The sequence below is a fragment of the Mauremys mutica genome, chromosome 6 (assembly GCF_020497125.1).
Source record: "Mauremys mutica isolate MM-2020 ecotype Southern chromosome 6, ASM2049712v1, whole genome shotgun sequence".
Classification (NCBI taxonomy): domain Eukaryota; kingdom Metazoa; phylum Chordata; order Testudines; family Geoemydidae; genus Mauremys; species Mauremys mutica.
In genome coordinates this window covers 114,541,342-114,665,113 of record NC_059077.1, presented here as the reverse complement: position 1 = coordinate 114,665,113, position 123,772 = coordinate 114,541,342, and the positions used below count along the sequence as shown (strand labels likewise).

General features: G+C 44.2%; 3 protein-coding genes across 6 annotated transcripts; 1 reads left to right on the top strand and 2 right to left on the bottom strand.

Moving 5' to 3' along the window:
* Window positions 1-2,501: 2,501 nt before the first annotated feature.
* On the bottom strand, window positions 2,502-42,088 carry SMC2 (structural maintenance of chromosomes 2). Its single transcript, XM_045021852.1, has 25 exons — window positions 42,016-42,088; window positions 40,405-40,646; window positions 39,139-39,288; window positions 37,171-37,293; window positions 36,627-36,665; window positions 36,322-36,432; window positions 35,941-35,985; window positions 34,978-35,211; window positions 26,110-26,259; window positions 22,894-23,127; window positions 21,229-21,388; window positions 20,187-20,304; window positions 18,791-18,929; window positions 18,137-18,256; window positions 17,447-17,651; window positions 15,402-15,537; window positions 13,647-13,771; window positions 12,662-12,855; window positions 12,160-12,303; window positions 11,645-11,839; window positions 10,920-11,120; window positions 10,017-10,133; window positions 6,198-6,358; window positions 5,056-5,203; window positions 2,502-3,516 (listed from the first exon to the last, which is right to left on the bottom strand). Exons 2-25 carry the CDS (start codon window positions 40,570-40,572, stop codon window positions 3,361-3,363), a joined length of 3,573 nt encoding a protein of 1,190 aa, XP_044877787.1. The 5' UTR covers window positions 40,573-40,646; window positions 42,016-42,088; the 3' UTR covers window positions 2,502-3,360.
* A 9,966-nt stretch (window positions 42,089-52,054) lies between these two features.
* PTGR1 (prostaglandin reductase 1) lies at window positions 52,055-86,546 on the top strand. 4 transcript variants are annotated; one of them, XM_045021845.1, is made up of 11 exons: window positions 52,055-52,153; window positions 64,792-64,837; window positions 68,964-69,079; window positions 73,607-73,652; window positions 74,632-74,691; window positions 76,606-76,770; window positions 77,642-77,759; window positions 79,606-79,761; window positions 83,057-83,162; window positions 84,647-84,765; window positions 85,784-86,546. In XM_045021845.1, the coding sequence occupies exons 3-11, from the start codon at window positions 68,974-68,976 to the stop codon at window positions 85,892-85,894; spliced, it is 987 nt and encodes a 328-aa protein (XP_044877780.1). In that variant the 5' UTR covers window positions 52,055-52,153; window positions 64,792-64,837; window positions 68,964-68,973; the 3' UTR covers window positions 85,895-86,546. The 4 variants fall into 4 exon arrangements, with proteins under 4 accessions (XP_044877780.1, XP_044877781.1, XP_044877779.1 ...); XM_045021846.1 differs by lacking the exon at window positions 52,055-52,153 and adding an exon at window positions 52,981-53,087; XM_045021844.1 differs by lacking the exons at window positions 52,055-52,153; window positions 64,792-64,837 and adding an exon at window positions 67,845-68,046.
* A 2,562-nt stretch (window positions 86,547-89,108) lies between these two features.
* On the bottom strand, window positions 89,109-99,610 carry LOC123373340 (thioredoxin-like). The gene is made up of 5 exons (XM_045022338.1): window positions 99,454-99,610; window positions 94,876-94,980; window positions 93,224-93,283; window positions 91,111-91,176; window positions 89,109-89,321 (listed from the first exon to the last, which is right to left on the bottom strand). The coding sequence occupies exons 1-5, from the start codon at window positions 99,475-99,477 to the stop codon at window positions 89,259-89,261; spliced, it is 318 nt and encodes a 105-aa protein (XP_044878273.1). The 5' UTR covers window positions 99,478-99,610; the 3' UTR covers window positions 89,109-89,258.
* Between the last annotated feature and the right edge of the window lie 24,162 nt (window positions 99,611-123,772).

The window sequence follows — 123,772 nt, the reverse complement described above, 5'->3', positions numbered from 1 at the left end:
GCTACAACACTTGACTCAAGGTTTAAGAATCTGAAGTGCGGTGTGGAGCATGCTTTCAGAAGTCTTAAAAGTGGAACACGCCAATGCAGAAACTACAGAACCCAAACCACCACAAAATAAAATCAACCTTCTGCTGGTGGCATGTGACTCCGATCATGAAAACAAACATGGGTCAGTCCATACTGCTTTGGATCATTATCAAGCAGAACCCCTCATCAGCATGGACACTTGTCCTCTGGAATGGTGGTTGAAGCATGAACAGACATATGAATCTTGAGCGAATCTGGCACATAAATATCTTGTGCTGCCAACTACAACAGTGCCATGAGAACACCTGTTCTCACTTTCAGGTGACATTGTAAACAAGAAGCAGGCAGCATTATCTCCTTCAAATGTAAACAAATTTGTTTTCCTACTGTAAGCAATTAGTTGAACTTCTTGCATCCGAAGAAGTGGGTATTCACCCACGAAAGCTCATGCTGCAAAAACATCTGTTAGTCTATAAGGTGCCACAGGATTCTTTGCTGCTTCTACAGAACCAGGCTAACACGGCTACCCCTCTGATACAGGAGAGGGGGAGGGAGCCCTACATCAGATCATCCCATAGCTCACTGGTTGGCCCATACTGCTGTAAGGTGAGAGCCACCTCCTCAAATACTTTCTCCCTCTCTGGCAGAGAAGGGGGAATTGAACCCTGGTCTCCCTTGTCTCCAGCAAGTGCTCTAACCTCTTGGCTAAAACTTAAGGCTAACAGCAGCCATCACCTCATCTGCCTGATTTCAGGTGGTGGGTTGCCAGTTGTGGCTCACTAAACAGAACTAGACAACTTCCTACAACCTGGATTGATTTAAGGGCAGGATGTAGGACACACTACTATCTCACATGAGCTAGCTTTGGCAGCTCCCTGGTTAGCATGCTGGCTTTTGTGGATTGCATTCTAAGGCACCTCTCTGTCCCAGTTCACTGTATAGGGAACCTCGTCCGTTAACTCAGCTTTGTGGATCACAGGTTTGTTCCTGTGTTTTCCTAGGTACCTAAAACATGAGGGGTTGCAATGTGAAGTATCAGCACCTAAATCGCTGCTTGGTAGCTGGTTCTCAGATTTCTAACTTTCAAAGACACAAGATGACAGGTCTTTTTATGGTACCAGCTCGTGCAGAATTACTCCTTACTCGCCCCAGGGGCTGCTTATGGTCTTTAATGATCCAAGCAATGAGGTGGCATCTCTTCCTTTGCCATGCTAGTGGACAGTGACTTTGTTCAATGTCAATCAACTTCTAGTTCCAGCTCTTTAAGCTTTACAAACAATTCCTTTCCTGCTCCTTTCAGTGAGAACTCTGTATCCCTTACATGTTACCCTCCACACTGCACTGAATATTGAAAATGTTACAGAGTGGGGGGAAATCTGTATTATGGCAAATGAAGGATTGCTTTAAGGGAGATGAGGTAGCTGAGGCTAGCAATGATTTAAAAAAAAAAAAAAAATTAAGAAGCTGTAGAAACAGGCCTGATAGAAAAGGACCCTCACCTGCATCTATAGACATGTAACTGGGAGCTACTCATTTTATTTCTGAGGAGCAGATCATTCTCAGTTCATAATATCAGATGACAAAACTCCATTAGTAACTTGGTAGAAGCACAGCCAAATTACCATTGGAAGTACCCTTTGGCCACAGGTGCTCCAGCCAGTCAACTAGGATACATTGTTATGAGCCTAGAAAGCTGCTATGACAAGGAAGCAACTCATAGGCAGACTTCCATTGTGGCTCAGGTGGGGAAAACAATGTATTTCTAAAACTCCACTGACTAAATAAAACAATGATCAGTAAAATGGAACTATTGGAAAACCAGATTAGTGCCCAACAAGAGGTGGACTGGGATTTCAGGAAGAGCAAATGAAAAAAAAAATAAATTTTTTTTTAAGAAAGTTCAAAACTTGTTCCAGCTGGGTCCTGCACTGCTGAAGATGCACTGCATAGCCAATTAAAAGGAATCCCCACTGGGATTGATACAATGGCGCATCTGGTTTTTCGCTGTTCTGTTTCTGATATAACAAGAGAATTTGTCCACTGCAGGGGAACAAATCTACTGATCTCCTTTCCAGATCCAGCATCTATACACACAAAGCTGAAAGCTCCAGAAACAACTTTAAGGGACTTAGAAGAAAACCAGTAGGTCTTATGCCTCCCTGGCAAAGCTCCAGGTAAGTATTGATGGAGGGAACACCTCTTTTGAGCAGCAGTTTGCCATCTGAAGAATTCTGATGAAAGTCAGCAAGATACCTTAAATGTTTGATCCAGAATCAAACGATTTCTGCAGAGTATCTTTCCCTTTGTTCTTGTTTAATTCAACTAGTGAGACACTGATGTTATGAACTACAGAACTAACCTCACGACTAGGCGGAGTAACATACTTATTTAAAACTTGCCCAAGCATAGTCACATGCCACTCTTAAGTGGTTACCTACAAGGTGAGAAAAGAAACCAAAAGTGAAGTTAGGCTTCATGTTTGAGCGAAAATCGTTTATTGACAACACAAATTAAAATATTAACATGGCAATTTTAGCAACTGTACCAAAGTTATAGTTTAGAAGGATAAAAAGTTACCTTTCCTGTTCTGCTTTTTGAAAAAGTCGGCAGTATAAACATTAGCATTTCATTTTTATGTTGTATTCTTTAGCAATCAAGCTTCTCTCATAAGTATTTTCAATTGCTTTTTGATACAAGATCTAAAAACTCCATTAAGTAGTCCCTATTCTCCTACCTTACTGAAATTTCACACACATTTACATGATGTCAGAATACAAGAACCCGTTTCTCATTTTTAAGGAATTATGATGAAAAGAAAAAAGCAGATTTTAAAAATGGAGGAAAACACTGAATTGTGAGTGGGACACATAATAGAAGTAGCAACTGTTCATGGCCAGCCTGGCTTCAGCCAATACAATGGCAATACTTTGCCTGAGTGGAGAGGACAGAGTTAGAAATTCAGGTATGAAAACAAAAAAGGAAGGTACGTAGGATAAAACAGAGGAAGTGTCTAGAAACGAACAAGTGGAAAGACAAAAGTGAGTGGCTATTCAGTCCAGATTTCTCTTTAGAAAACCAAGTATAATGAGAATTGTAAACAGGAATTACAATTAGAGAATATATAGAATAAAACTGGCCAGAGTATTCACCGACTCCATGCTCACTTCCGGTTTTGTTGTTTTTTCTAAGCTGGCCATTCAGTAATGTGTTTTTTGAATGGCATTTCCAGTCTCTTCAGCCTAAAGACAAGAAACACAGGACATTCCAACAGAAAGTGCTGCAGGTGGAAGTTTGCTCTTCAAGCATCCACATAGGGCCTGGGTCTATTCTTCTATTTTGCTTTGTCAGCTTTTTGCTGTGCAGATACGTTACTTCCATTCTGTGCCTGAGTATATCTTGCCACGGTGGATACACCATCTACAAACTTGGTCTTATAGAGGACATTTGCATTGTTGAACATCCCATCCTTCAAGGATACCACAATGAACTAAAGAAAGAAAAATGTTTCCACAGCATGAAAACCATAATCTGAATGTAAAAGGACAACAGAGATTTTAAAATTAAGATTGATAAAGCTTTTATATAGGTAATGGTCTAAAAGCAACAATTTAGATACACTGCTCCATTTCTCCTAATTGGCTATTGTCCTGGGCACTCGTTCTCCAGGAACGTTCTGAATAGGTCACCTGAAACCACAGCAAAATAGAAACCTCCCCTGCCCAAACCACAGAGACAAGATATAAGCCCAATTCTAGGGATGGGGATCTTTTGGTTGGGCAAAAAAATAAGGTAAGCCCCGTGTACTAGGCTGTCCCAAAATAAGTCCCTGATGCTGAACAAGGCCCCTTCATTTCAGATCAAACCATGAACAAACAACCTGCCACTGACAGATATGAGGTGAGTCTCCTCCCTCATAGTTGGGAAGGGCACTTAACTCTCCCTTGTGACACCCTGAAGACAGTTCTCTCTTCTTCAGACCTTCCCACTTTGCATGGGTGGGTCTAGTCCATTTGTTTCACAGCAACACTTTGCTTAGCCCTAGGCAAAAAACACTTCACGGATACAGACAGTACAAGTAGTATGTTCGGAGCGCTCAAATTTGTGCAGGTCTCAATAACAGGAGGAAGACAGAGACCAGACTGGGGAGTTGGGGTGAGGTATGTCAAACCCATACTGATTCTGTTTCAGACTGTGTGTGGTTTGCCTATAAAGGACCCTTCAGTTCTACCACATGAACACACAGGATCACCTGAAGAACAAACTCCTCCAGCTCTATACGTTTTCCTGCCCAAGTTGGAGTGATATGAAGATTCTCAGCACACTTCATAAGGGCCCAAAATAGAAGAACAGAAGTTATACTTTTAAAGGAGGAGTCCTCAAACCTCTTAAAAAGTGTGGACCATATCTTAATAGATGGATTAATTCACGGACAGAGCCCTTCCCATTTGCTACTATGTACCAGCTCTGTTGGTTACAACAATTGGTTACCAAGAAAAACAACATCAGGAAAGTAATGAGTTTTACACCAGAAGGTGAGAGGAAGACTAGAACAGGACTCCATAAAAATGTTTCGCAGTTTGCAGAATAATCACTGCGACTGCCGTGTTTTAGGCCTCCTGAATACAGAATATCTAAGCCAGGGGTCGGCAACCTTTCAGAAGTGGTGTGCCAAGTCTTCATTTATTCACTCTAATTTAAGGTTTCGCGTGCTGGTAATACATTTTAATGTTTTTAGATGGTCTCTTTTTCTAAGTCTATAATATAGAACTAAACTATTGTTGTATGTAAAGTAAATAAGGTTTTTAAAATGTTTAAGCTTCATTTAAAATTAAATTAAAATGCAGAGCCCCCAGGCAGTGTGAGTGCCACTGAAAAATCAGCTCGCGTGCCGCCTTCGGCACACGTGCCATAGGTTGCCTACCCCGATCTAAGCACTTACGCTTCCCCAGCTGTATACTCTCACACTCTCAGAGAGTAATGAACTACACAAACAGACCACCACATATAGATATTTGCAAGATCATACCTGGGAATGTCTGAAGTGAGTGCGAAGCATCTGTCCAATGTTCTGTGTGTGTGAAAGATCAAGGGCTGCATCCACTTCATCTAAGATGTAAATTGGAGCAGGTTTGAAGAGAAGCATGGCTAAGATCAGGGACAAAGCCACCAAAGATCTAAAAACAGACCAAGGACAGTTAATTCTTTATAAGCTACAGGGGAAAAAAAAATATTCTTTCCCCCCTTTGGCTGCTCCACCAAAGCACAGTTTTGCTGCAGCAAGGACATTCTGTGAGTGTAGACAGATACTAGAAGCTCTGGAGCAGTAGGACAGATAGCTAATACCATGGCTTGATATACTGAAACTCAGATTTCTGGTTTGGTTTACTGGTATACTGAAACTCAGACTTATAATGATATAAAATAACCTTTCAACATCTGACTGGTTGGACTGTTACCTTGAAGTTCATGCTGTTGTTTTACCCATTTCCAATTGTGAGTTTTGCTACATTCTCATTGGTCTACATTGTTGCTATGTCAGCAAGTAGCTATTCTGGATCATTCTCTCCCTTGCCCTCAAGAGAGTCCTCTGCTTCCTTCACCATGCTCCCAACAACATTCTTTAGTCCTCCACTTTCCAGATCCACCTTTAAAAGACACTCTGCCAGAAGCTATGCAGAGAATGGTATTCTCTTCACAGTAACTTACTCCCCTGTTTAATATGCTAGAGGGGTAGAGAGCTTTCAGTGCCATGGTGGCACTTCTTTTGAACCAAGGGAAGCACACATTGTATCTAAGAGCCAGAGACTACAAATCAAACATGGGAATAGTACTACACGTTCTTCAATACGATCCATTATTTTTAGAGTTATTGCAACTCTCCTGTAATTAATTTCACTTATGCCACTTCTCTGCAGAAGCACAGTTTATCTTAATAGCTGTGAAAAGCAGTGTACTCATCTATGATTTAAATTTCTCTTTGTTCTTGAATGTTTCCATTACGTAGATACATAAAAAAGTTAGCTCAGCACTTTACGTTATATGCTCTGGATGTTAAAATGTGAATTGGTAAATACATGTGTATTTTATTTAAGGAAAGCAAAACTACCTACCTCTGGGGAAAAAAGAGGACCACAAAGGAAAAGGAAAACGAAAACAAATCACACCAACCTTTGACCTCCACTAAGTTCTGTTAAATTTTCCTTCCAGGTATTTCCTAAGGCAACCTTGAATTCCAAACCATCGAGGGCAGTTTGCCCCTCAGGGGCTGCCAGCATAGCATTGGCCCCAGGTAGAAGAGTAGAGAAAATTGACCCGAAGTCTTTGTTCACCTACAAATCAGACCACCACAAATATTTTCTAAAGGCCTTTGAATCATGAACAATTGCTGCATACTTAAACTAACAAATAGCATTATAAACAAACACGTCATTTCTGCCCCCTGGAGTCAGTTTCTTTTAACCTGATGGAATTGGGTGTCCAACAGAAGATTAGCGTGTGCTACATGCTGAGAAGATAGACCGTACAGAATCCTCTCTTTGTGCCATAATTCAAGACAAAGACACGGTCTAGATCAGAGGTACCCAAACTGTGGGGCACAAAGCACTGTTTAGGGGGGTTGCAGCTGGGACCCAGGCCATCTCCCAAGGGGGGGGGAGGGCATGGAGGGAGCGCTACCCAGCTCTGCTCCTGGCCCAGCTTCAGCCCCTGCCCCCAGCTGTGCCCAGCCTCAGCCCCCTTACTCCTGTCTGTGTCCAGTCCCGCCCTGAAGCTGTGGCCCTATTCCTGGCCCAGAGGAGGAGGGGGAGAAGAGAGGGAGAGGCAGACGGGAGTAAGGGGGACATAACCCTGAAAAGTTTGGGTACCGTTTTCTTTAATGATTCCAGTGAGGAAGTTAAACACATTTGGTTGCATTTCAGTAGTTTGTATGTCAGTTGATAACACGCTTTGGGATTTCATCTGGATGAAAGGTGCTATTCAAAATAGCAAACTCCATTCTGGACACACACATGCAGCCCCCTTCTTAACTCCCTTTCCCATTACTGTTTAACAAAATATTTGACGTAGTCTTCAAAATCATAGCCTATATTGAAATCCTCAGGGTTGGGACTGTGCCTTTATTTCCCAGGCAAAATTACTGTGTACTTCTGCACACCTATGGCACTGTATAAAAAAAAAATGTAATTTCTAATAGGTGTCAAGAATTACCACTGTTTTGTCTTTTGTTGGTGATACCTTAAATATATGCAGCAATAGTTAAAAACTATTAGATTTGTAAATTAGTGTCTGAAATTTAGATATATTTTAGATACTCTTAAGTACATCCAGTCATAAAATTAGACATCTCAACCCCCAAGAAGTTATTTAACAAGTATCGCAAAATTTCTCTAAAGAAATTTTAATTAGGAGGGGAGGGTAAGTCAACCACAAAGGTTCTCCCTCCTCCCACCCCCATTGCACTGATGAAGATAACAGACAGAGCTGATCATAGGTAAACAGACAATGTCTTAGAGTACAAATTAATGGAAAAAAGCAATAACTGGTTTTACTTTTAATCTTTTCCATTTCTTTGGATGATTTTATTTGTATTATTGTAGCACCTAGGAGCCTCAGTCATGACCAAGACCCCGCTGTGCTGGGCACTGTACAAATACAGAACAAAAAGATGGTCCCTGCTCCAGGAAGTTTACAATAGAAACAGAAGCCAGGAGACAATAGATGGATACACAGACTGACCATTGGATGAGTACAAGGAAACTGATACAATATTGACTAGCATCATAGTAGGCCAGCAGTCTAACTGTTGTCAAGTTTTTTGTAGGCATCACAGCAAAGGAGTTTTAAGGAGAGATTTGAAGGACAAGTAAATGTTAAGGGATGTTTATGGGGGAAAGTCGCCCATATGCAAGGAGCAGCATAGGAGAAAGCACAAAAAAAAGATACTTATTTGAAAGGGTGTTTATTTGAAAAAATCTAGCAAGTGGGCAATAGAGGTTGGTACTAAGAAAGGGCACAATTATGTCTACATGGACATAAGCGTATTGCATATGCAAAAAAATTAGGGCTGTCGATTAACTGCAGTAAACGTACGCGATTCACTAAAAAAACTAATCGCGATTAATCGCAGTTTTAATCGCACTGTTAAACAATAGAATACTAATTGAAATGTATTAAATATTTGGATGTTTCTACATTTTCACATATTTTGTATTCTGTGTTGTAACTGAAATCAAAGTGAATATTATAAATATTTGCACTGTAAAAATGAAACAAAAGAAATAGTATTTTTCAATTCACCTCATACAAGTACTGTGATGCAAACTGTCATGAAAGTGCAACTTACAAAAGTAGATTTTTTTCGTTACATAACTGCACTCAAAACCAAAACAATGTAAAACTTCAGTGCCTACAAGTCCACTCAGTCCTACTTCTTGTTCAGCCACTCACTAAGATGAACAATTTTGTTTACATTGACGGGAGATAATGCTGTCCAGTTCTTATTTACAATGTCACCTGAAAGTGAGAACAGGCATTTGCGTGGCACTTTTGTAGCCAGCATTGCAAGGTATTTACGTGTCAGATATGCCAAACATTTTATATGCCCCTTCATGCTTCCACCACCATTACACAGGACATGCACCATTACACAGGACATGCTGATGATGCTCATTAAAAAAAAAGTGTGTTAATTAAATTCGTGATTGAACTCCATGGGGGAGAATTGTATGTCCCCAGCTCCGTTTTACTCACATTCTGCCATATACGTCATGTTATAGCAGTGTCGGATGATGACCCAGAACATGTTATTCATTTTAAGAACACTTTCACAGCAGATTTGACAAAACGCAAAGCAGGTACCAATGTGAGATTTCTAAAGATAGCTACATCACTCGACTCAAGGTTTAAGAACCGGAAGTGCCTTCCAAAATCTGAGAGGGACAACATGTGGAGCATGCTTTCAGAAGTCTTAAAAGAGGAACACGCCAATGGAGAAACTACAGAACCCAAACCACCAAAAAATAAAATCAACCTTCTGCTGGTGCCATGCGACTCCGATCATGAAAACAAACATGGGTCAGTCCGTACTGCTTTGGATCATTATCAAGCAGAACCCGTCATCAGCATGGACACATGTCCTCTGGAATGGTGGTTGAAGCATGAAGGAACATATGAATCTTTAGCACATCTGGTATGTAAATATCTTGCGATGCTGGCTACAACAGTGCCATGAGAACACTTGTTCTCATTTTCAGGTTACATTGTAAACAAGAAGCAGGTAGCATTATCTCCTGCAAATGTAAACCAACTTGTTTGTCTGAGCGATTGGCTGAACAAGAAGTAGGACTAAGTGGACTTGCATGCTCTAAAATTTGACATTTTATTTTTGAGTGCAGGATTTTTTGTACGTAATTCTACATTTGTAAGTTCAATTTCATGATAAAAAGATTGCACTACAGTACTTGTATTAGCAAAAACAATGAGGAGTCTGCTGGCACCTTAAAGACTAACAGATTTATTTGGGCATAAGCGTTCGTTGGTAAAGAACCCCACTTCTTCAGTTGTGGGGTTTTTTACCCAAAAAAGCTTATGCCCAAATAAATCGGTTAGTCTTCAAGGTGCCACCAGACTCCTTGTTGTTTTTGTGGATACAGACTAACACGGCTACCCCTCTGATACTTGTATAGGTGAATTGAAAACTATTTCTTTTGTTTTTTACAGTGCAAATACTTGGATTCAAAAATAAATATCAAGTGAGCACTGTACACTTTGTATTCTGCGTTGTAACTGAAATCAATTGAAAATGTAGAGAACATCCAAAAATATTTAAATAAATAGTATTCTATTATTGTTTAACAGTGCGATTAATCACAATTAATTTTTTTAATCGCTTGACAGTACTAAACAAACAAAAAAAAAGGAATAAAAGTTGATCCTCCATGTTTAGAAAAAACACTCTAAAATGTGAAAGCTAAATCTGAAATAACGTACCTTTTGCCAGGCAATGTTCAAAGCTTCATTTTTCTTTTGGTCAAGCTCTTCAATAGTTGCAAGTATTTTAGACTTGTCATTCTCTACAATTCTTTTTCTCTTCATTAAGTCATTATACTGGTTCAATTAGAAGAGAAAATTGGTCTCAATTAACTTTGTACTTGACATGTTTGGCTCTAATCCTGTAAATACTCAGATGCTTAACTTTAAGCATGTGAATAGGCCTACTTACAAGAGTAAACTTAAGAATATGTGTATAACTGCTTGCAGAATCAAGGCTTTCAGTACTTTATTCTAAAATGCATTATAGAAATTTGCTACAACGGATTAACAAAGGGTAAAACTAAACCCTGAGGGATACTTCTCTCCCTCATGTTAATAGTGGTTCATTGTAATTTTTACCTATTAATTGGTACAAAAGGATAATTTCTACTAACCACGAAAAATGCGCCAATCCTAGCCAACTACAGTGATACTAAAATGTCAACTGGTCAATTCTTCCTGAAACACCATGGGCTACAGCTCATATTTTTTGCAAGGTTTTCATTTTGATTTAATACTCAATCAAGCATTGCAGTAGACATAGTAATGCTGGACTGATATACTCAGAGTTAGAATGAACTTTTTAGAAGGAAACTAATCTTTTGTCGTGGAAAGTCAGGATTTTCCCCAATATCAATTGCTGATGCAGTCAGTTAAAAATGTATTGGCATCCAAGAATAAATAAAATGGGTCATGCTATTGACTTCTGAATTAGACAATCTGTAAAGCTTAAGCAGATCACCGTACTTCTTGGGACCCTGAGTAGTACTGTGCAGGTGATAGAAATTACACTGCCCCTAAACAAAAAGAGATATGCCACAAATTGTCCAGACTCTTGAGGTTAAAGCAAGACATTTTTACCCTTTCTTCTGCCTCTGAAAGCATGTTCATAGCTCTCATATTGACATTCCTTCCCAACTTCTCCTTTTTTTCCTGTAGTTTCTGCAGCCTCTGACCTGCTTCTTTAGGATTGTTAGTTTTAAAATCATACGCTGTGTTAGGCTGGCCAAAAAGTTGTTTCTCTGAAGCTATCCACTCATAGTCTTTCAGTAGTTTAGCTACCTGGAAACATGCACAAAAGCACACACGTTGAGAGCATTTCTATGAAAAATATCAGCATCCTAAGTTGTTCTACAACATTAAATCTCAGTATACAAAATGCTGCTTTGCTGAGCATCAAAAGAACACTGACATATCAAGTGCTGAAGAAAAGTCAGGAAGGTCAAAACATGGGAAAAAGTTTTTGAATATGAGTTTGACCTTGTGACTTGAACTTAGATTTCCCAAATGGCAACACAATGCTCTGCCACTGTGTCTCCAAGTCAACCTTCTTTAATAGGTACTTGGTTTGTCCGATAGATTTGACTGCATCTGCTTCATTGGTTGTCTCCCATACTGACATGCTCTGTTTGCTATGGGACAATGTATGGATAAACACTTGTGACTTTTCTGAGATGTTTCTCAGAGTTCAGGATGTACCAATATAACAGTGCTTATTAGATAAAGGAGAATATTTCCACTGCCCATGGTGACTGAAATAACCACCTCTAGTTACAGAGACAAAGAAGGGTAGAGTTCTGGGATACCTTGGCAGCAGCATCAGTAGTTTCTCGCTTGTGTTTGTTGATGTTATGTTCTAGCTCTTTAACCTTAAGCTGTGATTCATTATTTTGTTCTCTATATTTAACAGCCTCTGCAGATTTGGCTTTAATTTCTTTATCCTGAGCCGTGATTACTTCCTTTTGCTTAGCCAGCTCCTCCTGAGCTTTCTTTACAGATGCCTGAAAAACAAAGGAGACACTCATTTCTCTTTTTTAACCAATTATACCTTTATTATGAATAAAGGAAAATGACTAGCAGGAAAAAAGGGGAAAATATAGAAATTCTTTGAGGGTGAAATTCAGTCAAAGGATAAAGTCTGCAGAAAGGTCCTGTAGGCTATGTACCTTCTGTGTGGTGGGAGAAAAATCCATATCAAATTGAATAAATAATCTATAGTATAAGGTTTAATAGTCTCCATTCACAGCTACACACAGATGAAAAAATATCAGAACAAAGTTGTCTTTGGTATTGAAAGTACCTCCAGTTTTGCCAGACCTACCTTTGTCTTGGACACCTCAGATGCCATAGCATCAATCTGAGCCTGATAGGATTTGATAGCTTCATTCACAGCCTCAATCTGTTGTTTATAGGAGGCCTGTTCTCGCTTTAGCTCTTCTAATTCCAGAACTAATGCTTCAACTTCCTAAACAGATGACATGTTGAACATGTATTAAGGACTATACTTGAATAGAAAGATTTAATATTCAGCTTGCTTCCGAGTAAAGGCTGCAGAAGAAAGGTCGAAAGTCAATGGCTCCACAACCACAACTATAATATCATTATAATCAGACAGCCTCACAAAGGGAGAATGGAGCATATTTATGATTTTAGAACAAATCATGCATCACCAATTTCTATGTATGTCAATGACTACAAAATAATATCCATGTACTGAAACTGATAATGTTTAAGATAATCATAAACCTCCACATACACTTCTGCTCCATTGTGGCCATTTTTCAGGATTGTTAAACTTGCTACCAACAGTGAAAAAGATTTACCTGCTGCTTTTCTTTCATTTTTTTGCAGGAAGCATCTGCCTTTTTTTTGGCACCATCTAGCTTCTGCTGGGCATCTTTCAATTCTTTCTCACGCTCCACTTCGGCATTTTTCATTTTGTTCTCCAGTACTTTATATTTTTCTTCTGCCTTTTTTTGGATTTCCTTGGTTTTCTTTAGTGTCTCTTCACTTTCCTCTGAATCCAAAAGTATAGTGTTGAGCCTGGGAGTTCTTCCAACCCCTGACTAAACTTCTACACATATACTTATAACTCAGGTGTCAAATCAACTTTAACAAAGGCTTAGTACAAAAAAAAAAGGGGGGGGGGTAATAAGGATTTTTACTAACTTAGGAGATCAGCAATTTCAGTGTTCCCTTGTCCATGGGTCAGTATAAATGTTGCCCAAATACTAACAGCACAAATAAAACATATGGGTGGGTACAGCAAGATTGAAATTTGTTCATTAAGTTAAAACAAAATAAATAATCTCTCCCTTTATATGCCAGATAAATATACACTTTACATACCACAGGATGAACAAATTAATTCACTGAATGGTAGTCTACCAATCTTTGGTATCCTATCAGTTCCTTCACTCCTGACACTGAGACACTCCCACTACATCTGCCTATTTCTTCCTCTTGACCTGTATGCTTTTGCTATTCCTTCTTTCCAGATCTCCTTTACCTGTGTGAAAACTAATATTTTTCAAATAATTTCTCAGGATTCAAACTATGTATAGTGCAAATCCTGAATTCAAGAAAATCAGCAACCTTAACTTTATCCTCATTTCAGTCAGTCTATTGTTATTTTAATTTGTAACATCTTTTGTATTTGTTAAACAAAAATCCCTAAAAAACAAATTTCAGGTTTTTAATGGAATCTAAAAGCTATTAGCTTTATATAAATCTCAAAAGCAAATAAAAGGATTCCACTATGAATAGCCAAATAATGTCCTTCACGTTTTCAGCAACTTGCTATCTCACCAATGGTTTTCTTAAGGGTATCCAGCTCCTCTTGCTGTTTGTGATAGGCACTTTGCTGAAGTTTGGTTTGCAATAGCTCTGCTTCTTCTGATTTCATCTCCCACTGCTGCTTCAGTTGGCGATATCTTAGCAAATTATAGTAGACATAATCAGATGTATTTGCATGATAAATTACAGGCATATCACTTACGTAGGGTACACAGAGCTTTAAATTTTCAAGCTATACATGAGATAAATAGAGAAGTATTTATATTTCCATTTTACAATGAGGAAAATTGAGGCTGAGTATCAGCCATGAATTGGGAGTTCCTGCCCTCAAACCTCAAGCCATATCCTTTAGGATAATATGACAAACATTTACACATCTGCAATGATAAATCCTGTATAGTCTCATCAATAATGAAGTTTACAGTAGAATTCCATTTATCTGAATGGCCTGGGGACATCCAAAACATTTGGATACAAGGACACTTAGATAAACTGGAGTTTCATATTTTCATACTGCAGTGATGCCAGTTCCTGAGGAAGGAGGAAACGGGGAAGGAAAGGAGTAGCTGCAGAGGACAGAGAAGCACCAAGGAGACTCGAGTGCTTCCTGGCACTGAGAGCCCCAAGGGAGGGAGCCAGTCTTAGCCCTTGCTATTTGTACTGGTGGTTTTAGAGCTGGGGGCTGAGAGTGCCTGGTACTGCTTGAGGACTTCCCAGGAGGCTCCTGTCTTCTGCAGCAACTTCCCCGCTCCTTCTTCTCTCTCCTCCAGCTTTGGGGACTGGCATGAAACTGTGAAATTGCACCTTAAAAGAGCATGTTCATTTATATGAATGTCTGATTATCCAAAGGCTACACTGGGGACACACTATGGCTGTGGATAACTAGGATTTTCAGATACATGGAAAATGTCTGTTCAAACAATTTAATAAGTACATAAACCTTACTAGGGCTTATCATCAGTGGCTTAATTAAACTGACTCCTCTTAGTGGACGTGCAGCAACTGCACTATTTATCAAAAAGCAAATAAATGAAGATGTCTAAATCTTTTTAACTGTACAATATCAGATTCTAGATGAAAGTGACATAGAAATGTTAAAAACTAAGTTTGAATCTGGTTTGCTCCGTTTATTTATGTTTTTGGAAAAATCATTAAAATGGTTGAAACAGGGTTTGAAAAATAAGTACAACATGTGCATAGTGTACTTTATTTTTAAGGACTCTTATTTGCGTAAGTATATTTCATAGAAGACCTTTAAATAAAAAGGAAGATTCCACAATTATTTTTAATTGAAATTCACACAAATATTTTCTAAGTAAGAAGATATAATTTAAATTCCCAAATAGCAAATACTTTGGGGGATACTGTTGCAATTTCAGTGTTTTTATAACTCTCACCTACTCTGATTTTATTCTCTAGAAGCTGAAATTCTGGATAGGAGTTACAGAATAGGATCCCAGGAAAATCATTTGGCACTTCAGTGAATAGGAAAAGCAGAAAACTGAACACCGTTTTCAGTAAAGGACCAGTGTGTACTAAAATGCTATTTTCCCAATCAGAGCAACAATAAAAGCTTTTCTTGCTACTATTTTCCTGGAGATGTTGTCCAGAAATCTCCTTGCCTCCCTGTAAAATTGTGTAGTGAAGTGGTCACACTATTCTGGCTCTCATACAAAACCTGATCTGACCCTCTGTGCTCCTACAGTATTATATAAATATAAATAAAAGAGAAAGAATTTCTAGAAGCTTGTATATTTTAACCCTTACTTTTCAGCAGTGTTCTTTAAGCTTGCCAGCTCCTTTTCTACTGTATCTAATTCAGACTCCTTTGTTTTTAATTTTTCTTGAATATCTTTCATTTCCAGAAGCTTGGACAAAACAGGTGTAGCCTGTGACCGTGCACCTGATTAGTGAAAGAAAACAGAAAGCTGAGATGATTAAGTAAGTAATGGTAGGCAATCAAACTACAGGATGTGTTTAAAAATTGGGCTACTCACACGGCAAACAGACCAAAACTAGAGTCGCTTATAAAGCAAAGATTGAACATATAATAGTTCTCAAACACAGTCAGAGACTATTTCCTCACTCTGGAACTAAGGCATGTTTATCTACAACTATTTTTCCTAGATTTCCTGGAATAGAAGTATTACTAGAATCTAGTATTACTGGACTGGAAGCTCTCAATGGAGCTCAATCCAAGTTTTTATGCTATTGCTTAACGAGTTGGTCAAAAGTAGGTTATGTTTGGCTGAACTTGGTTTTGAAGTCCAGTAACTCTTCACTTAACCTTGTAGTTATGTTACTGAAAAATGCTACTATATATAAAACTACACACACTCACAGTATAACAATTTAATATTGTACACAGCAATGATGATTGTGAAGCTTGGTTGAGGTGGAGGAGTCAGAGGGTGGGATATTTCCCAGGGAATGCCTTGCTGCTAAATGATGAACTAGCACTCAGCTGAGCCCTCAAGGGTTAACACATTGTTAATGTAGCCTCACACTCTATGAGGCAGCACTAATGGAGGAAGGAGACACAATAGACACATGGCAGTGGCTGTAAACATTCCCTGCGGAAACTGGACCCACGGTGATGAACCTAGGCTATCCCACTGTAGCACACCACTCCCTCCACTTTCCAAAGTGCTGGGGGAGAGAAGAGGGAAAAGTGTGTGTGTGTGTGTGTGTGTGTGTGTGTGTGTGTGTGTGTGTGTGTGTGTGTGAGAGAGAGAGAGAGAGAGAGAGAGACAGACAGACACAGACACACACGCACGCGTTGCCCCTTTAAGTACGCTGACAGCACTCTAAGTACACTGCCTTTTTAAGCAGATCAACAAGTTGAGACAGCAGCTGCTGCCAGCAAGTTCCCTTGGTCCTGAGCCCTGAGGTGTCCCTCGCTGCTCTGTGGAGATGGGGTACAGGAGGAGGGGGAGGGGGAGACCTTGACATCAGCACTCCTCTTCCCCCGCCTCTGCACAGCAAGCAGCTCCAAGGCAGATGGCAAGAGCAGCACATGGCACTGGGAGAAGGGACACCTGAACTGCCCAGCAATTAATAGCCTGCTGAGTGGCTGCTGCACAGGGAACTTAGGGGAGCTGATGGGGGGGCTGCTGGCCCACCCTGGTTCCAAGCCCCCAATGGGGCTACAATGGGCTGCTCTTCCTGCAAGCAGTGGACAAAGCAGGCGGCTGCTAAACAACATTGTAAGGGAGCATTGCACAACTTTAAATGAGCATGTTCTCTAATCGATCAGTGACGTAACAATGAAACAATGCTAACCGGGATGACATTAAGTGAGGAGTTACTGTATCTGTCTTACTGGATCATTTAATTATGTAATACATACATTTTTGGGTTTAACTGAAGATATTTTTCCCTGTTAGATGGACTCCCCTTCCTGGTTAAAGCTTATGACATATGTTGTTTTGGTACCAAACAAAAGCTGATTTATTTTTCCTGGATTGGAGATATTTATCTATTACATTTGTAAATGGATTATCCAACACATTTCACGTGCAGAGGGAACACTATACAGTCATAACTTTTAAATAAAACAATTTAAATAAGGCAAATATTTTTGTTCCAGTATTTTCATTTATGTCTTGCAGACTTCTTTGAATGGCCATTTTTCTTAAATCAAGGGACTAACTGGAATTTGACTTTAAGTTGAATACATCTTCAGTCAAATAGATTTCAGTTATCCAGTGTAAGGTTCTAAATACAATTTTACTGTTGGCATTTGTTAAAACATTTAAAGCAGTACACTTGTCAGCGGAGATGATATGGTAGGAAACAAAAATAATGATTACCTCCACTCAGCGTCCCCTGAGGATCAAAGATATCTCCTCCAAGAGTGACAGTTCTTTTCATTATGGTTTTGTCAAAAGTCACTTTTTTGGCATTATTCATGTTATCACAAACCAGAGTTGTTCCAAAGACATATTCCATTGCCTTCTGCAGTTCAGATTCATACCCAACCAGAGAGAGCGCCAAATGCACATTATCAGCACCAACCTAACAGTCAAAGGAAATGGTATTAGTGTTCCACAAGAATTAGATAGAGTTTTTAAATCCAGTTTCTTGCTCTCCTTATAAGGTTTTGTAACATTAGAATTCCTCAATACCATGTACTAATACATCAGCAGCAAGTGCCTTTGAACTACTTGACTGTAGGTAAAAACCCTGACTCAATCTCTCCCCTTCTCCAGTCAGAGTACTAATAGGCACCACAATCAAGTAAGTTCAGCAATGCATCTCTCCCAGACATTATTTGGCTCACTCCCTTCTTTGTGACTGGCAACACAAAACTTTATTGTTCTGCTCAGCTCCTCCTTCCTCTATCTAAGAGTGAGTCAAGTTCTTTGCTCCACTCCCACTCAGCCCATGTATTGTCTATTGTGCTTTTGCAGAATGGTAACAGCTAAAGCATGTCAATTTTAAGTAACAAAACAAAAGAAGGAAAAACATATACACAGAAAAGAATATATCTAAAGACATACCAAGCGTTTTGCCGCCATCACAGTTTCTTGCTTAATACACTGTGCTGAAATTTTATTTAGTGGAATTATGGTGTATCGACGCTTCAGTTCACCTTTTTCTAGCAGTTTTTTACCAATAACCTAAAATTTAGAAAAAAAATTTACATAAGGCTATCAAAACACATAGCAAATTGTGAAAACTAAGACAACAGAAAAAATTTCTTACAGGAATGATACACATACTGGAGAGTTTAACATTTGGCCTAAGGAGGCATGACTCCATTTGATCTATATTAATTCATACTCACTAAAGGTAAATTCACTACTTGCTAAGGTATCTGCTTAAGGATATCCTATTGGTATGGGCCAAGATTTTTAGTGGTGACCAGGGATTTGAAGGGGCCTCAAATTTGGGGGTGGGGACCAACTGGAGATACTTTAAAGAGGCCTGATTTTCAGAGTGCAGGTGCTCAGCACTTCCTGAAAACTTGCACTCTTTTAAATTGCCTGAAGTTGAGACCCCAAGTCACTAATTTCTTTTGAAAATCTTGGCCATAATGCACAAAGTTTTAACTACACATCTCCCAGGAGTGTTCACAGAAGTTGCATGACTAAATCACAGGGTTGAATACAGCCAAAGGGATGTACTTAAATGTTATATGTTAAGAAACATACCTCTGTGTCCACCACAATGTTATAGAGTTTTCCCCCAGCTACCACTTCTAGAGCTGTTGCTGTGGAGATCTCTTTCACGGTGACTAGAGAGGCAACAAGCCCTTTTATATGGTTTGGGTTCCAATTTTTTTCTGGATCCCTTAAAATAAATTAAAATGGTATGATAGCATACAAATTATGTTTCTTTAGGATGAAAAACAGCTTATGACAAACTCTGAACCCACATATACGAATATAAAAATTCCACAATATGCAGAGCTATAATATTCTGAAGCCACGGACAGCTAAATTATTTTAAAACTTCATAACAAACAAATAAGGTTTTCCAAGTAAACCGTCAGCTGTGGAATAAATAGAACAATCCTGCCGTCAACATTGCCTCAAGTTGTTCATAAAATTTGGCACTACAAATAGTTACGCAGAACTGACTTTATTAATAAGATAACAAAATTTGGGAGCATTGCTAATATTTCTAATTGACATATAAACAGACATATTTTGGCGTTAAATTAAAGTTACATGAAGCAAGCCTATTCATTAGGTACAAGGTATAAATCTTTCATTAAAGTAGTTTTTTACATAGTCACATGAAGGAGGTTTGGGGAGATTACGAAGACGTTCATGACATTTTTTTCTCGAATGTAAGAAGTCATTGATTTTTTATCACTAGCCTTTTAGATTTGAATGAACTTGTCAAAGGCACTATTTAAAGAGGCACACATACAAAATTTAACAATATAACAATGGATCATAGCAAACTTTAGACAAAAAGATATAGCATGTTTCTCTAACTGAAAATACTAATGCCTATGGACATTTAAAGAAAACTGCATTTCTCAACAGTGACAGTATAAAACTGATCAGTAATTAGCTGTCATAATATTTCTAAGCGAAAAGGATAACTAATAGTTTTGATGCTATATCATCAGAAATTAGTGGCTAACATTTGCAAAGCATATAATAAATGCATCTGCTGATTTCACTTTTACTTGTCCCAGTGGATAGTGCACTGGACTGTGGCTCAGGAGACTAGCCCTGCCACTGGCAGGATGGACCTTGGGCAAGTCATGTTACTTCTTCATACCCCAATTTCCCCATCTGTAAAAAGGAGATGATATTTACCACCTTTGTAAAGTGCTTGGACATCCGTGGGTAAAAAGAGCTGTGTAAGTGCCAGTAATATACTATTGTCCTAAATACCTGGGCAGATTAATCATGCCATAACAGAAAGTCAGTAATGGAAAGGGAAGCAAACTATTTATATACCAATAGCAAAACAATGACTTCTTGAATTGTCGTTCTCCTGAGTTCACACAATCTTATAAAAGTTTCTAGAGGACATTTTTTTTTAAAAAGGATGTTTAGTGAACATTAGAGTACAATTCTGAGACCTTACTTATATTCAAACCGTAGACTGGGAAACTTGGCCATTAAGGCTTCATATGACTCTCTCAACTGATTGACGTCACGAGACAGCTCTCTCCGTTTTGCTAAAAGAGTTTCTTCTTTTTTGTCTAAAAGAACCAAACAAAAATATCACCGAACTTTTTAGTTACAATCTTTGCAGATTTAGATATGAAGCAGTTTAGAAGCAGGTACACAGCACATAGCCCAAGGCATGATGAGAAGTCCTTCCTTCTTCCAAGATTCTTACAGCTATAATTTAAGCAAAATATCGACACCCAAATATTCCAAACAGACAAATCAGAAACCTGGAATCTTGCAAGCTTCAGTGAGATTTATAGAAAAACAACAATTGGTACTTTTAGTTAGATAAATGCACTTTTTGCAGATAGGACACACAAAAAATTCCAAGACGCTTTATCTTGCTTAGGACATGTTCCAAGTTAGGTGCCTAAAGTAATGCACTTAAATTGGTTAGATTTTCAGAAATGGCAAACACTGGCATTTGCTATTGACTTTGGCCTGGATTTTCATTTACACTAGAGCCCCTTTACACTCTAGCTCTGCATTTGCACTGTAAAGGGGCCTCAAATTGGATGTGAGTGACACTTATGTTGACAGTGTGGTGTGAAGGTGCCTTAATGAAAATGAAAGTCATTGCCCTTTATTGGGAAGAGGTTGGGGAAAACTTTTAGTCTGGTGACTCAATTTAAATACCCAGAGTTTATAAATCTTGGCCTGTAAGTTTAAACTAGTATGCTTTTACCTTCAACAGGCAATCATACAGCCCCTATGATCTATGAACTCTTACCTGCTGCAAGTAAGAAAGCTGCATATTTTCCCAACTAATTCCATTGTGCTACCACCGCTATACTAGTAACCATTCATTAAAATGGAAGAAATATTGATTTCTTCAGAGTTCTCTTCCTATATTTCCAGGCTCTTTCTTCACACCAAGTTCTTCTAGATCGTCCTATACTTCCACCCACCAATCCCAAAACTGCTATTCTACCAGTACAGTCAGTACAACAAACCTTCATAGTTTAGCTTTTTCATTTCATTTTCTAGTTTTTCTTTCAGCTTTTTGACAGCTTCAAATGCTTCTTGATCTTTCTTGTAGCCACCATCCATCTTTTTTACTTCCGCTTGTTTTGTCTTTAATTCTTGTTGAGCATGTTTCAACTTCATTTGAGCCTATAGTGAAACACAGGACAAACAACCTGGAGGTTTTTCAAACAGTATGATTATATAGATTTAGAATTTCTACATTATCAGGGTGCTTGGGTTATCATTCAGGATAATTATCACTTACAATAGTGTCAAATAACATCCTTGGCATTTAAAAACATAGTGCAATGGTAGATGGGGAAGAGAGTTTGGAAATAAAAATATGATATTGTGCATCTCTTATTTTAGGTCATATATTAAAAGGCAGGATGAGGGAAGGTTTCAGAGAGGATAATGAATAGGGCTAGTAAATGAATGAAAAGGAGCAGGCCCCCTTAGGGTTTTTCAAAACCCCATTTCTTCAGATAAATCATGGAACACATTCCTCACTAAGGACTATGCATATGTTAAGTTTGAAGTTTTAATTTAAAACCGTGCATTAGAGCACAACAACACATGAAAGTTTGACAGAAGAGAGAGACATTCTTACTTTGTCCACAAAAGTTTGAACAAATAATTTAACCGATTAAAAAACAAAAACATGCAACCAAAACTAAAACACCACTGAGAACAATTCATTCTGTGTTTACCATACATGAGAACCTTCAGTTTCAAAAGATAAACTTTTGGAACATGTTATTAATGAGACTGGGACAAAGAGTTTAGTATGAATGTACCAAATGACTATTACTAAAGCTACGTCTTCATTAGAAATGCTGCAGCAGTGCCACTGTAGCACTTTGGTGTAGACACCCATTAGTGACAAGAAGGGTTCTCCCATCGGTTTAGTTAATCCGTCTCCCTGAGAGGTGGCACATAAATCAACAGAAGAATTCTTCCTTCCCCCTTGTACTGTCTATATCAAGGGGTGGGGTGGTTAGGTCAGCTTAACTACATCACTTAGGGATGTGAATTTTTCTCGCGCCCCCGAGAGATGTAGCTGGGTTAACCTAACTTTTTAGCCTAAATCTGGCATAAATTAGAACAAATACCAACATACCTTGCCACAGATCTGCATGATTTAAAATTAAGATTAATCTTTTCATGACTACCATGGCCAAAATCAGGACTCTCAGAGCTTTCCCTCATCATTTAAAACACCGAGTAACAAAGAGAACAAGTATCCATCTACTGAGCAAGACTGATCAATGAATTTTTATAAGTCTGGTTTTCATATACACAGTGGAATTTAGGGCTTTAATGTAGTTTGAACTGGTTATATTTAATTTTAAACATTTTTTATGTTTACATAGGGTTAAAATAAAAAAATTGAGTACCATGACTTTCTTTTTTAATCTAAAATTATAATTTTTGTATTTTTTCTCACGTCAATGCCATGGCTTTTCCCAATTTATGTTATCACAAACAGCTAGCCTTGATAATACAATATGCTATCATACATTGCCTGTTACAGAACATCCCTGTAAAGCATTTTTTGATAACCAAACGGAACGTTGCTGAGCAAGCTTTTCAAGACAAAGTTAATCAAAACATCAATGCTTGTTTGGGACATGGTTAGCTTCTATTCGTACCTGCTTAGCCTCCGTTTCTGCTTTACTAATGTCATTCTTGCATGTCATCATCTGTCCAGCAAGAGTTGCTTCTTCACCATCTTCATTGCTGGACAGACCAGCAGACACGGCATTAAAATGTTGCTGTGCAGCAGCCAGAGCATTTGTATCTTTGTCACTTGCCTCCTGCAGAGCATTTAGCCCATCTTTTATCTTCTTTACTTCCTGCTCCTTTGCCACTACAGCCTTAGAATCCTTTAGCAAAACAAATCAGATCCCTTTGAGAGAGTAACATCAACTTGAAATCTAAACAGTATTGAAAAATGAGTTGCAAATAGTTTAAGGTACTATGTTCCCAAGCCCCCTTGCCATTATTTGTGATTGTAGAATCACACATTTATATTTTTAAAATGTTTTCTTGCCTGTATTGTTGCATGAAAGAGCCACACAAACGGGGCAAACACAAAGTGTTGCACAAAATACACTGGAAAAATAAATTACTGTAAATGATACAGATTAGAGGGGAAAAGGTTTTTTTGTTTTTGTTTAAGTATTACTGGTAACAGTAACAGGTAAAAATTTATGACAGAAATGTGAACCTTGACAGTCTAATTTAATCTTCAGAACATCCATATTCTCATAGAGCAACATATTTTAAAGTTATTGTGATCTTCCCTGAAATTCATAAAAAAGAAAATATTAGCTGAGGGGGCCTATTCTGTTCATGCACACACAATTTCTAATGGGAATATATTCTTTATATCAGGCTACACAGGAACACCAAGCTTAAAACAAACTCTCTCTCTCAGGTGACACTGAAGGGGGAAATCAAATCTTTATTAAAGGGCAAATTTAGACTACTTTATATAATACATGATATTGTAAAAAGGCAATGCCACTTATTCTTTATCTCTACAGAATACAGACCCTGGACTTCAGAAAAGCAGACTGACTCCCTCAGGGAACTGACGGGCAGAATCCCCTGGGAGACTAATATGAGGGGGGAAGGAGTCCAGGAGAGCTGACTGTATTTTAAATAAGCCTTATTGAGGGCACAGAAACAAACTACCCTGATGTGCAGAAAGAATAGCAAATATGGCAGGCAACCAGCTTGGCTTAACAAAGAAATAGTCGGTGAGCTTAAACTCAAAAAGGAAGCTTACAAGAAGTGGAAACGTGGACAGATGACTAGGGAGGAGTATAAAAATATTGCTCAAGCATACAGGGATGTAATCAGGAAGGCCAAAGCACAATTGGAGTTGCAGCTAGCAAGGGATGTGAAGGGTAACAAGAAGGGTTATGTTAGCAACAAGAAAGTGGTCTGGGAAAGTGTGGGACCCTTACTGAATGGGGAGGCAACCTAGTGACGGATGATGTGGAAAAAGCTGAAGTACTCAATGCTTTTTTTGCCTCAGTCTTCAGAGACAAGGTCAGCTTCCAGACTGCTGCACTGGGCAGAACAGTATGGGAGGAGGTGAGCAGCCCTCAGTGATGAAAGAACAGGTTAAGGACTATTTAGAAAAGCTGAACATGCTCAAGTCCATGGGGCTCGATGCAATGCATCTGAGGGTGCTGAGAGAGTTGGCTGATGTGATTGCAGAGCCATTGGCCATTATCTTTGAAAACTTGTGGCAAGAAGGGGAGGTCCCGGACAATTGGAAAAAGGCAAATATAGTGCCCATCTTTAAAAAAGGCAACAAGGGGAATCCAGGGAACTACAGAACAGTTAGCCTCACCTCAGTCTCCAGAAAAATCATGGAGGAGGTCCTCAAGGAATCCATTTTGAAGCACTTGGAGGATAGGAAGGTGAACATGGATTCACCAAAGGCAAGTCATGCCTGACAAACCTAATTGATTTCTATGATGAGATAACTGGCTCTGTGGATATGGGGAAAGCAGTGGACATGATATACCTTGACTCTAGCAAAGCTTTTGATATGGTCTCCCACAGTATTCTTGCCAGCAAGTTCAAGTAGTATGGATTGGATGAATGGACTATAAAGTGGATAGAAAGCTGGCTACATCATCAGGCTCAACTGGTAGTGATCAACGGATCGATATCTAGTTGGCAGTCGGTATCAGCGAAGTGCCCCAGGGGTCGGTCCTGGGGCCACTTTTGTTCAACATCTTCATTAATAATCTGGATGATGGGATGATTGCACCCTCAGCAAATTTGCAGATGACACTAAAATGGAGGGAGAGGTAGATATGCTGGAGGGTTAGGATAGGGTCCAGAGTGACAGACTAATTGGAGGACTGGACAAAAAGAAATCTGATGAGGTTCAACAAGGACAAGTGCAGAGTCCTGCACTTAGGATGGAAGAATCCCATGCACTGCTACAGGCTGGGAACTGACTGGCTAAGCACCGACTGGCTAAACGGCAGTTCTGCAGAAAAGGACTTGGGGATTACAGTGGATAAGAAGCTGGATATGAGTCAGCAGTGTGCCCTTGTTGCCAAGAAGGCTAACGGCATATTGGGCTGCATTAGTAGGAGCACTGCCATGAGATCGAGGGAAGTGATTATTCCCCTCTATTTGGCACTGGTGAGTATGGCATCGTTTTGGGCCCCCCACTACAGAAAGGATGTGGACAAATTGGAAAGAGTCCAGTGGAGGGGAACGAAAATGATCAGGGGGCTGGGCACATGACTTACAAGGCGAGGCTGAGGGAACTGAGCTTGTTTAGTCTGCAGAAGAGTGAGGGGGGATTTGATAGCAGCCTTCAGCTACCTGAAGGGGGGTTTCAAAGAGGATGGAGCTCGGCTGTTCTCAGTGGTGGCAAATGACAGAACAAGGAGTAATAGTCTCAAGTTGCAGTGGGGAAGGTCTAGGTTGGATATTAGGAAAAACTATTTCACTAGGAGGGTGGTGAAGCGCTGGAATGGGTTACCTAGGGAGGTGGCGGAATCTCCATCCTTAGAGGTTTTCAAGGCCCGGCTTGACAAAGCCCTGGCTGGGATGGTTTAGTTGGTGTTGGTCCTGCTTTGAGCAGGAGGTTGGACTAGATGACCTCCTGAGGTCTCTTCCAACCTTAATCTTCTATGATTCTAAACTTGTGGTGCCCTTTCATGTTTATGCCATAAATTTGTCCCAACACTCTTATCCCTCTTGGACATACATTACAGAAAAGTAAATAAATCACAACATACAGCTATTATATATTACTGAAGATGTTTGTAGTGCACCAGTTTAAATATTTTCCTGAAGTTTTAAAAACCAAGGGCCTTACTGTTTACCTCCTCCATGCTTTTTACTAATTCTTTACATTTCTTCTCTTCACTTTTTAAGTTTTGCTTTTTGAGATCAAGAGCACTTTGTGCTTTTGTATCAACTCTCTGAGTTTCTGCAAGAACATCTTCCAGTGAACGAAGTACACCACCAACTTCCTATAACCAAGACAAAGAAAATGTAACTCAGACTAAAAGAAACCTGTTTAATAATCATAAGATAGAATGTACACTATCAGCTGCATTGGGAGGGGGAAAAAAAAAAAAAAAGGTTAAAAACAAATTTCCTTACCACTGTCACTTAAAAATTCTTTTAGTTTTAATCATCATAATTACAAATAGGGACCTACCAAATTCACAGCCCATTTTGGTTAATTTCACGGTCACAGGATTTTAAAAATCGTAAATTTGATGATTTCAGATATTTAAATCTGAAATTTCACAATGATGTAACTGTAGGAGTCCTGACACACACACACACGAGAGAGAGAGAGTGTTTTATAGTATTGCCGCTCTTAGTTCAGCAGTGCTGCCTCCAGAGCTGGTTTCCCGGCCAACAGACACCACTCTCCGCTCGCCCAGCTCTTAAGGCAGCAGCACAGAAGTAAGGGTGGCAATACTGCAACCCCCTCTCCCCCCAATAACCTTGTGACCTCCCCCACAACCTCCTTTTGGATTGGAACCCCCAATTTGAGAAACGCGGGTCTCCACTGTCAAATCTGTATAGTATAGGGTAAAAGTACACAAAAGACCAGATTTCACAGTCCATCTTTCATTTCACAGTCTAATCTTTCATTTATCTTAGGTATTACTTGTAATGATAGGAGATTATACTTCCATCTGAAATAGTTTATTATTAAATCAACAGCGTGTCTTTCACATAATGGCTAAGAATTACAGTATATAGTGTATAAACATAAGCATATAAAATCCAAAGGAAATCATTCTATCCTAAGTTCCCTCTAAGCTACGCAGCTGCCTATTAAGCCTCGCACAGAGGCTCAGGGCTGCAGCAGGGAGAGGCGCCCTGTCATGAATAGTTAGTAAAGGGTTAAAGCATAGTACCTGGTGGGCATCTGACCTGAGGACCAATCAAGGAAGAGAATTTGAAACTCCTAGGAGGGAACTTTTCCCTCTGTTTGGGGGGGTCTTTGTCTTTAGCCGTCTGGAGTTACAAGGGTCCAGATGTTTTAATCAAGTCTACAAGTTTCCACCTTTCTGAACTAATTTCTTCTAGTCAAGATAGTGAGTATTAGAAAGATACGTTGTGACCTCACCTAATAATCCTATGCTTGCAATTCTGTGTGTTTGTTATTGATTATTCTTATTCTGCTGTTTTGTGTACTGAGAAAGGGAGAGGATTCTCTCCAAAACTTAGCAAGGTTATACCCTATGAGTGTCCAGCTTGGGCTCATAGAGATTCTGTATTTTCTTGTTTTCCTTTTAATAAATTCTTTCTATAAAGACTTGATTAAATCCCTTCTACTGTGGATAGGGGGAGGGGCGAAGACACTCTCTCGGTGGTGAGACAGGCTTATCTCCGGGCAGAGAAGGGAGGGGGGAGATAGTTCCTCCTGGGTTTGATTCAAACAGTTGAATCAGGTATCTCTTTCCAGTGGCTAGGAGAGAGAGAGGGGGGGAGGTTTCCCTCCGATAAGTGGATCTGTATTTCCCCAGGGAACGTCTCTGGAAAGGGGAGTGGGAGGGGGAATATAGGGGTGTCTCGGCCCACGTAATCGACCGAGTGGTGGCAGCCTGAAGGAGACCTACCCTAGGATTTTGGGGTGGGGGGGAAGACATGCGGGTCCTCACTTTGAAACCGCCCAGTTTCAAGTGAGGGTAGACTCCTGACATGGTGGCAGCGGAGTTTCGATCCCATTGTTAGAAGGAATTTTTTTCAGCTGGGCTACGCTGAAGGGAGCATTCTCTTTTTCTTACTTGTTGCTTGGACAGGCAGCTTGAGAAAAAGGTGGTTTTGAAGCAGTTTCAGGGTTAGAAGATTTTCAGTTTCTTCCAGGGCTTTCTGTTACAAAGCCCCCTGTGGAGCGGTGTTTTCGTCCATTGTGAGACGAGATATCACTCAGGATTCCTAAGGTGGGGGGAAGTGCTCGACAAAGTACATTCCCATCCAACAGGAAAAACAGGTTTGGGGAGGGGGGGGAAGAGACAAACCCTCCAGCCAGGTTTTTTGTTTTTTTTTTTATTTTTCTCTCCCTGTGTCTTTTGAAAGGATCAGAAGACAGGAGAACACCAATCCCTGAGGAATAGACCAGATTTTTCTCAGGGGTACTGTTAGCAGCAGCCTTTCAGCTGGGCTGCTGAGTACAGCAACTCAGAGCAGAGGGAGACAGAGGAATTTTTTTTTACTCTTTCCCTCTTTCTCAGTACAAAGCAGTAACATTACACAAACCACAGTTTGCTATACAGAGGATTGCTTTATCTTTCTGTACTCAAGTTATCATAGCCAGGGTTAGGGACTGTCAAACACCACAAACAGTTCACGGACTGCAGAGGGGTGTGGCCAGCGCCAGGACACAGACACAATGAGTGCCAAGGCCGCATCTAAACTGGAAACAAGACACAAAGAACTGCAATTACAAGACATGGAATTACAATTAAAACTCAAGGAGATTGAAATGAAAGAAAAAGCCAAACAGGCTGATCACAAGAGAGAAATGGAGATAATACAAGCCAAAGAGGCTGAGCACAGAAGACAATTAGAGTTAAAAGACAAAGAACTGGAAATCCAGAGACAGGCTCTGGAATTAGAAAAAACTAAACAGCAAACGCCACCCAATCCAACCCCTCTTCAACCTAATGACCAACCTTCTCGGAGAAAATTTCCCGCCTACAGGGCCGGGGATGATGTTGAGGCCTTTTTAGAAAACTTTGAGAGGGCCTGTATTGGATACCATCTTCCTAAAGATCAATACATGCTGGAGCTGAGGTCACAGCTCAGCGGACAATTATCCCTGGTGGCAGCTGAAATGCCTAGAGACCTGATGGACGACTTTCCACTGTTCCTAACCAAGGCCAGACTCAGAATGGGCATCACCCCTGATCACGCCCGTCAGCGTTTCAGAGCCCAGAAATGGAAACCAGAGATGTCATTTCCAGAGCACGCTGCTTACCTGGAAAAACACTATTTCTCCTGGATATCAGGATCCAAGGTTAAGGAGCTAGACGACCTACACCTCCTGATATTGATGGAACAGTTCCTAGATGGTGTTCCTGAGAACATTAGACGCTACATCCAAGATGGTAAACCAAAAACTCTCACTGAGGCAGGAGAGATTGGAGCCAGATGGATGGCATCGGTAGACAACACGAAAGCTACTGCCAAGGGGAGCGAATCCAACAGGGTACACACCGACACTAAACCCTACCGTCGCGGACCAATCAAACCCACACCTACAACCCACGGACAGTCACACTCTACCTCTTCTTCTACCTCACCAGTCTCCAGTAGACCAACACAAACCGGTGACCCATCAACTGGGCGATGTTTTCAATGCAATGAATTGGGGCATATCAAAGCCAAATGCCCAAAGAACCTAAACCGAGTGCAACTCCTTGCACCTTCACACCAAGGAAAGCCGGACATAGATGTATCTCAAATACCCTTAGAACATAGGGAAACTTTGAGAGTGGACGAAAAGGAGATCATCGCATGGAGAGACACTGCAGCACATGTGTCAGCTATCCACCGAACCTTCGTGGACCCCAAATTCATCAACCAGAAAACCAAAGTGACAATTCGACCCTTCATGTCAAAACCTGTAACATTACCTACTGTGCGTTTACCTGTCCAGTACAAGGGCTGGTCAGGGAAGTGGACTTTTGCTGTCTATGACAACCATCCGATTCCCATGCTACTGGGGAACGACTTGGCCCGACACATTGAACAGCAAAAAACAGAGGGAGTGGTTACACGCAGCCAAGCCAGACGAGCTGCCGGACCCATCCCTGTTCCTGAGCCATCCACCGAGACCCCGTCTGTATTACCAGAGACCCAGACAGAGGTGGTGGAACCGGATCCCAGGCCAACACCTACAGCAGCCATAGTACATCCAGTCCCAGAACCGGAACTGGAAGAGCAACCAGCGCCAGCACCGGCGCCAGCGCTTGCAACTCCACCGCCAGAGGGCGCCAACGGGCCTGAACTGGCAGAAGCAGCAAACAACCCTACCCAAGAGGCTCAGCCGGAGCCTGAAATGACACTTTGTGCACCAGCGGGGAGCGGTCCACAGTCAACGGAAACAACCTCATCACCTACATCGCTTCCAGAGGAACTGGTGTCTCCCGCCTCAAGGGAACAGTTCCAGAAAGAGCAGGAAGCTGATGACAGCCTCAAGAAAGCATGGGCGGCGGCACGCAGCAACCCACCGCCTCTCAGCTCTACTACCCGATCCCGGTTCGTTGTGGAGAAAGGACTGTTATACAAGGAATTTCTTTCTGGTGGACACCAGGAGGGCTGGCATCCTCAAAAACGGTTGCTCGTTCCGACCAAGTACCGGGAAAAGCTCTTAAGCTTAGCCCATGATCACCCTAGTGGCCATTCTGGGGTGAAACGAAGCAAAGACAGGTTGGGAAGGTCCTTTGACTGGGAGGGGATGGGCAAGGCGGTAACCACTTACGTCCGGTCTTGTAAGGTATGCCAAACGGTAGGAAAACCCCAAGACCAGATCAAGGCCCCTCTCCAACCACTTCCCATAATGGAGGTCCCATTTCAGCGAGTAGCTGTGGATATTATGGGTCCTTTCCCAAAGAAGACCCCCAGAGGAAAGCAGTACATACTGACTTTTGTGGACTTTGCTACCAGATGGCCGGAAGCAGTAGCTCTAGGCAACACCAGGGCTAACACTGTGTGCCAGGCCTTAACTGACATTTTTACCAGGGTGGGTTGGCCCTCTGAAATTCTTACAGATTCGGGAACAAACTTCCTATCAGGGACCATGAAAGACCAGTGGGAAACTCATGGGGTGCATCACTTGGTTGCCACCCCGTACCATCACCAAACTAATGGCCTAGTGGAAAGGTTCAATGGAACTTTGGGGGCCATGATCCGCAAATTCGTCAATGAACACTCCAATAATTGGGATCTAGTGTTACAACAGTTGCTGTTTGCCTACAGGGCTGTTCCACATCCCAGTTTAGGATTCTCACCATTCGAGCTGGTGTATGGCCATGAGGTTAAGGGGCCATTACAGCTGGTAAAGCAGCAATGGGAGGGGTTTACACCTCCTCCAGGGACTAACATTCTGGACTTTGTAAGCAACCTTCAAAACACCCTCCGAGACTCTTGGGCCCTTGCTCGAGAGAACTTAAGAGATGCTCAAGCGGAGCAAAAGGTCTGGTATGATCGACATGCCAAGGAGCGGTCCTTCAAGGTAGGAGACCAGGTCATGGTCTTGAAGGCGCAACAGGCCCATAAGATGGAGGCGTCCTGGGAAGGACCATACATGGTCCAGGAGCGCCTGGGAGCTGTTAACTACCTCATAACATTCCCTGATTCCTCTTTAAAGCCTAAAGTGTTTCATGTTAACTCTCTAAAGCCCTTTTATCCCAGAGAATTACAGGTCTGTCACTTTACAGTTCAGGAAGGAGATGACACCGAGTGGCCTGAAGGTGTCTACTACGAAGGTAAAAGAAATGGTGGTGTGGAAGAGGTGACCCTCTCCACAACCCTACAACGTCTACAGCGGCAACAGATCAAGGGACTGTGCACTGACTTCGACCCCTTGTTCTCAGCCATCCCAGGACGGACTGAGCAAACCTACCACTCCATTGACACAGGTAATGCTCACCCGATTAGAACACCACCCTACCGGGTGTCACCTCATGCCAAAGTTGCTATTAAACAGGAGATTGACAACATGTTGGAGATGGGTATCATCCGCCCTTCTACCAGTGCATGGGCATCTCCAGTGGTTCTGGTTCCCAAACCAGATGGGGAAATACGCTTTTGTGTGGACTACCGTAAGCTAAATGCTGTAACTCGTCCAGACAACTATCCAATGCCACGCACTGATGAGCTATTGGAAAAGTTGGGACGTGCCCAGTTCATCTCTACCATTGATTTAACCAAGGGATACTGGCAGGTACCACTAGATGAACCCGCCAGGGAAAAATCTGCCTTCATCACCCATGCAGGGGTGTATGAGTTTACTGTGCTTCCGTTCGGACTGCGGAATGCACCTGCCACCTTCCAAAGGCTGGTGGATGGTCTACTAGCAGGATTGGAAGACTGTGCAGTTGCATACCTCGATGATGTGGCCATTTTTTCTGATTCATGGCCCGAACACCTAGAACATTTGAAAATGGTTTTAGAGCGCATCAGGCAGGCAGGACTAACTGTTAAGGCCAAAAAGTGTCAAATAGGCCACAACAGAGTGACTTACCTAGGACACCAGGTGGGTCAAGGAACCATCAACCCCCTACAGGCCAAGGTGGAGGCTATCCAACAGTGGCCTGTCCCAAGGTCAAAGAAACAGGTCCAATCCTTCTTAGGTTTGGCCGGATATTACAGGCGATTTGTACCACACTACAGCCAAATCGCTGCCCCACTAACTGATCTGACCAGGAAAACCCAGCCAAATGCAGTTAAGTGGACTGATGAGTGTCAGAAAGCCTTTACCCAGCTTAAGGCGATGCTCATGTCGGACCCTGTATTAAGGGCCCCAGACTTTGACAAACCCTTCCTAGTTACCACCGATGCATCTGAACGTGGGGTAGGAGCGGTACTAATGCAGGAAGGACCGGATCACAGCTTCCATCCTGTCGTGTTTCTCAGCAAGAAACTGTCTGAGAGGGAAAGCCACTGGTCCATCAGTGAAAAAGAATGTTACGCCATTGTGTATGCCTTGGAAAAGCTACGCCCATACGTTTGGGGCCGGCACTTCCAGCTACAAACTGACCATGCTGCGCTAAAGTGGCTTCGCACCAACAAGGGAAACAACAAGAAACTTCTCCGCTGGAGCTTAGCTCTCCAAGACTTTGACATTCAACACATTTCAGGAGCTTCCAACAAAGTTGCTGATGCACTCTCTGGTGAAAGTTTCCCAGAATCAAGTGGCTAAAAACTGTTCTTAATATGTTTTCATGCTTAGTAGTCGATGTAATAGTGCATGTGTTTTATTACTCTGGTTGTTTTACAGTTCTAGGAGGAAATCGCCGCCAGTGGATCCCACTGTGACGATTTGGGGGGCGTGTCATGAATAGTTAGTAAAGGGTTAAAGCATAGTACCTGGTGGGCATCTGACCTGAGGACCAATCAGGGAAGAGAATTTGAAACTCCTAGGAGGGAACTTTTCCCTCTGTTTGGGGGGGTCTTTGTCTTTAGCCGTCTGGAGTTACAAGGGTCCAGATGTTTTAATCAAGTCTACAAGTTTCCACCTTTCTGAACTAATTTCTTCTAGTCAAGATAGTGAGTATTAGAAAGATACGTTGTGTCCTCACCTAATAATCCTATGCTTGCAATTCTGTGTGTTTGTTATTGATTATTCTTATTCTGCTGTTTTGTGTACTGAGAAAGGGAGAGGATTCTCTCCAAAACTTAGCAAGGTTATACCCTATGAGTGTCCAGCTTGGGCTCATAGAGATTCTGTATTTTCTTGTTTTCCTTTTAATAAATTCTTTCTATAAAGACTTGATTAAATCCCTTCTACTGTGGATAGGGGGAGGGGCGAAGACACTCTCTCGGTGGTGAGACAGGCTTATCTCCGGGCAGAGAAGGGAGGGGGGAGATAGTTCCTCCTGGGTTTGATTCAAACAGTTGAATCAGGTATCTCTTTCCAGTGGCTAGGAGAGAGAGGGGGGGGGAGGTTTCCCTCCGATGAGTGGATCTGTATTTCCCCAGGGAACGTCTCTGGAAAGGGGAGTGGGAGGGGGAATATAGGGGTGTCTCGGCCCACGTAATCGACCGAGTGGTGGCAGCCTGAAGGAGACCTACCCTAGGATTTTGGGGTGGGGGGGAAGACATGCGGGTCCTCACTTTGAAACCGCCCAGTTTCAAGTGAGGGTAGACTCCTGACATGGTGGCAGCGGAGTTTCGATCCCATTGTTAGAAGGAATTTTTTTCAGCTGGGCTACGCTGAAGGGAGCATTCTCTTTTTCTTACTTGTTGCTTGGACAGGCAGCTTGAGAAAAAGGTGGTTTTGAAGCAGTTTCAGGGTTAGAAGATTTTCAGTTTCTTCCAGGGCTTTCTGTTACAAAGCCCCCTGTGGAGCGGTGTTTTCGTCCATTGTGAGACGAGATATCACTCAGGATTCCTAAGGTGGGGGGAAGTGCTCGACAAAGTACATTCCCATCCAACAGGAAAAACAGGTTTGGGGGGGGGGAAGAGACAAACCCTCCAGCCAGGTCTCTTCCCTGATTGGTCCTCAGGTCAGATGCCCACCAGGTACTATGCTTTAACCCTTTACTAACTATTCATGACACGCCCCTACCTGCTGGCCCCAGCACAGACCTGCTGCAGCGGGGAGAGGCAACCCTCCCCCAGCCCTGAGCTGCTGTGGTGAGAGAGGGATGAGGGGAGTCGTCCTCTCCCCACTGCAGCCCTGGGGCAGCCTGCACCCCAATCCCCTCATCTCTGGCCCCAACCCAGAGCCCAAACCCCCCCACACACACCCCAGCCCCCTCCTGCACCCCAAACACTTCGGCCCCACCCCCACCACATTAATTTTCTTATGTGCACCAATATGAAGGTGATGTCCATATTAGTGCACATAAAAAAATTCATTCTGCACATGAACGTAAAAAATTAGAGGGAACACTGGTTAACTTCTCTCTATATTTTAATTCAGAGAAATGAAGTTATTCCTTTCCGATTTAATCCCTTGTGTATACATCAACAAACATATTTGTGTTTTCACTTACCTGATCTCTCTTCTTTTCCATCTCTGTTATTTCTTTGTTAAGTTCCTTCACCTTTTTCACATTCTCAGCCATTGTTTCCTGAAGTTTCGCTATGTTAGCCTGCATTTCCTTTAACTCATCAGCAGAACGTACCTTCGTCTCTTCAGCCAAAACAAATTGATACGCAACATAGAGACGGCTTAAGTGTTCTATCTCTCGCATTACCTTCTGGTACTCTAAATAGGATGAGCGTTCCTGAAAGAAAAGGCCACCAATAAAAATAAGCCAGCATTAAAAGTTTTTTGTAATACGTCCATAGTATTTCTGAGAAGTTCTATATAATTTTATGATCAATATTTGTAGCTATACAAGCCAAGATGAGTAATCAAATCTCATGCTTCAAAAGATATATGCCAATTCCCCAAGAGGGATGAGAAAGCAAGGAAGGATTCTCCTTTCCTACATACTGTAGTACCCAACTGGCTATATGCATTACACTTTTGCCTTCCTCTGAAGCATCAAATGCATTATACATACACGTGCCTGCTTAGTTAAATGTTAGCAAATGATGCTAATACAACAGCCTGTACTGCTCAAACAACACTTGGATATCCTTTCATGAACCAAGTTAAAACATCATCTTGCTATTGTCTTCTAGTTTTTTTGTTGTTTTTTTTCCCTATAATTTCTTGCAGGTCCTCAATGTCCAATGTTACCATAACAATTAGACATCTGAAAATAAAATAATCTCTCTATAAACCATGTTTTCCACATTACAAAAATATTCAGACTAGAAATGCGTGTCGATGTTTTAGAGTCTAGAAGAGCATTTTGTTTCAAAAAATGAATTGTTGAAGAGATTTCCAAGTTAGTCAGGCTATTTTCCAATATTTTAAAAATTGGCCCTCTGGTGTAATTTCACCCAGTATAACACTAAGTCTGTTTAAAAGCCAAAGATGTTTTTTCTGGTCTAAAAGTCAATACCTCTTTCAGTTTCTGTAAGGTTGGAGTGATTTCTTCCTCTAAAATCTGAAACACAAAAAACAAAATATATTTTCAGATTCTTAACTCTGAAAACTCTCCCAAATCCTACTACTCTGACCACATGCAAATAGCCTTACGCAGAGAAAGCAAACTTTCCAGAAACCATAAATATACAACAAATGGGTGAAGGCGAAAGAGAAGGGACTATGGTGGTGCAAATGGGTCAAATACATCCTCTTCTATTGTGGCAGAGAAGCACTTTCTCTCTCTAAGGCTACACAACAGGCAATTGAGTCATTCAAGTCAGCTTATAACTGCTATCACTGATGTTATTCAATTTATGTAAAGCATTAAAAAGCCACACAATTGCAAACACAGTACCGTTTGAATTTCTTTCAGTTTTGCCTCTTTTTTCTCTATAGTTTTCTGGGCAGCTATTTTCTTGCACTCATACATCCTTGTACCAGCTGCTTCTTCAATCATAGCTAAAATCTGAAAAACAAAAAAAAACCCAAGCTTATGAAATAACTTCAAAATCACCAGTGTTAAACAAAAAATTTTCCCTATCACCTTTCTTCAAAATACTATTCGAACAGTCCTGAGCAAACAGTCAACTCAAAATTTTACATGTATAAAAGGATATCAAGAAAAAGGAGAAAGAAAGGAAACGTGAACTCTGTTCTCACCTCAGGAGGTTTCATGTTTAAAACCTTGGTAATTCGTCCCTGGAAATAAAGGCAAAAATGATTATGGCCCGTAAACTCAAAAAGTGTAAGATTTTTATATATTAAATTCTCAATCAAAACTTTATCAGGTAGTACAATAATTTTTTAAAGAAATTTGTTTTTTGTCTAAAAGAATAAACGTGGTTTGGCTTCAGTTATCTCATTCTTGAAAGTTCAGATTCAAATCTGAAACAGCTTGTGTCACATTACAGTCAGCTGGTAAGTATGATGTGCTATACTTTATAACTTTGCTTATGCTGCGTCCCGCTACACGTAGTTACACTGATCAGGCACACTGCTTTCACTCCCTGTTTGGAATCTCTTACTGACTGACTGATTTTGATTAAATTCTTAGTCACAGACTGGCTTTTGAGAGATTTAATTGATGTCAGTCAATATGTGGAAGCCTCTGTGGTAACAGAAACAACATGTAGAGCTAATGCAAAACAAAATTCCCAAATCCAGCAACAAGGGAAGCAACTTTTTAGGAATATGTATATAATACCTGCATAATAAGAAAATGAGGGTTGTTGACATTGAGTCCAACAGAACAGAAGAGATCCTGCACTCTTGTGTTATTTGCATTCACACCATTGATTAGATACTTATTTCTACCACCAATGACGACCTTGAGAAAAAGAAAAATGAGATACTCAAAATGAACTAAAAATGGCTTTACTGTTTGAGAATACAAACTAATGGAATTCTTAGATGTAGGAATCTGAGCAAACAAATAGAAAACAGTTTCAATGCCCTGAGGGAATTAACAAAATTACAAAATACACAGATCAAACAAACCCTCTCATCAGTTTGAAGTGCCATTTTTAAAATCCTCTACCCCAACTGCAAAAATGTGAGTTAAAGCCCCACAGCAAGTACCTTTGGCAATTTCTTAGCAGTCAGGAACAAGGGAAAGTCTCTCAGTTCAGTGTCAGGCCAGAAAAAAAAAATACCACCACCACAACTAGCAAACTTGTTGTCAGTTTCATCAGAAAGATTATGGTTAGGGTTATGTTTTACTTACGGGTATTTTAGTAAAATTGTAGACAGGTCACAGGCAGTAAACAAAAATTCATGGCCCGTGACCTGTTCATGACTTGTACTATGCCCTTAACTAAATCTTGGGAGTGCTGGGGGGGGGGGGGAGGGGGAAGAGGAGGAGGAGGTGCCGCTGGTGCGCTGGGGGGTCCGCAGATGTTTGGGGGGTGGTCCAGGGGTGCCACTGGCGCTTGGGGCGGGGAGGAGGCGGGAATAGGGGAGGTTGGCAGGGATGGCATGCTCCCTAACTGGCTTCTGGGAAGCGATGACATATCCATCCCTAAGCTCCTAGCTCCGTGCACTGCCAGCTCCGCAGCTCCCATCATCCGGGAACCACAGCCAATGGGAGTTGCGAGGACGGTGCCTGTGAACTGCGAGGAGAGTGTGCGAAGCTAGAAGCTGAGGGACATGTTGTTGCTTCCAGGGAGTCTTCCCCTCCCCTCCCCCAAGGTAAACGCCACCCAGAGCCCTCACTCCCTAACCTCCAACCGTGAGCCCCCTCAAATTCCTCCTGCTGCTGCTAGGGAGTGAGAGGGAGGCAGTGACCTGAGATTGCCCAAGCAGCAGCCGGTGGGACTGACCCAGAGGCTGCCTGAGCTACTCGGGCAGCCCCAGAGCCAGCTACACTGGCCACTGCAGAAGTCACGGAATCTGTGACTTCCATAACAAACTCACAGCCTTATTTATGGTTAATATGGATCATGGAAACCAATTACTTCTAGAGGTGGTCCCTTTGTGTCAAGTCAAAGCACACCCGGAGGCAGTGTAGGAAAGCTTGCAGTGCTCCTGTCTGTACCATATCTGTTCTGTGATTAAATGAATTCAGTATCCCAAGTGGACAACCTAGCATCTTTCAATATTAAGGCCACTAAAAAAAAATTAGAAAGGGAAAGGAGAAAGGCAGAAAAGGGAAGCACATCATTTTCTGCATGGGACAATATGGCTTGCTCCAGGAATGTTGTCTCATGACTAGGTGTGTTTCCATTCAAGGGAGTAGAGTCATTGATTATGGTATATGGAATACTACAAAATTTGTAGTATGAACTGTGAAAAGGCAACTAGTTGTTATATCCTTATTTAGTTGCTTAGCTCAAATCTTACACAGTTTGTTATTGAGTTCACTCTGGAAACATTACTTTAATAGCACAAGTTCATGAAGTTTTCAAGAGAGCATATTTAAAAAAGAAGAATTAGTGCACAATCAAGTAAAAGAAACCAAGTGTTCTTTAAAACCTTACCTGAAGGAATCTTAATTATGCAAAATAACTTGATGCGTAAGGGTAGAGAGCATTAAAAAAAAACCCTACAACATTGTTATTTTTCAACTAGATGATATAGAATTCAATCTGCATTTTATCTTAGTATAGTCATTTTCCCCTGAAAACGGTGGAAATACATAAGTCTTTATGGACAAACACAGATGTTAAACACTCACCTGCCTGGTGACTGTGATCTCATCATGAGCCTCAAATCCCAATGGACTCTGTTTCTTGTCAGAATTATCAAAGGTGATTGATACAGTCGCTTTAATAATTCCAGCCTGACCATTTTTGTAAACCAAATCTTGCAAATTGGATGCTCGCACCTGAAAATGTGGAAAAAGAATACATTTAACAGAAAGCCATTGCATTGCTTCACACCGTGCACTATTAATTGATAGAATTTGAGGAAAAATGTATGAAATATTTGAAAAATAGGAATACTGTACATGTAGATACTCTAGCAGATCACAGGTATAAAATAGAGCATGTAGAAAACGTGCAAGATGGTTGTACGGTAAACTAACACACAGTAAGTCAGACAATTTATTTTAATTTTTTTTTAAACCAGATACATGAGAAAAATTAAATGCTTAGATTTAGAAGCAAGATGACAAAATCAATTAATACGTAAGTGCCTTTAGGTAAAGTGTTTGATTTCATGATACAGTATGTGTGTGATTATAAAGATAGCAAAATAGGATTTCCTTGCAATTTTGCAGGATTTCCGTAGAATTCCAAGGCAACACTGTTTAAAGACTGGGATCCGAATTTGCTTCAAAATGCACACTTTTCATTTAAGTACCAGTATAGGCCAGTGTCTTTTAAATACAAATCATTTCAACAAAACTTCCTTTCTGTTTTTCTGATGAGACAGCTAATAGGGTTCTAAGACCAGCTCCAGATATGCCCAAGTTTATTATAGAGAAATAAGTTTGTGTTATATTCTGTGATTGTACTTTTACCTACCAAAAGTCTGCATTTCCAACCTACTACTTCCTAACTTAGCATTTTTTCCCCTGTGGTTCTGGGCCACATAGTTTGTATCAATGTATGATTATTACTGCTATACAAAGCTTATATATTTATAGTCTTCTAGAAAGTGTTTGAAAAGAATTCCCATGTATTTGTAATAGTCCTATGTAAAAGAGTATTTACACAGTAGATATGATTGTAAGTCAATTTTGAGAATAAGAGTCAGTGGTGATTACAAATTCATATTTAATTATCAATAACATCAATTTTTATTGGGCAATTTGAACCCAGCCAGAAAGTGGCATAGAAACTGTCAGTCTGTCTCATTTTGGTTGAAAAGGGAACACCAGTCTCCACAACATTTTGTGAAGATTAACCTCAGGTTTGTTGCACAAGGATGCTATTCAGCACAAGGAGGAGTTGCTCACTGATTCTTCCTAACTGCAATATTTCTCCTTCCTTTTTACCTGAGATAGGTTGGAGATGCCCAACAGGAAACAAATAGAGTCCAGGATGTTGGACTTGCCACTGCCATTTAAGCCGGTGATAGCATTGAACAGTGGGTCGAAGCCGTTGACCTCTGTCCTCTGGGCATAGGACTTGAATCCTTCCAGAATGATTGACTTGATATGCATCTTTTCTGTCTCTCTGGAGGACTTGGCCAAGCCCCTCTCCAAGGGATATGAAGAAAGATCTGAGATTTACAGTCCTGTGTGTTTTAAAACAACAAAAGCAGACTTGATAAAATCAGCGGGCACTCCTAATATAAACCAAAGTATGAAACACATGGAAAAAGAATATAATACACTCTAGTATGGACAATGGTATTTGGACCCACATGCAGGAATGTGATAAGTTTTTTTTGCCACAACAGTACCATCTCAGTTATCCAAAGGAAGGATAATTGAGTCCCCCAGCAAATATTACGCACAGTGAAGATTTCCTGATTACATGAATTTATTCAATAAGCCTCAGGATATTCAAACAGAAGTTGTACTGTGGAACAAAACAGGTTTCTCATCAAGAAAAAAAAATTACAAGACTAGTAGGGGGCAAAAAGACAAGACTAAAGTCTTTTAGAAGAAAAGAGAGGAAGAAATTTAAAAGGGCCGTGCTGATGGAGTACCTCATGGACTGTTATCTGTATCCAGAGCTGACTGTGACTTTATGTTAGTCTTAAAATTGTGGCAAACTTCATAGCAAAAATATATAGATAAAACCCCCAGACTCTTCTGTATTTCAAATCATTAAACGATATAAAAAAAAATCCCAACACTGTCTGCTATTTTTACAAATGTGACTTTCGGATTATCCCAAACTGAAATTAGAGAGAAATGTCTCCTTATTCTGTACACCTGGCAGCACTTTGTTTATAGCCAGTTTCACTGTGAGACTCTGTGAATCTGACAGCTCTTGGGCACAGTCATGGTCCTCTCTGGTTCGGGTCACCCAGAAAAAGGAAAAGACAAAGACAAACATTAGTAAGAACAGGTTTCAGAAGTGAGCTTTAGCTCACGAAAGCTCATGCTAAAATAAATGTGTTAGTCTTTAAGGTGCCACAAGTACTCCTGTTTTATTAGTAAGAACAGGGGCTTGTAAAGGCAGTGACTGGGGGCAGGCACCGGCCTGGGGCTGCTGTAACTCAGTGATTAGGTTTAAATTGACCAATTTTGCACCCTCCCCAATTCCATGGGGCAAGTGTGTGTACTGAGAGGGCTTGTGCCCACAGGGCAGGCCTGGGAGGGGGGGGGGCTTCACTCCCTCACTGGTATCAGCCCAGACACCAAACTACTGAACCAGGCCCTTCTGGGGACACTGAGGGAAGGAGCCTCTCCCCAACAGCCCAGAGAAGAAGCCCCTCACTGGGGGCGAGGTGGGGGGTCTGCAGACATCAGACCTCCCCCCCCGCCGCAATGCCCCTGTAAAGTGGCTGGGAGGGGGGGGTCCTTATTCCTTAAGGACCCCACCCCCTCCGTGGTGCATCCATTGAGCCCTCTCCCCTTCCCCGGAGAGAAACCGGGACGGGACCGGCCGCGTCCTGCTGCACGGAGACCGAGACCCGCCCCCACTCTCCTCACCTGCCGAGCCCGGGGCGGGGCGGAGGGTGTAGCGCGCGGCAGGCGGTTAGCCGCGGGTTCTAGAATCCCACCGGCCGGCCGCCCGCTCCCGGCGCCCTTCCGCTTACTTGAATTTTTGGCGCGCAAGTACTGACGGGAGCGCCGCGGCTGCCGGATTGATCTTTGCTCGCGTGAGAGCCTCTAACCTGCACGCGAGGCAGCGCTCCCGGGTGGGGGCGAGCGGGGCGCGAAGGAGACCGCACCACAGAGCCCCACGGCGCCGCGGGAGAAGGGCCGTTTTAAACGGAGACCGTATTGATACCGGCGTCTGCCGGGGACAGACCCGGTCAGGAGAGGACCCCGCCCCCCTCCTCCCTGCCACCTGATAGGTGGAGATGGAGAGTCGGGGCTTCTTCAGCGCGCGTCGCCTGCCTGCCTTCCGCTGCGAGGGCGCATTGATTGGCGGGTGGGGAATAACCGCGCGAGCCTTTCCTCCCTATGGCTTGGGGGGCAGGGCCATGCAGCAGGGCGAGCCCCTGTGCCGGGGGGGCGCTAGAACAGAGCCAGGAAAGGGGCGCGTGCGCGCGCCTGTAGCGTGCGCGTTTCCGCCCCCGCGGGGCAGCTGTGCACGAGCCCCTGTTCCTAGGGGAGCAGTAGGGGTGGGGGGCTGTGTATGGGGTGTGAGAGCCCCTGTTCCTAGGGGAGCAGTAGGAGGAGGGGGCTGTGTACGCAGTGTGAGAGCCCCTGTTCCTAGGGGAGCAGTAGGAGGAGGGGGGTTGTGCATGGGGTGTGAGAGCCCCTGTTCCTAGGGGAGCAGTAGGAGGAGGGGGCTGTGTACGCAGTGTGAGAGCCCCTGTTCCTAGGGGAGTGGTGGTGGTGGTGGTGGGGCTGTACACAGGGTGTGTGAGCCCCTGTTCCTAGAGGAGCAGTAGGGGTGGGGGGCTGTGCATGGGGTGTGAGAGCCCCTGTTCCTAGGGGAGCAGTAGGGGTGGGGGGGGCTGTGCCTGGGGTGTGAGAGCCCCTGTTCCTAGGGGAGCAGGAGGAGTGGTGGGGGGCTGTGCATGTCGTGTGAGCCCCTGTTCCTAGGGGAGCAGTGTGGGGGGGGGAGGGGCTGTGAAGATGTGCAGTGTGCAAGACCCTGTTTCTGGGAGGAGTGGAGGTCCAGTGCGTTGGGGGAGAATGTCTTCATCACTTGGATCAGTCTGGGATTATCCTCCTCCACCCTCTAGTTCTCAGGCATGTAGGTGCCCAATAGCGTCCCAGGGGAATAGCAGGATCATAGAATCAAAAATGTAGGACTGGAAGGGGCCTTGAGATCGTCAGGTCCAGCCCCCTGCACTGAGGCCGAAGTAAAGGCTTGTCTACACTTACATTTTATAGCGCTCTAACTTGCTGGCTCAGGGGTGTGAAAAATCACTGTCCGAGCGCTTTAAAGTGCTAGTATAGCCAGGCTCCCAGCGCTCGGAGCTAATCCCCTTGTGGAGGTGGATTGCCAGGAGAGCTCTCGCCCAGTGCTCGCTCGTGACCATGCTCACACTCAAAGCGCTGCCGCGGGAGTGTTCCTGCGGTAGCGCTTTGAAGTTTCCAGTTCAGACATACCCTAAGGGCATGACTACACTTGCAGATGTAGAGCGCTGTGAGTTAAACCCGTCTTCGGAGAGCACAGTAGGGAAAGCGCTGACAGCTGCTTGCACACTGGCGTGGCCACATTTGCAGTGGTATTGGGAGCGGTGCATTATGGGCAGCTATCCCAGCTTGCAAGTGACTGCAACGTGCTTTGTAATGGGGTGGTGGTGGAGTGTGATGTGTGTATGTGGGGGGGAAGAGAGTGGGTTTGGTGGGGGCTGAGAGCATGTCAGCATGCTGTCTTGTAAGTTCAGAGGTCAATTAAAAGATGTTATCTATAGTCATGTCATTCAACTTGATATCTTAATAAAGTATTTTTATTTAACTTTTGTCTCTGAAGAGAAATACGTTACATAGATGTGTGAGAATCATATTTACAACATAACAATGCAAGCACAAACTACAGTTAGATGTGACCCAGAGTACTTAGTTTCCAAAAGCTGTAATAAGGGAAACTATTACATAGAAGAATAAAAGTTCAGAAGAATTAGTTCAGTTCTGTTCTTCCAAAAAAGGTAAAAGTAAAATGTGTTACTATGATAAATTGAGGGTTCTGTCTGTACTGCTTCTGAACTGGGGATGATTTTATGAAATTGTATAACAACATTACTATGTCTTGGAAAGCCTATATGTATGTGGATCCCCCATGAGTTAGCAAGGTTACAGTGGTGAGTGATCAGCACTCATCTATTCAGAGTAAAACAGTCTGGCACAATGGGTTTGCTCTAGCTGGGAGAAGACACTTCCTCTTGTCTGAAGGGGATGGGTGGGTTTGAGAGCTGTGGAAAATTACTGAAAGGCAGAACAAAAGAAGCAGGAGTCTCTGAAGGGAGTCACAGGTGAACTGGAGAAGGGAACCATTTTGTACCAGGTTAAGATGGGGGAGGCTGCTGCAGGAGTAGGGTAGGCAAGGTACATAAAGGACTCTGCCTCACTGACAGAGCACAGATGATCCTCCAAGGTCTCCCAGGAAAGGGTGATCTAGTGAGAGACATTGTGGTAGGATGTCCTGTATTATATGATCTGTCCTCTATATGATTAGATATATTGAGCATAAAGATGTTAGATTGTACAGTGTGTGTGTGTTGGCTGCTTCACAACTACTACGTACCCCTGAGAGAGTTAAACTATAAACCAGAAGCTTCACAACTGCTGGCTGGAATTTTCTGAGAGATGTGTGTTTCAGTACTGAGGAGTCTGAAAGGTTTATTCTTTCCTGCTGAACATGGCATAATTTTTAGGGATACATCCATGCTTGCAGACAAAGGACAATATCTGTAGTAACTGTAAGATTTGATGTATGTCATTTGTAACAGTGGTTCCTTGTCCATGAGTGGTAGACTTGTTCTCTGTATGTATTAATCAGGCCTGCTGCATATATACTAAATAATTAAATTACTTGAAGAATAAATTGCTCAGTACCTTCAAAATGTACATTTAATTAAATGCTCCTCCAAATAAACAATATCTTGAAACAACATGTCAATCTTTAATCTGTGCTTTAGTATCTGATACTTGCATCCGACGAAGTGGGTATTCACCCACGAAAGTTCATGCTCCAAAACGTCTGTTAGTCTATAAGGTGCCACAGGATTCTTTGCTGCTTTTACAGATCGAGACTAACACGGCTACCCCTCTCATACTTGATACTTAATATGTTAGCCAATCATAATTATGAAGATGCCATCTATTGTCATGGACAAATTATTTAGTGCCTGATCCATGGTAATTTATCATGTCATTAAAGTCCATATCACAAAAAGCAGCAATTGCACATTAATACACTAGCAGTATTTCTTTACTGTATGCATTCCTTCAGATGTCTTTGGAGGGAGAAGGGATATCCATATCGCAGTGGGTGCTGTCCATTCTTCTTAAGACACTTCTGAGTTATATAGAACCAGTAGTCTTAATTGTAAATGTGAGCAAGAAGAACTATACTTTCCTTGTAATAGAACAGAGCTATCAAAATTCTGTAGGCCAAATGACAGATAATTGACAGGTCATAGCAGCAGCTATATGCTTGAAAGAAGCCAGTATAGACTACAGCTAGTCCTACCATTACTTTCTGTAGGGTAATTCTTGTAACCATGGCTTTAAATTGCTAAAAATCACAACTACCAGTCTGCTCACCTAATTAAAATCTTTGCATACAATCTGTCAGGAGACCTTGCAGTCTACTGTGTATTTCTCTTGCCACTTGTCATTTTATTCTTTCCTAATCATGGATAATAAGATGGCAGCAGATGAATGTGAAATAACATTGAGCAGAGAACAGACAAAGAAATGCAATGTAACATGCATGCTATAGGTTCAAAATACTGAGTAAAGTGCAGATGAACTGCTCTATTTCGTGAAGTAAAAAAAAATCACAAAAATGTAGGTAAGCTTGGGATTGGGTAAAATATGGAATAGCCCATAATGGTATTTTAATAAATAAAACTTACTTTAAAAACAGTGGAAATAGTTCAGCAACCTTGAGAACAAGAGGATCAATTAATAGCACACTGTCATTAACCCTTCTGGCTCAAAAAGGACCCAAATGGTTGTTTCCAAAGTTGCACAAGATGATGAAAATTATACATATAATACAAATAGGTGGGAATAACATAATACTAATGAAAAACCTGTCCGAATCGACCTTTAACTGGCCATTCCAGGCAATAAATAGCTTCACTACTAAAACCACTCAGAACACTGGGTTCTGAAGTGGCATGGGGGAAAAAAATGATGTCTATAATAAAACTAACAGAATAAGGCCATACTACAGAACAATGTCTAAGCTGATCTTTAACCTGACATAAAGCAATACATAGTTTTACTACCAAAACAGCCTACAACACTCAGTTCCAAAGTGGCGCACAGGATGAAATTGATTAATACAGTTAAGTGTGAGCAACATAATACTTATGGAAAAATGAGCCAAAATGACTTTTAACTGCCTGTTCCAGGCAATAAAGGAGTCAATTATTAATAAAGCCACCTGGAACACATAGTTCCGATGCTGCATAGCAAACAAAATTATTGCATATAATACAACTAAGTGAGATCGTAATACTGCCAAAAAAACCCTATCAAACCAATTACCAATAAAACTGTAATTACCCATTTCAGTCAATAAATCAGTGTATTATAGATTAAAAATATCCAGAACCACTTATTCTCAAAGTGAAGAGAGAGTAAAAATAATTCTTAGACCTATATAACACAGAGCCATGACAGAAAAGAATAATACCTGTCAAAACCCAGTTGAAACCACTTTTTATATTGTAAAACCTTCTGTATAATAAAACATTTTGTATTATTACTATTGTTGTTGGTAGTAATAAGAGTAGTTGTAGCCTCTTTATATAGTATAGCCATACAGTCTAAGAAAAATGGGGTGAAAAAGGCTCTGTTTAGGTCTTGATACAGATGAAATATTTTACTGCTGGAACAATTTCAAATAGTTTTTGTTGCTGTTGTTTTGGTTTTGTAGAGAACTCTATTTCATAGGTTCTATGCTACCATCTAAATTGGATTTTTAAATCAAAATGGATTGTTTAACTTTCCCCTTTCCCTACAATGGAATATAGTGAGGCCCTATTTGTACGTTGTACGACAGGAAGTGATAAAGTAGCTTTATTTTCACAAGTAGGCCTGTATTGCACAGGTCTGGAATTGTTGGTTGCTTATTAACTGCAACTGTTTGATCTAATTTTAAACAATCTATCATTAACATATAATTATAGAGCTACAAACATTTCACATTTATATTGGCACATATTTACTGGCATGTTTGTTTAATAAAATATTTTTTTTCTTGCAATCCAAAATACTTCTGTACAGAACTAGCAATGTACCAGTTGAAACTTTAAACAGCCACAGAGAGTTATTGAAATCTTGATGGTTTCATAAAGAACCCCATGCATACCACCAATGGTCATTTTTTCTTAGGTGACTGATGTCACTGGCTGTCAGTGGGGGATAGTGGGCTGCATGTGCAGGGAAGGGTAGATTTTCAAGTTGAAATGGGTTAAGTAAGTAGGCCTACATGTAGAGCAAATGCATAAGATCATTGTGATAGGGTAGTTTGCCCGTTAAAGGCAGTAGCACCTAGTGGTCAGCCCATCTCACCTCGTGGCATGACCCTTGAAGGGTTTGAAAGGTCCAATATAAGAACCTGTGGGTGATGTGGTGAGAGAAGAAGCGGTCTCAGGAACAAATGATGCTTGGGAGGAAATTCTTTCACTGTATCTTCAAGGACCTGGGGCCAGGAACCTTGCAGAGAGGATGAGGCAAGGCTCCTGTCTCCATGTAAGCAATTAGGAATGAGCTGGAAAAAGGAGCCACCAGAAATACTGCCTTCTCCCTCATATCAGCCTGGAGGGTAGACGCAGACTCTGCAGGGAGTAAAAAGGGCTCATTAATGAGTACCTGCACTGGATATCTGCCACAAGGAGATGGAAGCAACGTAACTTGCCTGCCACCCCACACCCCCATCCTTTGCCAGGTTCCCAGATATTTACCGAGTCCTTCCTTAATATATTATATTAAGAACAAAATATATCTGCCCCCTTGTGAGATATGTGCACCCCATCTTCCCTGAATAACATGGGTGCCAAATAAGATCCGTCAAACTGAGAAATCTCCAGCCCCCCTTAATTATGTATGAATTTAACCACCTCCCTAGTGACATACTTCCTGGTCATCTCAATTCATGGAGTCTTTGTGGTCCCTGTCACACCATCCACTGTAACGTGTCAGACCAATTGATTCTAAGCTTTGATTAAACATAACAAAGGGGATTCATTAACCCATCTATTTCTTCTTCCAAGAGGGAAAGCCTAATCTTATAAGAGCTCTGTCATGCTGCTGTTCCTGACCGCAGTCTAGCTCTCTGGCCTCCTCTGTGATCCCGTTCCCTGTCTCCTCAGGCCTTGTCTACACTGTGAAAAAACGACCCCCTGAGCGATGCAAGTTTCAGTGCTGTAAAGTGGCAGTGTAGACAGTGCTGGGAGCTATTCCCTTCGTGGAGGTGGGTTTTTTTACAGCGCTGGGAGAGCTCTCTCCCAGTGCTGGAGCCGCGACTACACAGCCACGTTAAAATGCAGACAGAAGCCAGCTGACCATCCTTCAAATTCAATGAAGTCTGAAACAAGGAGTCTGGATGGAGCTTCTATCCAGGAGGCCAAGCCTCTGTCTCTCTCTGCACACAGCAGCCTATGTCCTTTTTGATCTTCATTCCTTGAGATATCACATAAAATTCTGCTTAACACATATCCTGTAGCAGCATCTCATAATATAGTCCCTTCTCCACAGCTGGACTCGCTCAGATGCAGAGAAGTGTTTCTTTGGCTGCTGTGCCATATATATGTCTATAAAGTTAAACTTGCGCTAGAAAGTGAGTTAAACTGGAGATAACACACTGTCTAGTGGTTTTGGATTTGTCTCATCCCATGTTGGATTTTTATTGGCAAAAATGAAGCCTGCGGTAGTGGTTTTGTTAAGATCTGAAAAGTTGCTCAGGGGGACCATACATTCTATACTGGCTAACGGGATGAAAAATGAAATTAGACAGTTGGGAGCTAAATGGTGTATCCATTATGAGGAACTTATTTGTGCCACTGCCTATGTATTTGCTTTAAAGAAACAATCCTTATCCTCGACAAGTAACCAGTGCCTTCCTTTAATTTGGAAATTGTGAGCTACTGTAAACTGATAAAGCTTCGCAAAGACACCAGTCCGGATTGGGACGTGGTTGTGCTAGGCACTGGACAAATACATAGGTGGAGGTGCTCCCTTCCCAAAGCACGTCACTAAAAACAAGTGAGTAACTAGTATGGGAAGTGAAGAGAGTTGATGTGAGTGACAGTAACAGGCTGAAATTACACAGGACGTGGTGCACAACTTGATGATTCCAAAGTTGTTTAAAACTTCTCTATCAAATCAAAAATGCTTTGTGCTTCCTTAACAGTTACAACCCCTCTTTCCACACACACTGGAAAAATTGACTGGGCTTGCTGCCTATCTTTGGGTGGTTCTTCCCACCCCTTTCTGTATAGGCTCCCCAGTCTGCCTTCTAACTAGCATCATCAGTTCTGCTTTTTAACAAACTATCCTGAAAACTCAGACAGTGTGTGCCTGCTCCACATGAGTCTGAGATATCACCAGGCTCCCTGGGATTCTGTCACTGTTCAGAGGGTAGATTTGGGTTCCTGCAAGAAATCAGAAAAATCATAGATAGTTATGCGCTATGCTAGCAGTATGTGACCTTGGGCTCTGAAAGTGCTCCCAAGGCCTGCCCATCACCTGGTCCTCCTGGGGTTAGCTTTCCTACGTAGCCTCACTCAATAGTCAATCTCCCAACTCCACAAAGCAACTCGGAGCCTTAAACTGACACTCATCATGTCGCATAAGACTGTAAGGGAGCTATCCCTGATGCTGCCGGGACTCTGCCCCAAATTCTATAGGTCCGGTGAGGTTGAGGATAGGGGCTCAGCCATCTCCAGCTCCATAGAGCTGTGGAATTTTTTACTTGTCCTAATGGGAGTTGCAACTTGCATAGCTATGTTGGGGTTAAGCAGCTGCTGCATTATACCCCAGAGGTGGTTGTATTTCGGTAGTGGGTGAAGTGGTTTGTATGCATAGTTTGATTATCTTCTATTTAAGGCTCTAACACATTTCAGAAATTTGAGTAGGATAAGTGTGGATGCTGCCCAAAATGTGATCGTGTCTGTGCTCTCTATATTTTGGCCTGCATCTGCAGGGTGAAAGTTGGGAATTTCCTCCAACTGAAGGATATGGACTCTTAATGGAACGAGCTCCTGGAGTGCACCATGTGACTCTCAGTGAGATAAGCTCCTGGAGCATGAGAGCAAGTGAGCAGAATGGGACTACCCACTTGACTAGCTGGTTGTTCTCCAAGGAATGCCAGTCCACTCAATGGCAAGTATTTGCACTTGGGATGCTGGGTGGTGGATGTTCCAATGCATTCTGTCTCAGATATTACAGGTGGAACTCAGTTTCCTGACTTGCCAGGTGAAAATGGTATGGCTCTGATGGGTTTTTGGTGCTGTGTTTGGAGAGGCACGTCTAGGTGCTGCTAACTTAGATCCAACTGAAGTGCAAATTGCCACTGCTGCAGTAGACGATCCCAAGCCAACTGGTTGGCCAACATTTGTGAAATGTGTCATTTTATTGGGAAATTCAGCCAACTGGCGGCTTCTTTTCATCTATCAGACAAACTGCAAGGTCAAAGAAATATCTAGGTTGTGTGTGTTTACTGTGAATTACAACATGTACAGATGGTGAAATGCAGACCGTAGGCACGGGACAAACTGCCTCTGCAGGTCTCAATATTGCAAAGTTGGAGCAGCCTTATTGTTCAAAAGTGGCCAGTGATTTCGAGTGCCTCAAATTTTGTGTGCCCACCATGACATATAATAAAGGGGCTTGAATTTTAGAGGTGGGTGTTCATCCATTCTAAAAATCAGGGATCCATTTAAGCTCTCTCAGTTTGGGCTTTTACCCAAAAATTGAGGTATTCAGCCACTATTCCAATAGATCAAATTTTTCCTCAGCCTTACAATGAGAGGGTCTCAAGGCCACATTTCTCCCAAGGTCACATTTGGGCTCCCTTGTCATAAAGTTAATCTACATACTGTAGTATTAACTGCTAAGGAAGTACTACAGGCACCAGAAACTGTCAGATTCCAACATGGGTTTTGTTCAGGTCGCCTCTTTCAAAACTTAATTTTCAGACTATTATATCCAGGTGGCTGATTTCATCCCTGCAGTAACTCCATTGAATCAGTTGGAGTTAGACTAAAGATGAATTTGACCCAGGGTCTTTCCCTGATTAGGGATGTCCATGTTTTGTTTTGGTTTTGGGTGTGAGTGCACTGGGAGTCACAGTACAATATTTTATAGTGATGATCCAGAACACTGCAGCGATTAAAGCTCTGTGTAGGAGGAAATACAGTGAACTAGTTTAATAACTTTCTATAGTGGGAGAGGTCAAACATCTGGGTTTTGTTATTACTTGCCTTCTGCAACCTGAAGCTATATGCGTGAGCCAGAGAGTGCCAGGTGCAAATCACTATTCCCTTCTTTCATTCCCACCGCATTTTCTTGTTTACCACCTCCTTGGCTATCTTCCCCATCCCCATATCGCTCTTTCATTCAGTCTCTCCAACACCCAACCCAGCAGTGCTGCAATGTGAACAGGTTTTTCTCTGTAGTACAAGCAAATGGATAGCATCTCAGATGTGTTCTAGGTGCAGGAATGATTTTCCATTTTAAAAGGGAGACAGAAGTCAGGAGAATATAAAAGTCCTTTTAGAAAGCATTCAGTCTAGGAACTCAGCCTTTCCACAGTGCTGCCAGAGCTATTAGTTGTAGTGATACAAAGATGCAGCAGGTGGCATCAGAGGCAGGGCAGATAATTACAGTGGAGTAAACCCTACTTCCTTGAGCCAGAAGAGTGGTAACGCAGAACAGAGGAGTCTAACTTCGGTGTCCAAAGAAACTGCATCCAGTAACTGTTGCGCAGGTTAGTAAGGGGTGATAGGAATGAATAGTAGTAACTGGGACTGAGTTGATGATAATTAAAAGCCATCATTATCTAGGCTCTTACACATTTGCAAAGTCGATCCAATTCTGTGTCTTATCTCAAACCAATTCTGAAAGAGAAACTGTTGCTCAGAGTAGGGCAAAGTTTAGGTTTTGTAATAAACGGCATTTTCCAGAAATCTAAGAGTAATAGAAATGGTTCCTTAAATTATAAATTGATGTGAAAACGTATTTTAGATAGTCCCCTGCAGTGTTAGTAAGCCAAACACTGGCCAGACTAGTGCAGGAGAACCAGAGCGTGAAACTGACTATAAAAAAGGGAGGCTAAATATATTTTCATTGTTTAGACTGAGCTTAGGGCAGGAAGGAAACATGAGTGGTGAGAAACATTGTAAGAGCAAAATTCTGACCTTAATTTCACTAGTGTCAATATAGTAAAGTTAATGGAATTACTCTGGGTTTATACTGGTGTAAAGAAAGAAATATATGGCCTCAAAGTTTTAAAAAGTTATTTGTTTAATTAATGTAAGAGTTTATTAGTATCACACGGATTATGAAAGTTGTGGTGTGTTTGTTGTTTGTTTGTTTGTTTGTTTTAAATTAGGCTTTAACTTGAGAATGTTTCTAGAATCTGGCAGGTAAATTTTTTTAAAAATCAATCTGTTACTCCAGCCCAGAACTCCTGAGTGAGAGTTGTAGTAACAAGCAGTGTAAACATTCTCACCCAGGTTCTGAGACCTGGCGAGGAGGGTGGGTCTCTGAGCCTGGGCTCCCAGCTAGAGCAGGAACGTCTACATTGCTATTTTCAGCTTCTATAGTGCAAGTCCTGCGAGCCCAAGTCAGTTGCCCCGGGCTCTGAGACTCGCTGCCACGGGGCGGAGGGGTGTTCAGTGGAGGAGACGTACCCTCCTAAGGTAAGATTTTTCACAAGCACTCAGCACATTGGGTGCTGCCTATGAAAATATGGCCTTTTATTTTGGTGCCTGAATGGGAGTTGAACTCTTGAAAACCTGGCCTTAAATTAAGTGGATTGGACGTGGGGAAATGCCAGTAAAGAAACCTGGTGGAGAGTTTTTCAGGCTTCCTACAGAGTGGGATAAGCAAGCAAGTAAAATTTATTTTAAAATTTTGAAAAATGCTTTGATATCAGCCTCTTCGGTATTTGTATAAAGCTACTTCAGAGATGGTGGGCAAGATAGAGCCACAGCTTCCTAATAATCTGGGTTAACAAAGTAAAAGTTGGATTCTGCAATGTGTAAATCAGTGGGAGTTTTGCTAATGACCTTAGTGGAAACAAAATCTGACATAGGGTTTTGCTACATTTGTAGGTGTGCAGCCCTGGGAGTTAAAGCGGTCTTCGTACAGCTGTGTAGGGAAAGCGCTGGAGTGTGGCCACACTGACAGCTACCAGTGCTGCAGTGTGGCCACATTTGCAGCATTTGCAGCGGTGTTGGGAGTGGTGCATTATGGGCAGCTATCCCACAGAGCACCTCGTCCCATTTTGGCGCCATTTTGGCGCCGTGGGTTGTGGGAATGGGGCGGAGGGTGCGGGTCATTCTGCTTCCTGTCCCAACGCCCCGTGATGCATCGCTTCACATCCCAGCAATCCCTGTTTTTCCATCCACGTTTGGCGCCATCTTGACTCTCTCAACGGCAGAGGCGGCTCCAGGCCACAGCACGCCAAGCGCGTACTTGGGGCGGCATGCCGCGGGGGGCGCTCTGCCAGTCGCTGGGAGGGCGGCAGGCGGCTCCGGTGGACCTCCCACAGGCGTGCCTGCGGAGGATCTGCTGGTCCCGCGGCTCTGGTGGAGCATCCGCAGGCACGTCTGCGGGAGGTCCACCGGAGCCGCGGGACCGGCAACCAGCACAGTGCCCCCCGCGGCGTGCCGCCGTGCTTGGGGCGGCGAAATGGCTAGAGCCACGCCTGCTCAACGGTTTCTGTGCAGCGCGATTTCTGTGGGAAATGGAGCCCGAACTGCTGAGGAGTATGCTGACGAGTCTCGCCAGCACATCACGTTTGGCAGTTGAGCTATTCCTTAAGATTCAAAGTGATGAGGAGTCTGACGATGATAGCGAGTCGTCTGATGCGTATGACACTAAATTGCTTCTGGCATTCACAGAAATGGTCAGCACCATGGAACGCCACTTTTGGGCTCGGGAAACAAGCACTGAGTGGTGGGATCACATCGTCATGGAAGTCTGGGATGACGAGCAGTGGCTGCAGAACTTTCAGATGAGAAAAGCCACTTTCATGGGACTGTGTGCTGAGCTCGCCCGCACCCTGCGGCGCAAGGACACGAGATTGAGAGCTGCCCTGATGGTGGAGAAGCGGGTGGCTATTGCAATCTGGAAGCTGGCAACTCCAGACAGCTACTGATCGGTCAGGAACCAGTTTGGAGTGGGAAAGTCGACCGTTGAAATCGTGTTGATGCAAGTTTGCAGGGCCATTAATCGCATCCTGCTAAGAAGAACCGTGACTCTGGGGAACATGCAGGACATTGTGGATCACCATGGGCGTTTCATTGACATTAACACAGGCTGGCCCGGAAAGGTGCATGATGCACGCATCTTTCGGAACAGTGGCCTGTTCAGGAAGCTGCAGGCCGGGACTTTTTTCCCAGACCGGAAGATCACAGTAGGGGACGTTGAAATGCCCATTGTGATCCTTGGAGACCCCGCTTACCCGTTAATGCCGTGGCTCATGAAACCGTATACAAGGAAGCTTCACAGGAGCAAGGACCGGTTCAACTACAGGCTGAGCCGGTGCCGAATGACTGTGGAGTGTGCTTTTGGCCATTTAAAGGGACACTGGCGATCTCTGTATGGGAAGCATACAGAAAGCAGCATCCCTGCAGTTATATCGGTGTGCTGTACTCTCCATAATATTTGTGAAGCAAAGAGTGAAAGATTCAGTCAGGCATGAACCTCCGAGGTTCAACGCCTGGAGGCTGATTTTGTTCAGCCAGAGAGCAGGGCTACTAGAGAGGCCCAGCACAGGGCTGCAAGGATTAGGGATGCCTTGAGGGAGGAATTTGAGGCTGAAAACCAACAGTAATGTTTGGTGCCTTGCATGGGAGTGAAGTGCAGTACTTACAATGTTAGTAGGAATCTTTTTTTCCTAAGCTGATTTGCAGTGCCTGTTTCTTTCCTGGGCTAAGGTATTTTTGACTCTCTGCAATAATAAAGACTGTTTTCAAAGCCAATAATTCATTTATTGAAAAGAAAATAACTTTATTGACAGACACACAACATTTCAGGAACCTAGGGCAAGGGGGTGGGTTGGTGAACTGTACAGTCACAAGTTTGATATGTCCTGTCTGGAGTGCTGCACTTCAGGATGCCTATACTGCATGCTGATGGGGGTTGAGTGCAGAGGGTAAGGGTCGTAGTTCTCAGAGCTGGTTGGTGAACGTACAGGTGTTGGAGGCAGCTGGTGGTGGTAAGAACCTGGATGCTGGGGAAGGGGGTTTGGAGCTGACATTGGGGCACAAGGGAAAGAGCTTTGGGAAGTGGGGGGTCCGGCGCGGTAGTGCTCTGCCTGCATGGCTACCAGCGCCTGGATAGAGTCCGCTTGGCGCGCCAGGATGCTTATCAGCTGCTTTGTGCTTTTCTTCCTGGCCGCTTCGTTTTTCTGGCGGATCCTGCTTTCCCTTTCCCTCCAGTCCTGCACTTTTTGATTCTCTCTGGCAGAGTGATCCATAACTGCTTGCAGCAGGTCTTCTTTGCTTTTTCGCGGCTTCTTCTGGAGGTTTTGGAGTCTTTGAGCTGTTGATAACACGGGCAGCTGAGAACTCAAGGTTGCTTGTGGAAAGGCAAAAAAGGCAACACTTAACAGAGGCAGCATTGTTTATATCAGACAGTTATTCCCACACAGTGAAGGAGTAACATTCTTCACAATAGCATAATTTTCCCATACCAAAGAGAGCACACATAACCCACAGGACCCCCAAAATGGTGAGTAAGGGGGACTGATTGCTTCAGGGCTGATATCTCGCTACTGCCAGTCACCTGGGAAGGGGGACTGATTGCTTCAGGGCTGTACTGGGGTTTCTGTGCATTGGGGAAAGCAAACAGCTGCAGGGGGCACCTACACTGAACACTCTCCCAACATTTTCCACAGGAGTTGATCCTGGAAGATATCTCGCTGCTGCGAGTCACCTGGGAAGAGCGGGAGGGTCTTCTACAGCAATGCGGATTGAGCCCTGGCCCCTATGCAGCTTGCCTGTGTGCAGCAATGGTCCCCCACCCCTCGCGGCACAGTGGCGTGGACGCGTTAGCCTGACTGGGACAAGGACCACGGTGGCTCTCCCAATAAACTTGCGCAAGCGCATTGCCCATGCTCTGACTGAAACTTTTGAAGAGATTACCGAGGCCGATTACCGCAACGTGATAGACCACATCAATGCGCTATTCCACATCTAGGCATGCATGCATGCAGAACCCTCCCTCCTCTCCCGAAAAATTTCCATCCTGAAAATAAAAAGCCGCTTACCGGGAACCCGCTCCTCTGTTTGTCCTCCACCAAGTACCAGCTGCTGCGACTGGCTACCTTCCTCCTGGCTTGAGAAGAGCTCCTGGCTGCATGCCTCCGGGGACTCCGGGGTGTCTCCCCTCACCCCAGTACCCTCACTCTCGGTTTCCTCCTCCCTCCCCATCTCCTCCTTCCCCTCCCCGCTCTGAAGTGTCCATCGTGGTCCTCGGATTGGCAGTGGGGTCACCCCCAAGTATTGTGTCCAGCTCTTTGTAAAAACGGCAGGTCGTGGGGGCAGCACCGGCGCGGCGGTTTCCCTCGTGGGCTTTGCAATAGGCACTCCGCAGCTCCTTCACTTTAACCCTGCACTGCAGCGCATCCTGGTCATGGCCCCTTTCCAGCATGGCCTTTGATACCTGCCCAAAGGTATCGTAATTTCTACGGCTGGAGCGCAGCTGGGACTGGACAGCTTCCTCCCTTCAAACACTGATGAGGTCCAGCAACTCGACATTGCTCCATGCTGGGGCTCGTTTGGCGCGTGGAGGCATGGTCATCTGGAAAGATTCACTGATTGCACTCCACACCTGGCTGAGCAAACAGGAAGGGGATTTTTAAAATTCCCGGGGCATTTAAAGGGCGGGTCACCTGAGGCCAGGGCAGTAGAGTTCGAACTGATGAGCAGAGTGGCTGAACAGGCATTCTGGGATACCTCCGAATACCTCTGGAGGCCAATAACAGCGCTTTTGGTGGCCACACTTGCGGAGCAGCGCTGCATCACCAGCGCTGCAGTCATTATTCCCCAGGCCGAGGTGGAGTACAGCCAGCGCTGTAGCCAGGGAGATACAGCGCTGTATGTGCCTTGCAAGTGTGGACAGTGAGTGAGTTGCAGCGCTGTAAAGCCACCACCAGCGCTGCAACTCTCCAGTGTAGCCAAGCCCATAGTTATTGGGATCATAGTTAATGTTCTGAAATATGCTGTATTCTTTCTTCATAATTTTATATATGCTGAACCTTTGTCCTGAAATTTTTATTTACTGTGTAGCAACACTAGGAATGCATGATAGTCTGTCCCACTGTTCTCAACCTTTTCCATAGTGGGGACCTCATTTTTTACACCAGGACAGATATGGGGGCCTTTGTCTGTCTAGCTGGGATCCCCCTCCTACTTAATAATATGGGTAGGGTAGTTGCAACTCCTTGCCACCTCTTGGTGACAGTGCTGGGAGTTGCAACCCTGAGGTGGAGAACCCATCTTCTATCCGGCCCCTGGAGAGAAGTACTCTGAGCAAGCCAGTGCTGGTCAGTGACCTATTTAGCAACGGCAGAGCTGCATTCAGCCAGGAAAATCCTTATGCATTCTCTGTGCTCAGACACGCAGTTCAGATCTTTGTCATTTGAAAGCCAATGACCCCAGAGCTGCCAGTATTGAGTGCTCATTTCCTTCCAAAAAAAGCCAAGAGGCATGCATTAAAAAATCCAGAACTTTTACAGCCTCATCAAGTCCTCTTTTCAGCTCCACTGGAATCCTGTGAGCTGCTAAAGCTTCCCAGGGAGTTGAACAATGTGCCCAAATGGCTTGGGGTGCAATAGATTGGATTTGGTTCACTGTCTTTTTCTGTGGTAGCTTGGGCACCATCAGTGCAAATACCAACACAGCAATGCCAGTCCATCCTGGCTGCAAGAATTGATTGGTGGAAAGCGTCAAAGATTTCCCACCTCCACCTTGTAGCGCACCCTGAATGGACAGCAATACAGGGAGTCCTCATGTATGGATCCTTCCTACCTGTATTGAACTCATGTTACATGTGGGGCAGAAGACACATCTCTAGTTTCACCCGGTTGTGTTGAGAAATTGTGGCTCTCCTGAACAGGTGCTGCTGACCACTGGAAGCCATATTGTGAATTCATCAGTTGACTATGTCATGGGCGAGAGGAACCGCTTGGCTTGACTGGCAGATCCCAACATAACATTAACAACTGCTGAGAGAGAGCGATGTAATTGTTGGTTCCACAATTATACGAGACTTGGAAGCGAACCCAAGTCTGATGCATGCAGGTTTTCATAATTACAGCATTGCCTTTTAATAAAACAGGCTTCTGATTTTGTCAACCCATGCATTGTTGCTCAAGGAATATAATGGGTTTCTTTAGTAAATGTAAGGGACTGTTGGCATCTTACTAAAACTCAGTGGGGTTTTTTGGTTGGCTAGCTCCCAGTAACAAAAGAAAGGGGAAGGGTCGATGGGAAATCAGCACCCTGAGACAGAGAGTCCCCGGGGGAATGGGGAGAGGCCAATGCTCCAGGTTAGCCTGATTGGGCAGGCAGGCTAATAAGGGAGTCAAGAGGCCAGGGAGGGCCCGTCCTCCCTGTGAGCTGGAATTGCCTGCCTGGGTCAGACGGAGTGGGACCGAGCTAAGGAGAGAGTAGGGGCCTGAGCTGAGCTGGGGAGCAGAGTCGTGCCAATCAGAGAGAACCAGAGAAGCAGCCCAGGGAGCAGATCTGTGCTGGGAGACGAGCCGAAGCAACAAAAGCCAGAGAAGCAGCCCAGGGAGCAGGTCAGGGCTGGGAGCAGAGCCACAGAAGCAGCCCAGAGAGCAGACCTGTGCTGGGAGGAGAACTGCAACAACCAGAGCCAGAGGGGCCAGAAAAGCAGCTCAGGAGGCTGGAGGCAGAGCAGCAGCTGTGCTGAGGCTGAGTGGAGCTGGAGCAGTCTGGAGCCGGGTGCGGTGAGCAGCTGGGGAGAGCGAGAGGGACTCTGGGCAGCAGGCGCAGTACAGGGAGACACACCCCAGCCAAGGCGCCTTGCAGGCCAGACTTGGAGTGGGATCGTAATCCCGACGGGGTGGGAGTTACGCTGGGAAGAAGGGTCCTGCCACCCTAGAGATCAGGGCGTGTGGCCACCGCCAGAGCAAGTGTCCGACCCACAGCATCCCTGCAGCACAGCCAGGGCCTGAGAAGGAGGCCTGGGACTTGTGAGGAACAGACTGTGAACTGCCCTTACATTCCAGAGATACTGGTTGTGATGTCCCTGTGCCACAGAGCGGGGTGGTGTGTTTTCCTTTAACCTTTCACATTTTTTTCCTTGTTTTTTTAAAAATTGATTGCTGTTTAATAAACTGTATTTGCTTTGAACTGTATGTAATGGTCAGTGGGTCAGGGAAGCATCCAGTGCAGAGAGAGCACCCCAGAGTGGGGACACCCTAGCCCCTGTCCTACATGACCACAGCAAGGTTGGGGGGGTCGAGCCCCCCAGGAATCCTAGGCCCAGCCTTGTTGGGGTTAAGAGGATTCTGCCACAAGGAGAGTGGAAGGGGAGCCCTGGAGGTCAGGCAGGCATCTGGGTAAAAGAAGTGGGAGCGAGGACTCAGATCCTTTCGCTAGCCCATTTCACCAGGGTAGTGTATAAGCCAGGAAAGTTCCCCACAATAGCGGGCCTATTCCCCTGCTTACATAAAGATGATCCTTCCAACCCTGATAGTCTATGATTCTATGATTGCTTCCTCTCCACATGGCTCAGTGTTCCCTCCTTTTGATGGTCATAAGTAAGGCTCCGTGTTAGTCACGGAGGTCATGGAAGGTCACGGATTCCGCGATTTTCCGTGACCTCCGTGACTTCTGCAGTGGCTGGTGTGCCTTGCCCAGGGGCCGCCTGAGTAGTTTGGGCATCCCCCGGGCCCGGTGCACTGGCTGCTGCTGGGGCAGTCTCAGGCTGCTGCCTCCCAGCAGCAGGAGTTTGAGAGTGGGGGAGGGGGACTCAGGGCTGAAGATTGGGGTGCGGGTTGGTGCTTCCCTGGGCGTGGTGCTCCCCTCCCTTAGCCAATGGGAGCTGCAGAACCAGGACTTGGGGTGGAGTGGAGGCAGCACGTGGAGCTCAGGAGGCGCCAGGGACGGAACCTGCACCAGCCCTGCCAACCCTCCACCCACCACCCATGGCATCCCCTGGGCCACACTCCCCCTGAGCACCTGCGGTGCCCTCCCAGGCTGCACCTCCCCCCTGAGCACCCACGGTGCCCACATGGCCATCCTCCGAGCTCCCACCACCCAAGTTTTAGTCAGGGGTACATGGTAAAAGTCATGGACTGGTCACGGGCCATGAATTTTTATTTACTGCTCGTGACCTGTCTGTGACTTTTACTAAAAATACCTGTGACTAAAATGTAGCCTTAGTCATAAGGAAACCTTGCCGGCCGCTGTGAAAACTCCTTTGAAATATCACAGTAGCTGAGAAGCAAAGCATGCTTGGGTCTGGGTCCCCAAGAGAGGAAAGTCAGCCTGCAAGTGGCAGATCCATAAAGGAGGGGAAAAGGGTAAGAAAGGGAGGCAGGGCCGGATTATGATATTCTGAGGCCCTAAACTATGTCAAGTGTAAGAGGCCCCGTACCATTAAAAAAATCAATTTATTATTTTCACAGAAAGGACAGTGAATATATAAACACGAAAGCTTTATATTTGCATATATAGAAAGGTGAAGTTTTAAATCTTCATTTGCAGCAGCCTTCTTGGTAACAATGACTTCATGACAAATACATTTTAGACAAATGCTTTGAACTAATTGCGTACGTATGTAACCCTTCTGCCCGTCAGAGTTGGCAGCAACAAGGGCAGGGTTCAGTATCTAGGGGTTCCTTTTCAATAACACAATGCAAAACCAGCTCAAGACCCCACCCAGTGACCTGGGACGATTACATACCACCCCCCGGGCACCTCTAAGAGTCTGAGTGTAGCAAAAACCTTTTAATAAAGGAGGGAAATAATGTGGCATTATGCTGGGGAAACACCACAAACTGGATTCATAACACAAACCATGAGCAACAGAAGACCCACCCCCGAGTAGATTGGGCCGTGTCTTTTCCCTTTGGTTCTTTAGTCCAGCAACCCAACAGTCACCCCACCCACAGTTTCTGTCCTTGGTCAGTGTAGCCCCCGAGTTCAGAAGTTCATGTGCAGAGTTTACCTACTAGCCTCGGGGAAGGTATGGGAACACCTTACATGCTCCGCTCCTTGGGTTGACAGCCAATTGCCATGCCTTTCTGTGGGGTTCTGCTGCAGTCTTCACCACCAACCACACCTTTCTGCCTGCCACCCACCCAAACTACAAGATACAGATACCTGTCCCCAACCTCTCTCAATTCACTGAGCTTTGGAACCCATGTCCCTTGCCTAGTGAGTGCTGCTTAGTTGAGGGCGAGTCCCTCAGTCATAAAATGCCAAGTACAGTTCTACTGTCCTTGATTCACATCACCAGGATAACAACACTTTATTACTCCTGCCCCAATAACAAAGAGACTGGGGATCTCACAGCAGCTAAAGTGACCATTTGGACAAGCAGTCCCATCATGCTAGGCAGCGTGGGTGTGTCTATGCAAACGATATCAGCCCCTGAAGTCCTTTTCCACAGCTCACCACCAGATGTCAGGGGAGAGCTCATTCTGACTCTGCTTACATCATCCCCCCAGACGAGAATTTGTCGTCCCGACAAATCACACTCATTATACCAACTCATTGGTTCCCTCCAAAGGGCCTCAGGAAGCCCACTATGGCTTCCACAAGCCTGTGTGCTAAACGTATTGGTTCCTCACTAGTCACCGCTGGTGCATCATAAGTTAATCATTTTACGGGACTTATTATGCTGTCCTGTCTATTGAGAATCTCTGTTGCAGGGGGAGGGGGGGACATCTTCTCGAGCGACGGATGGAGAGGTTTCCTTTGAGGGCCCCTCGGCTACTGGCATAGGCCTCTGCACCTCTGGTTCTAACAGTGGAAGGCCCAAGGTGCCCAGGACACCCTCCACCTGTATGTCTCCACTGTCCAATAACCCGTGTGTGACATCACAGGAGGGGGTCCCATCGGCAGCACGGGGTGCCAGTAATGGGCCTAAATACTTCCACCATGGAGTTTAGGGCTGAGGAGGGGAAGCTCTCCCTTGGTTCAGCTGATCGAGACCGAAATCTTGTCTCCATTCCAGGATACAGAGCCAGCCTACAATGCCTTCTCCTGCACCCCAAGCCCCTTCCCCAGCCCTGAGCCCCCTCCCAGAGCCCCTCCTGCACACAAAGCCCCTGCCCAAGCCATGACCTCCCTCCCAGAGCCTGCACCCTGTACCCCCTCCTGCACCTGAACACTCTGCCCCAGACTGGAGTCCCCTCCAGCACCCAAACTCCTTCCCAGAGCTTGCACCCCTCATCCCCTCCTGCACTCCAAGCCCATGCCCCAGCCCTGAGACCCCTCCCAGAGCCAGCCCCCTATACTCCCTCCTGCACCCCAAGCAATATTACCAATAACGGTAATATTACCATATCAACCAACAAAGAACTCAGAGTGTTCAACCGTCTGTGTTGGGTTGATGTGGCTCTCACATTGAAGGTTTTTTGCCAAAGTGGTCCCCACTTCAAAAAGAGTGAAGAGCACTGCCCCAAGCTGTAGTTTAGTTAGCTTATACCTTCATCCGGCACTGAAGGGAGGGTGGTCACAACTGCCCTGCTTTCTGGAACAGAGCAGGGGTACATAAACTGCAATCCAATTCCTTTCCCTTTGAGGGGAGAGCTGGAGAGTAAGGCATCTGCATACAGATCCCATTAGGACAGGGAGAAGAAGCAAAATGTCAGGCTCCTGGCTGCAGCAAAATGGAGAATTCTGTGGCTTGTTGGAAAAACGCCACATTCCACGCCACAGAATTAGAGTGCACTGGTTGCTGGCTGTGACTAATGGGGCAGTCATACCTCTTAGAGCTATTGTTTCTGGCGGTCTGTGGATTTTAGCCAGGGCATCATTCCCATTCTAAAGCAGTTGACTCTTGGCTTATGGTTTTCAAGTTTTCTCCATGACCCAATGGGCTAGAAAAAAGATCTGGTAGTTAAAGCCCCCTGAAACCTATTGGTGACCCTTGGAAGTCATGACCCTCGGATTGGAAACTACTGGTCTATCCTGTCAGTCACCAATCTCCTGAAATATTCTGGGCTATAAGATACCCATGGTTTTACAATTTAGTTTTGTATATGTCCAGACATTATAGATTTTAATGGGCTTTTTAGTACTGTAGAGTTCCTCAGCTTTCCAAAATTCATGGGAGGTTCTCAGTTTTCTGAAAAAAGAACAGGAGTACTTGTGGCATCTTAAAGACTAACAAATTTATTTTAGCATGAGCTTTCGTGAGCTACAGCTCACTTCTTCGGATGCATAGAATGGAACACACAGACAGGAAATATTTATACATACAGAGAATGTATGTATAAATATTGTTCTCTGTATGTATAAATATCTCCTGTCTGTATGTTCCATTCTATGCATCCGAAGAAGTGAGCTGTAGCTCACGAAAGCTCATGCTAAAATAAATTTGTTAGTCTTTAAGGTGCCACAAGTACTCCTGTTCTTTTTGCGGATACAGACTAACACGACTGCTACTCTGAAACCTGTCAGTTTTCTGAGGTTCTCACTGGCCTTGTCCTCCATCTTGTGAGGCTACCCTGTAGGGCAGATAGAGTATTGAATTTTGACCTTGCAACATCATGATGTTACGTTGTAGTGCAGCACTGACACATGATGACTTTGCATTTTTGCACTGTGATATCCTGTCAGCTTGAAGGAACTGAGAATGCAGTGTCATTGTCCTATAACGCATTGTCATGACAGGTTAGCAATTCCACAATGGCTCAGACATAGGTTTGATACAGGAGTGGGTGGGTGAGTTTCTGTGGCTGCGTTGTGCAGGAGGTCAGACTAGATGATCATAATGGTCCCTTCTGACCTTAAAGTCTGTGATTCTATGCAGTGTCAAGAATTTGTCCTGCAAATAATTTCATTATTAATTCTTGGCACTTATATTGCACATTTTCCCCCATGGATCTGAAAGTGCTTTATGAAGGTAGGAAAGCATTATTATTCCCATATTGCCAATGGGAGATCTGACATGCACATAGGCTTCAATGGGACCTGCGGTTGCTCAAAATATCAATCCTTAAGTGACATAACCAAGATCACTTATCAAATCATTGATGGAGCCAGGAGTAGCTCCCATAATGTCTGATACTGTCCAGTCCCCTGATGTCACCTCCAGACTATAACCTGTACAGTCTAGTATTTATAAAGTCCTTCAGGTTGTTTCACTGATGGGTGCTTCTTTAAGTATTGTTGTTGTTATTATTTTTAGAGTGTCAAACAACTGCGTAGATCTGGTAAGGAAGAGCGGTAACAAGGTAAGATATTGTTTCCCTGAATAATTTATCTGGTTTTTTTTAACTCTGGGCATCTGCCTACAACTCAAAACCACCACTGAATTATTGCATAGTGGATATATTGTGCTCAGGAATAAACATTTTCATTTCAGTCATGCACGTCTGAAAGCTTCTAAGCCGTTTCAGAGAGAATATGAACAAAACAGACCTTGGTCTAACACACACAGCAGTACGGCCAAATGAACTGAGATTGGCAGCAAAACCAAACCAGAGTCTGACTCAAAATTTACAATAAATAAAGAATCCAGGGAGAAACAATATTAACTGACAAAGGAATGAAACAAAGTTTCACGCTGACACGAAACCTTAAATCAGCTCAGCTACGTTAAGACAGAATAACTTCCCAAATGCCTGGAATGTGGGACAGTCAAATGTGCTGATCTGTTGATACAATTGACATAAAAGCAAACTTGGTAACTTAAAACTTTGCTTTACAGTGTGATTTAGGTGAAATCAGGATACGCATTACTTTTGGGTATCTGTTGGAGATGGAAGCAAAAACCTTATGGAGTGTTGGAATATGTTATCAATAGCACTGCAAGCAATATGTAGGTGGAAAGGAATGTACAAGTCTTTTCCGTTCTTATAAGATTTTTGGTGGCTGGGGTATGTCCAGCCTTAATAGCCATTAAACGTAATTTTGCTAATTGTATATCTGTTGTGCAGATACAGAAGTATCTATGGAGCTATTCAGTAGAGAATTCTAATTATTATATATGTTTAAAGAGAACTCCTTTGGTTTAACAATAAAGCAGTATAAGGCAGCATGTCATATTCAGTGTTCTGTGAACCTCAGGCAAAACCAAGGGCTTCAAGTGCATCTGTGAGCTGCAGACGTGGAGTGCAGTGACTGAGTGGTTTTATTCCCAGTCTAAAGTGGACATAATAATCTGGACACAGAGTTACAGACGCTCTTAAAGAATCAGCTCGTAGGTGAGCTGAAGTGTTTTTAAAAGAAATTGACACAGCAAATGATCTCTAGGATTGTGAGCTGTATTAAACATATGATTCGTGTGAAGTGCAGGGGGTAAGTCAGGACAAACTTTGGCCAATGTTTTTCATGCTGCCTGGATTTTAAAAAATCACCAAGCGAAATGAGTCTCGTTTCCTTCGGTTCTACTTGTACAATAACTCTTTAAGACATATTGGTGCAGCTGTGAGGGCTGACATTTTGTATTTCCAGATCAGGTGTATATCAGAGTGGGTGAGTCAGTTCCTGCTCTTTTGTTTGTGTTCAGAGAGCCCATTGCCGCAGATAACAATACCATTTGGCTTTTCCTCTAATCCCGATCATGCAATAATTGATTACGGGGAGCTGTTTTTAAGGTGGCTCTGTTAATAACCTTAGATGCGTAGGGGCTGTATGGGAAAGACAGAACCTAAAGTGAAAGGTGTAGTGTTCTTGCTGGGATTTAGGGTGTCTAAAGCAGGTGCAGACAAACAGTGAATGGGAATTCATGGTGTCATATAGGTTTATCCTCTTTACTGCACGTAAGGCGCTCGCTTCTAATCTTTGACACGGTGGATGAGTATTGCTGGCTATTTGTGAAATCAGTTAATCCACTTGTGCAACATGTACGGTTGCTGAATGCCAATGAATGACTGGGATTGTGGTGGGGTTCTTTTTTTTTTTTTAAGCGGGCCAAAGTAATGTACCTTGTGTATGTTCTCCATTGGCCTACCACAAACCCCACACTTGTGCCTTTTAGTATCTGAAATTGGTGCAAAGTGTTTAACTGCGAAGTCACCATTCCCTAAGACTGCTGTCTTGGCTTGTTTGTAGGTAGGCCTGGTGCTTTGTGCTGATTCTCTCAGCTTGGTAAATCCTGCATAGACTTTGAACTTGGTGGTTATTGTGACAGGAAAGAGTGATTGGGCCCCTCAGTAAAGCCCAAGATAGTGAAGTCTGTTCGGAGGCTCTCTCTCGCCACACAATTCGGCGAAGTGCCAAAGCTTATTAATATTTAACAGCTTGTTGACTGCTAAAGGAGAGTGGCAATACTAGGTGGATAATCAGAGACTATTGTTAGAAATAACGAGTCTATATAGGTATATATGGTCAAAATTTCCAAAGAGCCTAACTGACTTCATAAGCCTAAGCCCCGTTTTCAAAAGGAATAAACACTCAAATCCTCAGTTATTTAGGTACCTAACTTCCATGAAATCAATGAGAGTTAGGCACCTAAATACCTTTGAGGATCCAAGCCTCAAGAACCTACGTCTCATTGAAATTTGCTTAGGCTCCTAAATCATTTTGGTGCTTTTGAAAACTTTACCCATGGGCCCTAGGAAACAAAAATGTGTTTAAAGATAAATAGGGTTGTTTTTTTCTTATGGTGGTCTTTAAAGTACATTTTGACCGAAAGATATAGGTTAAAAATAAAATTTGCGAAAACAGAACGGCGTTCTAAAACAGAAAAGTTGCTGAAATTGCTTTGTCTGCAAAAAAAAGAATAAGAACATAGGCCTGCTTTGAGAATAACAAGGAGAAAGTGGTAGTAGTGGTGTGTGTCATATGTTTGGACCCATTTTTGTTCTGCTAATGGTTGGATGCATTGAGTGACTGGTTTTAGTTTTGTTTTTTTTAGGTTAATTTTGAATGATTGGATTTTTGGTATTGGACTTTCCATAAAAGCTAGTGAGATGATATCTCCAGTGGACTCTTGCCAGCTGCCCCCAGAGCAGTGTCTGTTGTCTGAATGGCAATATATTTTTTTGGAAGACTCCTGGATCAGCAGTCAGTGTGACCTGCGAATGTTTCATGTATTTAAAGTTGCTTAGTCATGGGGTGACCCTTTTATGAGTTAATGTTTGCTGAATTGGAACTTTGTCTACAAATGAACTAATTGACACTTGATTGGACTAAGTCCAATCACTTGTGAACCTGATTTGCTAATAGTTTGAAGATAGGCCCTGTAGGGCGGGGCAAGGGAAATTCATATCCATTGTGGATAAAAGCAGAGATCTTTGCCACTTGAGGAAAGACTGAGGTTCCAGAATCTGTAAGACGGATCACTTTGCAGAGAAGAAACCTCGATATCCCGAGGTTGGCCATTCCAGTCTCTGACTGGGCTTCTGCTCTGATCCGCTGAGCCTGTTGACAAAAGCAGCCTGCAGAACACCACCTGGTTCCTTACCAGCAGGAGCTGAAGAGAGTGCAAATCTTTATAATAAGTATCCACTTTTCTCTTTTTCTTTTGTCGAGGGGAGGGTCCATCCAATTTTTTGAAGGGTATAAAAGAGGCTGTGCATGTCAGATTCACCTGGGAAAGTTCCCTAGGATTGTCTTATGGAAAACACCGATTAAAGGGTGTTCTCAGTTTAACGTGCTGTACTTCTAAACTTGAGAAACTCTAATGTCATTGTTTGAAACATTTGGTTATTAAAATCTGTGTTTATCAGGTGTATCAATCTGTTTTGTACCACCTATTGGCAGACATGTGGGGAAGTGTTAGCCACGGTATCAGGGTTAAAATGTAGAGGCTTTATTTGCCTTTGCAGCTGTGATTTGAACTTTGGCTAAAACGGGTAACAATTGGTTTTCAGTGCTGAGTCCATTTAACCAGGCTGAATTTGTAGATTTTAACTGGTAAAAGGAAAATCCTTTAATTGAGGATTTATAGCCAATCAGGCTGCCACCTTTTTAGATTTCTTTTAGAATATATGGATGAGATTCTGTGCTGTGTCTTTAAGAACTGTGGCACAGAATTCACAGCCAAGCGGAGTGGGGGCTGAGATGACTGTAAGCCGCCTTTATGCCCTCCCGTTCCTGGGCTTTTCTAGGACTAGAAAGGTCCCTGGAGTAACTAAGACAGCTCTCGGGCGTCCTTCACCGAGGCAGGGAAAGGTACTTTAACAAATAGTAAACCTTGGTAAGTGCACATATAAAAGACTTGACAAACTCTTAGTATGTTTTCAGGGTCAGTGCTTAGCCGGAAATGGTTAAGCACAGAGATGGAGATGCTCAGGCCTGGGTGCCTGACAATATCTAATCGTGCAGCGGGGGGCTCGGGGAGCGGGGTCAGAATGGCTGTGCAGCCATTTGTAGTCCAGCTTTTGATTTTGGTTGGGCTGTCTTCTCATGCAGGTGGTACAGGATGGTGAGAGCCAAGTCTTGGACGCTGCGAAAGCATTTTGAGGGCTTCCCCAAAACAAGTGACTTTGAGCTGAAAGAGGTGGAGCTGCCAAAGCTAAAGGATGGAGGTAAGGAGCATGTTCCTTCATGTAGCTGGTGTTAGGACTATATTTTGTCTTTCTACTCATAGCGCAGTGTGCAAATCTAGAATAATTAATACATTTCTGTGAACTGAGCTTTACAAAAGGACGAGCGGGCTGGGATTTGGCAAAGATCTGGAGTCGTGTGACTCGACAAAGAATCCCCTGAGGTTCACGTGCCGAATCCCTGGCTCAGCAGTGTTCACACGGATGAGCAAACATTTAGGGTGGGATTTTCTAAAGTGCTCCGCATTCACCCGTCTCTGCTTCCACTGAAATCAATCAGTCACTGACTTTGGTGGGAGTTAGATCAATGCTGGGTGCTTTTGAAAATCCCCATCCTTACCCTTAGGGGTCTGGTAGCAGACCCACCCAGTTGACTGCAAATGAGTAAGAATGTCTTGTGGGCTGGGGGCGGGGGTGTGTGCGTGTCTGCTACAAAGATGTACTGAGAGCTATATACTGCTAACCAGGACTTGAAAATTCCACTTGGCCACAAGCCGGTGACAAGTAGAAAATTTGACCTGATGAGTTTGGAGGCCTAAGGTGCGGAAGTCTATGGAATGTAAAGTTTTATTTATTTTTTTAAATTACGCCATCACATTGTAAAGATAACCTTCCGAACATGAATCGATTATAGTGTTCTCTTCCTCAGTCTGCAGACCGGCAGAGACTGATCATACAGAAGGGGAATTAAATTAACAAGACTGGTCACTTTCACTGCTTCTAGTCAGAACCCTGTGGGCAGCAGAGAAATTATGGAGAATTATGTCATTTTTGTGCTGGTGCTGCTGCCTGGGACAGTGGCAGATGTGCGTATGCTGCAGTGATTCACTAGGGAGTTGGGCCCAAAAAGTAGAGTAGTCGACACCTGTCCTCACACTAACCAGGAATCCCTGGAGTGGGGAAAAGATACAGCAAACTCTTCCCTTCCAGCATGAAACACCTGCTAGCCAGAGATTGACATGAAAGATGGAGGCCCTAAGCCAGTAGCTGGGGGACTGGGCTTTCACCAGGACATTTCTCCTGGACCCACTGGTGCCTTTTGACCCCATTTCAAACCTGTCCTTGATCTCTTTTCTGGCTGGCAGGTTTAATTCTCCAGCCAGTAGGGATCTGGCAGATGTTTCAAGCCTTATTATTGACACAGCAAACCTGGAAGCTTGCCCTGTGCTCCCAGCCAGAAGGCAGGCCTCATTCAACAGAACACTCATGTCTGGATTTTTATTTAAAAAAAAAATAACAGTGCAGTTGTCGCGCCTTCCTGGCCAAGATGGAGTCCACTCTGCGGAGCGGCTCCAGCCAAGAAAAGGTGTGCACAGGAACACAGCAGGGAATCTCCCTCCCAGGAGCACCTGCTCCAAACCCCCTGCAGTGTGTGTGGGGGAGGAGGGAGAAAAAAGGTGCACCCCTCCCCCCCCCAGCAATTTAGGAAAGGGAAATATTTGTTTAAAGGGGGAATGAATGGAGAAAAACAACGGGGGGAGAAGATAGTGGGAGCAGTAAAACAGGGTTACATGCAACACACAGACCCATGTGCTCAATGGTACCCCAGTATGAAGGGACAGACACTGACCAATGCGTCTAGACCAAGAGTTTGGTAGTCCTGGGCAAAGTTCCAGTCTGGCAGCGAGTCTTGGGTGCTCCTGGTCATCTTCGACACCAGTAAACTTTCCCCAACAAACTCCTCCGGTGCCCTCTTCTGCGGGTCTCTGCAAACCCATCCAGAGTGACAACCTCCCCACGTCGCTAGCTGCAGCCTCTCTCCTTTTTCCTAATGCAAGGTCACAAACCCCAATACTCATGGCCCCATACAGCTCTGGCAGCAGCGATACTGGATCCAGCTCCAGTTTGTTCCTCTCAGGAGAGCTGGAGCTACAGAGACACCCGCACCTCCGTCACTCTCCCTCTTTCCAGCCCTCCCCTGGAACAACCAGTGCTGCCTCTGCCTCATGGACCATGCTCTCTAAACCCTAGGGGTCTGGCTACACTGCAATTACACGCCCGCGTCTGGCCTGTGCCAGCTGACCCAGGCTCTGAGGGGCTGTGTCATGTTTGGGCTGGCGAGTTCTGGGTCCTCCAACCTCACAAGGTCCTAAAGCCCAGGCTTCCGCCTGATGCCATAAGTTGGCACTGCAGTTAAACAACCATTTAGCCCGAGCCCTGGGAGCCTGAGTCAGCTGGCACTGGCCAGCTGCAGGTGTCTAATTGCAGTGTGGACACACCCTAAGGGGGTTACAGAAAGGGCTTTGAGCCCAGAGAAAGGGAGCCATGTCTCCTCTGGCTGTCTAGCCAATCTATTTGTAAGGCTCTATGGAAACACAGGCTGCTTACTGTACCCATAATGCATAACTTAGCAGAGTTGGCAAAATTAGAAAATTCCCCCTGATTGACTAGGCCATATTCCTGAATTTCTGCATTTTTAAAGCAATGCTCCCAACACTGTCCAGAGAGAAATGGACCTGTCTCTTCAGTCTCTGGTGAACATCCATGTGTGTCACGCTTACTATTTCACCCCTCTCCATTCCATACTACCTGGCCATTTCCAGCAGTCATTCCAGGGGAATTTACAAAAATCCAAGGATTTTTAATACATTGCCTGCCCAGAGACACAACATAAAATGGACCTACATGTGCCTGGGATTGTGCATTGTTTTTTTTACAATCTGAATATATAAATAGTTGCAACAAGTGTTTCCTTGCCTTTGGCACTAGCCATACATTTGGGCATTAAGGAATGATGCAGCATTACCTAATATATCTGTTACATGATTAAGAATATCATAGAGATGATGTTAAAACATCTGGATATGGTTGCAGATGGCAGGTTTGAAATGTACATCCATTAAAAAGGAAGAAACCAGTTTGCAGGGACTCTTAAAAAATACAATTCCATTCCTGCCCGTATTTAAGAAAACTTATTTGGTCTTTCCCTTCCCTTTTAAATCCTTAAAGTGGAGCTGGGGAGACCTTTAGGTTAAAGTAATGTTATTTTAAAAAAGCAGCTTTCCCTCCCTGCTACTTAAATGGCTTTGATTGCAAAGAGACTAAGCCGTTTAACTTTCTGGCTTTTCGTGTACTTGCACAGTTCTCTGATGGCTGGGTTGTCATCAGTGACAGCAAGAGTTTGTTAACACAAATACCTCCAACCCCAATCTCTTACCCCTGTGCCCCGGTATTAATTGCTTTTAAATGATAACTTTTCTAATACCATTTGTTCTTGTAAAACACTTATGTTAAACAAACCAAATCAGAGTGGTCCAAAATTACCAAACAACATCCTCTCTTTGAAATTTAAGGGAGAAAAAGTAAATGGGGGTATTAATGTTTATATATGTCCAAGTAATCTGCCTTGGGGCCTACGGGTGTGTGAATGTGGTCTGTCAGCACCCTCTGTTGGCTGAATAATGGTAATAAAGGGTCTTTAAAGGTAACAGTTCTCTGTGTGGGTGCCTGGACTTCTGAGCTTCTTACAAAGGAACGGGATATAGCAGGGGTGGGCAATGCTAAGGTGGTAGGGGGCTGCAGAGTCCACTGAAACCCTTTGGCAGGCCATACTGATTTTGTTTTTTGTTAGAGATGACATATTGCGTAACTGTTTGCTACAGTACAGCATGTTAGCATATAATTATCTGTGTATTAACCATGTAAAAGAAGTGTTCTTAAATATAACAGCCCCTTACAGAACAGCCTTTAACTACAACCCCCCACCCCAAAGCCCCAGGTTAAACACACATCCTTCACTGACTGACCATTTTTCAGTGTGCAGAAGAGCCCACCAGCAGAGAAACCTGCCCGCCCATGTTCAGCTCCACCATCTCCAGGAATGTGGACAAGCCCGTGCCCCCGGACACCACCCCTGCCCCAGTCCCTGCCACCCGGGATACACAGCTCTTGCTCGGTAACCCCAGGCGCGGTCCATCAGGGCCATCCTGGAGGGATTCTGCTGGGACTGAGGAGCTGCCTCCTCCTCCTGCCCTTACTCGGGAGGTGGGAAGAGCTGCCTCTCTCCCTCTTTCAGCATCCTCTGTTCGGGGCTGGCAGAGCCTCTTGCTGCTTCCCTCCCTCTGGGTGCAGGCAGAGCCACCTCCTCTCAGGCTCTGATTTGGATGGGCCTGGAGTCTAACTGGGTGGGCGATGATCCACTCGGGCCCACCTGTGGCTACACCCATGGCGGGCCAAATAAAATGCTCTATCTGGCTGTATGCGGCCTCTGGGCCCCCAGTTGCCCATCCCTGGGGCACAGGAAAGGAAGACAGGCTGCGTGTCCCAGAAACTTTCCTTCCACAATGGTCTCAAAAACAAAACAGAAAGCTACGTCCCTTTGCCTTCTCTGCTAACTGTGTAGCAGTAACTGAGACAAAGCCTAGAAACTTGATTTGATCTCTGTCACTTTCGCTTAGCAGCCCTGAAGGGAATCCAGAGCTCTCTGCCATAGGTCAGTGCACTGTCTTGTAACAGTTGATATTTACTTACTATAGGTCCTAATGTAACCGCTAATCCTTTTTATTGCAGATGTGCTGTTTGAATCTGTGTTTCTCAGTGTTGATCCTTACATGAGGTACGCTTTTCTTTCTTCCTTTTTAGTTTAGTTTACTACTTTGAATTGCTATTTTGAATCCTAAAAGCAGTGCTTATTGAGAGCATCTGGCTTTCCACAGTCCTCTCAGGGACTACCTGCCCTATAGAAACACCAGAGCCCCACCTATGTCTTCCCCAACGTCTACACTGTAGCAACGACCACATTGGTGAAGCTGGTTACAGCACAGTATCCTCCCCACTTCCACAACATAAGGCTAAAGTGCAGCTCAGTCATGCAGAGTAGACAGGACTGAATTGTGCAATAACTACACTACAGCCATAGAATTTCACTGGGCTTTACTGGATTTGAATGGACCGTTTGGGAGCTCAGGTGAAACGCTGTTCTGTTCATCTATGCGGCAAGTCCTAATTATTATTATTACTATTTCTATTACAAAAGAACCTAGTGGCTTCAACTGAGCTCAAGGCTCCACTCTGCTAGGTGCTGTGTCTACACTCAGCAAGAGACACTCCCTGCCCTGAAGAGTTTAGTCTAAATAGATAGAGAAGGGGCATGAGAATGGAAGTGTTATCTCCATTTTATAGATGGGGAATTGAGGCACAGAGAGATTAAAGTCACAAAGGAAGTCTGCGGTAGAACCAAGAATTAAACCCAGTTCTTCTGAGTCCCTGACCCGTGCCTTATCGTGAAGGTACTAGCTCTGTTCTCTAATTATAACTGTAACCTCGTAATGGCAGGGGACTAGCATTTTGTAATAAGTTATCCCAGCCCGGTAGTTGATCAAGGGGCATCTCCACTCTCATGAGTGGTTGGCTAGGAACAGTATTTTATTTTTGTTAAAATGAGAACGTAACTCTCTCGCTGTCTCTCTGCAGATATCTGGCATAGTCAGCAGTGAGAACCTCGGTGCACTGGGTCTTAATCAGAAAATGGACACTAATCTGTAGTGACTGTTTTGCACTTAATTAAGGATCTATCTCCATTTTGTGTGTTTCAGACCTTATAGTAGGAGATTGATGAAAGAGGGAGACAGAATGATAGGGAGCCAAGTTGCTAGGTAAGGTCTTCATTCGTTGCTTGATTTCTTTTTTCCTAACTCACTATCATCTTTCCATACAGGAGAGTCAAAACACTAGAGAAGGTACAACGTCACTTATAAGAGATGGTTGCATGCAGCTTATATTACTTTCTGTTAGCCAATGCAGCACATTAATAGGTATTATGTGGACAATACTAATATACCATAGATTATATACATAAAGTTATAGAATACATAGGGTAACTGTATGCATTATGTTCTCCCTACGATTCTGTTCACCCATGTCAAGTATCTCACAACACAGTGAATATGACGTAAGTAAATTGGCATTAGGAAAGCTGTCAAAGACAAGATACATAAATGGTGTGTCCTTGCAGAGGTTGGGATGTACCTCTATGTCCAAGCAGCAAAGAATCCTGTGGCACCTTATAGACTAACAGACGTTTTGCAGCATGAGCTTTCGTGGGTGAATACCCACTTCTTCAGATGCAAGAGATGTCCAACTTGTTTGGAATGTGCTATCCAAAAGAGAGAGAAGGAAAGGTCCAGAAAAATAAGTGAAGGAACTGGTGGGTTAGATCTTAGATGAGGTATAAGGTGCTTTTTAACTTGTAATCAGCCATGATATAAATATGAGTGGTTTTGGGGGTATCATCGAGGCACACCTTCTGTGTAAGGAGAACATGCTGTGAGCTAAGAATTGCTCCCGGGAAGGAGGGTACGTATGTCTCCTTTTTGTATTGTGCTGTTTTGTCTTTAGACAGTAAATTTGTCTAAGTCTGGTTATTTGGTGTCAAACATTTTTCATTATGAACCACAACTGGCTACACCTTTTAGTCAATACTTCTCTGTGAGGCCCCATATTTTCTGGCAACTACTTTCTTTATCAGTCTGTAACCCGTCAGAAAGCAAGTGCATCCTATGAAGCCGTACTGCCTGCTAGTACCACTTAGAGCTTGTTCGGAGGCCTCGAGACTACCCCTACTTGTGTTACTCACATGAGCAGTGCCATTGAAGGGAGTTCTTACAAGACAGAGCAGGAAAGGCTAACATTGCACAAGTGCTCATATCCTGAGGTGTCATCTTGTATGCAGGATGTAATGTGCTGTGTAATAACTGCTCACCCAGGAACGGTACAGTCAGCAATTCCGGCTGAGAATACTCTTCAGTCACCTTACTCCTTTTGCTGATAAGGCGTATGGCGATTTCACCATTGCCAAGGAATGCTATAGAGTCTCCACCATCATCAGACTTCTTTGTGGTCCTATGTGGGAAACCGGAGGTTGGGAGGAAATTTAAGCCCTAATCCTCTGAGCGAGAGGTCGGGTACAATCAGTAGCTGTAACACTTCACTTGAAATGAGCTGAGGAATTCACAGCGTCTGGTGCCAAAGGATCGTGTGCACCTTCTGCTGAATTTTGTTATTTTTGTTCAACTATCTTCATTATTACAGTCCCAAGCCGATACAGTTTTCAGGCTGTTCTTAAAGAGCCCTTCCTGTCTTACAAGAGGAGCAGCCTTTAGAAAGTGAAATGTCTTCAGCCTTTGAAAAGGGACCTGGTTTACTGAATAGGGAACTGCCTCTTCTGCTCTGTCCCTGTGAGATACCATTTCCCCAACCTTCCTCTCTCCTTCTGGCCAAGCTGCAGGGATCAACTCAGGATTCAAACTGAACTGGTGTTTCAGTCAGGCTTTTGGCTTGAGATCCTCCTTAACATATTAGGAGCATAGGTCTGATCCAGTATGGTAATTCCTCTGGCCATGTACCAGAAAAAGGTGCAGGAAAGGTGCAGTGTAGCTAGTTTTGCGTTCACCTGCCTAAAGGGAGCATTTCCGCCTAACCCTCACACAGCCCCGAGCCCTGTGTAAATGTTAAGTAAAGCTAGGGAGAAGGAGCTGGTTGTAAAGTGTGGCTTTCATTTGTCTTCTCAGAGCCGTGGAAAGCAAGAATCCCACCTACCCAGTAGGGACCTATGTTGTGGCTAATTCAGGCTGGACAACTCACTTCATCTCTGATGGGAAAGATCTACAGCTGCTTCCCCCTTGGCCAGAAAAGATCCCCAGATCTTTGGCTCTCGGGACAATTGGCATGCCAGGGTAAGTCATAGCACATGCTAGATAAAGACTAACCAAACTTCGCTGCATTGAGATTTCCAGCTATCTGTGTGCAGGCTTTACCACGCCACACTTCAGCCTAATCAGTGCGTGCTCCGGGAGGCTCTTGCCACTGAAGAGGGACTGAATTTTGACCCATCCTGTGGGGGGGAGGCTTCTATGTCTCCATTTGGAGCCTCTTTTCCCCCTACTTGGAGTTGCTTCTTGGCCGTATGGGATCGGGACAGAGTGTTGTGCTGGAATTAAAAAGCAGACCAAAGGCCCAGACATTAGAGTTGATGGAAGGACTCCTTTTGATTTCAGCGGTAACACGCCAGGACTCATAAAATACCGATCTTGCTCTGCTGATTTCTCTGTATTTCCAGAGTTTGCACAAAGATGGAAACATATGCAGCTGTAGAATTCTACAGTCAAATAGCAGCATCAAAAGCACATCTACACCTGTCGAACAGAGCTACTGTTCATGGTAACCCTGCCCTAAATAGAGAAGAAATTCCATTCCACTCCTGCTTTCTCTTGCCTAGTTCCTCCTAACTTGCTTCTTTTCTTACCTCTATATTTGTAGGACAAGCCACATGGAAAGCTTGCAACTTGCTATTTGTGATCTGGGCAGAACAGAAGCTTCTTAACATTTATTTAAAAAACGGGCAAGATGTGTAGCTTTCCACATTCAAATAGCTTGAATTGATTTTGTACACATTATAAATAATGCCGAGCGCTTCATATAGACTGAGGAAAAGGAATCTCTAATGGGATGAGATATCCCCTCCCCTGTACAGCAACATGAAGCACGACCCAACTGCGTTTGTAACATCTCCACCGATCTCCACTGATCGTTTCCTTTCTCTTTCAGCCTCACTGCATACTTCGGCCTACTTGAGATCTGCAAGATTAGAGCAGGAGACACGGTGCTGGTTACTGCAGCAGCTGGAGCTGTGGGTTCAGTGGTGGGGCAGATTGCTAAAATCGGAGTGAGTGGCTTGAATTGTTCATATGAACACCATAGACTGCCAAGCTAAGGGGAGGAGTGGAGGGATTTGAGTGCTTAGGAGGAAGGGGGACACAGCGTCTCTTAGATGGGACGTGCTCCAAGATCAGTGGTTTAACTCTGGCAAGGCACTTTTAGTAGGAGAATTAAATTAAAATGATGCAGTTGTTTCCAATTACTATTGCTCCTGGGGACTGCTAGCCCCACCCTGTGAAGCCTCACTCAGTGGAGAAACCCCATTGCCTCCATGTGACTAGGGCTAGGCCTGGGACGAGCATCAAGCTAGTGAGCCCAGGAGCATAGCTAGCAGTTTGCAATGTGTGTATGTCACTGATCTGTTCTCCCTGTCAATAGTGTCCCCATAACCCACTAAAGCAGACAGGCTTACTGCAAGAACCAGGATCACAGATGCAGTTAGCTACGCGTATCTAGCAGTGTGGTAGTGAAGAGCCAGATGAGAAACAGAGTATTTCCCCCAGGGAATAAATAAAATGTCATGACCAATGCCTGCCTGCATTTATCACTCAGCTGGTGCAAACCTTGCAACCGGCACCCTCCTTAGTCAGTGATACAGCACGTGCTTTCCTCAGACATATTGCCACTACCCCACAAGCACCATACAATATATGTACCTTACAGCAGTAGTTCTCAACCAGGGGCTTGGGCCCCCTGGGTGGCCGTGAGTAGGTTATAGGCAGGGCCGGCGTTTCCATTAGGCGACCCTACGCGGGCACCTAGGGCGCCAGGATTCGGGGGGCGGCATTTTGTGCGCTCCCCACGGGGCGCACAGGAGCTTCCGGTTCCGCTCCCGTTGCGCCACCGAAGAAGGACCTTCTGCCGACGTGCCGCGGAAAACAGTGGCAGGCAATTGAGCAGCTCAATGACTGCCGCTGTCGCCTGCGGCATTTCAGTCGAGGGTCCTTCTTCGGCGGGGCGATGGGAGTGGAACCGGAAGCTTCCGCGCGCCCCGTGGGGAGCGCACAAAATGCCGCCTCCCGAATTCTGCCTAGGGCGCCAGAAACCCTGGTGCTGCTCCTGGTTATAGGAGGCCACCAAGGGGGGACAGTATTAGACTCACTGGGGCCCAGGGCAGAAAGCCAAAGGCCCACGGCACAGGGCTGAAGCCAAAGCCTGAGCAACTTAGTTTTGCGGGGCCCCCTGTGGTGTGGAGCCCTGCTTGCTGACACTGGCCCTGGCTTTTGTATGCCAAAAAACAGTGGCACAGGTGGGCCCTGGAGTTTTTATAGCATGTTTGTGGGGGGGGGGCTCAGAAAGAAAAGGGTTGAGAACCCCTGCCTTGCAGGAGATTAAAATGTTGGGGGATGAGGGAAGGGAGGAGAGCGTACACACTTTTAGAAAAAATTTTCTGTCTCTGTCAATAACACAAAGAGAAATGGTCTGAAATGTGACTGTTAAGTGGTTTGTGTCATACGTCATAAATTTAACCCCTTCAGTGATGGATCCTTGAAAATGACACTCTTGAAATTGTATTTGGTATCTTCCTTTTTTGGGTCCTCGTAGCTAAAGCACTAAAATCTAGGACAGAGGCTAACTGAACCCCTATACAATACCTTAGCGTTGCAGTTCAAAGTCCCATGTGGCCTGATGACCACTTTCTGTGCAGGGCAAAGAGAAGCAGGGGAAATCCGCTTTCACAGGGCAACTCAAGGCACTAGGAGCTGGGGAACCTGCAGCATTGCAAAGCTGTGTAGGGAACGGCAAAGGAGAGTTGCAGGCTCTGCTGTCTGGTGGCATGTAGCATCTCATTTGCATATTGTTTTTTATTCTGAAACCACCTGTGAGTTAAGATGTATTTTCTTTTCCTCCAGGGTTGCAAAGTGGTTGGCTGCGCTGGCTCAGATAAAAAGGTTGCTTATCTGAAACAGATTGGCTTTGATGAAGCCTTTAACTATAAGACTGTAGGATCCTTGGAAGAAGCACTGAGGAAGGCCTCACCCGATGGCTACGACTGCTACTTTGATAACGTGAGTTCAAACTGGGGTTGACAAGCGTGCAGTTTGTTGCAAATGTTCACTTCTTTCTGCTGTGCACGTGCACTTGGAATGTTGTGGCCTAGTCCTGTGAGAAATAGCCCCGAGAGAATGTCCGGGCTTACGCTCTGTTTCAGTTTTCCCTTTCAAATTCCTCTTTTGCTAGCAAAAACTGCTGGTCTGTGTTTTCATGGAATTCTGAAGTTCCAGTTCAGGAGCATTGGAAGGGAGGAATAACGATGAAACAGGGACTTGGTTTGCACAATTGTTCTGCTTTCCCTGGGGGATAGGGAGAGGAAAGTTGTATTTTGGTTATATGTAAAATGAATCTAAGGTGGCAGGTCTGAGGGGTTCTGAGAGTGGAAGGATGGTCATGTATTTAAGACAGTCGAATGTGACTTGGTAGATCTAGGTGTGACAATGAGCAAATTACTTGATCTCTTTGTGCCTCAGTTTTCCATCTATACAATGGGGATAATAGCAGTTTTTTTATCCTGCTCTTTGTCTCTCTTTATAATACTAACAGGGCAAGCTCATTATAATCAAAATACCTCTCGTTTTACTGTAGAAACTGTGTAAAACTAAAAACATGCAACTAATAGTTTAAAACAACTCCCCCACTGCCAGCTGGCTCAGGAACGCCAGCATGACTCCCTCCCTTCAGCACCACTTCTCCCCTCGGCCTCTGCAAAGACAGTGGGAAAAGCAGCACAACACAGCTATTCCTAAGCCAGCGAGCAGGTCCGACTTTTTCCCCAGAAAGATCAAAGCAGTCAAGGAATCCCTGGCCAACCATTGGCCTTGATGATGAGAGTTCTTGCTCATTTAATCTTCTCTCCTGCCCCAATTTGGCAGCCCTCAACGTTTTCGGGGAAAATGGTTCAACGGTTACCATCACAATGCCTTACCCCCCACTCCCCTGCAGGGCCGGTGCAAGGATGTTTTGCGCCCCAGGCGAAACTTCCACCTTGCACCCCCCCCCACGCCCTGAGGTGCCCCCTCCCACGGCAGCTACCTCCCCTCTGCCATGAGGAGCCCCCCTTGCGGCAGCTCCCCATCCCGCACCCTCCCCAGCTCACCCCTGCTCCGTGCACGAGCACCCCAAGCACGCCGTGGCTGCTTCACTTCTCCCGCCTCCCAGGCTTGCGGCGCCAATCAGCTTAGGCGCCGTAAGCCTGGGAGGCGGGAGAAGTGAAGCAGCCACGGCGTGCTCGGGGAGGAGGCGGGGCAGGGGTGAGCTGGGGCAGAGAGTTCCCCTGCATGCTGCCCCCCCCTTACTTGCTGCAGGCGGCCCTCCCCTGCCCCAGCTTCCTGCGCCTAAATGCCGGCGGAGACCAGGGCGACCAAAGATCTGGCTGCCACGGTTGCTGCCAAAGAAAATGGTGCCCCCCAAATCCCAGTGCCCTAGGCGACCGCCTAGGTCGCCTAAATGGTTGCACCGGCCCTGCTCCCCTGCCCCAGCAACATGGAAAAATCCCAAAATGTCACTAATTACAGATTAAAAAAACCTCTGATCTTCATAGGTTTTCTTGACAAGCACACACCCTTATTCATAATAAGGTGTGGCTTCATCATGGAAGACACTTACAAAAGTCACCCTGGCCGAGATGATCAGTTGATGTAAATTGGTGTAGGTGCATTCCATTCAATGGTGCTCCATTGACTTTCAGCAGTGGCGGACCTGTCTACTTAGGTGTGATAGAGCCCTTGACGCACTGTCTTGGGTGGCAGGTCAGGCAAACAACCATCAGTACCATTACTACATCAACCATGTTTCAGTTCTAGCAGATTCTAGCTGTTCAGCCTCTGCCTCAGCTAGGATTTAAAGATGTGTTATTAGACTGATTTCACTCAATGTAATAATACCTTCAAAAGCTCTAGTCAAGGCAAGTTGTTCTTTAGTAGATCCAAACTGGTTAAGTTAAAGCCTAGGCTCCCATCTGACATGATCTCACATCACACCTTTAAATCGCTGTCAACAGAGTCTCCAGTGCCCTGCAGATGTTGGGTGAGCATTTGGAAAAGTAGCCTCCCGATGGACATGGTGTTTTAATGAAAGTCAATAGCTAAGAGCATATATGTGGGGAGGGTGGTAAGGATGAAAGAAACACAGAAGTTGTTTAGTGTTAATGCTCTCCTAAAATGCTGAGGCATGCCCTGTGGGAATAGCTTGGCTCTGGAGCAGGATTTACAATCTTTTCCCAGAAGCGGGCTGACATCAGCACAGCTGGTGCACAAATAAAACAACAACAAAAAAATCTACACTTAGACACACAGGGAAAAAATATTCAATATTTTGCCAAGCAAATGGAAAAAGCATGTTGCCAGTGAAGCTTTGTCAAGCTGAGGAGAGGATGTTACAAAATACTTCTCGCACAGACTCCTAAGAGAAAGCTGTGGAGCAATAGCTTACTACTGTCTAACAGTTTAAATAATTAGCACACCTGCATCAGGCAGGCCATTTGGAAGATCTGATCATTCCAGTGCTGGAGTTCTAATGGGATATACTGTAAATATAAATACTGTCGGCAGAAATTCTTGCTTGGTATTCTGATGCTACTTTCAAGAGCCTGCCCAGTCTACCTCTTAGCACTTATGATCTTCCAAGCCCCCTTCGTGCCTGCACTCTTCCAGCCCCTTACACCTCCGTCAAAGCCTTCATCTTGTCCACTCCCCTTTTCACATTCTCCCTAGATCAGCTGCTTTCCCTCCTCCCACACACCCCCTTCCTAAAAAAACTCGACTTCTGGTTAGACTTCACCTGCTAACCATCCACCTCCTTCCTTGTACCATGCCTCTATCTGTTTAACCTCACGTACCTTTCCAGGTTGATATTAAATTCGATCCAAGGTGTTCATCTTGCTGCTCTCAAACTCAATCTCTTCCCTGTCCTTTGTCTAATTTAAATGAACATTTCAGGGCAGGCACTATGTCCTCTTATGTGTTTTTAAAATGCTGTGTACAGCTGGTGTATCTAAACAGGAAACGGCGTGCCAAGGCAACCCTGACCCTCAGCCTCGATATTATGGGACTGACATAACATATAGCAGAGATGGGCCCAGAGCAGTGCTTCTGAGTCAAACACTTCCAAATGAGGGCCCACCCCTACAAGCACTTAAGCTTAGGAGTAACTTGACTCTAATGACTAGCCCTTCAGTAGATCTGCACTGCTTAATGGGATAACTCACATGAGAAAAGTTATTTACATGCATAAGTGTTTACAAGTTCAACCCCTCAATGATCAATACGGGTTTTATCTGTAACTTTATCTGTGTTCCGACTCCCATAGGTGGGTGGAGAGTTTTCAAGTATTGTTCTGAATCAAATGAAGAAATTTGGGAGGATTGCTGTGTGCGGAGCCATCTCTGGATACAATGACACAGTGCCCCAGAAAGGTATGAGTCTTGTTGTCAGTTAATTATTTTTTTCTACCATAAAAAGTAACTAAGAAAGAACTTTCCTCTCTTTGAATTCTTTTAATGGTTTTTATGTTTTGAAATAAACCCTCAAAATTAAAATATATATTTTATGGAGCAAACCCACCCCCTATGCTGCATTTTTAGGACAAAGTGAATCACAATCATCTTGTATTCTGTGCCTCAAACAAAGATGTATTTGCCCAGAGTTAAAAAACAAATTAAAAAAAACCACATTTAGTTCATGGCCCTTTCCCACCATGGAATGGTAAAGCTTCACAGACAAAGGCACACTGTAGTTAAAGCTTCATCTGAGTAAACGAGGATGCCCCTCAAATGGGAGAACCCCTCACTTCAACAACTTATAACTGATCTTTGATATTTAACATTAAACAGTTCCAGATAGTTAAATCTCATTGTCCTGTTGTCCATTTACCAAGAGGAAGGGAGGGGAGGGGGGATGAACATTGGTTTAACAGGAATGGGAAAAAGTGTAGTGATGGGCAACAACCATAGAAATAAATTGTCCAAGAAGTGTAAATTACTAATGTTCAGCACAAGCAGTGACTGGACCTCTCATCTAAAATGCCAATAGCAGCAAGAAAGGAATCCCTTGCAGAGTACAACCAGAGAACTCACCATAACACAGACCTGGTGACAGTTGGTATGTGTCAGCGGTTCTCAGACTTTTGTAGTGGTGGCCCCTTTCACACAGCAAGCCTCTGAGTGCAACCTCCCTTATAAATTAAAAACACTTTAAAAAATATTTAACACGATTATAAATGCTGGAAGCAAGGTTGGGTTTGGGGTGGAGGCTGACAGCTCACAACACCCCAGGTAATAACCTTGCAACCCCCCGAGGGGTCACGACCCCCCGTTTGAGAACCCCGGTATATGTGATTTAAATGAGACTTTACTGCAGAGTGTCACTCTTGCAGACCACTAGAGGTCAGTAGAAAATGATGAGCTGGTTTATTTCAAGGATTCCAACTTTTTATCTTTAGGGTGTTATTTACCTAACAAATGTTTTTAAGTAAACAAACAGCCATGGTAAAACAGCCTGATGCATGCTATTTCTGTAGCAAAGCGGATTACACAGTTCAGTCATCTAGATGGAAAAGTTCTCATTCCCTAGGGCTTTAGATGGTTTACTTTTATGGTGGGATTTGCATTGGTACCCAGTTGAAGTCAGTGCTGGCTGTAGGTGAAAATCAGGTTAGGCATTTCTAACATTCCAGGTTCCTGGGTCAGTGCTCTAACCACTGGGCAATGGGAGAGGTGGTCTGCACCACCACTGTCACCATTTTGTACAGGGCCCAGTCTGGTCAAGAAGTGGAGCCTTGGGCTGATGACACACTGACTAGATTTGCTTTGTCAGCATCTCAGCTTCTCCTTACTTCACACTGTTTAAAACCAAACCAAAGTAATATTACCACTGTTTTGCCTATTACCATTTCCTACAGGACCTTATGTTCAGATTCCAATGATCTGGAATGAGCTTTCCATGGAAGGATTTATTGTCTCACGATGGAATGACAGGCGTGAGGAGGCTCTGAAGATATTGTTAAGATGGGTTGTAGAGGTAAGGTGTGACCGTTCCTCAGACTACAGTATGTGAACTCATGCTGCTACTTCCCTCTTCACAAGACTGTCTATGCTAAGAAGAGCCAAGTCTGCTCTCATACACTGCTCTTCCACAGCCAGCATGTCCCTCTAGCAGGGGATGTGGGGGTGGGTCAGCATCAAAGCATGCTGAACACAATACAGAAGCAGCAGCCAAAACTATGCTCAGCCAAAACTGAAGGGGAAAGGTACCATACTCAGCTTATCTCCACTGTAAGGTCAGTTAACTGACAAGTGAGAAGGGGATATCCCTAAGTTTAAATGCAAATCTATTAGCAAGACCCATTTCAAAACTAGTCCAACTACCTTTTACCTCTTCCCCCCTGGCAAATATTTAAATTACTTGCTCTATTCTTTCCCCTCCACTTAAAGCATGGCCAATTCTTGTGATTTAAGAAAAAAAAAATTTTTTCCCCCCACTAAATCACCTCAGTTTGGTTGGAGAGAAAAGCTTGAAAATGTGAAACCTAAAAACACTAAGCCACAAAGCACCAAACCGTTGTTGTGGGGCCTATCACTTGGGTTGGCAATACTGCACTTACTAGGGGAGGAAGAGAAATCTTGTTTCTGGAGAGTTCTAATGCTCCACAGCTGAAGACGTAGTTCTGTTAGACTTATTGCAGTTAGCCTCTGGAAAGAAACTGATGTTCCATAGGGAATTTGGCATTAGTCAGAAGAACAATGGTAGATGGGCCACCAAAAGCAGCAACCATGTTTAAATCACTTTCGCTGAACAGTATTTAATGGTGAGAGGTCACTAAAAAAAAAAATCTTACACTACAGACATTACCCTCTACTCTCAAAGGGTGAGCTCTTTAGCTGATGTAAACAGGTTCAGCTCCATTGACTTCAACAGAGCTACCACAGTTCACATCAACTGCTAGGAATTATACGAGTTGAAAGCATCTAGCTACAGTTTAGACCACCTGCACAGTAGAAGAAAATTGAGTAAAATTGTTTTATTTTTCTTTGCACAGGGGAAAATTAAGTGTGAAGAACATGTTACCGAAGGATTTGAAAAAATGCCAGCAGCTTTCATGGGACTGTTAAAGGGAGAAAACATTGGAAAAGCAATAATAAAAGTGTAAAGGGCATGTGGTTCATTCCTTTAGGAAAGCCATACCAATAGCTCATCTACCTTCTTGCCAAACGCTCAACCATAACTTTTAATGGGCTAAAGTATGCTCAGATTAGACAAGTCTCCAACTGGCTTGGGGAAAATGATGCTTCCTCAAATAATGCAATGCTGCAACAAAGTGTTGCTCCTGCAGCTAAGTGATGAATCCACTTTATCGCTGCTATAATCAGTCCTCACTGATGCATGTGATTCTGAGGTTTACAAGAATAAGCTACTAATTTCATGGGCATTTTGAAAAAATGCCAGCCAGGTAAACTGTGAGTGAGCAATATGGCTTTGTACTAACTGAGGATCTGACCTTATTTTTAAAAGCACAAGGAACCTTAACTGAGCTGCTTAAGAGCTTGATGTGAACTAAGGTCCATACAGAGAGCAGAAGTCAACTGCAATCTTTTAAATAGCATCTGCTAAATAGTCATTACAATAAATTTGTACTAGATCCCCTTAAAATGTAGATTTTATTCTGTAGCTAATAACATGCTTGTCAGTCACAGCAACCTATAGCCCTGCAGTAATGTGATTAAGTAGTTTAGAGCTGTTCTAATATGCTGTATGGTCATGCAAAGAAAAATAACCCATTAAAATCTTATTGATAAAGAAAATGGTTCTTATCTTGACATGAAACTGACTACATGGAGTGGCAATATTTATGACTTGTTCTGTTTGTGCATAAAATAATTTTCCTATCTGTGTTTTACACACCATTTCCTTCCCACCATGCCAATTTGAGGATAACACCTTATTTTAACTCAGACAGCTCTTCACACTCACTAGGACAAGTATGTATCCACATCTAGGAAATTCTGCAGGAATTCAGTGGTCACTCAGCTCACAGGAGGTAAAGACATAAGACTATCATGTTGTGGAAGAGTAAGGGAGGCCCGGATTGATGAAATAGTGCTCAAAAGATATTGAAAATAGCCTAAAATGGAGAGCTTGTAGTAGTAAGTAACTTGAATAACATCAGATCCCCTTATCTGCAGGTGCATATAGAAGCAGTGAACGCTATGGAAACACAGGGGTCAGAACCCCTACAAATGATGAATAAGGTGTAGACAGGCTGCCTGATGCCTTTCACCTGGCAACTAAAAGGTTCACACAGCATGCTCACATCATCCAAGTGGGGGCTTATATTATATTAGCTCTACTGGCCATCATGCCAATAAATGAATGCTGAACGCATTAAGTGCAACAGCAGCTAATGCATCTTAAAATTAGGCAACACTCCCTGTTGCCAAGACAGATTAGGTTCTGCATGGGCTCCAGGAAGCCAAATGGAGTCTGAAATCAACATATAAAAACAAAAAACCTGGTGTCCTATGCCTGATGCTAAGGCAATAGCAAACATCTCTGCTAGATTCTTAACTATCATGTGGAATAAATAATACATCTTTAGCCTTCCAGTTGTGTTAGTACAACTATATTGTCTTCAAACAAACAAACAGCCTGAAGGTTAGGGCAGCTGATTAACCTATTGCAAAGGAACACAGGCTTGAGTGTAACTTGCTAGGAAAAGCAAGATAGACTCGAGCACAATTTTGTTGATAGTTGATGGGAATTACTGCCTGCAGCTCCACTGCTCTTAAAGAGATGGCACATAGTTCTGGCTGACCAGCGAGCCCTGGCCCACTCACAAATACAGCTCAGCCTTCTTGCTGAAGAATGGGAGACCAGGACACGTCTTAAAAAAAAAAAATCTTACTATAATAGGTCAGCCGAGACAGGTTTTGCAAGTTTTTTTTTTTTTTTTTTTTAAAACGACCTGTAAATTCTACCTATATTCTGCTTTGTGCAAGGGACTGTAGCACTAAACTATTAAGTTTGATGATCCATGCAATAAAACCTCCTAGCCACTAACTCATCAGTAGTATTGTAAGGTTGCTGTGTGATGAATTAACAACGCACAATTTGTCACACAATAAGTCTGCAGCTCTATTCCGCTTGAGTCAGCTGAATTCAATGTGACAGTGGGAATCTTTTGTAATCTATGAAGCTTGCATCTGCCTCACTTTCCCTTTGTGCTTTTCATTGCTACCCAAGAGAATCAGATTATTAGGGTTGGAAGGGACCTCAGGAGGTCATCTAGTCCAAGAGGTGTGAAAGGTTAACACTGCTCTTGGAGTTAAAGAAGAAGAGACATGAGGTGTCACCAACTTGGTGAAACCAACCCATATCAACTGAGAATCAAAGAAACAAGGCAAACCCCAATGACACCTAACAGCAAAAACTCTGGAAGGCAGATGCAAATACTCAGAGTGCATTTGTGCCCTGAAGGGGTGCAGGAGCCTTGTATTGTACACAAGTCTGGCTTGTCTAGATTTGCCACAGGGAACTAAAGAAAGACAGGTATTGCTAGTGCCCCAAGATCTCATTTCAGTCGTAGAGAACAGGGGCCTGCCCCTGGGGAATGGTGTGGGTCCTTGGGCACTCCCAGGGGACTGGTTACATGGTGGGGAATAGACCAGACCCAGGATCTTGTGACAAACAGTACCAAAGCCCTTAAAAAAAGAAAAGATTCAGAAATTGAAAAAAGCTTTAACCTGAAGTCATCCAGACAATGAAACCAATTGACAGCAGGTAACATACCAATCTTGCTAAGGTTACTTGGACCACTCTTCCCCCCCCCCCCATTATTTCAAGTTTTTGCATCAAATGTTTCTCACTATATTACTTCTAAGCCAGGCAAGTGAGACATCTTGAATATGGAATCCTGGGGATGTTTTTCTAATATTGTGACTCTCTAAAGCCATTAAAACTATAGTTTTGGTACCTGTAGTCAGACATTAGCATGACAACATAGTGTGTTAGCACCTCCAAACCCGAGCAGAATAAGATGGACACATTACATGGTACTAATCTATTACTGCAAAACATGCTTTTTGGATTACAATGGGTTATGGTGAACTATTTGCACTGAGAGCTTTGTTTAAACAGGACAGACTGCTGGAAATTAGCAGTCTCATGCTGTACAAAGCAGGTTAATACTAGTGAAAATGGCCATCTAGTTTTAGGGGAGTACTTTAGAGGGATTGAGGGGATTAACTTCATACCTAGCATTTGGTCCTGTAGAAAAGCACAGTACCACCTAGCCATCCACCCCAAGTAGTAATACAGCTGTATCTTATGCAAGCTGCCTAGTTTCACACACTGGACAGCAGTCTCTGTAAGTGATGAATTTACATTTTATTGTACTCATTTACAGTCTGAAAGGACAATTTTTGGATACATATTTAGCTACCTTGATTAGACTCCATAAGTAGAAAAAGTTACAGGCTATATATAAACAGTCAACATTAACTGTTCACGTTGTTTGATCAGCGTAGCTTGACAATATTCTCTTCCAGCTTCTCTCTGTTTGCTCCAGAGAATTCACACACCTGTAACAATAATTTTTTTATTTTAAGAACAGCCATTTAAAACAGTGATTTTAGCCCAAATAGTTTTATAATCCCTGGAAAGATATTGGCAATTTTAGTCCCATAAATCAGAGGATAATAGGTGGCCAATGTTTGAGGTTTGAAGTTTTTTGTTTTGCTTTCCAGATTTTGTATTCTGCAGCTCTACATCCCAAAGTATTTTACACACTTTGGGCCAGACTGCTTTATTGTTCTCCAAGCACCTCCTACTGACTCCAGTCTTATACTCACAGGGTTACAGATTTCATAAGAACCAGCTACACATATGCCATGTCAATCTTAGCTCTCAAAAGTTGTAAAGAATTAAACTTTTCTTACTAAAAATCTTGCATGTTATCTACAAGAGGTCACAAACTAGTCAGTTAAACTCTGGATGCAAGGCAATGTCTTTTCACCTACTGCACTAAGTTGTTATGACACCACTTCACATCCAGATGAATTAACTTTAGGTAATACTTTGCTGGACAACATGTTTTCAGAGTTAGATTTGTAGACAAAGAACAGACTCAGCAACAAAAGGATATATTTAGTTTTAAAGAGAAAGTTACTAGAGATTCTAGAAGACAGTCTTGTCTACACTGGACATAGTAAGCACCTACTCAATCCACCCAACATTTGAGGCATGTTTTCGGATGGACAAATTTAGTATTTGAAAGCCACAGCTCCCACCCCCGGAAGGCCCTTCCTAACATGAACAAAAAGTTATTTGAGTAGTGTGCCTGCAAGTCCGGTTATACATTAGCCCACAATGAAGATGACAGTCAGTATGAAGGACCTGTTTTATATTAAAGCACAGCCATCCATCCAATTATTTCATAACTAAGTGCTTTTGGAGACCAGACAGCCAAATGAGGTTACTAAATCAGATATTCCAACTAGAAGCTCCCCTCTAGGAGGAGAGAAAGCATAAATAGTCTTGGCCCAAGTTCACTTTATTATAGTGCCTGGAGTTTAGACTTTATCAGCTCTGCCATAATTTACAGTAATTACAATTTTGGTATTGTGCAGAGGTACTGAATTTGTTTCCTTTGTCTTTCTATATAGCTGAAGACTAAACACATCTAATAGATTAGTTTGCTTATTTTTTTTAAAGAGTTATGAATTGTTGTTTAGTTATGACTAGGTCACAAAAAGATAGGAATACTAATTAAAATTAAGTCCAGCTGGCTTGCAGCTGGGATAGGTGCATAAAGCAGGTTTCAGACATATTAGGTTTTGAAAAGAGGCTCAAAGTCTGTGTCAAAACTTCACATTAGGATTTACCTGGAATACAAACCTAGAGTGTTGCCAGAACTTGTTACATGCAGTTAGATCACTTAGAAGTAGTTTGTTTCTAACATTAGTGACCCATTGCAGAAGGCTAGGCATTATCCTGTTCTTAGGGTGCCAATATGAACATCCCTGTTTCTGAGGCTACTCTAAAGCCATTTGTGCTCTCTTTAATTGAGTACGTGTAAGTGAACTATCCTGTTCAGGAGGTAAATTGAGATGCAAGCTATTTTGAGATCTTCACAAGGTGCCATTCCTCCAGACTTATTCAGGAAACAGCTAACTATTGTGTGTGGGGCCACTTGCCCCAGTGTCCTATTTTCCCCTAGAATAACTTCCAGCAGCTCTGAGTTAAACCTTATTATAATGTATAGGGGCCAGAAAAAACATGTAGTTATTTTAATTCATATTTAGTGTTTCAGCATCCAGTATCCCCCCTCCTCACACCTATACTGTTTCACTAAGAACGTTGAAAACCTACCCTTTTGCCCTCCTTGTAGAAGTGGAATGTTGGCATGCACTGGACTCCACACTCTGAAGCCACGTCCTAAAAAAGAAAGTTTCACTGCAATTTTAGCTTGGCAAATTAAACATAACTAACCAGAAATCAGATATGGTTCTTATGAAATCAGACTTGTAACAAAAAAATGAAGGGGAACCAAGTAATTATTTGCAACTCTGGTCAGTTAAGACCAGTCACTAGTTATTATGTGGATATACTATAGTCTTCCTGTTCCTACAACTAGCAGTGGTTTCATCCTCTTTGCTGGATTTGTTTAGGCAGAAACAAGACTACTTCTGCAGAAAGTAGCACAATACTACAAAAAGCTAACTTTCTTACATATCATGCCTTATTTGTAAGGTAATTTCACAGCTGAAGGTCTGCCAATGAGTTTGTTAAACAAGCATCTACTAGTCAGCCAGGTTTGCAATCTGATGTTACTTCCATCTGTTCCAATTAAGAGCCTATATTGGAAAGGCTTATAAAGATATTCCAATAAGAAGTGTTTATCATTCATTACAAAAGGACAGGTATTTTTAAGCAACGAGTAGTGTTCCTGCTGCTTATTACCACTCAAGAATAGTTTATCACTAGCACACAATAGCATCAGCTTTAATAGATCACATATCCAATCAATGACTGTTTAAGTTATCCTAACTGAAAGGGGGGGGGAGACAAGGAGTGAAATTTAGTTTGGCTGCAACCCCTGCAGAGAGCAGTGCCTTTGCTATTCAAGGTACCGTCACAGCAGGGGCACAGGAAGACAAATACATAAGTAGGTAGTTTTTCCTCTATAACATTAGGAAACTATGGGAGGGGAATGCAAGATCACCACAGATTCTAAACAAGATTTGCAGGCAATATAGAAATACTGCCAATACACAGACAAGCCTACTACAGCATAAGTACTTCAGAATGCAACAAATGTTGGATCACTTATATGAGGGCCAAGTGGAAACTTTGAGCAGTTATCAGAGTTTAAGGCCAGAAGGGACTATCAAATCACCTAGTCTGACCTCCTGTATCTTGTAGGCCATCCCCTGCACAATATACCCAACAACTGACATTTGACCAAAGTATTACAACCCACAGGAGACTAGACGTATGTACCACAAGGAACAAAAGCAAGGATCAAGGTGCACCTGTGCCCAAGACCCCCATAATGGCATGGAAGTGATTGTGCGATATACCCAGATAATTCTGGCAACTGACCCACATCCACATGCTGCAAAGGAAGACAACCCCCTTCCCCTCCTATTCCACCAATCACAGCCAATATGACCTGGGGGAAAATTCCTTCCCAACTCCATACATGGCAATCAGTTACACCCCAAGCATGTGAGGAAGAACCAACTAGCCAGGCATCTGAGACTGCACAGTGGTGCCACCTCAGAGACCTGCCCCTCACCATCCAATGTCCCATCTGCAGCAATGATCACACCAATGCTTCTGAGGAAGGATATTAAAAAACCCATAATACAATGGGTGGAGGAGTAAGAGTGCAAGAGAATCCTTGACTGCTGTAGATGGCCAGCTGAAAGCCTAAAGCATAAGCTTTTAGGAACATAAGAAGTCTCGAGAGGATCTCAGTTTCCTTACAAGAAAGGAAAACAAACTCAAGTTTCCTTTTTAAGATGGCTTGATTCCAGATACTAGAGAAATCCCCCTATTAACATTTGGAATTTAAAACGCATTCTTGATATTTTAGTCTAGTTTGAATGTTTCCATCAAATGTTATTCACATGCACTGAGGACAACAGGAGTTTTGGATATGCAAGGAGTACAGGATTAAGATCACTTTAGCAACCAGACCGATTTCTTGTCAATTAGTGTTCGCAGGGAATTGAAGTACATGATGGAGAAATGATGAATTACTAACAGTGGGATTAAAATATTCCCTTTAGAAATAACAATTAATCCCTAGTTTCTTGCTCTAGGTAACTACTGTTGCAGTGACTGACCATTCTGAGAGCAAAGGCCACCTTAAGTTTTTAGGAGACAAGTTTCCTAGTATAGATTGCATGGCAAAGTTAACCTTTACTGCCAGTTCTGCCACAAACAGTATTACTTGTCGGTGCACTGAGGACCTTACCTGAGCCTCATCCACATCAACTTCAAGAAACACTACGTCTGGGAACTTCTCACAAAGACTCTAAAGTTTTAAAACAAAATGTTAAAGTTGCAGTTTTTATTTCATATAAACTTTAAGAGTGCTCTAGGAGTCTTGTATAAGAGCCTCATTTGGAGAAAAACAAACCTTACCAGTTAGTATCTTTTAGTAAAAAGTAGGTAAGTAAAAGTTTCATTTGCCATACAGCAAATTATGTCACTAGCTGGAGCATCAAGAGTTCAGTTACATGTACCACAGAAGTCATTTTAAGATGTTTAGTAGTACATTTTACTTTCAAATACTTTTTACTAAGATCTTTAGTAAAAGGCAAACCTCCTACTACCCAGCTTTAAACTAAGAGTAGTTAGAGAGGAAATTAGGGCATGAAGTCATATGACAGATGCGTCTCTAGGATGATTATATTTGCATGCTCCTAAACCATAATGAAGTTTTAAAACCATTAAGCAAGTTACAAGTCAGTTGAAGAGTAAGATTTACAGGTCTACAGAGTGACACATGTACCCTCTTCCTTGAGATGGATCTCAAACATGTATTCTCTTCTTTTTAATAGCTTTACAGATTGTAATGTTTTTCTCTTTTGACTGAAGAAAAATGATACTTTGTGAAAGTTTGACCCAATTCCTCAAGAGAATTAGAACAAAGTTTTAATAGAGCTGAAACTTTGGAGTCACATGGGAAGTACCTTCATTCAAAAATGTTTACTCTTCATAAAAGAAGTAGATACAGAAAATCTCAGTGTTATGAGCACCAGAGTTATGAACTGACCAGTCAAGCGCACACATCATTTGGAACTGGAAGCATGCAATCAGGCAGCAGCAGAGACAAAAAAGCAAATACAGTACAGTACTTTGTTAAACTACTGAAAAAGGGAAAGCAGCGTTTTTCTTCTGCATAGTAAAGTTCCAAAGCTGTATTAAGTTAATGTTCTGTTTTAAACTTTTGAAAGAACCATAACATTTTGTTCAGAGTTATGAACAACCTCCATTCCCGAAGTGTTCATAACTTTGAGGTTCTACTGTACTAGGAAATTGGTACAACTTCCAAGCTACACATTTGTAATAGTTTATGGCTACATATTACACTAATGAATCATGATTACTAGTTTACACTGATGGCTATTTGGCATTAGCATAAAGGGTTACAGTTCTTTACTCTTCTTGTTTGGGTCATAAGTATTAATATCATTTCAGCCTGTTCTGTCATTTTGATTGTTGGAATGTTATTTGATTTTTAGACTTCAAAATCATTTGACAAGGCTGTCTTCTATGGCACCAGAGACTAAATTTTATTTCAATTTTCTTGACCTTGATAGTTTGTTATGATCCCCACTATAAGTTGTGAATAGCATTTCCCTTCCCCCCTCCAAAAAAGTGAATGCTTTAAAGAGAGTGGTGAAGAACTGTTTGGACAACATTAGGAACATGATTGTTTTGGTTACAGTCACACGTAGGTCACAATTGAGATTTTATTGCAAGTCTTCCCTCCTGTGTGTCAAGTAACACAAGACCATTCAGACATCCATAGTGACCTAGTTTTATAGTAAGATAGCATTGCACTAGTCAAGTCTCAGCTGTAAAAACTAGCAGAGTATTGAGTTTGGCATTGTTACTTACATGAAAAAAGGGTTTGATCATTTTGCATGGTCCACACCATGTGGCCGAGAAGTCAACAACTACAAGCTTTACACCAGCAGATGTCAATTCAGACTTAAATTCTTCCTGTAGAGAGAAGAGATTCAACACCACGTGTTATTTTTGCAAGTGTGCTCAAATCAGTCCCTCCTCTTTAAGACTAACTTGTTTCCGAAGTTCATACTGTTTCCAGACTGGATATTCTGATGGCTCAATCCTAACAGCCAGTGTTGCATACCAAGACTCTCTTTAGAATCATGGGATTTTGAATACACTAGCGTGAGTCCAAAAAAATGTCTCCTACAACAACCCAAAAGCTATTACAGTAATCTTATTACTTTTTCAGCAATAGAACATGTTCTCTCATGTAGGAATTACCCACCAAGTTGTAGCAGCAGATTTGTTATATTGGCTGGCCCAAAGCCAAAACAAAAGAACTACTACTTGAGACTAGATTTGCCTTTTTAGTTTGCATTAAAAAAGAACTGGGCATGCAGGTTAGGCAAGAGAGAAGGAGAGAGAGTTTGTCGAATTCTAATCAAATACTTGCTCTAACTAGTGATACAGGTGCTTCCTACTGCCAGTGTTCTGGTATGTTTGATACATGAGGACATCTAACAGATCTTCTGTTAGAATTGTTATCATTCTAATCAGATAGAAACACACCCAGCTTCTCCTTATATTCAAACATTTGTTTCCAGTCAACTGTTCCTGAAAATGCCATTTTAACTGCATTCAGTCAAGTCTGTCCGGTTCTTTCATCCTACAATTTTAGAACTTTTACTCTTAAATATCACCAAAGCAGTAGGTTTTGATGCAAAGCAGGCAACTTATGCCCATAACTACCAAAGCCCTACCTTTTGTTTTCATAGCACAATAGCATCGCCCCCCTAATCCAAAATGGATAGATTAGAATTACACCTCTCACTTCAGTTACATGTCCCTGAACAAGGTATAAGCTAATCACACTGCACTACAGAACCAATTATATAGTCTTCATACTTAAGTGGATCATCCTTTGCAATAAAAAGGAAGCTTTCCTGCAAGGTTCAGTGCTTCTGTGCATGACATATCAAGAGTTCTGATGTACTGTTTGCCTTTTCTTTAGATAAGAACGTCATCGGGAGGAAGGAAGTAGATGTCCAGATTGTTTTAGGCTATATACCTGGATTGCAAGCCAAGTGACTTATTTAATTCCCAAAATAGCATGATAAACATCTGAGAGACTGTCAGGGAACTGCTAGCAGTACCTGGGGAGACTGGGAGAGTGTCAAGTCAGAAGATTTGGAGAAAACAGGTGACAAGAGTTCTTGTAAAGACAGGGCTTCTGGGTACCAAGTACTGGGACACACAGAGAGGTGAGGTCTAAGTCACCTCGACTAATAAAAAAAGGATGATGAATACTACTTTTAAAAATGGATCCCCTTCTTCTGTCTGTGTCCTGCCTCCTCCTTGCCAAAAAAATTAAGGCGTTTCTGAAGTGAAACCTGGATATAACCTCAATTCCAAACATATGATGTCTATAGTTGATGAGCACAGCTGGCTGGCACTGCAAGCTACCTTCCACATTACATAGCTCAAGCTGCCCTGTAGGCTCAGGTTAGTCTTGTAAGCAGAAAAAAGCTGAAAGTTAAACCTATTACATCTGGTGGAATAAATACAGGATTTGATGAATTTACATCATTCTGTTTATGCTGTCTTTCTGCTCCTAGTGAACTGGTGTGAGCAGAAGAGTGCAGTCATAAGACAAACTTTTCTTGCATTTCCTTTGGCTTCTTGTAAGTTAGCAGTGCCAGCTGATTCTATACTTACCTTAACACCAAGATGAGAGCATTAAGTGCTTTCACTTACAATGAAATAATATTGTGAGCTCTCAGGTGAGCCAAGTTTAGCTAGCCAACCAATAGTATCAGCAGCCCTTTTGCCATCTTTCTTACCCAGCTTTTGACTGGCTCAAAACACACTTGCCAATGTTAGTTATCAATTGGCTGTAGAATAGATAAATAGATTCAAGTAGAAGAATATAAATATAAGAATGGGGATGAGCCTGTAGCCATGTGAGTTTCTAAGCTAGACATCCTGTAATATGGCTATTTCCACTGATCAGAAGCTATGATGTAGCAAGAGAAAAAGACTTACCATATTTTTCACATAACAGACACCACAATCACAGCTTCATGTTTCTATTAGCGTTTTAAAAACTCTTGAGATTGAATCAGATCACTAGCTAATTTCTTCCCTATTTTGAAGTTATTTTATGGAGTTAGCCTTTGTGGTGTATATTTTCCAAGAATAAATTAGGTTTCACAACTGCGGAGGGAAGGTCCACTAGATTTACTCAGCTCTGGATACAGACACTTTAAGGTATTTTAAAAGACTGCTTTGTTCCTTTGGTATGCTATAATTCAGAAATTTCGCCAGATAGCTGATAAAAGCAGCCCAATTTGTATGCTACAGATAAAACTGATAGAGGAATGGAACATGTACCATTTTACTGTTGGCTGAACATTATCTGCAAGTAAATTCTGCTATCTAATTTGCTGTATTGTGGAATTCAGAGAGAGTCATCTGTACAAATTGGATTTGGTTGTGTTGCTACAGCCTGAATTTCAAGGTAGCCATGTTAGATGAATTTGTAGTCCTTAGAGATGTAGTGACACTAATCATTATAATTAAATTGTAGAACTTATTTATCCCTGACTATTCATGGCCATGTACAAGATTTGCCACTGTAACAATTCTTGGAAGTTAAGGGATCAAAGAAGCCAATTTTGATTTTAAAGGAACCAGCATTACTTTAGATAATCTGGTGAAGCTATAAGGAGACTGAGCACTAAAATACTGGTTCAGAGGCCCTAGCATTAACCTACCTGGGCACCAATAACTATTCCTTGACATGCTATTCAGACACTGTCATCTTCTCTACTTCACTGCATCCATAAAGCCAATGAAATTCACTAGGGTGGGACCAGTGGGTATAATCTGGTTCAGTTTTACACTGAAGACTATCTTGGCAAACCCAGTTTTGGGTTACATGAAGAAACTAGGACCCAATTCAATACTAGAATAATTTCTGTTTAACAGCTTAAATTTTAAACTAAGAGGACACAATCACAGCAGGTTTGCATCATAGACAGCTCTCTAGAAACACTATCTTGCGACAAGCCAAAACCACTAGTAAAGTGACCTGGTTTATTGTCAACATTGGGTCCCCCCCTGTTACTTTGCCCAGTACGTTGGGAAGTACTTGCACAGATGAGCACAAACCATTCCTGACAATGTTCCTCCCTCCCCCCAAGAAGGGAATCTGCATGCTTTCCATAACTGTTAGACTACTGCACTATCACCCAAGCTAATCAACAGATGACAAGGAACCTGTATTCAAAGTCATTTTTAGAGGGTGGACAAAAATATTAGTGCCTTGACATCAAGGTCTTGAAAACACTACCTCTGCCAGTAGCAAGTAAGAAGCTATACTTTGCTAGCATAGGGCACGCCTAACATCAGTTTTCAGTTTCTGCTGAAGTTTTTTTTTTTTTAAATTAACTGATGCAGGGCCCACTTAGGCAGTGTGCCACCAGCACCAATCCTCACTGCAGCTGCTTACAAGTTTCCCCTGCAGCTGATCTCCACTCTGAGATGCTCCACAAGACTGCTGAATTGGAATTAATTTGCAAATTGGACATCATTAAATTAGGCTTGAATAAAGACTCGGAGTGGATGGGCCATTACACAAAGTAAAACTATTTCCCCATGCTTATCCTCCCCAGTTCCTCACATCTTCTTGTCAATTGCTGGAAAGGGACCAGTTTCATTACCACTACAAACAGTTCTTTTTCTCTCCTGCTGATAATAGCTCACCTTAACTGATCACTCTCCTTACAGCGTGTATGGCAACACCCATTGTTTCATGTTGTGTATATGTGTGTGTAATCTTCCCGCTGTATTTTCCATTGCATGCAGCCGATGAAGTGGGCTGTAACCCACGAAAGCTTTTGCTCAAATAAATTTGTTAGTCTCTAAGGTACCACCAGGACTCCTGTTGTTTTTGCGGATACAGACTGACACCGCTGCTACTCTGAACTCTGGCCAATGTAACTCCCTGGCGACCCCCGAACAATTACAGAGGGAGGGAGGGGCCCCTTACCCAGGCACGAGCAATAACGGGGGGGAGGGGTTTCCACACCCACGCGACAAGGGGTCCCGCGGGGGAACTGATCCCCCCTCCCCAGCGCAGACCGGCCCCGGCTCAGCCAGAGGCTCCTCAGGAGAGCAGCTCCCCGAGGCCTGGCGCAGCGTCCCTGCCCCCGGCAGTGGGGCGGCCCAGGCCCCGAGGACACCGCTGCCCCGGAGGAAGGGGGTGGGGGGAAGAACCGCCCCGTGCCCGGCCGCCCCCCCAAGTAGCGGGCGCGCTCAGCCCTAAGGCGCGGGCACGAGGCGGGGCTGCGCCAGCCCGCGCGGTCCCGCGAGCTCACGGGCACTGAACCGCCCCGAGCCCCCAGCTGGCCCCGCCCGCGGCGGCGGCGGGCCCTGCCCGCCCCGCCACCAACCGCCACTCACCAGGTTCCCCACGGTCTTCACCATCGTTGCCGCCTGGGTTACGCTCACAAGCCGCAGCTTAACTAATACTTGCACCAGTAGTGCCTGTGGCGCGGAGGAGCCGCCCTCCTGCTTATATAGCGGCCAACCCCCCCAGGTCTCAGTGCGCACGCGCGGTTCGCGCCCCGCCTCTCCTTCTCCCAGAAGAGAAGGATGCGCGCCAACGGCTGACGCAGCGGAGCTCGTGCTCGCGGGTTTCTATCCCCGCCCCTTCGGCGCGTCGCGTCGCGTCGCGTCGCGGCGCGCGCTGAGTGGCGCGGGTTAAGACCCCCCCTCCCTGAGTGTAGGGCGGGACTCCGCTGAGCTGTCAGGAGGGGGGGGCGGGGGAAGCCTCCTGAGGAATCACCACAGCTCCTCCCTGCCCCAGCGAGAGGGCACTGACCCCCCCGGCCCCAGAGGAGAGAGGTCGCCTGCCTCTGCCTGGGCGGGGCACAGGGCTGTAACCAGCCAAGTCCCTGCCCTGGGCAGGGCCGCGCCAGTGTTTTCCTGGCAGGGCCAAATCTGCAAGGGAGGCCTCCGCTCCTCCAAAAAAAATCGCAGTGGGAGCGGGGGCAGGAGAGTGAGCCTGGCCTGCCCTCACCCCACAGTGGCTGCTCCTGCCCCAGCTCCCCCCTCCGGGCACGGTGCGGGGGGGTCACAACCAGTAGCTCAGGTTTGGCCTGGCTGCTCCTCTCTCGTGACGGGGGGGGGCTGCTGGGCCAAATCTGAGTGGCACTGGAACGCCACACACCGGGTCGCAGTGCCCTAGGCTGCTCTCTCGATTGCTAACCTGGACACACACACACGTCCCCCTTCCCCGAAATAATAGTGATGCCCAGGGGCAAGTATTAAATGAGGTAATGGAATAAAATGTGTGAGATGTGTTGAAAACCAAATCATGGCCAGTGAGATGAAAGCCTCCAAATCCACAAAGGAGATGAAAACTAGTAAAAAAAAAAAAAAAAAAAGGCGGGGGGGGGAGCAAGGATTTCACTGAAAATTTCAATTTGTTGGTAGAAATTCAAATACTGAACAGTTTTGGTTTTCACCTGGAATATTTTGGATTAAAGACTCAGTTTTTCAATTAAAATTTTCTGAGGAAAGCAGTTTTTATGTATCCATATTTATTTATATAAATGAAAAGACAATACACCAGAAACCTACGGATAAAAGAAATCAGAGAAATACAAAACAGACAAATTCAAATGTACAAATTAAAAACAGTGGTGATATGCTTTGGTGTGCGCTTGGAAAAATAAGCAAAAAAACCCTGAGGTTTGGGTGAAGATGCTTAGTGTAATAAGATAAAAAATGCAAATGCATTTTGTTTTTGGGAAAATTGAAAACATGTTAAGAAATAAAAGGCTGTTTTTCTTTTTTTAATTATGGAAAATAAAAAATGATTACATGGATGGAAATATTTCCTATATGAGTTTTGTTTCTCTGGAATTAAACTGGGCCTCTTGTGTCACATGGGCGAAAAAGGGCAGTAGGTAGGGGATTTTTTGGCATTAAAGCAACTTTTGATCGGCAGCATTAGTCATAGCAACATTCTGAGGGCGGGCCTGCGTTTCCTTACATAGCTCATGGCTAAAAGCTCAGCGACTTTGGAAAAAACTGCTGTGTAACAATGACCAGGAAGTATTTCACATGCATAGGCCCTAGCCAGAAGTCATATGATTTCCTTCCTCCTTCCCTCACTTCTTGTTCACTGTTCATTGCTGATGTTGCTGCTTGTGACATAGCACTATTTACAGCTTATATTGCTGGAAAAAGTCCAGCCAGTGTGCTTTATTTAAATAGTTTTAGTCGACTCTGAATGACATGATTTTTTCTGAGAGCCCACAAGTTGCTGTGAAGTTTTCTCTTCTTTTGGTTTCAGAAGGAGAAATCGGGGGTTACTGAGTTCCCAAGTCAGTGCTGGACCACAGGCTTCCTACAATTATGAAATCTCAAGTAGTCACTTGTATTACTTAAATTAAACTAGCCCTGGTTATACAGTTAAAATAATAATAATTATACAGGTGTCAGAGTGGTAGCCGTGTTAGTCTGTATCAGCAAAAAGAATAAGGAGTACTTGTGGTACCTTAGGGTATGTCTACACTACAAGACTATTTCGAATCAACTTAAGTCGAATTTGTGGAATCGACCTTACGAAGTCGAATTTGTGTATCCACACTAAAAACACTAATTCGACTGTGTGAGTCCACAGTAACGGGGCCAGCGTCAAATTTGGAAGCGGTGCACTGTGGGAAGCTATCCCACAGTTCCCGCACTCCCCGCTGCCCACTGGAATTCTGGGATTTCCCCCCAATGCCTGCTGGGGGAAAAAAAGGGTCAAGGGTGGTTTTGGGTAACTGTCATCATTGAACCGTCAATCACGCCCTCCCTCCCTGAAAGCGCCGGCGGGAAATCTGTTAGCGCACTTTTCTGGTCAGTGACAGCGCGGACGCCACAGCACTGCGAGCATGGAGCCCGCTGCGATCATCGCTGCACTTATGGCCGTTGTCAACTCCTCGCACCTTATCGTCCACCTCTTCCACAGTAAGCTGCTGAGAAATCGGGCTACTTTTCAATGGTGCTGCGAGAAGTGGTGGACCATGGGGGACGTTTTACCAACATCAACGTCGGGTGGCCAGGCAAAGTTCATGACGCGCGTGTTTTCAGGAACTCTGCTCTGTTTAGATGCCTGCAGGAAGGTAGTTTCTTCCCGGACCACAAAATAACTCTTGGGGATGTGCAGATGCCTATAGTGATCCTCGGGGACCCAGCCTACCCACTAATGCCCTGCCTCGTGAAGCCCTATGCAGGCACCTTGCACAGCGACAAGGAACTCTTCAAGTACCAGCGAGCAGCGTGACCTGTGACTGTTCAGTTTCTTTACAGAGAAGCTGAACCTGCCCCTGTTTCTTTACCAAGTTACTGTTGACCAGCATCTGCAGTTACATACCCCGTCCACCCCGCTTCCCCCACTTCCAACACACGTTTAAAAATAAAATACATGTTCCACTGTAACTTTACAAAGGTTTCTTTATTGATGACTTTGCATTAAAGGGTTGAAACTGGGACGCAGACTGTGCTGGGTAGGGTGTGCGGTGATGTAAAGACCACCTCTAAACTCGAGGAATGACAGGCTCCTGCTCCCAGAGCGGTCTGCAGTGCCGGACTGGTTGTTTCAACGGAGCCTGCCATCCCTCCTTTTTGGGACTCTGTGTGCGGGGGCTATGTGGCCTTGTGGCGGGGGAGGACGGATACAGATTCCTCTGCTGCGTGGCTCTGTGGTCCAGGACAGGGACTGTTGCATGAGATCTGTAAGCCCCCTCCCCCGCTACAAAGTCACGTACCCCCCCACCCACACAGAACCTGCAAACCACCTCCCATACCGACCAGGGTGCCTACTGACTGCACTGTGTGTGTGACCTGCTGCTGATCCTGCCCCCGTCTCTGTACCCTGCTAAAGGTGACTGTCCTATGCAATACCCTACCCCCTTCCCCACCCACCCCTTCAAACGCAGCGTTGTGTAAAAAAGCATGACGGAAACAGTAATTAACAGCAAAGTATTTTTAATAATTAACCAGACAGTCAGGGGATGAAACTGGGATTGGGGCTAGGGTGAGTCAGGAAGGGAAGGAATTCTCAAAAATTAGGGTATGAGAGCTTTTGTCTACTTGAGCACTCTGCTGGGGTGCAGTGACAGTTTTCACGGCCCCTGGCGCCACTCCTTCTGGTTACTTTGGGTGACGGGAGGTATGGGACTTTGTGGAGGGGGAGGGCGGTTGCAGATACACTGCGGGGGGGCTCTGTCCTCCTGGCTGCGGTCCTGCAGAACATCCACAAGGCGCCGGAGCGTGTCCGTTTGCTCCCTCATTAGTCCAAGCAGCGTTTGAGTCGCCTGCTTGTCTTCCTCACGCCACCTCTCCTCCCGTTCGCTGTGTGAGCGCTGGTACAGAGAGAGGGTCTCCCTCCAGTGGCTCTGCTGGTCCGCCTCGGCTCGGGAGCACCCCATAACTTCAGCGATCATCTCGTCCCGTGTCTTTCTCTTTCGCCGCCTAATCTTTGCCAGCCTCTGTGAGGGGGATGCTGTGGCAGGTCTGGAGACAGTCGAAGCTGTGTGATGGGAAAGAGGGAGTGAATTCCTTGCAAAGATACATTTCTGCGAACAATGAACACAGTCTAGTCTGTGTCTGTGAACAACACCATGCACAGCACCTATCTCGTCCGCACTCCTGCAGCAGGCAATCCGGAAAGCATAAACTCTGTCCCTGTTCCACCCCATCGCAGTGTCCCCCGACCCTTGGAATTCCGGGTTGAGATCCCAGTGCCTGATGGTGCAAATTTCATTGTCGCGGGTGGTTCTGGGTACATGTAGTCACTCATTCCTTCCTCCGGGAAAGCAACGCCAGACAATCATTTCGAGCCTGTTTTCCCTGGATTGCCCTGGCAGACGCCATAGCGTGGCAACCATGGAGCCTGTTTTGCCTCTTGTCACTGTCACCGTATGTGACTAGATGCCGCGGACTGAGGCGATTCAGCAGCGCTACAGCCCCCTGTTGCTATGATGAAGACGGTTAGCAGGCCGCCTACTTATGGGCTGATGATGAGGACGGGTACCAGTCGTATTGCACTACACCATCTACAGCAAGGCTGATGATGATGACGACGGATATCAGTCATACTGCACCGTCAGCCACCCATGAGGCGGAGGGGGGAAAGGATGCTACAGTACAGTGCCGCAGCATCGCGTCTACCAGCAGCATTCAGTACACATAGAGTGACATTTAAAAGAGTCAAGAGACGATTTTTTTTCCTTTTCCTTCCGGGGATGTGGGAGGGGGGTACATTGACGAGCTATGCCCTGAACCGCCGCGGACAATGTGTTTGACCGTACAGGTATTGGGAGATCAGCCAAGAATGCAAATGCTTTTCGGAGACTGCAGGAACTGTGGGATACCTTGCGTCCTCAGTCCCCCCTCCCTCCATGAGCGTCCATTTGATTCTTTGGCTTTCCGTTACGCTTGTCACGCAGCAGCGTGCTGAGTCTCTGCTACGCCGTCTGTCCGGAGATTTTTTAAACATACTTTGGACCAGGCGTAACATTACAGTAATTCCCCTAATTAGATGCAGGAGTCACCGAGCGAGATCGCCCTGAGGAGGGTCACTGAAGGAGATAGAGAGCGCATGCTGCGTGAAAGCCAGCACAAACCAGGGCCCTATGCAGCCGTGCTCGGGGAGGCAGTGCTCCCTGAGTACCTCATGAAAGCCTGGCGCGGAAAACTGTGCTACCACAGAGCACCCAATAAGGCAGCTCTCCCCAGGAACCTCCTGCGGAGGCTTTTCGATTACCTCCAGGAGAGCTTTCTGGAGATCTCCCAGGAGGATTTCTATTCTATCCCCATATATGTAGAGACCTCCTTTTCACATACTTCAGCTTCCTGTTATATTAAGAATAAAAGTTTACATGTTTAAAGCACTTACCGACTGCTCCTTCCCCTGATTCAGGGTCCGGGTTAACGGCCGGGGAGGGTTGATAGGGGATCTCCGTGACGGTGATGAAGAGATCCTGGCTGTCGGGGAAACCAGTGTTGTAAGCGCTGTCGCCTGCCTCGTCCTCCACAAACCCTTCCTCATCTTCCCCGTCCGCGAACATCGCCGAGGAACTGTCCGTCGACACTGTCCCATCGTCAGAGTCCATGGTCACTGGTGGGGCAGTGGTGGCAGCAGTGATGAGCTGCCAAAATCTTAACAACGGGTTCCCTATAAAAAGTTCTGATTTAACAACGGGTTCCCTATAAAAAGTTCTGATTTAAGGGATGTGCGACAGCATGTATTTTTTGTACCAATAGGGTTACCATATGTCCATATTTTCCCAGGAGGTGATTAAGAACCGAAAAGCCTGACATGTCCAGGAAAATACAGATGTATTTTAACCCTACCTAAAGTTCTTTTTTAAAAAGATGGGGCTGAACTAGAAATGAGCTCCGTTTCACATGTGTGGGTGGTGATCAGGGACAGTCTCAATTTTTGGGTCTTTTTCTTATATAGGCTCCTATTACCCCTCACCCCCGTCCCGATTTTTCACACTTGCTGTCTGGTCACTCTAGGGTGTGCACATGTGTGGGTCCCAGCTGCTCCCTGCCCCCCCCTCATTAAAGCAGGTGTGCAGGGTTACTGCCCTGGGAACTGCAGGGCACCAGTGGATGTGGGGCTGGCTGCAGATAGGGGCGTGGGGCAGGGCTAGCTGGAGGCAGGGAGTGACACGGGCTGGCTGTGGGCAGGTGATGCAGACGGGCGGGCTGCGGGTGGCTGTGGGCAGGGGGTGGCTGCGGGCGGCTGTGGGCAGAGGCTGGCTGCAGGCAGGGGGTGGCTGTGGCAGGGGCTGCGGGCAGAGGGTGGCTGTGGCAAGGGCTGGCTGCGGGCAGAAGGCGGCTGTGGGCAGAGGGCGGCTGTGGGCAGGGGCTGGCTGCGGGTGGCTGTGGGCAGGGGGTGGGGCAGGGGAGTGGCTGGGGGCAGGGGGTGGCTGGGGGTGGCTGGGGGCAGGGGCTGGCTGGGGGCAGGGGGTGGCTGGGGGCAGGGGGTGGCTGCGGGTAGCTGTGGGCAGGGGGGTGGCTGGGGGCAGGGGCTGGCTGGGGGTGGCTGGGGGCAGGGGCTGGCTGTGGGCAGGGGGGGCAGGGGCTGGCTGGGGGCGGCTGGGGGCAGGGGGCTGGCTGTGGGCAGGGGGGGCAGGGGGTGGCTGGGGGTGGCGGGGGGCAGGGGCTGGCTGAGGGCGGGGGGGGGCTGGGGGCAGGGGCTGGCTGGGGGCAGGGGCTGGCTGTGGGTGGCTGGGGGCAGGGGGTGGCTGTGGGCAGGGGGGGCAGGGGGGGGTGTGGGTGGCTGGGGGCAGGGGCTGGCTGTGGGCAGGGGGGGAAGGGGGTGGCTGGGGGCAGGGGCTGGCTGGGGGCGGCTGGGGGCAGGGGGCTGGCTGTGGGCAGGGGGGGCAGGGGGTGGCTGGGGGTGGCTGGGGGCAGGGGCTGGCTGGGGGCAGGGGCTGGCTGGGGGTGGCTGGGGGCAGGGGGGTGCGGGGGGTGGCTGGGGGCAGGGGGTGGCTGGGGGCAGGGGCTGGCTGTGGGTGGCTGGGGGCAGGGGGTGGCTGTGGGCGGGAGGGGGCGGGGGGGGCTGGGGGCAGGGGCTGGCTGGGGGCAGGGGGGGCAGGGGGTGGCTGGGGGCAGGGGCTGGCTGGGGGCGGCTGGGGGCAGGGGGATGGCTGTGGGCAGGGGGGGCAGGGGGTGGCTGGGGGCAGGGGCTGGCTGTGGGTAGCGGGGGGGAGGGGGGGCGGGGGGCAGGGGCTGGCTGGGGGCAGGGGCTGGCTGTGGGTGGCTGGGGGCAGGGGGGGGCTGTGGGCAGGGGGGGCGGGGGTGGCTGGGGGCAGGGGGGGGCTGGGGGCAGGGGGGGGCGGGGGTGGCTGTGGGTGGCTGTGGGCAGGGGGTGGCTGTGGGTGGCTGGGGGCAGGGGGGGGCGGGGTGCATGTGGGTGGCTGGGGGCAGGGGGGGCGGGGGGGCGGTGGGGGGGGGTGCGCTGGGGGGGCGGGGGGGCGGTGGGTGGCTGGGGGCAGGGGGGGCGGGGGGGGCGGGGGGGCAGGGGGTGGCTGGGGCTGGGGGGGGCTGGGGGCAGGGGGTGGCTGTGGGTGGCTCGGGGCAGGGGGGGCGGGGGGGCTGTGGGGGGCGGGGGGGCAGGGGGTGGCTGGGGCTGGGGGGGCAGGGGGGTGGCTGGGGGCAGGGGGGGCGGGGGGGCTGTGGGTGGCTGGGGGCAGGGGGGGCGGGGGGGCTGTGGGCAGGGGGGGGCGGGGGTGGCTGGGGGCAGGGGGGGCAGGGGGCAGGGGCTGGCTGGGGGTGGCTGGGGGCAGGGGCTGGCTGGGGGCAGGGAAGGCGGGGGAGGGGCGCAGATACTCACACGGGGGGGGGGCTGGGAGCAGCAGGACGCAGCCGGGGACTCACCAGGCAGCAGCAGGAGCCCCAGGGCCAGAGGTCCAAAGAGCAGGAGCAGCAACAGGGCCAGGAGGCAGCTCACATGGCTCTCGCAGCACAGCGCAGCGCCCCCCGGCGGCCGGGAGGAGGAATTACAGGCTTCCCAGGCAGAGCCCGTCAAAGCTTCCCTCGCAGGGAAGCTAGTTAACAAGCGGTTCTAAAACCGCTTCTAAATTTAACAACGGGTTCGCGCGAACCGGCTCCAGCTCACCCCTGGGTGGCAGGCTCCGTAGCGTCCGTTTGCCGCTTTGATTTTTTGGTAGCCTTGTCTGGGGTCCTTGATTTTCACGTGGCGCTGCATTGCATCCCGCCTGTATCCTCTGTCTCTCATGGCTTTGGAGACCTTCTCGTAGGTCTTTGCATTCCGTTATTTGGAGCGCAGCTCCGAAAGCACAGACTCCTCGCCCCACACACCGATCAGATCCAATACTTCCCGGTCAGTCTATGCTGGGTCCCTCTTTCTATTCAGAGATTACATGAACTCCTCTGCTGGAGAGCTCTGCATCGCTGCCGGTGCTGCTGAGCTCGCCCCGATGTCCAACCACGAAATGAGATTCAAACTGTCCAGACAGGAAAAGGAATTCAAATTTTCCCGGGGCTTTTCCTGTGTGGCTGGTCAGAACATCGAAGCTCGGACTACTGTCCAGAGCGTCAACAGAGTGGTGCACTGTGGGATAGCTCCCGGAGCTACTAAGTTCGATTTGCATCCACACCTAGCCTAATTCGACATAGCCATGTCGAATTTAGCGCTACTCCCCTCGTCGGGGAGGAGTACAGAATTCGTACTAAAGAGCCCTCTATGTTGAATTAAATGGCTTCCTGGTGTGAACGGGTGCGCGGTTAATTCGATTTAACGCTGCTAAATTCGAATTAAAGTCCTAGTGTAGACCAGGCCTTAGAGACTAATATAAGCTTATGCTCAAATAAATTTGTTAGTCTCTAAGGTGCCACAAGTACTCCTTGTTCTTTTTAATAATTATACAGTGAACACCCTTTAAAAAGTTCCACCAGTTTGAAAGATTCTACCAGGTTCAAAAATATATCTCATATTTAAAACGGACAATTCCATTCAAATTTTAAAAGAACATTTTATAGTGTATTTTGGGTTTTGGTGTATTCTGAATTTTTTTATTTTTTAGAGGGGGTGTATTTTGGGGCTCATTGCATGTGTTTTGGTGTTTGCTTCATGCTTTAAAATCCTGGAATGAATTAAGTTGAGTGATTGTAAAATGTGACTCAGTAGTTGTGCAAATTATGTTTTGACTCTAGATACCATGGTTATTGGTGTCCCTATAATTGTAGACAGATTATTAAGATGAATAGATTTCCAGGTCCTTTGCACTCAGATGACATAAATATTTGTACCCTATAAAATATACATGGTTTAGAGGTTGGTGGAGACCAAGCCAAAAGGAATACAAAATGTTAAATTGATTGTTAATGAGAAAAATATGAACAATTTTCACTGGCAAACAGATAAATGTTTGACTGTAAAGATAAAATATTTCTAACTTCTATAAGACCTTTTCTTTTTGTCCCTGTACAAGGAAGGAATCACCTTTCACCAGGCTTTAGGGGAAATCCCTGGTTCTTTATCAGATGGGTTCACAATTATTGTACTGGTTAGTTACACACCTTCTCTCCGGCAAAAGATGTCTATTATTTCATTTCCATAGGCTGTCCTTCTGTCTTTAAAGGATTTTCACCATGCTCCCAGGTGATTTATCCTGCCTGGGAGATGCTGCACAATCTTTACTGTGTGCTTTTATTGCCCTTTGCTTATTCCTCTCCTTTTGTGAAGAGGATAAATATCTCATACATGCCAATGATATGCCTAGGGCCACTTTATACCACTTTGGCAGCATAAAGGGTCATAAAACCAGAGGCTTCAGAGGGTGGGTAATTGTGTAAGGGGATTCTCTGGGTGGTGCATAACTGGCATAATAGTGCTACATGCCCCTTCTTAATGTCTGGGGTAGGGTTGTGCTGGAGGCCTGGCCAGGAAGAAAGCATTGCTGTGTTCCGCTACTCTCAACTGCCAGAATATACCCTTGTGTCCATGGACAGTTGACGGTAAATTACAGCGGCCTTGAGGATCAGAATACAAAGAAGTACAAAGGTGGCATAAAGCCTCTCTCAATCTCTCTGCTGTGTAGATTTCAGTCAGAACCAGGAATCAGGCCACTGGTAGCCATACAGCCTGCTTACAGAATACATGAAAACTGAAACCCAAATAAAGTTTCGAAGATATCCATCATTGACAGGGTTAACAACTTTTAATAGAGTAACACTTACAGTCTGTGACTGTAACAGCAGTCCAAGGTAAGGGGCTCATTGGTAACTGGTAGTTAGTTTCAGCTGGACTGCCAAGTTCTAGTGTACCCCAATTCTTTAATGGCATGAAACATACCTGATATGTATCATGCCAGGTATCAATAACAAGCTCATAACTCACTGGTTGTTATTATCATCATGTAATGTAGATGCAAGCAACTGATGCAAAGTTATAGACATAAACTGAAATTATAGTTCTCAAACTATGTTTGCCAGCTGAGCAGGAGCTACTCCACTCTAGACAAAGGGATGTGGTTTCCCCACCAGGGAGTTACTTTTGAAAGACAATGAGAATGTATTTACATATTGCATAAACAGACCTATTGAGCTAACACGTGGTAGAGCTAACCTATTGAGCTAACACGTGGTAGAGCTAACCTATTGAGCTAACACGTGGTAGAGCAGACCTATTGAGCTAACACTATCATGATGGGGGGAGGAGTTTCACAGTCACATGTTTAATGTTCATTCAGTTACTTTGCCGGGGGCATGGCGGGGAGGAACTAAATAGACGGCATTTTAGCAATCACCACCAAGTGGGGGAAGAAACCAGCATGGAATTTCCTTCACCAGCAGACTCCAGGCTGCTTTCCCCACAGCTTACATGAACTTTACTTTGGGGAGTAATCATCAGACAAATCCATTTCAAAAGTTCACCAGACTATAAAGGCAGGGGCAAAGAACCCCATGTTATCTTTCACCCCAGGGGACAAAGGAACCGAGCACTTTTGATTTTGTGGGAGATCCTGACTAAAGGGGTTGGTCAGCCATCATGCTGGAAGGTAGATGGGTAAGAAATCTACCTTGAATGAAGACTGTAGCTTGTTCTGTTAAACCTTAGTCTGTAGAAAGCAGTCAAGGGCACTCGACTTTGGAAGGAGCTGGCGTAGGAGATAAAACTAAGTTACCACCTGGCCATATTCAGGGCATACCTCTAGACACTCCTATTTCCCAAAGCCTTGCAACACTAACGTGGGAGAGAGGGGTGTAAAGGAAAAATAATACCCTTGAAGAGCTTCTCAGAGGCTGGGAGAGGTGAAGAACAGAACCTACCAAGAAGTTTGCTATGGATTATGCTTTGCAGATTTTAATACTTGTGCAGCACAAAGGCCTTAAATCAGCAAGGTACTTAAGTTCATGCCTAATTTTAAGCCTGTGAGTAGGTCTCATTGATTGCAGTGGACCTGAATTGATTTTTAAAATATTGGTTGCATTATACATAAAGGATATGTATACTTTTCTGAGGTCCAGAAGGAGGTGGGAAGCAGCCCAGTTGAGAATCTAAGGGTAAAGATAAAAAGGTTAAAGATAGGAGTGATGTCGTGGTGAGGGTCTACTGTAGCCCACCAAATCAGGAAGAGAAGGTGGATGAGGCATTTCTAAAACCAATAACAGAAATAACCAAAACACAGGACCTGGTAGTAATGGGAAACTGTAACTACCCAGACATCTGTTGGGAAAGTAATATGGCAAACACAAAATGTCCAATAAATTCTTGGAATGTATCAGGGACTTTTTGTCCCAGAAGGTAGAGGAAGTAAGGGGGACAGCTATTTTAGACTTGATTCTGACAGACAGGGAGGAATTGATAGTGAATCTGAAGGTGAAAGGCAGTTTGGGTGACAATAATCATGAAATGCTAGATTTCTATATTCTAAGGAAAAGAAAGAGTGAAAGCAGCAACATAAGGATAATGGACTTCAGAAAAGCAGACTTTAACAAACTGAGAACTGGTAGGTACAGTTCCATAGGAAGAAAATCTAAGGGAAAAAGGAATTCAGGAGAGAAGGCAGATTCTCAAGGAGAAACTGCAACTGCAAACTATTCCGATGCAAAGGAAAGATAGGAAGAAGACTAAGAGGCCAATATGGCTCCACCAGGAGCTCTTTAATGACCTGAAAATCAAAAAGGAATTCTACAAAAAGTGGAAACACAGTGACATTGATAAGGAGGAGTACAAAGAACAGCACAAGTATGTAGGACCAAAATCAGAAAGGCTAAGGAACAAAATGAGTTACACCTGGCCAGGGACAGCTCTATGTATTTTGCTGCCCCAAGCACGGCAGTCAGGCGGCTTTCGGCGGTATACCTGTGGGCGGTCCGCTGGTAACGCGGATTCGGCGGCATGCCTGCGGGAGGTCCACTGGTCCAGCTCCTTCGGTGTACCCGCTGCTGAATTGCCGCCGAAACTGCGGGACTGGCAGACCTCCCGCAGGCATGCCGCCGAAGGAAGCCTGACTGACGCCCTCACGGTGATCGGCAGGCTGCCCCCCCGTGGCTTGCCACCCCAGGCACACGCTTGGTGCGCTGGTGCCTGGAGCCGCCCCTGCACCTGGCAAGGGACATAAAAGGCAATAAGAAGAGGGTCTTTCAATGCATTAGAAGCAAGAGAAAAATGAAGGAAAGTGTAGGTCCTCTACTTAGCAGGGAAGGAGCACTAACAACTGATGATATCAAGAAAGCTGAGGAGCTTAATTTCTATTTTGCTTCAGTCTTCACTAAAAAGGTTAATGATGACCAGATGCTCAACGGAATTTATATTAACAACCAGGGAAAAGGAATGCAAGCCAAACTAGAGAAAAACAATTTAAAGAATATTTAGATAAATTATATGTATTCAAGTCAGCAAGACCTGATTAAATTCATCCTAGGGTAATTAAGGAACTAGCTGACGCAATCTTGGAGCCATTATCAATTACCTTTGAAAACTTCTGGAGGATAGGAGAGGTCCCAGAAGACTGGAGAAGGACAAACATAGTACCTATCTTTAAAAAGAGGAACAAGGAGGACCCAGGGAATTATAGACCAATCAGCCTAACTTTGATACCTGGAAAGATACTGGAGCAAATTATTAAACAATCAATTTGTAAGTATCTGGAGGATAATATGGTTAAAAGGAATCGTCAGCATGGATTTGTCAAGAACAAATCATGCCTAACCAACTTAATTTCCTTCTTTGATAGTATTACTGACCAAGACGATGGGGGGAAAGCAGTATATGTGATATACCTTGATTTTAGTAAGACTTTTGAAACAGTTCTGCATGAGATTCTCATAAGCAAACTAGGGAAATGTGGTCTTGATGAAATGATTATAAAGTGGGAGCACAACCAGCCGAAAGCTCATACTCAAAGACTAGTTATCAATAGTTTGCTGTTAAATTGGGAGGGCCTATCTAGTGGGATCCCACAGACATCTATCCTGGGTCTGGTACTAGTCAATATTCTGGTACTAATCATTAATGACTTGGATAATGGAATAGAGAGTATGTTCATAAAATTTGCAGATGACACCAGGCTGGGAGGGGTTGCAAACACTTTGGAGGACAGTTTTAAAGTTCAAAGTGACCTTGGCAAATTGAAAAATTGGTCTGAATTCAACAAGATGAAATTCAATAAAGACAAGGGCAAAGCACTTCACTTAGGAAGGAAAAATCAACGGCACAACTACAAAATGAGGAATAACTGTCTAGGTGGTAGTACTGTTGAACAGGATCTGGGGGTTATAGTGGACCCAAAACTGAATATGAGTTGTCAATGTGATGCAACTGCAAAAATGGCTAATATGATTCTGGGGTGTATTAAGAGGAGTGTTGTATATAAGACATAGGAGGTAATTGTCCTGCTCTACTCGGCACTGGTGAGGCCCCATCTGGAGTACTGTGTCCGGTTCTGGGCACCACAGTTTAGGAAAGATGTGGACAAATTAGAAAGAATTCAGAGGAGAGCAACAAAAATGATGATAAAAAGTGGAGAAAACTTGACCTATGAGGAAAGGTTAAAAAGGGTGGGCATGTTTAGTCTTGAGAAAAGGGGACTGCGGGGGAACCTGATAGTCTTGAAATACGTTAAGGGCTGTTATAAAGAAGACAGTGATCAATAGTTCTCCCTGTTCACTGAAGGTAGGAGAACAAGTAATAGGCTTACTCTGCAGCAAGGGAGATTTAAGTTAGATATTAGGAAAAACTTCGTAATTATTAGGGTAGTTAAGCTCTGGAATAGATTTCCAAGGGAGGTCGTGGGGTCCTCAGCATTGGAAGCTTTTAAAAACAAGACCTAGCAGGGATGGTTTAGGTTTACTTGGTCCTGCCACAGTGCAGGGGGTGGACTTGATGACTTTTCCAGGTCCCTTCCAGTCCTACATTTCTATAATGCTATAGAGGAGAAATGGATCCTCTGGCTGGAAGAAAATGCATTCTTCTTGTTTACATCTCTTTCTAAAACTATGGAGCTATTCATTGTTCATCAGAACAATCCTGAAGCAACCCTGTGTATATGCATCCACTCAGTTGTGCAGGCGATGTGTTGGGTCTCAGCTTTCTTGTAAAGACACCCAGGTTCTACAAGGCAGAAAAATTAATGTGCAGTTTTTACCCAGGTTATTGAAAATGCTACAGAAATTAAGCTATTAGAAAACATCCGCTGGAAATAGTAGATTGAAGCAATCACAAGGAGGTTGGAAATGAAAAATTCATGTTGCTCCAGCAGATCTCACTGCAGCATGAGTGTCTAATGGGGCTTATGGCCAAACTGCTAGCAAATCAGAGACTGATGTGAGCAAGCTCTAAAACTGAAGATAACCAAGGTACATTTTCTAAAGATGCCTCTGTGTTGCTCAGTAATAATAGTCACCTAGCATGTATCAAGTCACTGGGTATTTTGCTGGAGTAAGCGCAGAGTAAAAACGGAATAAGGACCTCAGGGCTTAGCCCATAATGAATTTAATCTTCAGATTGTTTTTGTAACTATTATCTAATCCTCACAAGATCCTTAATGGCAGGTAAACATTATTATACCCATTTAACAGATGGATGCCTAAAAGGAGGCACTTAATTCCATATTTATGCACCTAACCGAAAGAGCTCTGATTTCCGCAGGAGAGGAGCACCCACAGCTTCCAGAGACTTCACTGGGGAGTTGTCGTCACTTAGGAAAATCAGGGCAGCTATATTGCAATGCCTAACTTTAAGACATCCAAGTTAGAAAATGTTGGCTCTTACCTCTCTCGCTTTTCGTTCTCTCATCTATAAAATGGGGATAATGATACTTACCTAGAGGGATCTGGGACTTAATCCTGCACCATTAAATCCAGTGGAAGGTATGCCATTGACTTAAGTGGGAGTAGGATCAAACCTCTGGTGCAACTAAGTGAATTCATTTTTGTAATGTGCATTGAGAGCGGTGGGTGGAAGGCATTATCAACAGAGGGGAAATTATTTTTTGTAGTGACCCAGCCACTTTATATTTTATATTATATATTATATTTTTGTAGTGACCCAGCCAGTCTTTATTCAGGCCTAATTTGATGGTGTCAAGTTTGCAGAACTGGAATTAATTTGCCCTCTGTTGATACTCACACTTTCTTGTCAACTGTTGGAAATGGGCCAGATCCACCCTAATTGAATTGGCCTTGTTAGCACTGACCCCCAACTCGGTAAGGCAACTCCCATCTTTTCATGTGCTGTGTATTTATACCTGCCTACTGTATTTTCCACTCCATGGATCTGATGAAAGCTTATGCCCGAATAAATTTGTTAATCTCTAAGGTGCCACAAGGACTCCTCGTTGTTTTTTCTCTTGAAGTCAGTGAAGTTACAACAATGTCAAACTAGGATAAATGAGAGGAGACCTAGATCCTCTGTCTTTAATTACACCAATGCAACCCCTTTGGTTTCATGATTACATTAAAGACAACCAGCAGGCAGGGGTATGCATCCAAAGCTAGCTTGTCAGCTGAATATTCAAATGTGTGGGGCAGTGAATGGGATTCTAAATAGAAAAAAATATTGACATTTGCATGACAGATGCTGGAGTGTCTCATGCATTCTGCAATAGCCCGGACAGTTGTTGCCACAATGGAACTGCCACAGGCTGTGGTTATAGCAACAGACAGGCCAGCTCGGATAAAATGAAGGACAGAGTACTTCCTTGTGCCTGAAATGTAATTTTGGACGTTCCTGATGGATGTGTTCTGTATTCAGCTCTTTTATACTGGAACGAGGCATTACATGAGTGCTCTTTTTTTCTCCGTTCTTCTTCAAGATTTTGTTTTTATAAGACACATATAAAATTGCAATAAATATTTAACAATTTTATAGCTGTGTTTAAAGTTATGCCAGCATGTGTCACAAAGAAAACTGGATGCTTTCGCACAGGACTTCCCATATATCACTAGCTAATCATGAACTGCTCATAAGGTCCAGGATGGCACCTGCAGTAATACTTGGAAATAATGGTGAGGAGGTTAAAAAAGAGCAATTGAGTCCTTACCACTTACAAAACACACAGGCCCTGATTCTCTGCTGCCTCTTGTGTTCGTTTACACCTGTGCAAAGTGGGTGTAAAAATCTAGCACCAGTGGACGTGGAGAATTCTGATTTGGCAGCACTTTGCACAGGTGTAAATGACTGTACAAGCTGCAAGGCATGGGAGGATCAGGCCTCCAGTTTTGAAACAGACTAATGACAGATCCACAGATGATGACCTATAAACACATAATATAGACAATAAACCAGAGCATCTTTTACGAGGTGACGACGGTACCCTACAATTATAGTCTCCATCTCCCCTACAGGGGGCTGGTTATCCAAGCACCTCGACCCTAAGATCAAGAAAAAAGGAGGTGCCAGTGAACTTCACTATTACCACTTGGATCAGCTCTGATTTAGTAAAATAAGTGCCTTGGGAAAGTGACAGCTTCTTTGGAATAGACTGGGGCCAAGTGGGTTGTCAGGTGGTACATGCCTGGATGACTTGAGTGCCCTCCAGGAATAACAAGCGTATTTTGTTAAAGGTAATGTTCTTCTTGCCTTACAAGGTTTTATACAGTGTTCTGAGCATTCAAACATATGTAAACATTGTGGCTGACACTTTCTCATCAGTAAACAGAGGGCTAATGATACTTACCCACCTTTGCAAAGTGTAGAAGAAAAGTGCTGTGTAAGAGTCCAGTATTACTAATATTATACTCCAGCCTCCTCTTTCTGCCACACTCTGTCTAATGAATGGACTTTGATGGCACACAACCAGCATCTAGTTTTTTGGGCCTCCTAAATACTCCCTCCTCCCCATAGAAAGACTCCCAGTGATTTTAGGGGTTTTTGTATCTGAGCCTTTGATTTGGATTCTCAGTTATCCTGTGATTAGGGTGCTAACATGAGACCCAGGTTCAATGCCCTGCTCTGCCACAGACTCATAGACTCATAGACTTTAAGGTCAGAATGGACCATTATGATCATCTAGTCTGACCTCCTGCACAACGCAGGCCACAGAATCTCACCCACCCACTCCTGTAACAAACCCCTAACCTATGTCTGAGTTATTGAAGTCCTCAAATTGTGGTTTGAAGACCTCAAGCTGCAGAGAATCCTCCAGCAAGTGACCCATGCCCCATGCTGCAGAGGAAGGCAAAAAATCTCCAGGGCCTCTGCCAATCTGTCCTGGAGGAAAATTCCTTCCCGACCCCAAATATGGCGATCAGTTAAACCCTGAGCATGTGGGCAAGACTCACCAGCCAGCACCCAGGAAAGAATTCTCTGTAGTAACTCAGATCCCATCCCATCTAACATCCCATCCCAGACCACTGGGCATACTTACCTGCTGATAATCAAAGATCAATTGCCAAATTAATTGCCAAAATTAGGCTATCCCATCATACCATCCCCTCCATAAACTTATCAAGCTTAGTCTTAAAGCCAGATATGTCTTTTGCCCCCACTACTCCACTTGGAAGGCTGTTCCAGAACTTCACTCCTCTAATGGTTAGAAACCTTCATCTAATTTCAAGTCTAAACTTCCTAGCGTCCAGTTTATATCCATTTGTTCCTGTGTCCACATTGGTACTAAGCTTAAATAATTCCTCTCCCTCCCTAATATTTATCCCTCTGATATATTTATAAAGAGCAATCATATCCCCCCTCAACCTTCTTTTGGTTAGGCTAAACAAGCCAAGCTCTTTGAGTCTCCTTTCATAAGACAGGTTTTCCATTCCTTGGTTCATTCTAGTAGCCCTTCTCTGTACCTGTTCCAGTCTGAATTTATCCTTCTTAAACATGGGAGACCAGAACTGCACACAGTATTCCAGATGAGGTCTCACCAGTGCCTTGTATAACGGTACTAATACCTCATTATCTTTGCTGGAAATACCTCGCCTGATGCATCCTAAAACTGCATTAGCTTTTTTAACGGCCATATGACATTGGCGTCTCATAGTCATCCTGTGATCAACCAATACTCTGAGATCCTTCTCCTCCTCTGTTACTTCCAACTGATGTATCCCCAATTTATAACTAAAATTCTTGTTATTAATCCCTAAATGCATGACCTTGCACTTTTCACTATTAAATTTCATCCTATTACTATTACTCCAGTTTACAAGGTCATCCAAGGTTTCTCTGTGACCCTGGGCAAGTCATTTAGTCTTTCTGTTCCTCAATTCCTCTTGTGTTAAAATGGGGATAAAAGCACTGCCCTACCTCTCAGTGTGTTGTGAGGATAAATACATTTAAAAAAATTAGGTGTTAACATATTCTGGCAATGGAGACCATATAAGAACGTAAGATGGAGGGGCAAGATTAGGGTTAGTACTTAGGTCTACGTTTTCCTTAGCAAAGCCATCTCTTTTTTCCAGAATTTTTCCTACAGAAAAGAGAGACAGGCCGAGACGCCCAGTCAATAACAGTTTATTGTCATGGGGTGCTTTGTGACCTATGTAAATTACATTACTAATATTAAATATTGCCTCTGTTTGTATTTGTTTGCTGAGAGCAGACATGTCAGGGCTTTGGCGCACTGCTCCTCTGTGAAGGAGATCTTGAGGATTTCCTTCTTGAGGCATGCTAAAGGCAATGTGATAACGAAGGAAATGTTCTATCAGGCCATTGTATATTTTAGAGAAGATGTGCTCGAGTGTTCTCCCATTCTGAAAAGCCTCCTTTCAGGGTACGTCTAGACTACTCGCCGAATCGGTGGGTAGCGATTGATTTCTCGGGGATCGATATATCGCGTCTCATCTAGATGCGATATATCAATCCCCGAATGCGCTCCCATCGACTCCGGAACTCCACCAGCGCGAACGGCGGTAGCGGAGTCGATGGGGGAGCCGCGGACGTCGATCCCGCACCGTGAGGACGAGAGGTAAATCGATCTAAGATACTTCGACTCCAGTTACGCTATTCACATAGCTGAAGTTGCGTATCTTAGATCGATCCCCCCCCAGTGTAGACCAGCCCTCAGGGAGGAACAAATAACTGTTTCTGTCTGAGCATTGCTTCAGTTAAGTGCCTAGATTGCAGATACATCTAAAAGTCTGTATGAGCAGGTTGTTTTTGGTCGTGCTTTCTTTAGATATGGTCAACTGTGCTCTTCCAGGAAGTACTGGTGTTTATACAAAAGACATTCATTCCCAGTGATTGGAAGCTTGGGGGTCTCCCATCCAGGCGGGAAGCTGGGCTTTTGGGTCAAATTCTGATCACATTGCCATGAGTGTGAATCTGGAAGAATTCCACTGACTTCAGTGGAGTTACCCCTGTGTAAATGAATTGAAAATTTAGCCCACTCATCAAAAACTAAGTGAGTAGCTGGGAGTAACAAAAATATTTAGAGCTAGACTCAGCCACTGAGTAGTCCTTTACTCTGCAAGGACTCCCACTGAAATCAACAGGGCTATTCTCAGAGGATGTACCACTCAATATAAATAAGACTGGCAGAATCTGCCCTATTACATTTATGACAGTTTACATTTCCTGCAATAATAAAGCACGAGAGCTATGAAATTTAATCTCACTTAGCTTGCTGTGAAGCAGGAGTAACGCATCAGTATTAAAGCTGGTGTGAGACTAAAATCATGCCCCGTAACTTTATGAGCAAATATAAGGAAGCTTGAAGCACCAATTAGATAAAAACATTCTTCTGAGGGCTCAATAGCATACAGAGTAGAATTCTGCTAAATATGCTTTACATATTAGAGATGGGCCAGAGACTTATATTCATTTAGATCCAGATCCAGACTGGAATGTCTCCAAAGTCCTGGAGTCTTTTGTTACAGAGTTCTGGCCCAGTTCCTTCTCTAGTACGGTACATAAAGAGGTAACTTACATATGTCATTATAGGGGAAGGGATGGTACACCACAAATAAAAGTCTTCTGCACTGCCATTAAAAAATGTGGCACTTCTTTTGACTGCTGATTAAAATCTTGGGCAGCTGAAATTTTTTTTTTGACCAATACCATAAACAATACAGCACCCAACATGCAGTTTCAAAGTGCTCTGTGACTAATGCCATTCAAACAGCTTAATTACATCTGATCTGCATGGCAAACACTTATTTGCCTAATGCCTTTTGGCATGCTGCTCAAATTGAATGCCATTCCCCTTTTGACAGCAAGGGATTGAGCGCTTTGTGGAGTTTCTCGGAAGCAGCATTGTAACAGACAGGGCTCGTCTAGGGAAGATCAAACTATTGTTCTCTCTGTGCGACATCACATTCAGAGCATAGACCCATAAAAATGAACTATTCTGCCCCTGATTGCCAGAAAATGATCTGTTTTGGCTCTGCCACTCTCTCCTTGCACTTTTTCTCTTCCTCTCCCTTTGTTCCACCCTCAGTTTCTCCTTGTTTTTTCCCCCCTTTCCTCTCTACTCCCCTTTCCTGTTTTGCTTGGAAATACGTGGAATGCTATAGATCAACATGTGTAAAACTTCTTTCTAGCTCAGCACCTCTCCTTAACACCATGACACATGATCCTTCCTGCAAAGTGGGCTCCCACCTGTCTGCACGAAGGTGGGGATAAGGGATACAGATTCTGGTGCATCAGGGACTCTCTTGAATGTTATGGGATTGTCCAGAGATTGTGACCTTCTGAAGTGAAGTATCTGGCAGTGTTAATTTAATATTCAATGTAAGTCTTACCTTGAGACTGGAACGGGTAGCCCTGGATCTTATCAGAATGGTGATAGTGTTCATACACTGTTCTTCCTGGAATTGTGGATTTTTTGTGCCATCGTGGTAGCAAAATGATGAATTCTGCCATGCTCGGAGGCTGCAGCCATCCCTGGAGGTGGAGGGCTAGCGGTATGGTAACTGCAGACTAAATGAAGTGGCAGCCTTGCAGATAGTAAAAAGACACACGGTAGGATTCTGTGCTCATCTCCAAGAGGTGTGGCTCAGAATTTGTAGGATGAAGGAAGGCTAAAGTGGGTTTAAGTTCCTTTGCACTGCCCAGAAGCTGGGCTTTTCTGGGCCCTCCAATATAACGTAGACCTATTAAAAACCTCCTGGCACTGCCCTATGAGCCGTGCTGCTGCCTGGAATCTCCACAGTATTGTATCTTATGGCCTGGTCCCCAGCAAGCCAGGGCTTAGTAAGGAACCCTTAAAAGGCAGCCTCATGGCTGTCTCTGCAGTGCCTATGCCACGAGCATCCCCCCATGTCCAGAATCAGGACTTCTGGGGCCCTTTCATGCTGCTTCGGCCCTTTTACATGGTGTAAAGAGGCTGGAGTGGGGGTGAGGATCTCACCCTCAATTAATTTAAAAAGTTTTAAAAACGCAGCCCATGCGGTCAAATGCTTTCAAAAAGGCTAAGTCGCAAATATGTAGTCCAGCCCCAAAGGGCTGCACAGAAATGGTCCATGCCCACAAATATCCATGCATAAAAAGGTGCAGGCTATTGCACATGTGCATTTGAGCGCACAGTCATCGAGACTGCACGTATACATTGCAAAAGTGCTCAGGCCTAAATTGTCAAAAGTGACTGGTGATATTAGATGCTTGAATTTTTGGGTGCTCAAGTTGAGATGCCTTTAAGGGGCCTGATTTTTAGAAAGTACTGAGCACCAGCTGCCTGGAAACCCTTTCAGGTGTCTCATGTTGAGCACCCAAAAACTGATGATCGCTAACCATATTGAAACATTTAGGCCTCATATACTATAGTCATCATCAGCACTATGCAAAATCCTAAAAGAGACAGGAAATGGAAGCTTCCACGCACACGGGGCTAGCTGGCTGCCTAACTAACTATTCATAGGCATAGTCACCCAATTTGCATGCTAGAATGTGGTAATTACATAAGCAAATGTAAGCATGCAAATGACTGCACATATTTGTGCATGGAATGCAAGACTCATTTTAAAAAAGAAAATTGGCTCTGTTTGTGGAATTAAATAATGACTGAAGCTCTTGAACAAATAAAGCTGGGGTGAAAACTAAATATAATAGCATTTAGCACTGTACCAATCCCATGTACCATGTGCCTCCTCTTACTTTTTTCTGTTCTCTTTATTCTCTTCCCCTCTTTTTAATTCTCCATCCTGTCATACTTAACACAATACTACATAATTATTTTTAGACCTCTCCCCTGCCTTGCTTGTTTATTTTGTTGTTTAAAACTCAAGAAAAAATCAAAGAAAGCTTTTGAACAGCATCCGCAATCTTCCCTTTAACACATTCCTAAATACAGCTGTACAGAACCTATGTTTTGCAGAGCTCATAAGTATGTTTTTACATGACTGATGTCGTGCCAATCACGTCCACCCTTTTGCATATTTATATAATCTTCCCCTCACCACCAGGTCCATCAAATCTACTGTTAAAGTGATATCAAGCATTTAATGGGATTTCAATGGAGTTAGCCACCGAGGTGCTTTTGAAAATCCCACTTGGCACATATCTGCATCTCTGGGTGCATAAATACCTTTAAAAATCTGTCCCTTGGTTCTGCAGTGATAGGGTGGAAAATGCCACATGGGGTGTTTCTCTATTAAAAAAAGTTTCCATTTTCCTCTAAAACCACCACTGAAGCATTTCTATTGCTCTCGGGCTCTGTAAAATCTTGTTTTTTACACAATCAAAGGTCAGATTTTCAGACACGCTAGCCAGGTAAATGTGCATGCAAAATGCCCTGGCTAATTTGCATATGCAGTTTATGCAGCTGTAAACACAAACTGGTGACAGTCTGCACAAACGGCTAATTAGGCTCAGCGGTGTGCACAGTCATGTCATACTTTAACCTTCACTCACACACAAGGTCATAATGCCTTATAAATACTGTAAATCATTTCTCTGGACAGCCAGGTTATAGAAACAGGGCCTCAAAAAAGGTGCAAACCTGAGACAGACTGAACAGGGTAATCATTTACAAGCACAGTTAATGTTTACATTCTTTGCACCCAATTAATATTAACTGGAATGGTCAGTTATGGTTACACAATTTTACACACCGTTTCCGAATGGCCACTGAAGATTGGCCAGTGCCTTAACAGTTATTCATTAACAGGAGGCTGGAATTGTCAGCGTCATTTGGAACTGCTGGGTATTGTAACAGTGTTCAGTGATTGACTTAGCGAGTATTACACGCACCTTCTGCAATGTCAGAGGGGGTATAGTTCTTATATAAACACTCGCCATTGCAAGTTCTACCCCTAGGCTGGTTTTAATACAATAAATGACGTGTGAGGAGGGCATCTCCAGTCAGTAAATAGCTGGCTGATGGGGGCGGGAGCCCTTGGCTTTGTGCCTCAGTCCTTTCAGTCTGCGGTTAACTGCCAGGAAATGCTTGGCCTTCAGGTCATCTTTCCAATGATGAACACTGAAAGTATCAAAATATGGAGAAAAGCTAATGATCAGACCAGAACAACAGACAAGGGACTCGCCGTCTAGATCCGAATCCAAATCAGAGAAGAGGGAGTCAAAGTCCAGCTCTGAATCCAAACCTTTCTAAATTTCAGACTGCTCAGATTCAGCCCATTCAAGACGGGAGCAAGCTGGATCTGGAGTTCAGTGTCAGGCCTGCTCTACCTTTTAGGTTGCAAAACATCAGCAGAACAACAGCAGCAATGGGAGGTATGAGAACATGGCCAGCCCACTCCAACTTTTTAGTATCTCGTTAACGTCCTTTTCCCCTCAGAACTCCTCTTGTGTGGTTGCAGCTCTGGTGCAAGGATAACGGTTGAACTGCACATAGCAAAGGGT

Coding starts and splice junctions, on each gene's coding strand:
- PTGR1 (XM_045021845.1), top strand. CDS start 68,974: ATGGTGAGAGCCAAGTCTTGGACGCTGCGAAAGCATTTTGAGGGCTTC. Junction 74,692..76,605: donor ATAGGGAGCCAAGTTGCTAG/GTAAGGTCTTCA, acceptor TTGTCTTCTCAG/AGCCGTGGAAAGCAAGAATC. Junction 76,771..77,641: donor GGGACAATTGGCATGCCAGG/GTAAGTCATAGC, acceptor TTTCTCTTTCAG/CCTCACTGCATACTTCGGCC.
- LOC123373340 (XM_045022338.1), bottom strand. CDS start 99,477: ATGGTGAAGACCGTGGGGAACCTG. Junction 94,981..99,453: donor TGAAGACCGTGGGGAACCTG/GTGAGTGGCGGT, acceptor TTCTCTCTACAG/GAAGAATTTAAGTCTGAATT. Junction 91,177..93,223: donor TTGATGTGGATGAGGCTCAG/GTAAGGTCCTCA, acceptor TTTCTTTTTTAG/GACGTGGCTTCAGAGTGTGG.
- SMC2 (XM_045021852.1), bottom strand. CDS start 40,572: ATGCATATCAAGTCAATCATTCTGGAAGGATTCAAGTCCTATGCCCAG. Junction 20,305..21,228: donor GAAAAAGCTAAACTATGAAG/GTTTGTTGTACT, acceptor TGGTTCTTTTAG/ACAAAAAAGAAGAAACTCTT. Junction 11,121..11,644: donor CTACTGATGCTGCTGCCAAG/GTATCCCAGAAC, acceptor GCATGTTTCCAG/GTAGCTAAACTACTGAAAGA.